Source organism: Acomys russatus, chromosome 9 (genome assembly GCF_903995435.1).
Source record: "Acomys russatus chromosome 9, mAcoRus1.1, whole genome shotgun sequence".
NCBI lineage: Eukaryota > Metazoa > Chordata > Mammalia > Rodentia > Muridae > Acomys > Acomys russatus.
In genome coordinates this window covers 39,019,401-39,163,579 of record NC_067145.1, presented here as the reverse complement: position 1 = coordinate 39,163,579, position 144,179 = coordinate 39,019,401, and the positions used below count along the sequence as shown (strand labels likewise).

The 144,179-nt window shown below is 46.8% G+C and overlaps 1 protein-coding gene across 1 annotated transcript; it reads right to left on the bottom strand.

Annotated features, from left to right (window-relative positions):
• Nucleotides 1-24,019: 24,019 nt before the first annotated feature.
• Nucleotides 24,020-94,035, bottom strand: Jcad (junctional cadherin 5 associated). The gene is made up of 4 exons (XM_051151170.1): nucleotides 93,844-94,035; nucleotides 45,399-45,735; nucleotides 27,907-31,556; nucleotides 24,020-24,077 (listed from the first exon to the last, which is right to left on the bottom strand). The coding sequence occupies exons 2-4, from the start codon at nucleotides 45,677-45,679 to the stop codon at nucleotides 24,043-24,045; spliced, it is 3,966 nt and encodes a 1,321-aa protein (XP_051007127.1). The 5' UTR covers nucleotides 45,680-45,735; nucleotides 93,844-94,035; the 3' UTR covers nucleotides 24,020-24,042.
• Between the last annotated feature and the right edge of the window lie 50,144 nt (nucleotides 94,036-144,179).

Genomic DNA, 144,179 nt, shown 5'->3' with positions numbered 1-144,179 from the left:
CTCATGTGCACCCAAAGATGATCCTGGATTCTTGATCTCTCCAGATGCTTTATAGCTGCGCGCGCGCGCGCGTGTGTGTGTGTGTGTGTGTGTGTGTGTGTGTGTGTGTGTGTGTGTGTAGTGGTGGGTGTCGGGGTATATCCGCCCAGACTTGGTGGTTTTTCAGATCCTATCAGCTGCAAATAATCAATATGCAAAACTGACATCTTACAGGATGCTACATTCTGGTACCATTCAGAACATACAAACAAAGCACCAACCATACCAACAGATGTTAGGAAGAAAGAAAAAAAGAAAGAGAGGGAGGAAGGGGGACTAACCCACACCTGGCCACACCCCAGTGCTGGGGATCTGACCTCAGAACCTAATGCTTGCTCAGCAAATCTTCTGATCTGTCACAGCTTCTCTCCAGCTCAGGGTGCTGCAGTCTTCAAGGGTGGGTTTCATGTTAGGTCAGTGTGACATTACATTTCACACTGTCACGATCCTGTTATGTTGATTCTATGGGAAAGCATCTTGCTTCTTCTTGATCAAACTGCACCCCTAGAAATGGCCTTTTATGGTATGGCAAAATGTTGGCAGATCCTGGATGGACCTAGTAGCATTCAGTACTGTTCTGTCAATTAAGATGGGCATTTTCCAAAATGAAAAGTCGGGAGCTAAGATGTACACTCTTTTCCTTTCTTCTTTCTTCAAGACAGAGGCTTATTGTTCATTCAGACTGGCTTTGAACTTGAGAACCTCCTGCTTCTGCCTCCCAGTTGCTGGTGTTACAGGCATTCATGTCCGTGCTTTTCTGTTTCTGAGGTTGGCACTAGGGCCAAAGCAGGCCCAGGGGGGCACTGTTCTCATAAAAAGGCAGCCAAGAGAGAGGAGGGCGCTGACTACCTGGTTCTGCAACAATGGAAATGGATAGACAACATGAGCATCCGCTACCCATCCATTCACAGATGCTGCCAGTGACTCCTATGACAGGAAAAATTCCTACTGCCCCAGACACCTCCAAGTCACACTTACTGCCCACAGCTGACTCAGCATAGGACAAGAGAGTAGTAATACTGGTCATTTAGTGTGAGTGAGGCGCCCTTCCTTCTCTCTCAGAAATCAAGGCCTCTCCTGATTCAGGTGTATTCAAGTACCTCATGTGAACTTGATCATGACTGTCTCTGGCAGTTTCCTGGCTTCGTTCTCCAGAGTGAAGACAGCATCAAGGCATCAGGCTTTTGTTCAGCAGTGACTCATGCCTGTTCTAAAACTGAACAGAAATAACTTTAATAAGCAGTTGTGTTGGTTGCTTTTCTTGTTACACTGACAAAGTTAAGGAAGGAAGGGCTTATTTTGGCTCCCAGTTCGAGGGTACCATTTATCACTGTGGGAAAGGCTTGGGGACTGGAGTGGATTTATCCCTGGCAGCAGGAGCCTGAGGCAGCTGGGCAGATGGTGCCTTTCCTGGGGAAGCACAGGGCAATGAAAGAAGCTGCTAGGCTTCTTGTCTCCTTATTCAGTCCACAGGAAGGATGCCAGCTGTTCCTTCCCTGTCCACAACAGACACACTGAGAATTGTATTTCCATGGTGTCTTAGTTGGGATTCTATTGCTGTGAAGAGACACCATGACCACGGCCACTCTTATGAAGGAATGCGTTTCACTGGGGCTGGCTCACAGCTTCAGAGATTTAGTCCATTATCATCATGGCAGGAAACATGGCAGCATTGCTGGCAGACATGGTGCTGGAAGCAATTGAGAGTTCTACATCTGAGGAGCTGCAGGCAGCAGGAAGAGCAGAGACTGTGGGCCCTGGAATGTGCTTTTTGAAACTTCAAAGCTTATCCCCAATGACAGATTTCTTCCAACAAGGACAACCTTCTAATCCTTTTAAATAGTGCCACTTTCTAATGACCAAATATTCAAATCTATGAGCCTATGGGGACCATTCTTATTCGAACCATGACAAGTGGTGATTCTAAGTCCATCCAAATTGATCATAAAGATCACCAATGATGTTGCCTCTTCCCTTAACCCCAGGGAGCAAGACTTGGAAGAGATTCTTTAGAAGGTCCCTAGTAGGAGGGTACTCAACACCTGGCTTGCTTTGAGGCGTATGCAACTCCTACCCCTCATGACAGCAGACATCCTATGCTCTGTGTTTTGTGTAAGCTAAGCACGTAGACAAGAGTCTTTCTCACTTCTCCCCTGGAGAGGTCACTTACTCGTCAGAATGTGTCTCTGTTCCCAGAACCACCAAAAAGCAAGTTTGTGGTGTGTGTGTGTAGGTTTAAAAGTTATATTAACTAGAGTGTCTTAAAAGGACAGAACTGATAGAATGCATATGTATAATTTATTAGGCTGCTTTATAGGATGTGGTCCAGCTAATCCAGCAATGGCTATTCATACTGGAGAGAGTGCCTGGGGCGGGATGTCTCAGCAGTCCTGACTGATGCTGAAGGCCTGGAGGATTCCCAGAGAACTGCTGGTCTTATGCCTCTGTTGAAATCTTGAAGAAGCAGGTTCTAATGTTGGTGATGAAATCCCACAGCAAAAGAAAAGATGAACTTGCTAATAGAATGAGAGCGATCAGGCAAGATTTCTTCCTTCCATGCCCTTTTATTGGCTCCACCATCAGAAGTTGTGGCCCAGAGTTAGGACTGGTCTTCCTGCTGCAAATAACCTGATTAAGAAAAGCCTTTGAAGATGCACCCAGTGGCTTGGCTTTTTAGCTGATTCCAGATAAAAACAAGATTATCTTTGATTTTTGGAGAGGGGCTGGAGAGATGGTTCAGCAGTGAGAAGCATCGGCTGCTCTTCCTGGGATCCTGAGTTGAATTACCAACAACCACATGGCAGCACAAAACCCCTAATAACTGCAGTCTCATGGAATCTGATGTTCTTTTCTGGTGTGCAGATGTACACAGAGACAAAATAACCATATACATAAAATAGATAAACAAATAAATATTTTTAAAAAATTATCAGGCAGGAGAGATGGCTTAGAGGTTAAGAGCACTGGTAGCTCTTATAAAGGTCCTGAGTTCAATTCCCAGCAACCGCATGGTGGCTCACAACCATATAGAATGAGATCTGGTACACTATATACATAATAAATAAATAAATTTTAAAAATTATCGTAGTCAGGTGCGATGGCAGAGGCAGGCGAATCTCTGTGAGTTCAAGGCCAGCCTGGTCTACAAAGTGAGTCCAAGACAGCCAGGGCTACACAAAGAAACCCTATCTGGAAAACAACAACAACAACAACAACAACAACAACAACAACAACAACAACAAAAGATTATCACAGCAGGACAACTTATTAAGCTATTAAGTGCCTTATAGCCACTGAGCACTTGCTGGATACATGTGTTAGCCTGGTTGGCTGTCACCGGGGACAGAGCAGAGGCTTGCACAACACGTGCTCAAACAGAAGAACGGACACTGGCTGCCTGTGCCAGACAATCCGGAAGTTCATCTTCACAGGAACTGAGTGGCCAATGCTCCGACTATCTCCAGCTCTGTTTACATGATTCCAACAACAATGGGCATTTGCCTCAACTGTTACATTCTTGAAACACATCTTTGTGCTTTCAGAGCTAAGACCAAGGAGCAAGGAAAGTGGACCAAGCTGGCCAAGAGCGAAATGTCTGGAAAGGGCGGGCTTCTCTCAAGTATCCTGAGGTTCGGGTGAGTGGGCATCAGCTGCAGATGGAACATGCTTCCTATATATACACCAGAGAAGTCCTCCCTTAGCTTGCTGGCCACATAGGGACAGTATAAGGCAGCAAGATGATGGTGTCCTCCTCAGGCTCAACATCTGCTCCTTGTGAAAATCTGGTGAAAGGGCCATGCTGTGGAGAAGGAAAGTGACATTGGTCCAGCCTGGCCACTGTACCCAATGGTACTTTCTCCTCCCCTTCCCACTTCCCCTCCCATGATTTAATCAATACTAAGTTTCACATGCTTTGGCCAAGGGCGTCCCTTGCCTTTCACAGCCTTCCACTACCCTGCCTCACTTGTTCCTTGATGGGCAATGGTCCTTTGATTTGTTTAGTATGTACCTTTCCCTGTCACGCCATCAGTTGACAAGGAGAGAGCAGACTAAAGGCAAACAGTCATGAGTCATCTTCTACAAGCCCTTGAGATGGTTTGTTTGTTGCTACTGATGTTGGTGGTGGGTTTTTTTTTTTAATGTTTGTTTAATGTTTTGGTTTTGTTTGTGTCTTGGTTAGGTTTTGTTGTCTAAGTTGCCAAGGCTGGATTGGAATATGTGAATCTCCTTCCTCTGCCACTTAAGGGCAGGGGCATCCCAAGGGCTTAGGTTCTTTTTGTTGGTCTTACTGTCCTCTTGAGGAAACTGAAAATGATTGGCAGCTGGCTCCTTCTTCCATCTTTCTGCCATCAGCACAAGCCTTACATGGAAATTGGGCCCACACTGAGAGACTTGCTTCAGCAAATGTTGATTGGCTTACAGGCTGAAGATAGCTTGATAACTATTCAGAAAGCTTGATAAGCCCCTTTGCTCAGGTGTCCAAGCCCCCTGTGTGGACAGTTCCTTCCAGATAAGTTGCACCCTACAGTCAGAGTTCTGGCTTCAGGCTGAAAAAGTCCTCCCCGAAGAAAGGTAAGAAACTGGGAAACTGGGTACAAAGGTGAGAGTCTGTTGTAAGATGCCTTTTCCTCACAACTGTCTGACCTCTTTCCTTTCCTCCAATGTGTGCATATTGATGGCATTCCACACCAGGCAACAGGCCATTGTTCTTGACCTTGAAAACCCTAAGGTTATTGGAAGGACAAATGTTCCTGAAACAGGTCTTTTGCACAGAAAAATTGTTCCTGAATCTGATACTTGTTTTACTCAATATGTCGGCCAGGTGATCATTTTCCACAATGCAGGGAGAGCACTCTGTGGAAAATAATTGCCTCCAGTTAAGTTACAGAGTCTGCATCCCCACAGTGGGCTAAAACACTTTCCCTCTCAGATCAATGGTGTGATGCGGGATGCTCCTTCTCCTACATTTGATACCAAAGAACCAACAGCCTGCTCGAGCTACTACGATCTGCCAACTCGGTAGTTATTCTTTATCTCTTATCTTATTCCCCAAGTCAATAAACACACAGGGACAGACAGAGATCAATATACCCATTGTAACACTTACAAAACTGGTGGCTGCCTATGAACTGGCCTGTGCTACTGAGAGAGGCATCACGTTCCAGCCACTCTAGACAGTAAGATGAAGAATTCGCTCCTTACCACACTGCCTCCTGGGTCTCCCCACCACAGCTGATTGCATTCAGGGGATGCAGCTGGTACCTGGAAATTTGCATTTCCCATAAGCATTCAGGGGCTATTGCTGCTGGTGGTCCACAAACCACTGAGCAAGGCTAGAAGAGGAGGGACAGATAAAGGGACAGAAAAAAGGGAAGAGGAGACAGATGAAAGGAGGGAAGCCAAGGAAGAGAAGGAGGAAGGAAAGAAAGGAAAAGGGGACGAGAGAGAGAGAGAGAGAGAGAGAGAGAGAGAGAGAGAGAGAAGAAGAAGAAGAAGAAGAAGAAGGAGAAGAAGAAGAAGAAGAAGAAGAAGAAGAAGAAGAAGAAGAAGAAGAAGAAGACGAAGAAGAAAGGGAAAGGAGTGGAGAAAGGGAGGGAAGAAGATAAGGAACAAGGACCAGAGAGGTGGGGGAGGGAACAGGGGGAAGGAAAAAAGGACATAGAGCAGGACAACAGAGAGAAAACCAGATTGACAAGTGTGGAGGGGTGAATAATGGGTCCTATATTTGAATGTTTAGTGACCAGGGAGTGGAACTCTTTGAAAGGATTAGAAGGATTAGGAGGTGTGGCCTTGTTGGAGGAAGTGTATCAGTGGGGTGAGGTTTCAATAGCCTATGCTAGGCCCATCTCTCTCTCTCTCTCTCTCTCTCTCTCTCTCTCTCTCTCTCTCTCTCTCTCTCTCTCTCTCTCCCCTTCCTTCCTCCCTCTCTCTCTCTCTCTCTCTCTCTCTCTCTCTCTCTCTCTCTCCCCTTCCTTTCTCTCTCTCTCTCTCCCTCTCTCTCTCTTTTTCTCTGCCTACAGAACAGGATGTATTTCTCAACTACTTTTCAAGCACCGTGCCTGCCATGCTTCCTACCATGATCATAATGAAGTAAGCCTCAGAAACTGTAAGCCAGCCCCCAATTAAACTCTTACAAGAGTTGCCAGGGCCCTGGTGTCTCTTCATTACAATAATAGATCAGTGACTAAACCAACAGCTCTGCCCAAGGCTGTGCCTGAGTTTGTCCACTATTAAGAGCATCCCCAAGCCAGCTGTGGTGGCACACACCTACAATGAGAAGTGGAGGTAGGCGCTCAGGAGTTATCCTTGGCTAGTATTCAAGTTTAAGGCCAGCTTGGTCTACCTAAGACCCCTCCCCATCTCCGAATAAAAATGCAAAAGTACATCCCTAAAATAGTGTAGGTGGATGCTGGTTAAGCCTTTCAGACACAAAGCTTTCTGAGGTCCCACTCTTGTCTCGAGCATCCCTTGTTCCACACGTCTCCCAAGAAAGGATGGAAATCTTCCACAGGTCATACCTGATGCCATTCATTTGTGTCCAAAACAATGCAAGACCACTGGAAGGAGTTCGCAGAAGATCAGTAGCCCTGAGTGCTGTCCATGATGGTGGCTGACTTACAGGGCTGAGGGAAGAGCTGGGAGAGCCGCAGATGTCACCAGAGAGGGCAGCCTGCAGAGTGGAGAGTGGATGGTGAGAAGTGATTGTTCTAGGAAGATTCTGGGGAGGGACAGTTTGAGGCCAGCAACTGAGTGTCACTGACAAGGAAGGCAGCATGTCAACAGGGCATTTTATCCACAGCGAAGGAAAACACATGCCACACGGACATGATGAACAGCTCATACAACCTGATCTTCAGGCAATGTCTTGCAGCAGCCTGCAGTGAGCCCAAACAAGACAGCTTCAGCCTTCAGGGACTGGTACACCAAGGAGTTGCTCAACACCCTCAATCAATCTCACTTTTTTTTTTCTTTTTCTAGCCCCCACCCCTTTGTTACAGCCTTATGTAGCCCAGGCTGGCTTTGAACTCTCTAGATAGCTGAGATTGTCCTTGATTGTGATCGTCCTGCCTCCAACTCCTGTCCCCTAGGGATTAAGGTACATATTACCCTGCCTTGCTCAGGCCACAAGATCTTTGCATCTTTAGCCTGTCTGATTCAATACAGCCTCCCCTGTTGATAGAGTACCCTACTGGCATGCTGCCTTCCTTGTCAGTGACACTTGCCTCAGTGACAATAGCAGCATATTTAACCTGCTCACATTTAAGGAGGCTATAAAGGGACTTCTGGGGATTCTGAATCTTCCATTTTGTTGCTCTTAAGAAACTAGTGCCCCAAAAGTAGGTGTGGTAAAAGCAACAGCCTACAGACTGGGAAGAGATCTTCACCAACCCTACATCTGACAAAGGGCTAATATCCAAAATATATAAAGAACTCAAGAAATTAAACACCACCAAAACAAATAACCCAATTGAGAAATGGCGCTTAGAACTAAACAGAATTCTCAACAGAGGAATATCGAATGGCTGAGAAACACTTAAAGAAATGCGCAACGTCTTTAGTCATCAGAGAAATGCAAATAAAAATGACTCTGAGAGTCCATCTTACATCCATTAGAATGGCTAAGATGAAAAACTCAAGTGATACCACATGCTGGTGAGGATGTGGAGAAAGAGGAACACTCCCTCATTGCTGGTGGGAATGCAAACTTGTACAACCACTTTGGAAATCAATCTGGCACTTTCTCCGAAAACTGGGAATAGGGCTTCCTCAAGACCCAGCTATTCCACTCCTTGGAATATACCCAGAAAATGCTCCACCACACAACAGAGACATATGCCCAAACATGTTCATAGCAGTCTTATTCATAATAGCCAGAACCTGGTAACAGCCCAAATGTCCCTTAGTTAAAGAATGGATAAAGAAACTGTGGTACATTTACACTATGGAATACTACTCAGCTATTAAAAACAAGGAAATCCCGAAATTTGTGGACAAATGGATGGGACTAGAAATGATCATATTGAGTGAGTTTTAACCCAGAAGCAGAAAGACTCACATGGTATATACTCACTTATAATTGGGCACTAGCCCAAAAGACATGTCCCATGAAAGTCTTTACTTACCAGGAGATTGGGATAGATGTGAGGACATCCTACTGGGACTCTAGGTGAGAGAAATATAGGAGATGGGGAAATAGAAGGATCCAGAGGGTTCTAGAAACCTACAAGAAGAGCATCGTGATGGGTGGATCAGGGCCTGGGGGGGGGGGTGTCTGCTCAAACTATTACACTAACCAAGGATAATACAAATAGTAAACATTGAACCCCTACTCTGATCTAGCCAATAGACAGGACATTCTCCATAGTTACATGGAGAGTGGGGACTGACTCTGACATGAACCCTGGGTGGCCCATGTATGACCACTTCCCCTTGGTGGGGAAGCCTGGTGGCACTCAAAGACAGAATAAGCAGGCTACCAAGATGACACTTGATAGCCTATGACCATATAGTGGGGGAGGAGGTCCCCCTAGGTCATAGACCTAGGGGAGGGAAATAGGGTGAAAGTGGGAAGGAGGGAGGAACAGGGGGATACAAGTGATGGGATAACAATTTAATTGTAATCTGAATAAATAATTAAATTAAAAAATCTGAAAAAAAAATAGGTGTGGTAGTACACAGCTGTAACCCAGCATTTGGGAGGTAGGGGCAGGAGGATCATGGGAACCAGTGCCCCAAAGTGATATGAGCATGGGAATCAGCTCCCTGCCATGGGCCATCTCGGAGCCTGAGGCCTTTCACATGATAGGAGCATTGTCTGCTGTGGATAGAAAACCAGCCTCTGTTAGGCTAACTGATGACACTCTTATCATCGTGCTTTCTGAGGATCATTCTGGCTCTGTGTCATTTTCATCTGAGGCTTTAAGTTTGGAGAGTAACCCTCCAGTGAAGATTCTTTGGGCTTAACCCTCTTTGTGAAGACTCTGCTGCTCCTGGGATTTCAAGAGACGTGTTGTGAACACACAGGCTGCAGGCAGGTGGAATAGCATGATGTAAAGAGCACATGCATCGGACTCCCATAGCCAGTGAGCATGTAAAGGTGAAGGCTGCGCTGCTGTGACAAAGAGGCCAAGAAGATGGAGCCTTCAGGAAGATGAGCATCTATTTCCAGCTTGTGTAACATCCCCAATGTCCTGCGACTGGCTCTGCCCTGCTGATAAGAGCTCTGAGAATTACTGCATGGTCCTGTGTGTCTACCAGGTGACTCCATCATCTCCCAGAATGCTATGGGCTGAAGACAGGTCATGAAATATCACCAAAGGCCAGAAGAGAGAGAAAGACAGACAGAGAAGGAAGCAATTTTCTCTCCTGCTCACAATCTCTGGGTGACACCTATGTACCAAGCCACACTTGGCCATGAGAAAGGCAGGCATTGTAGATTTTAACTGTGCAGTTGTACACCCAGGAAAGCGAGAAGGGGGGGGGGCCCACAGAAGGAATCTCGCCCTAGTAATGGGGAGTTCAAGTTCAAATTCCAAAGTATCAATCACCCCTCAGAAAATGGCTGATACATTTAAAAAAACAATCTCTCTAAGGTGTGCACATTTTTTTTCAAGCCTTCCATCCAGTCCTAGACTTTGGATGACATTGTTCAGATTCCTTAGGTAGGAGTCTGGAAGCTTCCTGAGGTAAGACACTGTAGGTGAGGCCCTTTGAAAGCATGGTATTTCTCTCCCAATGACGTCATAAGGGTTCCTTAGAAGTGCAGAGGTGTGGTTGAAAGTGGCACTTCCTACTTGGCATGCAGCACAGAGCCTAACAACACACTGACTGCTGTCTACCTCCTCAACTCTCCCTATAAGCTGGAGCTTACTATACCAAAAGCTCCTGAAAACAGGAAAATCCAGCCTTGAACCTTATAAACCTTATATGTGTTTATACCCACAAACAACTGCCACTGTCAGCCTTGGTCAGAAACCTTCATTTTCCAAAACACTAATGAATTGCAGAGACCCAAGGCTGCCCAAATTACTGAAAACGAGTGACAGCTGAGTGCTCAGCCATAAAGAAGACATTTCTAGCACCTCTCTGAGGCTCAGGGAACACTGGGGAAGAGGGAACAGGAAGAAGATAAGAGCTGGCTGTAAAATGCTATCTTCCCAGCAAAACACGGCCACTGCAGCTGAGGCTTTCTGCACTGGGTCTGCACAAGAATGGGGGCATCAACACCCAGACATGGGTACAGGGAAGGAGGGGTTCAGGCAGCTCCCACCACCATTGCAGAACTATTTGCTAGAGATAGAATCAGAGAAAGGGGGACTCACTGCTCCCAGTGGAGATCTCACTAGATTCCAGTGAATATTCTCAAGCCAGTGGTCACACAGACGGCCCCAGTTAAACCAAATGGGTCATACAACAAATCCAAAGGTCAGGAATCTGGAAAGGAGATTGTCAGAGAGATGTGTGTGTGTGTGTGTGTGTGTGTGTCTCTGTGTGTGTGTCTGTGTGTGTGTGTGTGTCTGCGTGTGTGTGTGTTATGAGTGTGAAAGGGAGAAATGAAGTGGGGGTAACCAGAATGCACTGTATACATGTATAAAATCGTCAAAAAGGGTAGAAACAAAACAAAACAAAAGAGCCCCTCTTTGCTCTGGGTTTTGGTTCAGGCTCCAAGGCAAGGTCCTGAGACCCAAGTCTGGGAAGGATAAGAGAAGGGGACAGACAGTGTTGAGGGTGCCTACCTCCAAGATAACCTTAGGAAGGAAGTTCCTTAATGAAAGGAATGGGGACAGGACAGATCAGAGGGGAGATGGGGTGGGAGTTGAAGTTTAACATCTGAGAGCTATAAACCTGTCTAGAGGCTCCTATTTCCCAGGGAAGTTGGTCTTCATCTAACGACAGCCAGGTCTCTAGTGCCTGCGTCCCTTAGCCTTCTAACTATCTTCACACAGCCGGTCAGTGCCCCATCTCTGCTTCTAAAAATGCCACAAGTAGTGGGAGGTGTGCTGGTCACATGACCCTTGTCCTATCCCTGGGTTTGGAAAAAAGAATAAATTAAAAGCAAGAAACCTGACCAGGTTGTAGCTGCACACACTTTAATCCTCTCACTAGGGAGGCAGAGGCAGGCAGATGGATCTCTGTGAGTTTGAGGCCAGCCTGGTCTACAGCCAGGGCTACACAGAGAAGAAACCTTGTCTCAAAAGACCAAAAATGCAAAGCAAAACAAAACAACAACAAAAAACTGACAATCAACCAAAACAAAACCAAGAAGCCTGGCACAGCCAGAGCACCCCAGACCCTCATCTGTAGGGTCTCTGGCTACCACATGAAAGTGATATGTAGAATTTCTCGAATGGTAGAGCTTGCCATGGCTCTAGAAAGTTCTCCAGGTTGGATCTTAGGTATTCCACAAAGGCTTGTCTTGAAGTCAAGCCTCTTGGAGGCTTGTGGGATCTATAGACGTGGAGCCTGAGAGAGTCTTAGGTCAAGGGCATGCCATTGGAGATTGGGGGAGACCAGCCCCTTCCTCTTTCTCTCTTTGGCTCCCTAGCCATGAGGTAAACTGTTTACCACAAGTCACTGTTTCTCTTTTGACGTTGATCATCATAGGTATCCATTATAGTACCAGAAAGCCGGCTGCCACTGAGGAGCACTTCCACACAGTGGCCTCTGTGGAGAACTGCCAGAGGGAGGTTTGTCCTTACTGGCCCAGGAACAGAAACTCTGAATTGTCATGGCCATGGATGCAGCCAATTGAACGCATACCAGGGGCTGAAGACCCTTGGCAACCAGGATGTTATGCTGCTCTCTTCCTCCTCTTCTTCCTCCTCCTCCTCCTCCCAGGTAGATAAGGAAAGTCTCAGGACAGAAGATGTGTGTGCAAGGCCTTTTGCAATCTGGCCACCTGTAGTTTGCAGGTATTGGCCACCTGTGAGCTTGGCAGTAGGCTCTCTATAGGTGATTTCTGGGCTGTCTGTGTACTTTCTAGGGAAATGGTACTGTATTTTTTTTTTTTTCTCTCGAGACAGATTTTCTCTCTGCTATCTTGGCTGTCCTGGACTCACTTTGTAGACCAGGCTAGCCTCAAACTCACAGAGATCCACCTGCCTCTGCCTCCTGCATGCTAGGATTAAAGGTGTGCACCACCACGCCCAGCTGAGAAATGCTACTCTTATGAAAGTGAAGAGGGAGATGCTGCATGTCTGATCCCACCTGTGTGCACCCACTTCTAGTCCAGTCTGAAGGCCCATTCAGCCAGCAGCACACACATTGCTGATGGGAGAACACCTGTACTGTACCTGGGACCCTGTGGGCAGTGCGGTCATTACTCATTCATGTTCTATCTTCTTCTGGGCAGCACAGGACAAGGGCCACCTTCGCCTTGGAGGATCCAGTCCTCTCAGCCAGAGGCTACCACTCACTCACCACATCCTTCCTCAGCCTGGAAAGAAGCTGTCCATCATGAGCACAGGACACAGGAACAGACTAGAGGCAGCTTTCCCACTCCAGGCTCCTCGAGGCTCACACAGATGTGTACAGTCACTGGAAGCTTTCTATTGAGGAAAGTAGACTCACTCTACAAGGACCTCCTGAGGCTTGAGAACCCTGATTTGTGATCTTTAGGCTTCGTCCCATACTGCCTGTAGATGTAGAGGCTGGACCTTACTGGTTAGAGTGGTTGAGAAGGGCTAGGAAGGCAACCTCTGGGACTAACAGCTAACACACACACACACACACACACACACACACACACACACACACACCCCTTGGCATAAACATTCAGTATACACAGGCAAGATGTGCTACACATACAGCACCAGGATGCTCAGTGTAACCCCTGTTACACACAATCTTGGGTACAAAACACAGTTACACATGCATGCGAAGCCTTTACACGCTAAACCCATATCCCCCGAGCTTCTGAGGGGCCTCACGCAGCATTTCAAGAAACAGCCAGTAGGGGGCAGCATTGTAAATGCTTTAAAGACCATCTTAACACCCGCAGGTAAAAGGCTGGAAGGTTTTGCTACATGCATGATGCTATCCAGGGCCTACTGAGTGCTAGGCACTGGGTCTGTTGGCTTCTAGCAATGAAGAAAGAAGAAATAGTTTTGTTGTTTTCCAGAATTACATTTCTGTCTGAGTAGGAGCTACAGGCCTGCAATGCCAGCACTCTGGGAAGCTGAGGCAGGACAGTCGAAAATTCTAAGCCAACCTGGGCTTAGATAGATCCTGTCTTAGAATGACAACACTAAATAAATAAATTAAAAAAAAAAAAAAAGAATGCCAACACTAGGGCTAGAAAGATGGCTGCAAAGGAAAGAAAGCCACATGTGCAACTAAACCCTCTGGTAATGCCGGTCCACGGGGTAAAAGAAAGTGAAACTGATTTAACAACAGGCTTTAGCCCAATGCATGGAAGATAGTATTTCCAGGTGCAATGTGAATGTGGGAGCCAGTCTACAACCCTTCATCATATGGTGTGGGCCTTGGCATTTCCAGCTGGGCTGGCCACATTACTAGTCTCAGAGTCACAGAGGACAGCCATCACCAGCTTGGATGTCACAAATCCAGAGTTCCAAACATAGGACGTCACAGTCTGTTATCGTCATCTGGAGGAACTGTTTAAAAAGTAGTGGAAGTAGAGACTGAAGAGACAGCTGAGCTGGTGACGTGCTTGCTGCTGCCCTTGCTGTGCAAGTATGAGGGCTTGAGTTCAAATCCCTGGCACCCACTGAGAAGCCAGGCACAGTAAGTGTGCATTTGTAATCCTAGTACTCTTGGGGTGAGACGGGAGACCGAGACAGGAGGGTTCCTGGAAGCCTGATGTGTACACAGCAGCAAATGAGACCCTGTCTCAAAAAAGGTGGCAGGTGAGGACCGACCTGACATCTATACATGCACTGAGGCAGATGCACACACAAACACGCAGATTCAAATAGTTACTTACTTTTGGAAGTAAAAACAAATCAAGAGTTCACAAAATTAATCCCATTCTGATAGTTTAATGTTATCATCCAAACATTGAATCCAGTCAGGCCCCTGTTTTTTCCCCTTTCAAATGTATAACCACATTCTACACACACACACACACACACACACACACACACACACACACACACACACACACAGGGGTGGGGTTAGAATCTTTACTGGGTCTCTTTTAGTGCTAAACACTGAGAACAGTGACATGGGGCAACCATGACAGGCTGACTCCGGTCCACCTGTGCCTTTCTTGTCCTCTGTGCCCATGACGCCCCTTAGGATATTATCATCATTTTGTTCTCTAGCCTCTAGGAAGGACCTGTTCTTATTGCTGTCCCTCCAGGGCTGTACTTTGTCAGTGTGGACACTGGGAGATGAGCCTGTGTTGGCCACTGTTCCTACACTCATAAGACAGAAGCCTGGGATAAGGCTGGGGACACCAGTGGCTTAGATGGTGAGAGAGCACCGTGGCATGAAGTAAACTGCAGTGCCCTAAAGGGCTAGCTCCCTGTCACCTCACTGCCAGCCCCCTGAAGCTCACCTATTAAGAGTCTACAGCACCTCCCAATAGCACCAGCTCGGGACCAGGCTTTTACCACATGCATCTTTTGGGGGGCATTCACACAAACTACAGCAAGTCTTTGTTCTGTTGGGCAGGATAGCTACTGACTAGCGTTTTGCAAGGACATGTCCTTTCTACAGTATCTCCCTGTGTCACATAGGAAGTGGCCAACGTCCCATCTGCTGCAAACTCTATTTGGATGTAAGGCACAGATATCCTTACAACAGGGAGCACAGTTCATAAAGACAGCAGGAGTCCAAAAGCAGGCCCCTAAAAACCTTTTGTCCGTGCTAGACTGTTGTGGCCAAGAACCTCACCAGGGCGGGCTCTTTAGGCAGGCCTGCAAGCTTTCAAGACCAGTGCCTCTGCCCCAGATCCTCCTGGCATGAGCACACACTGCCCTCTAGTGTTTAGACTTGGCGGGCCACCTCCTCTCTGCTCAGTGCTCAAGGTGGTAACCCTCTCCTCCTCAAGGGCATTATCCAACTCTGAAGAACTCTCCATTTCCCAGCAGCCTCACCTCCGTGAAATAACCCGGCTTCCCTGTGTTGCACAAGGCAGCCATTCATCTTCAGCAACCCTGATCTACAGACCAGCTGTCCCTCTGGAGGTGGTTTTGTGCACCTGTCTCTCCGCACCTGTCATCTCTGAAGCTAGGTGTCTTGTTTACTTATTGTCACCTTGTCACAAGCTCGAGTCATGAGAGAAAAGAGAACGTCAGTTGAGGAAACGTCTTCACCAGATTGCCCTGTGGACAAACCTGTGGGACATTTTCTTGATTAATGACTGGTGTGGGAGGGTCTAGCTCACTGTGGGCGGTGCCACGCCCTGGGCAGGTGGTCCTGTGGTGTACAGGAAAGCAGGGTGAGCAGGCCAGGAGGAGTACGCAGTAAGCAGCATCCCCCATGGCTTCTGCCTCAGTTCCTGCCTCCAGGTTCCTGTCTGAGTTCCTGCCCTGACTTCTCTCGATGGACTATGAGCCAAACTATGTGAACCAAATAAAACCTTTCCTCCCCAAGTTGCTTTTTGGTCATGGGGTTTTATTACAACAATAGAAACCTAAACCAAAGACTCCAGGTATACCAGTGGCTTTCTCAGTAACCCAGAGGGATTAGAGTCTGTCACCATGCCTGTAGGGACACGGGGCAGCAGACAGCAGGTATGGCTGTAAACACAACTCAAGTGACGGCCAATCAGATCAATAAGCAAAGAACAAATTCCTCAACACTCCACCGCCCCCCCCCCACCCCACCCCGTCCGGTCCCCATAACAAACCTCCTCCAGCAAGGCCACGGCTCCTAAGCATCCCCAAACAGGGCCACCGAGCAAGGAGCAAGCACTCGCATGCCAGGGTCTGCAGAGGTGCTTATCATTCAAACCACACCCTAGCTCTACTTCTTGACATGTGGCTGCATTTTCAACTTGGATTCCACAAACTCGAGTGCCTGTCCTGGTGTTCATCTTGTTAGAAACTGAATATTTTTTAATGCTAGGCATAGAGCACTCATGTTATTGTGGCACTGGAGGCTGAGGCAACACCTCCTTGAGTTTGAGGCCAGCCTCAGCTATATAATAATACTCTATATAACACATGCATGTGTGTGTGTGTATGTGTGTTTCTGCATGCATGGCTGCTCTGTGTGTCCCTGTGAACATGTATGTGTATGTGCATGTTTGTCTGTGTGTCTGTGGGTGCATGAATGTGTGTGTTTATGTGCATGCATATGTGTGCATGTGTGCATGTGTCTGTGTTGCATGTGTGTGCATGTCTGTCTGGATGCCTATTTGTGCCTGAGTGCATGAGTGCCTGTGTGTGTCTGTGTGTGTGTGTGTGTGTGTGTGTGTGTGTGTGTGTGTACACTTGTGCTTCAGAAGCAACCCATCAGATATCAGTCCTCTCTCTTAAGTCAGTGGCAACAGGAGAAACTCAAACCAGTGCAAAGTGGTCAAGTTGTGCTGATGCCCCCCCTTGGCCATACATATTTTATTTCTTCAGCTGACATTCCTTCAGTGTGCAATATAGGTAGGGCCCTTGCAACAAGCAATGGCTCTGTCATGTGAATGTTTATTAAGAAGTAAATGAAGCCACTGAGTTATCCATTGGAAGCATGCAAACTCAATCATGGTGGCCACTCTAAAGGAAATAAAACATTTTTTTGTGGTATGTCCTAGCATGAATGGGATGGAGCTGAGCCAAGTATGATAGCGGTGCAATTATGGCTGTCAAGAAATTCTCATGGAAAGATCTTTGCAGAAAAGTCACTTTGTGGAGCCAGGCATGGTGGCACATGCCTTTAATCCCAGCACTTGGCAGGCAGAGGCATGTGGATCTCTTTGAGTTCAAAACCAGCCTAGTCCATAAAGTGAGTCCAGGACAGCTAGGGATACACAGAGAAGCCCTGTATCGTGGGGAGAAAGTTTGTGTTCATCTATCTAAGCTCATACATAAAGGGTGCCTCTCTCAAAGACAGAGGTCTAAGACAGAGGTCATAGTCACCAGCTTCTTGATGTTCTTCCCTAGTTTAAGACAGAAAGAGTGGACACCTGGGCATAAAGATTCAGGCATCAACATGCATGTTCATCAGGGCAGCGTAGGGAGGAGCCTTGGTGGTAGAGCACTTTCTTAACAGAGGGCTTAAATCCCAGGGAAAGAGGCAGGAAGTAAAGGGGACAAGGAAGGGGGCATGCTATGAGCAGGGACAAGTTTTCCTTCTCTCTCTCTCTCTCTCTCTCTCTCTCTCTCTCTCTCTCTCTCTCTCTCTCTCTCTCTCTCTCACTCACACACACACACACACACACACACACTTTCTTAGGGTCAGGTCAAACATCATAAATGCAGCTTCTACCCCACACAGCAGTTTAAAAGACAGCGAATTCCCCTGGCCTCAGCTGCCATCGTGTAGACTGTTCGTCATTTAAATGCACCATCAGCACGGAATACCCATGATGCTTCTGGGGGCCTGGTGCATGGAAGTCTGAATGATGCTGGATCTGAAGGTCTGTCCAGGGCTGAGGACACACTGTAAGCTGGGCTGCCCACAGGACTGCTTGGGAGTTTTTGTGACACAGCAGCTGGTTTCTCTCGGCTTTATATTTTGAAGTATGCAAGATGGAATATGGCACTTTTTTTTTTTTGGTCACAATCTGCCTTTAGAATTCTTGCACCATCATTTTGTGTCTTGTCATTTTGCAAAGTCTGGCCTTGTTCGCTATTCACAATAATCAAGTCATGGAGCCAGCTAGGTGTCCATTAGTGGGTGCATGGATTAAATGAGATGTTTATACACAGTGGCGTATTATTCAGCCATAAAGAAGATGCCCTGTTGTTTAAAGCAAGGTGTATGAAATTTCATCATAAGTAAAATAAGCCAGACCCCAAAAGATGAATAAGTATCATAACCTTTCTTTTATACATATAAATAAAAAAAAGACAGGAGGCCAGGTGTGGCAGTCATGCCTTTAATCCCAACACTCTGGAGGGCAGAGGTGGGCAGAGCTCTGTGAGTGTGGGGCTAACCTGGTCTAACTAGTAAGCCCATGACAATCAAGGCTACACAGTGAGACCATGCCTCCAAAAACAAAACAAGCAAAAAGACTCAAGGCAGGAGAGAGGTGGTTAGAGAAGTGGAGAGAAAAAACAAGAAAGGGAAGGAAAGATAAGTGAATAACAGGGGCTGGGCTTGGTGGTGCACAGCTGCAATCTCAGCTTAGGAGGCAGAGGCAGGAAGATCACAAGCTCGGCCAGCATGGGCTAAATAGTGAGGTTTCTGTTTTGTTTTGTTTTTGTCTTGACCCTCTCACCTTCTAAAAACCCTGACAGCAAAGACTTACATAGACTTCAGTGGTTTCAGCAAAATCATGTAAACTAACTGTTTCGCCTCTAACTGGATTAAGTGGCATCACTCCATACTGAAAAAGTCACAAGCCACTGTTAGAGGGGCAAGGCCTCCTGCAGCCTCCTGCTGATGCAGAGCAGTGGGGGTATTCGAGGGGCAGGAGGTCTGGGGATTTTAGGGAGTGGGTCAGTTAAGGGGCTATGTGAGCTCTGCTGGTTTTCTGCTGGTCAGTCCACCCAATCCATGTGTCCAGTGGCCTGTATTTGTGTCCCACAGTCCCTGTCACCTGTGGTGGCAGGTGCACAGGGCTGGCCCTTTCACTCGTGATTGTTCTTGGCTCCAGTGAAGCAGCACTGAAAATGTCTCCGAGCATGCTTGGATTTTGATGAAATGGCTCTTCAGTGTGCCTGGGTGGGAGGGGAGAGAGGGGAGGGAGGGCCCTAATCACCAATTTTCCCCAGAACCTGAACACATGCTCCTCTGCCCTACTGGCTGATCGGTGTCTATCTGCCCCCAGGAAAAGTATGACAAACCTGTTGGGTGCCAGGCAATACCTATGGCCACTGTCTTCATTAGTAACGGAACACCAATTGTCCACAGTGGTGCCCAGCTAAGCAGACTATAGTCTGTACTTCCTTGAGGCTAATTTGACCATGTAACTTCTTAGAAATGAAATACGGTTTAGAAGTGCGGTACTTCCTGGAAAACTATTTAAAAACAAATTCATCCATTTGGGAAGAGAATTCTTCTCAACAGCTATCTAGGAAGGACTGGTGATAGCTGACACATTAACAGCCTTCCTGGCCCATGAGGTTCCTTTGGGATGGAAGCTACTGTGTGAGAATTCTGAAATAGAACCACCATTATTAACCCAACATGTCAGGCCCAGACTGCCTAATTCTAGGTTTCTTCAGACGGTGAGAAAATGAAGCTCCCATCATGTATAAGCCACTGTGGAGTGCAGTCGTGGCATGGGTGGCTGTACCCAATCCTCATAAACATGCAGTATTGTAGGGACTATGCCTTAGTACTTGCTTCTTAGGGTACAGGATGCTAAGATGACCAGCAAGGACTTGGTTATAGAAACAGGCTTGGAGCCTTGACTTGCTGCCAGCAGTGTGTCACGAGCCCTTTCCCTCTTTGGATCCACTTGGTGTCCCATTGGACTAGTCAACATGTATGCTATGCATGGCACACAATGAGGAATCCACAGTGTGTGCTCCCTTTTCTTCATGTTGGGTGTTTAAGTACCCCAAAAAGTGCTAGGCATGGGGGTCTCTGCAGAAACTGAACCTGCTAGCTTAAGCTCAAATATTCCAGGAGGGTTGAATAGTCCTACAGTGGCCAAGGCTGTAGGAAGCACAGGACAGAGAGAGGATGAAGAAACAGCAAATGGAGTGAGTGCCTGGGCTCTCCCGCTGAAACCAAACTCAGGTCCACTGGACCCACGGACCGACAGTGTTCCTCATGGAATGCCATCCCTGGGGCTCTGTCGACGGTCTTTACAGCCTCTGGGACTACCGGCTGAACACCCAGAAAAGAGGCCACACATGAGGTCGAAGGAAGCCTGACTTCGCAGGTCAGATGGGAGCACCTCTGCACCTAAGTGTGAAGACCTCACACTCCGCAAGCAAGCGCAAGCGCTCCACTCCGGAAGAGACTGCTGACTGCTGTGCTGTGGGAGGCAGCCAGGCTTGTAAACAGCCCATGCCCTGCCCTAGCTGAAGAGAAACACGTGAGCAGGATCGGTATCACCGGCCCAAGGAGTGGGTGCAGTTACAGAGAGGGAAGAAGTGGGAAAAAAGACCACCCTGGTTGAGGGAACAACAGCAGAAATCCAGTTCCCAGGAGGCCCTTGGTCAGACTCGCAGAGCCACAACTTGCGTCTTATTCTCAGCCCTCTGGCAGGCCAAAGATCACTATGATGTCCAGGGTTGCCAAAAACTAGTCAGCGTCTCAGAGCTGGAGAGAACCAGAAAACGTTCACTCCTCCCTCTCCCCTTCCAGGGCGGCTGGCCAAGTTCAAGGCCTGCAAATCGTCCTCTGACTCCCACAGAGCCAGGCCTGAGTCTCGAGTGCCTCGGTCTCCCTCTTGTTCATGTGTCACACGTGCGGGCTCTGATGTGAGGTGTGGGTGCAGGAAGGTAAGCATGGGAGCGGAAGCAGCGGTGGGAGAGCTCCCAAGGCTCACAGACAACTCTGTAGACTGGGCTGTCTGCCGCCACACGAACCCCTCCCTGGCCTCTGTTACATTAATAATCCCAGTTGAGACAGAGGCTCTCAGAGTCAAGTCCACCAGCAGGCAGGCGGCTAGGCTGCCTCCCACAGTGCTGCTGGAGCCCCCGTCAGACTGCGGGGCCCTTTTCAAGGGGCTGTGGTCTGGATTTATGGTCTTAAGCCTACCATTATTCTCTTTAACAAAACATACAGCCCGGGGACCACCTTTTCTATGGTGGTATTTGTTCTTTTCTCTCTTCTTCCAACTGAGGGTCACAGAGTGGACTACCCCACGTTCTGGGACAAGGGCCTCCCACCATTGAGGCTCTTCAAAGACCGTTTAAAATGTGTCTCTTCGATCCTGTCCTGAGACGCAGCTCTCCTCCCACACACAGGTGTACAGAACACGCAGTCCAAGGCAAAGCAGAAAGAGACGGATGGCCGGCTGTAACGGCTTCAAGCCTGCTCCCACCCTCACTCTGACTTGAGGTGCTCCAGCAGAGAGGATCCCACAGCCGGTGTGCTCCCCAACACTAACAACTGTTCCTAAGACTTCTGCTGCCCTTGTCACTTTGAAGGAGCCATGAGGCTGGCAATGGTGTATTATCTAATCAGTTTAAATGAGCAATAAATTCAGAGGGCAGCCCCACTAGGGTGACACGTGCCTTTGTGGCTATCAATCTTTCTACGGGTTTCAGGTCAGTGAGGAGCCAAATCCACTGTTCCAGTAAGGGAGCCACACTCCAACCAGGGATGTGCATTTATGTCTTTATTAATAAAGGAAATAACGTTTATAGTTATGGAAATAATTCCAGGGCTGGTTGCATCTTTAGAGGTTCCTGGGGCTTACAGAAACACAGATGAATCTGGTAGCAGACACCTCATCTTCAGTCCTTCAAGCAAGTCTCCAGAAGCCAAACATCTCCCCCTCACTTCTGCAAATTCCAGAAACAACACAACACAATTCCTCCTATAATTTTTAGTTCAAGTGGTCAAAATTAGAACTTTTAATTGTATGAGCTCCAAATGATTGAATACCAACATGTGTAATGAGAAAAACAATTACAAACACAGACTACAGAAAGCTTTTTCCACCAACAGCCATGGGCCCAGAGGAAATTTACCTACAGAATGATGGTGAGTTCTGACCTCAAGACCTCAGCAAAGTGATTTTTGGTCAGATATCCATTACCTAGGAATATGAAAAGCTAAAGGTCACAATTTCAAGTTGCTAGGTTTAATGTTACCACTTCCTTCCAAAAGATTTGCTTATGGGCTTGATTCCAGAAAAAAATTAAAAAGTATAAATTGTCACCATTTTGAGTGACTGCCTGCAGCAAAGTGCGATGCAATTTCTAACAAGACAAAATGGAAGTTCATCCCATTTCAGACTGAGTTACATAAGGCACAACAGCTTTCTTTCAGGATCCTTCTCTTCCTCTGAAAAAGTCTTTAGATGGTATCAGGTTATTTGACAGGAAGTCAGTATGGCGCCAGTGTGCACATGGGTACACCGGCATGCGCTGGGGTCTTCATGTGTATACACATGCACACGGCCTCTTTCACCTTTTTTTAAAGGAGGGAAGTACAGTCCCTCAGAGACAGTAGGTAGTTCAGCCTTCATTTGGCCCTAGCATATGATTCAACCATTGCAGACCACCAACCTGCTTGTCCACTGCCCCAGGGAGACAGACCTACAGCCCATAACCCTTTCCATGAGAGTCAAGCTCTGGATGGGGATGACCATGAGGAGCAAGTGCAAACCAGGACTGCAGATGTGTGCACCTGGGAAGGCGCGTCTGGACTACTTGGACTCTGTTTTGTGTGGTCCAGTCAGCGCGTGTGAGGTTCTCAGGAAGGCAAGAGTCAGTTTGTGACAGAGGGCCAGAGGGCGAACCAGCCAGGGGTTCACACTGGAGAGATTTAGCATGTCTAGAAATAGATTAACTAAATGTCTCAAAAATTAATAGTCAAAGAGAGGGGTGACAAAGAAAGAAGGAAAGGAAAGGGGGGGAGGGAAGAGGGGAAGGAAGGGGCGAACCCTTTGGAAAATGTTAGCTAACAAAGATACCTTCCTCAGGCAGAAGGGTGAAATGCCACGAGATGCGTGGACTATGCAGGTGAATGCGCCAGTGGAACCACAGGCCTCTCTATACTTCCGTCATGGCCAGTGCACACACAGAATGCCACCTAGGCACCGTTTCAGCACTTCTTAGCATATACAAGATTAATCCATCAGAATCATTCTAGACAAAATATATATCTTTCTTTAAAAGAGCAAGGTGGTAGGTGGGAGAAAAGTTTCTTCTTAGAGTAGATCCCCTACAGAAATACAAAGACCAAACTGGGTTTTTGGCAATTCTAGTTGACATAGCTGCAAGGTGACCATGATGTTGTCGGCCGACTTTGAGGGGGTGTCTTCAAACATGACCTCACAGCTGCCATCTGTGGAAACCTGTCTATGAGAGCTAAGGGACGGGTGGTCGGCCTTCACTGACGCTGTAGGGCAGAGTAGAAAGGAGCGTAGTTGAAGCCAGAGCGGGGACGAAGGCTTTAAAGCCGAGGTGGGCCCTCTTGGGTCCCTCACACGCCCAGGGATAGACTCTTAAATAAAATAGCACTTCCTTAAAAATCTGCCACCTAAGAACCATTTATACATCATAGAAAAATAGTGATTTTATAAAAAGAAATATAGTTACTTTGTTAACATGGTCTATTTTAAACCAGCAATTATTTTTCATATAAAGAATATCTAAACATTCACACAGAAAGTAGAACCAGGGAAGACAGTGCAAAGCAGAGTGCAGTGTGTGTGCTTCAATGCCAAGTGAGCCACCTCTTGGGTACGTTACAGCGAGTGTGACTCCTCAGGAACAAGAGGAAGCTGTTGTGAGTCTAACAGCAGGTACTCACAAGTCACCCCGAGCTGCCAAAGACGGCGTAACAAAAATGGGTCATGCCTACTCACTCATAGTCCCTCAAACTCTGAGTGTCTGCACACCTAGGCCACACTCCTAAACTTGAGCATGGGCTGGGGAGATGTGGCAAGGAACAGATGACATCACTGTGCAATCAAAATTACCCATTGCTCCTTCCATATTTGATTTTTCACATGAAGCCAGATTAACATCAAGCTATTTATCATCTTGGTCTAATCCACCAGGAAGGGGAATTGATGGGAAAACTCTTTTCTAAACATGGGATTACATAGCCAGGCTGTAAAGACAGGTGGTGTCTGCAAACCACTGCCCTAACTCTGTAACAGTCCTGTAGGGAGGACAGAAAAGGAGGAATCAGGACACTGAAAACCCAGCAGGTCCCAGCTTCAGCCTGGCCAGGACGGGTTGGTCAGGCCAAGAGCACTCCTTTAGCCGAGGCGGTGGCGGGGGGGGGGCTCAGCAGCGTCCATCACACCCTCTCCACTCGGCTGGGGTCATATGAATCTGCAAATGAGAATGGAAGAAGATCAAGCAGACGGTCATCCACCATGTTTTATGTTTATTCCTCAGGGTGTAAATAAATTAGAGAACAAAGCTCACATGGATAGAAAATTGATTTCAGACACTTCAGCAAACGGATTTCACCAGAGAGTAAGACACTATGGCTGAAAGATTGTTTTCAGGAAATATACACGGTCACTACCAAATATAGACAGGCAGCAATGGCCTTCCTGGTGTTCATAGTATGATATGGATAATTCTAGACTCACTGACCCTTAGCCAGCAGCAATGCCCGGGCCTACTGCTGAGTTTCACACACACATATACACATACACACATTCTCTCTCTCTCTCTCTCTCTCTCTTTCTCTCTCTCAATCTGTCTCTTTTTCCTTTTGTTCTTAATTATTTCCCCCTGTGTGACCACCTCATCTTCTGAGGTACGGTCTCTAAACATGAAGCTTATTGACTTGTCTGATCTGGCTGGCCAATTATTTCCAGAAATCCACAGTCTTGGCTGCCTTAGCACTGAGATTATAGGCACGCTGATACAACTTGCTTTGGGAGTGTAGAGATTTGAACTCAGTACTTTGCATTCCTACCCCTCTCCTCAATCTATTGAAAGCATCTCTATGAACAAATTGCTGCCTTCAAGGCTTGGGGAACCTACAATGTCAAATGCATGGCCAGTAAGTAGAGGTTTCCGGCCTCTAGCTGCTACCAGCTAACAGGAAGGACCAGGACTAGTTGCTCGAACTGAACTCAGATGACCTGAATGTCCCAAATGGAACACCATACAAGGGACCATGATCCCAGGCTGCCACGGGTGTGGGAAATAGGTGCTGCTGAGCCAGAGAGTCTGACCCTGGAGCTCTGGAAGCTGAGGCTCCCTGTACCCCCTGACATCAGAGCACCCCTAAGTCTTTAAGAGAAAACACTTGACATATCTGTAAGAGTATAAGATAGCCACTCAAATGTAGACACCCTTCAAAAACATAAACACAAATCGGACTATTCTCAAACCCAGGAAGCTCACCCCGGGGAGGGGAATCAGGGTGCCTGCATGCCTGTGATCACGGGGCTGTCTATCCAGTGCTGTTTATGGCAAGAGGTGGAACAACCCACGTGTCTGCCAACAGACAAACGAGAAAAGAAAAGGTCACATGCCGTGGACTGTTGTTCAGCTTCAAAAAGGAGGCAATCCTGCCGCTTACAATGACACAGATGATGAACCTTGCGACGCTGTGCTGAGCTAAGAGGCACAACACCGTATGACATCACTTAGATAGGAGTGCTTTTGTGAAGTTATACCTGCAGTATCAGAGCAGGATGGTGGTTCTGGGGGCTGGGGACTCGGGAAGAGAGGAGATACTGGAAGTGTATAAAGGCGCCACTGTAAGATGAACATGTCTTTTGAGGCTAGCACATCTGGGTGGATGTAGGTCACAATGCGCTTGTACACTTGAATTCTGCCTAGAGACTAGTAGCTGATAGATATGTTACTTAGCTTGATTATAATACTCAGCACACAATATGTGGCCACTCAATCATCTGACCCACTTATTGTCAATACTTCAGTGAGGACAGAAAACAAGTAACAGCAAGGCTAGAGATGCTTTTTAAAAATCAGGATGGTATAATTTTTTTTTTTCAGGATGGTATAATTTTATAGGAAAACAATGCTCTGAATGCACGTGGACAACGATGCCCTATGAAGCCTTCATCGCATCCCCCGCAGCCTAAGATTTCACTACAAACTTTCCTCCTGACTGGTGCACACTTGGACGCTAGGCATTGTGATGGTCAAAACTAAGAGCACGCTGAGCCACTGTGCTGGGGCAACACACTAGTGGGACACCACTGACACTTAGGGGAGCTGCCTGAGCCTGTGCACATGGCAGACTGCCCCAGGGCCACCTGGCTAAAGGAAGTGGCGTTCCTATGGCTTAACACCTCTTGAGACTGCCCTTAGCAATACCCACGTGATCACACAGGAAGACAGGCGCACCTCAGTGCCACATCTGGGGCTCAGGGATGCTGGTCCTCATGTGCTGAGGACACAGCAGAGGCTGCTGAGGAGAATGTCAAGCGCCTCACTCCAAATGAGTGCGAGAACAGGGAGAAGCTGGGCCACAGACCACACGGGCACTGGGGGCTGAAGTGCTCCCCTCAGTCCGTGGGGTGCTGGAGACCACACCACACCACGTCCCTGCATCCCAAGACCCAAAGGTGAATGGAGCTAAGGACCCAATACATGAAGCCATGCATAGAATGCTCTAGAACAGCGATTCTCAACCCGTGGGTCGTGACCCCACAGGGATTGCATATCAGATATCCTGTATATCAGACATTTACATTGTGATTCATACCATCAACAAAATTGTAGTTATGAAGTAGCAATGAAATGACTTTATGGTTGGGGGTCACCACAGCATGAGGGACTGTATTCAAGGGTCTCAGCAGTAGCAGGGTTGAGAACCACTGCTCTAGAACAGTAAGTGCTTTAGCTACTGACAGTCTAGGTCCAACAAAAATAGTGTGAGCCATGTAATGTTACTTTGGACTTTCTGGAAACTACATTAAAGTGAATTAATAAGAAACAAGTGAAATTATCTTTAATAATATACTTTATCTTTATTTTGCCAAATATGTCCAAGCTATATTCTACTAAACATGTCCAGAATATTAGCACTTCAATTTGTAACGTTTAAATGTAAAATTAGTAAGATATTCTAGATTTTTCTGTATTCAGACTTCAAAGCCTGGGTTTGTGCATTATATCAATACAACTCTCTGCCACTTTAGTTTCAGGGGCTCTGATGACCTCTTCTGGCCTCTGTAGGTACAGCACACATGTAGGACACAAAACATACATGCTGAGGAAAAAACACCCACACTCATAAATCTATTTTCAAAAAAAAATTCTTAAAAGAAAAGAAGCCTGGGTGTGTGTGGTGGCACAGGCCATTAATCGCAGTACTCAGAGGCAGAGAAAGGTGGATCTCCAGGAGTGTGAGCCCAGCCTGGACCACATAGAGAGAACGTGTCTTAAAAAAAAAAAAAAAAGTTATCAAAGAGCAATCTAGGGGTTATTTGGATGAATGTCCACAATTTTGGGAGAGAACAAGAGTAGAAATGTTCTGACTCCAGTATGAGCCACTGAGCTGGCCCACTGCCCCACTGCCCCGGTTGCCACTGAGCTACCCCTCTACCCTGGCTGCCCTGGCTGCCACTGAGCTGCCCCACTGCCCTGGCTGCCACTGAGCTGCCCCGCTGCCACAGCTGCCACTGAGCTGCCACAGTGAGGCTGCAGAGCTCTGTTGCAACATCCCACCTCTGTGGCACGTTCAGGCCTGAGTTGTTTGTAAGGATATAGCCGTTTTCTTAGCCAACACCAACAATGATACAATCATTCAAAATGCACAAGACCTTGATTCTTAATTGAGAAGGCTTCTGGGTAACCTTTTGAAAATGAGTTTTTATTTTTTTAATGTATCCATTAATCTTGTGTGCAGGTGTGAAGGCCTACAACTCTGTAGACTGGGTTCTCTCCTGTGACCTTTAGCTGGGTCTCAGAGATGGGGCTCAGTCACCAAGCTTGCGCAGCAAGTGTCCTGACCTGCTAGCCACCTTTTTTTTTTTTTAAAGTATGATGTCTTGCTATGTAGCCCTGACTGGCCTTCAAGTTCTTTCTGCATCAGCATCCTAAGTGCTAGGACTGCAAGTGTGTGCCCCCATGTCTGCACCAAGGCTGGTTTTATGAAAATGATGCCAGTGCTGAGCTGCAGATGACCACATGACTCCAAACACCCGGCCCCCAACCCGCTCCTCACCTGCACAGCACAAGTCCTGCTCTGCCATCTTCTCCCTTGACACTTCAGGGTGCCCATTTTCTTCTTGAGAGATGGAGGACAGATGCCCTGCTTGCCAGGCCTGGTCCTCACCACTCAGGGACATAAGGTCTCCTGACAGCCAGGCCCGACTCATGGTGGCCTTTAGTTGGTCGGGCTCGTCCACAGAGTCTGCGCTCTTGGAGCTAAGAGTCCTCATCCGAGACAAGGAGTTTACCTCCCTCATTCTTATCAAGCGAACCGAGTCTGCCTTCTTTGGGGGTGATGCCAGTTTTTCCTGTAAGCTCTCAATCACTTTGGAAGGGCCTCTGAGCCTCTTTTCAGAGCCCAGCACACTTGTGGTCTTCTCCATGAGATGGAACAGAGTGGACTTGAAGGGTGGTTTTGACTCCTCGTCCTTCTGCTCAGACTCGGCACTGGTGGTCTGGCTTGCAGAGAATCTATCCACAGCTGAGCATGTAGAAGCCTGGGGGGCCCTTTCTCCTACAAAGAGGGGACTCTCAGTCCAGCCGCACTTTCTCCTGCCATAAAAGGCATCAGTGGTCACTGCGGGGACCCCTGATGGTGCTGAGCTGGGTAACGCATCCTCCCTGGGTGAGTCTGGGCTGCAGGCACTTGTATCAGGCTCAGGGAGTGGGCTCTGCCCTCCTCTCCTGGCACCTGGCAGAAGGGACTCCACGGCCACCTCAATGCCCAGGATCCTCTCTGCCCTTGCCTGGAGAGTCTCACATGGAAGTGGCACTTCCATGGCACTTTCTAAACCCAGGGGCTCTGATTTATAGGCACTCTGCTCTTGTCCCCGTGTGAGGCCCAAAGACCGCAAGTCTGGGGTTGAGAGGCCTCGATATTTGTCAGCAAGGGGCAATAGGACCTCACCACTATCCACCTTTGGAGGGGTCTCTCTGCCCAGCTGCACGGACTCTAATGCATCACTGACACTGGTGAGTTCTTGACTTCCTCTTGGTTCTGCCAGATAGAACAAAGTGGCTGCTTTCCTGTCACTGGGAGTCCTGCTCAGAGGACTTATGCTAATATCTAGCTCACACATCCCATTCAGAACCTCCTGGCTTTGCTGCTCTGCACTCAGACGTCCACCTGCCCACTGGAAGGGAACACCTCTGCTGTCTTCCTCCCGCGACTGGCGCAGGGACTGAGGATGGGCACATGGGTGACCAGGTTCTGCTTCCTCACTCCAGTCCTCCGACTCACTGGGTCTTCCATCCTGGGACCCTGTCTCCTCTAGCACCAGCGCTGCAGGCCGCTGCTCTGCCTCCTGCCTGGCTTCCTGGAGCCTCCAGGTCTTGGCTCTGGAGTCAGCACAGTCCTGTGGCTCTTCTGCCTCGCTCTCTGCATTACTATCCCTACTGCTATCACCATGGCTTTCTTCCTCCTCCTGAAGCTCCTTGTTAAAGCTTTCTAATTGACTTATCAGATCCCAGGGCCGCCGGCTAACTGGTTTCAAGAGAAACTGACCGAAGAGTTGTGTGCTGTTGCACTGGCCTGCTGTGGGCTCCCCTTTCACCACCTCTGGCTTGGGTACAGGGCTAGCACTAGGGGGATGGCCAGAGGCCCCTTTGGGCATAGCTGCCTGGTTTGTGGCCGAGGAAGTCCTTGAGAAAGCACTGTTTTGAGATGGGCTGAGGGACATTTGCCCTCGCAGGTGTGGCACACCGGCCTTCTGGTTTGGGTCACTGGGTGCTAAGGCAGTATGTAGGTGTCCTTCAGAGGCAGTGGGTTCTGGGCATGTTGGGGTCAGTGCTGCATTGCTGGGCTCTCCTGGCTTTGTGGCTGGGAGGAGCTGGGAGCTTGTGGAGTCTTCAGGGAAACTGGTTTGGGTCTGCTGATCTCTGTACTGGTGGCCTGGCCATGAGCCAGATGCTTGGAGCTCCCTGTGTTTGGTGAGGTGGAGAATTCTGAGGTCATCAGTTTGGTCATCTTCTAGCTCCCCCAGACCTTGCCTTGGGGACGTTCTTCTCCAAGCCATGCTTCCCATGAGGGCTTGCAGCTCTAGGTCGGTGGAAGACATACTCAGCAGGCTTTGCTCCTCCAGGGCTGGGCCCCGACACAGCCCGCCCGCCTTATCAGCCCCCAGCTTCAAGTCATTGTTGTTCCTGTCTGTATCTGGCAGAAGCGACTCAGATTTAACTGGGACAGAAACCAAACAAAATATGGTTGCATTGTTCCTCTTCTTTGACCTGTTCTTGCTCTGAGTCCCTGTTTCAAACTGTCTGAGCTTAGTGTAGGTTTTGCAGGCACCCTCACCCTGCAGCTCTGGGGAAGGGGTGTGGCTCTCTGCCTTGCCCTCTCTCACATCAGTTGCTAATCCTCTCATGACATGAGGCTCTGTGTAGCCAGGGAAGGCTCCGTGTTCAGTGTCTTTGGGGAGCTGGCCCCGCAGCCACCGGGGACTGGAAAGGACAAAGGCTGAACCCCGCTCGTTGACTGGCGTTGGGGGTGCAGAAAGGCCATCAGTGTACTGCCTTTTCCCAAGAGCTGTTTCCTGGGCAGCGACGAGACCGGGGTTACAGGTTCTGTCATCAAGCTTTGCCTCTTCATAGAACTCTGGGGGCTGAGCTAGTTTGATATGCCGGATCCGAGGATCATCAAACGGAATGTACTGAATGGAACCTCCATGGGCAGGCACAGGATACGGGTGTGGTGGAGGACCTGGAGGGGGAGAGCCAGGCATTGCGTCATAGGGATTCCTAGCTGCAAGGGAGCCAGGAGGAAGCAGACAGCTAGCCTCAGCTTTCTCAGGCAGCTGCTGATGTTGACTCTGGCTGCTGCTCACATGCCTGGGCATGGGATCTTCAAGGTAGGGGTTTGGAATTTGCTGGGGGGGTGACCTGTATGAAGGAGGAGGCACATACACTGGGGGCTCCAAGCCAGTATCCAGTGTACCCAGCTCATGTCTGGGATCCTTACTTCTTGTTGGGTGGGAGCCACGTGGGTCCCTGTGCTGGTGGCCCGGAAAGCCGTCTTCTCCCCTAGGCTGTGGGTGAGAGCTGTAACATGCAGTCTTAAGGGGTTTCCCAAACTTTGGCCGGGGAAAAGGGCCTGAGGAACTAGCCTTCTCAAGGTTCCTTGTGGGTTCCAAAGTCGGTGGGCAGCTGGGAGGGTACGGTGGCACTTTTGGGACACCTGTTAAGTGCCCATCATGTATCGGAACAGGAATTTCTGTGAAACTCAGGCTTTCAGGAGAGAGGACGCGAGGCAGTGACTGGGATTTCTTTTTGTTCTGAGATGTCAGCACGTGCTCCCCATCAACAAACTGGTACAGAGCCTGGAACCTTTTCTCTCCACCACCATCAGACACCTGTCTCCCTAACTTCCTCGGCTGCTTCCAGCTTTCCATGCTCACGTTCTGCCACTTAACCGGAGCTGCCATCCGCAGGCCTTCTTCCCAAAAAGCCTTCTTTATCACATGCTCTGTCCTTCCTGCAACTTCCCAGGGGCTCTCTCTCACACGGATGGGTACACTGTGTGCCTGAGCCATTCCTCTGACCTTCAGGTCTTCCCGGTCCCTGGGACCCAGCAAGCCACTGCCCTCCTGCCTTCCTCTGCTCCAGTAGGCGTGTTCGCTACCGGTCTGGGCCTGAGAGGACCATGCTGAGGAGGGTTGATTTAAAAACCTGCAAAAGAGAGAGGCAGATGTTATATTAAGCGAGCACACCCTTGTCTGCTTCAATGATCAGTGCTCAAGGTCAAACCTGGGTTACCACATTTGAAAACTAAAAAGGTCCCTGTGGTGTTTTGAGTAGGAATAGCCCCACGGGCTCATATGATTGAATGCTGAGTCACCAAGGAGTGGCATGATTTGAAAGGATTAAAAGGATTAGGAGGTGTGGCCTTGTTGGAGGAAGAACCAGTATGGGCTTTGAGGTTTCAAAAGCTCATGACTAGCCCAGAGTCTCTCTCTCTGCCTGTGGACCAGGCCAGGATGTAGTGCTCAGCTGCTGCTGCAGTGCCAGCCTGTCAGCATGCTCCCTGCCATAATGATAATGGACTAAACCTCTGAAAGTGTAAGCAGACCCCAACTAAGTGCTTTCCTCCATAAGAGTCATGGTGTTTCTTCACAGCAATAGAACAGTGACTAAGACAGTCCCCGATTGCAGGACTTTGGCAACTATAAGGAAAACAATTCCCACCAGTCATGGTTGGAAGACGGTCTGTGGACTGCCACCAAGGGTCAAGTGGCAGCAAGCAGGAACACCAGGGATGCTGCTGTACCAGAGAGGATACAAACATCACAGCTTCAAAACACCTGGATTAAGGGAGCACTCTGAAGGAGTGTTGTTCTCCCTGAGCCAGTGGTCCTAGATCACCTTGCAGCACAGGCCGGGCATGGCCCAAACCAACTGAGCAACCGGCACACTGTAGCACAACTTGTGTGTTTGTGGTGATGTTGATATCAGTGTGCTTACTGCCTGGGTCACATAAAGCACAGCAGGGACCATTATACAGACATGATATGTGATAATGAACGAATGTTGCTTTTTATTATTTTATTATTAAAGTGTAGTCCTGGTTGACTGTAGTATGTTGGGGGCAGCCTCATATTTTGTATCAGCTGACTTCATGGTGTCATCAAGAGGCAATGTCCTCTACTAGCTAACGGATTTGCACAAAGCCAAAATCAAATGATATGTCTCTAAATATGATGGTCCACCTTTAAATGGCTCAAGCCTGTACGCACACTACCAAGGCTCCTCTTGGGAGAGTTCAGACTCAGTGGATCTGGCTCTATATGTTCAACTAACACATCAGGGGATTTTGTCCTTTTCTTCAGTGTGTGTGTGTGTGTGTGTGTGTGTGTGTGTGTGTGTGTGCGTGTGTGTGAATTTGTGGAGGTACATGTGTATGTGCATGCATGTGGGGGACCAAATATGATGTTGGGAATCAGTGCCCCATTGCTTTCCCCTTATTCACTGAGGCAGGGTCTCCCAAGCAAACCAGGGCTTGCAGACAAGGCTGGTCTTGTTAGCAAGCTAGCTCCAGGTATCACCGGTCTCAGCTGTGACATTTACTTGAGTGCTAGGGATCTGAATTCTATTTCTTGAGCTTGCACGGCACATGCTTAACTGTTGAGCCATGAGCCAGCTCCTCACCCTCCCCAGGAGATTCTTATTTTCGGATAATTCGGAAAATACTTCTAGGTGGGGGAGTGAGACATTTTCACTGCATGTGAGTTTCCTTGGAAGCCTTTAAAAAAAAAAACCCTACCAATAGGGGCTGAAGAGATGTCTCAGTGGTCAAGGAAACTTGTTGCTCTTGTAGAGGACCCAGCTTTAGTTTCCAGCATCTATGCGATGGCTCACAGCTGCCTGTAACTCCAGGTCTAGAGGATTTGATGCCCTTTCCTGGCCTTTGTAGGCAACTGTACATGGTGCCCATAATTCACTCAGGCCCTCATACATACACATAAAATAATAAAATTAAATTTAAAAAACACCCCCAAATCCAAAATTGCCAGTGTCCAGGGTTCACCTCCAGATGTGTGGATTTGATTGGTCTATGGAGGACTCCAACATCATTACATTTCAAATCTTTCTAAGCAGCTCCAGCCTGCACCCAGTAGGTTAGACCAGAGCTCTAATGCAACTGGAGAAAGCACTGAGCAGCAGTGCTGTGCTGAGCACAGGGGTTCAGGTGCTCCCCACAAATGGTCAGAGCTGGGCACAGCCCAGAAAATGGCTCCCTGCAAGATGCTCAGGGAATTCGGCTGCACTGATTAGCCAATCAGAACAATGTTTCCACTCTAAAGTCATTATTTTTAAGACATAATTTAGCAAAATAAAATGTATTCCTTGCTGAAGTGAGTGTTGGGAGAACTCGCACAAGGACCACAGGCAGACAGCACTAGCCACCGTCCCAGAGGCCATGTGAGGACCTGGGCTTTCAAGCAGCCTTTGCTGCACAGGCATCTCCCCTGTGCACCTTCCCTAAGGCATGGGGGTCAAGCAGCAGGTGGCTGCCTGCCAGCTTCACCAAGTGCTCCCACACAGCCACCTAAGTTTCAGGGGATCATCATTGCTATTTTACAAAGGAGGAAACTGAGGCACAGAAGTAACTTAACATTAAGATTTATCAGGCAGTGGTGCTGTGCAATGTGCAGTGCTAAATGCATCAAATAAGTTACCTCATCTAAACTTTAATGCCACTACTATTTCTCTCTTTGGCAGGCAAGGAAGCCAGGGTACAGGAAAGTTAATTAACTTAACTTTCCTGAATTAGAACATTAGTAAGAATCTGGGAAAGAATTTTAACCAGAGAAATGAAAGCAGAAAGCCAATCAATTAGGCACTGCAGTCTCTTTTTACTCATTATTAGAGGTTTTGTTGATGCAAGGTCCCAGGTAGTATAGGCTGGCCCTGAATTCCTGATTGTAGGTCTCTTCCTCCCAAGTGCTGGGATTGCAGGGACACACCACCACGCCCATAGCCACAGCATTTTAATCCTTCCATTGTGAGATAAACTCCCCCAGCATTCAATTGTGATGGTACACAGTATTCCATCACATGTACGTGATCGGACCTTGGTGACCATTCACATGGATTCTGTCCTAACGCTCTGAGGATCACTTTGTGCACTAGCACTTGATGGAAGTCTCTACTCTTTGAGGATAGTCTTATAAAAGGAATGAGCAGATCATGGGACATGCTGTCAAATCCACCCTAAATACTAAGCCAGTCCAGCTTACAGTCCACCGGGCGTGCGGGAGACAGATGGGTTTGCACAACAGTTTTGGCTCTACTTATAAATTATTTTTTCCTCATGAGATAAGTGAAATTAACTTCTTGTTATTTCATTTGCATTGTTTTCATTGCTGGTAATGCCCCATCCCTGCTGCCACCATATATTCTGCCACCATTTGTCTGGAGGGACAGGCATGTGGGGCTGGGAGGGACTCAAAGTCACCAGTCCTGTGTGACTACGGCACACCATCACATAAAAGGTGGGAGTGATCTGGCAGCGCATAGGTGAGGCCCAGAGCCCTTGGTACAGTTCTATGTTACTATTTTCCTTGGGAGTTACCTATCTGCCTCAAAGGATAGGGTCAGTGCCCAATAACCATCAATGCAGCTGCTGTCTGCACGGCTTGACCTTTTGAGGCCCAGGGTATGGCTCACTGAGAGGCCTACACACCTCTGCGTTCACTGCTGAGAGCGGATGTCAGTCTTTCAGCTGCTTCTGGAATCTTCATCGTCACTAGTTCAGTAGAGTCCTGCTAGACTTGGGCTAGCCTTGCAGTTCTAGAAGCTGCAGCCCTACCCTAAGGAACCTATAGGAGACATGCACATAGGTGTCACTGGTCCTGTCTGGAGGGCGACAGACTATAGAACACAGGAGGCAGTGCAGTAAGACACCCGAAGCAACAGTCACAGACTGAACTGGGATTGAGCAGCACAAACCAGAGTGTGTTGTGTGTGACTGGTACCTTCTTCCCGCCTCAGTTACTGATGGCGAGTGGGCTTTATCTCCTCCCTTCTCACATGCCAGTGGTCTGACCATGTTCTGCAGTAGCTGACCTGATGGGGGAAGCCACAGTGTGGCTCTGGTTTTGTGGTGAGCATGGCTTATGCTTAAAGTGGGGGCTGGAATCTCAAGGTGCTGTTTGTGCACACACATGCCATGATCATGACTTCAAAAACAGATAAAAATGACATAAATGGGACATGAATATAAACAGCCTGTGACTTCCTACTGATGTGATGTGGTCAGTTTTCTGCTCTGTGTAAACTTGTTATCATCTTCACTTTGTCAAAACTAATCAAAATCACTAAGCATTCTGGGTTAAATTTATTTGCACAATACATCCAAATCCTAAATTAAAGGAATTCCAGGTCCATCTGGGAGATTTTAAACAATCTAGTTTCTTTTTTATTTTTATAATTGTATTTATCCATGTGTTTATTTGTATGCGTGTATGCCACATGGGGTATAGGTGTCCAAGGGACAGAAGAGGGTGCTGGATGCCCTGGAGCTAGGCCACTGTGAGAAGCTTAATATGGCTGCTGGGAACAGACCCAGGTCACAGTTGTTCTAACTGGGGCCATCCCTCAGCCCTATAGATAATCTATTTTAAATATCAGTCCACATGACACAGACAACTGTGAAGCATTGCTAGACATAGTGGTGCGTACCTAGAACCCCAAGACTTGAAGGCTGAGGCTGAGTTGAGAGTTCTAGGTAAGACATGACTAAACAGTAAGACCCTGCCTCACAATAGCAAACCAAGGGGCAGCACACGACGCAGTAAATAGAGGTGCCCGCTGGCAGGCCTGGTGACCTAAGTTTTGTCCCTAGAACCCACAGGGTGGAGGTAGAGATCCAACTCCTGAAAGTTGTCCCGTGTGTGTGTGTGTGTGTGTGTGTGTGTGTGTGTGTGTGTGTGCGCGCGCGCGCGCACACACATGCACACATGCTCGCACATGCTTGTACATACATACACACATGCATACACACACACACACACACACACAAACAGATACACTCTCACACCAAATCTATAAAGTAATTATTTATCAACTGTCTTCTTCTTTGAACCTAGGCTGAGCCCAGCCACGGCAGGCATCCGTAGAAGCCACCCAGGGAACATCCTGTAAGGTCTTCATCAGACAAACCGACAGATATAGATTCTCTAAGACACAGATCAAGTTCGACCTCAAACCACATGAGAGGTACAAGGATGGTCACTGATGCTTTAAAAAACCAAGTAACTAACGATTTAGCATAGGCAATGCTCACAATGGGCTCTGTACATAAACCTGCTGGCACACTGATACGGGGTGGGAGAGAGATAAGGTGACACAGCAAGTGTGAGTCCAGCCAGCACCTCCGACTCACACACACTGAAAGGCTCCCAGGGGACGGGATGGGGAGGAGGCAAAGCAAGCATCTCAGACAGCTCCACATTGCCATGGGCCAGAGTGGTGAAGCCAACAGAGCACCTAATAGACTGCCTGGAAAATATCTGAAATACAAACATTTGAAAAATAACACGTGTAAAGGAACGTGGCAGATCTACTCCCTGCCTCTGCAGGGAATTAAGAGAAAAGTTAGGAGTGGCCTGTGTTCCTTCACATGACTCGTTTCCAACCAGAAGAGACAACTCTTTTATTTTCACTTCACTGTTTTCTGGGGTATCTAGGACCAGGCCTGCAGTTTCACACATGCAGGCTACCAATGAGCCTAGCCCAGCCCTGTCCTTTAAAATGTTTTCCTTTATTCTGTGTAACTGTGCATGAATGTAAGCGTGCACATGTCACAGGGCATGGGTGGAGATCAAAGGACAGCCTGCGGGGTCACTATTCTCCCTCTACTGTGTATGTTCCCTGGATTAAATGCGGATCATGACGCTTGGTGGCAGATGCCTTCACCCTTTACCCTGTCTTCTCTTCAAAAGTAACCCTAAGGCTAGGAGAGAGGTTCTGCATGTAGGTAAAGCACTTGCTGAGTAAGCAGGAAGACCAGAGTTACATACATAAATGCATGTGGCAGCCTGCCTGTAGTCCCACAGGGAGGGGGGCAGAGACGGGATCCACAGGGCAGGCTGGATGCGTAGACTAGAGAGTCACTGAGCTTTGGGCTAATGTAGGGGACGTGGCTTGGTGTACAAGGTGGACCGCAAACAATAATGGCGCTTCTACACACAGGTACACGTGTCCCCCAATACATACACACATGCACACACACACCACATGTACGAGCTAGAAACAAAAAGGTGCATGTACTACTTAGGAGGAAAGTGCTGATTTTAACATCGGTCACAAGCTCTGATAGGATTACCGTCCCAGTGCACTCCCCAGTGGGCATGACTGACTTGTGACCCTCTGGGCAAAGGATGTAGGTGTGGTCTAGTAAAGAACCAAACAGAGGAATTGCTGCCTTGCACACCGACCCGGGTTGCTCTGTGAAAAGGGAGACACAGGCACTTCAGTCACCTCTCCCTGCTCCATGAACACCATTCTGAACCTGGACTTTCCATGGGGTCACCCCAGGTCCAGTCAGTTGTCCCTCCATGCGGAGGTCGGGGTGGGGACGGGAGGCTCCAAAGCCATACCTCCATCTGCTGGCCCAGTGGCTTCTTCTTGATTCTCAAGTGTACAGCTTGGGAGACATTGCACCCTACGGCTGTAGGTCACCTGCATGCTCTGGACCGGCATGGATATGGCCACACCCTATTCCTTCAAAAGTCTCTCTCTTTCTTCCTGAGGGACCAGTGGTCTATACTAGTGGGTAAGGCAGGCATCAAAGAGCGCATTCTCCTTCCTCCTCCCCGGGCTGCATCTTTCTCTAATCTCGTGTGGCTGAGGCCATGGCACACTGCGTCACAGTTTGCCCACATTTACCAGCTGCAGTTGAACATTAGGTGCTTAACAAGCTTTTGTGATGGGGTCTACCATCTTCCCCTGTAGAATTCGCTGCAGGCCTGGAAGCCCATCATTCCATTTTTCAGCATGTTGTGGATGGTCATTCAGTATACCACACAGCAAGCGGGGCTCCAACACACGAGAGCAAATGGAAAGAGGAAACAGGACGCAGGGAGAAGACGAAGACTGAAGGCAGTGTAGAGGCTAGCGTAATCAGTCGGGGGCCAGGCAGTGGTGGCCGACGCCTCTGATCCCAGTACTCAGGAGGCAGAGGCAAGTGGATCTCTGAGTTCGAGGCCAGCCTGGTCTACAGAGTGAGTTCCAGGACAGTCAAGACTACACAGAGAAACCTTGCACAAACTCACACAGTGGCACACTATGGAGTCAGTGCACCTGGAAGGCTGCATGGGCAGTGTGTAATGAGAAACGCTGCCCATGGGTCCATCCTGTCAGGTCTGCTTTTCACAGAGTCAGCAATGACTGCTATCACAGAGTGCCACCTAATGGCATTTTCAACATTTTTTTTTTTAAGTTACTACATACTCCACAAGAGAAGCCTGGAAGAGAAGTACAGGCAGCCATCCCTGCCACAGTGCTACAGGGCCACAGTGTCACCTCGCTGCCTGCTAGAGCAGGACCAAGTTGAGAACAATCTTGGGCCGGTGAGCTGGCTGACTGGGTAAGGACACTTGCAGCTGAGCCTGGTCACTGGAGCTCTCGGTTCCTGGACCCACGCAGTGGAGGAACAGAACTGACAAACTGTTCTCTGACTTCCACTCATGCAGTGTGACATGTATGCCCCAGCACCACCAAATAAATAAGTGTTTTTTTTTTTTAATGTAAAAAGATAGAGAAGCAGCAGGAAGGCAGAAATACAGGCACAAAAAGGACCTAAGACCTGAGTGGCAATAAAAGAAGACAATTTGAGGGAGCAATATTCTTGGAGGACAGGTAACATCCACACTCTGTCTTCCCATCCAAGGGCAAAGAGGCACAAGCAAGCACAGAGGCAAGCGGGGCAACAGAATGCTTGCCATGGTGCAGTGGCTATTTTAGTACAGTTTCTTTTTGCTATATTGTAATCCATAGGCCTTGACAACAGCAGGAACCGATGCTCCAGCTGAGTGTCATACAAGATGCTGCCCCTCCCAGCACAGCTGGCCGCTAAGGAAGGCACTACACCAGCTTCCACAGGACAATGTGGAGCGAACCAGTGTTTAGTTTATTGAAACAAAACAGGAAGGGCAAGCGTCCACCCATCTGCTCCCATGTAAATCCAACAGGTAAGGCGGACTATTCCAGGCTACCCCCTACTTCCTCTAATAGGAATTAATGTATTTTTACCAAGTCAAACTTTCCTGACCTGGACAGGCCACTCAGTGCCACTGACATAAAAGAACAGTCTGGCTTCTTACCTCCCACTCCCATTCCACCCATGAATTCACTCACTCAGCTGGCATGTGGGTGCTCTCTGCTTCTGAGCCCTGTTCTTTAGCAGCTGAGCTCATAGCAGGCAGAGTAAAGAAGAAACTCAGAAGATGATCACACAGCAACCAACCGACGGCTGTGAAGACCCTAGGACACCCCAGAGCTACTGATGGCCACTACTGAGCTGCACGCCTCCTGGGTTGATTGTTTGTTTGTTTATTTCTCCTGGAGTGTTTAGTACCATCCTCCTGAGGGCAAAGCAATGATGTGGACAGCTGCCCAGCACTTGTGTAGTGCCATGTTTCCTGCCCAGACTGTCCAGTGGCATTTACTGCCTCTCACACTCAGCCAGGTATCTAACTAAAGACAAGCCTCTGGGTGGTGCCATGGCTGCCAAGACATTGGGAGGAAGTCCTTCCTCACCACTATGCTTCTGCAAGACACTGGTCCCAGGATCTAGCCTGCATCCTGTTGAGCATACTCCACACTGAAGGCACTGTGGCAGCATGGGCAGGAGACACTGGAGATGCAGGTGCTGCCCCAAAACAAGAGCAAGCGCCTTGGAAGAGAGGGGAGGAGAGGCCTGGGGCTTGGCTAGCACAGGGATCTGTGCTGTCCCCTGTGAGGAGGCTGAGATACACACCCTGTGCTGAGGAAATGAAGTAAGCCCCAAAGATAAATAAAGTGTGTGGGCTTAGAATTTTGGAAAAGCAAAGAGACACAGAATCTGATGTTAAATTTAAACATTTATGCACTCCTATTTTAGAAAACCATTATAAGTAGGGTATGCTTTGAGAAACGTTGGGAGGAAAAAAAAAAAAAAAACAACCGAAATGAACTGTTTACCATACCCAGTAGCACAGTGAGAATGGGTGTTTATCCACCTGCTGTAAACCCCCCAGGATGGGAGCCTGCAGCCACCACATCAGAGGCTCCCTCGGCTGCTCAGTCTCTAATTAGTCATGATGCTGCTGATGATGGATAATTACAAGTTAGCCTTGCAGTTAACTGACAAAACGTAAAAAGGAAAAAAAGAAAAAGAAAAGAAAAAAGAAACAACAGAATTCCCTGGGTGAAGCAGAGCAGAGCCTATTATGGTGTGACGCTCAGATTCAAACCTCTGCGCCATTAAGCTATTTTACAGCTTCCTCTGATTACACTATTCCACAGGAAACACATTAAGGAAACCCGTGAAGACTGATAACAGTCTTCACATATTTTAATGGGAGCTAAGGATCGACCTCACTGGAAGCATGCCACTTCCTCCACAGTGCCCCACCCACTCTCCCTGTGTGTTGTATGTGTGTGCATGCATGCATGTGTGCGCTCACATCTGTATGTGCTGATGTGTGTGGGCTATGCATGTGCGTTTGTGCGTGCTCCTGTGTTCTCATGCTCATGTGCTCGTACATGTGCATGCATATGTGCACTATGTCTGTGCTCACATATATATGACCCTGCCTCTTAAAAGGCCCATAACCTCCCACATCTAGAGAGCAAGTGCTCAAACACAGGAGCTCGCTGAAAGACATTCCATATTCAAAGAGCAGCCGGGCCATATGCTCAGGGTCTTGTGGTCTGGATGCTGTCCTCACGCACAGCCCACTATGGGCAGCTACAAGCTCCATGGTTCGTGGGCTGCTGCAGGGGTCATTCCCTGAAGCACTAGCTGCTGTCCAACACTGTCTATTGTGGGTAACCTAGCAGTGGGCTTTGGCTGCCTACCTTGGGAGAGGGCACCTCAACTGAGGGGTGCCAACATCAGACTGTCCTGTGTGCACATTTATGTGGCTTTTTTTTCTTTGATTGTTGATTGATATAAGAAGGCCTGGGCCAGTGTGGGCTGTGCTGCCCTTGGGCAGGTGGCCTGGGCTGTATATAAAGATAGCTGAGTGTGGGCCTGGGAGCAAGGCAGTAGGCAGTGCTCCGCTGTGGCCTCTGCTTCCGTTCCTAACTCCAGGTTCTTTTGGGAGTCTCTGACTTGCTTTGATGATGTAAGATGCAATAAACCCTTTTTCCCCGGAGTTGGCTGTATCACAGTAACAGAGAGCAAACCAGGAAATCCGTCATGTAGTAAAACAGTGCAATCGCCTTGAGCCTGTTTCTGGGGCATAGTCACTGTCCACACAAGGAAGGGGCTGCCCAGCAAAGGGGATTACACAAACACAAGCTCACCCTCAAGGACAGACAGGATGGACAATTCCTCCACGAAGGTTATAAAACCTTATAAGGTACAGGCTAGCTAGCAGACCAGGACACTTACTTCAGACTCCAGCCCACCATGCTCTATCCAGGACATGAACAATCTGTGCCAAGTGCTCCCACTGCCACGAACCAGCCTCTCAGCTCCATGCCTTCCCCGCCGCGATGGACACTGTGCTCTCAGGAACTATATACGAAGTAGGTTGTCCTTAAGTTGCCCTGTCACAGGGGTGGGGAGGTGGCCAATTCAGCTGCCCAGTTGGAGGCCAACACTCCTCTTTCTTACCATGGACCCTTCCTCAGCCAGCCTCAATGTGGGCAAGCCCTCGCCTGTCCCAGATGAGCCCGACATGACACACTTAGTACTTCCACAAATGCCGGGACATGGGGGTGCCAGACTGGCATGGTGAATTTGTTAAAGAATGAATGTTTACCAAGTGAAAGTGCGGGCAACTGGAATTAGCTGGGCTGCTGATATATCAGATAAGGTTCAGCCTTCAGGACATGGCAGCCCCAGAGGCTGGGAGGACATGCTAGGGAACTCAGGGACAGAGGCATGCCCATGGGCTGGGCCTGAAGAAGGGGTGTGGACAAGGCAGGGTTTCCAACTGGACAACAGGAGAGCCTGGAGAGTGAGTGGGGGATGGCTGTGATCTAAGGAGGCCAGGACACTGGCAGCAGGAAAGGCATGCTGGCCAGGCACAGCACATGCCTGCAGGTCCGGGCTCAGAGCCTATCTTCTGTGCTGTCCCGCCATAGAAGAATAGTCCCAGACATACATTTCAGAAAGCAAGTTCTCGCTAGTTGTTAATTTGGATAAACTGTGTACATGTGAGAATTGACTTTTGGTCCTATCTCTGCCACTTGAGCATAAAAGCTTTTTAGCGAGTTCACACATCCCTTCATCTCTGTTTCTGTCTTGGCTGCTCAGCATCACTTGATCTCATAATGGTGAGAGCTCTGGGCAACATCTTCAAGGTTAGGAAACAAGGGCCTTGCGTGTTTGCTAATCACAGCAAAAGAAGCGCTTGGCTGATATTGCAGTTGAGTGCCAGGCTGTGGGCAACTCTTCCCTGCATGGATATGTAGCTGAGCAATGTCCACAGAAGGGCAGGCTGCATACGACATCTGATGGAGATATGGCTGCATGCATCTCTTCAATGTCTAGTGACAGGAAGGGACACAGCCATGCCTGCCAGAAGAGAGTGGAGGGCACAAGGTGAAGACAGTCCAGCCTTCGGCAGCTGGAGGGAGAGCTCACAGGCTAAGGTCTCTCACACTGGAAGTGTGGCCAGGGCCTTCACCAGCGCAGGGTGGCAGCCACAGATGCCTAGCATCTAGGTTCCCTCCACGGCCACCCAGTGTAGCCACTGACAAGCCCCCATCACTCTCTGGGCCTCCTGCTCTTCCTCTAAGAAACAATACTTCCACCCTGCCTGTGTCTCTATAGCCAGAATAAGACCAGTGGGCCTCCGCACTCCGCACTCACTCTGGGGGCTTCCAATTGCACTGGCCTCCATCTTTCTCAGAATGGTAGCCAGGTACTGAGGCCCTAGCTCAACATGTGCGGACAACTATAGGTCAGACCATAGCCAGAAGGAGAGTCATCAGAGGAGCCCCATGATTTGTCCAGTCTTCACATAGCTTGGAGATGGACATCCTGACCTCCATGTGCCTGGCAGACCTGGAGCCCAGGCCAGGAGTGGCCACTGTTGGGACAGGACCTGCTACAAGTCCACGGCTGCACTTGTCAAGGGACCAAAGGCTGGGAGCTGGAGGAGCAGCATTTATTCATTCAGATGCAGGATGTGCATGCGCTGTGGTGTGCTTGATTTCATCTTTAGATTCAACTGTTTGAGCTGTTCACTATTGGCATTGATCTATTTCCTCCCAAAGATACACCTTCCTGATGGGGAAACGGTTCCCCTCCATGCTCACTTCCTATAGACTTCTAATTACAAGTGTCATTTGGCTGTCAAAGGAAGAGTATGACATCCCAGGTCATCCAGGGAATGCCTGCACTGGCATGGAGTCTCTCAACCTTATAAGGTTTCCTTTTGATCTAGAAGCTGCTATCTACTTTCTAAGGTACTCGGTAAATCTCAGAAACACCCAGAAGAGGCATCGTTGTCCTCCATATGAAAACATGCCAGTGTGACACACAGCCACTCATCAGAGCGTCTCACTCAGGATGCCCAGAGAGGCTGCTTGGACAAGGCTGCCTGCTCGCATACAGGCTGGGAAGGGGCATCTGACCGGCCTCAGGAGCCTGGTCCTACACAAGCGGAGGGAAGTCCTGGAGTCCTACACATCAAACATACCCTGTGTGGCAGTTCAAGCTCTGTAGCAAAAACTGAAGAGGAGTCAGGGCCACCTTTGTGCCACGTGATGCAGCACAGAACTAGGGAGAACAGGGGCCATGAGGAAAGCATGCGCAAGTACACCTGGCAGGAAAGTTCTCTAATCCTCAACCAACTTGTCTGTAACGACTTCCCTCCAGAAACCCATAGCAAGACGGTTTCTGGAGAAACATGGCTGACAAGCCCACAAAGTACCCGACAAAGGTGTGAAATTTGAAGAGCAAGGTTAAAAAGTCCCTCCCTAACTTCCAGCCTGGAGTCCCTCCTGAGCCGGCTCCAGCGGATAATGTGAGGCAAGCCTGCCTTTACTACACAAGGCAGGAAGAACCTGCCACATGTTCTGGTGCTGCCCAACATTCAAGTACGAATGTTCTTCCATTACTGTCCGAAAGCTGGGGAGCAACCAAGAAGAGGCTTTCTCTGGAAGGCTGGCTCTCATCCATCCTCTTTACTCTGTACCATGCTTACTTCTTTGAGCTTTAGCCTCTCCTGTCACATTGTCCCCTCCGGCTGGTCCCGTCCAGCTCCACGGTCACTCCTTTCTTTACAGTCTCCCCGTCCTGAGATAAGTACAGTTTGATGAAAGGATGGCACTGGTTTGCCTGAACTGAAATTGCTCGGAAAGGCTTGGGGCCCCTCCTCATGTCGGCAGAAATTCCTGTTCCTACCACCATCCCCCCAGCCAAGCCACCCCCCACTTCTTTCATGAGGAAGCCCCCATACAGGCATAGCTGTGTTCAGGTGGGACAACCACACAAGGGCAGCATGGATGCGAAGGCAAGATGGGTCAAAAGCCACATTGTGAATATGCAAGTAGAGGGAGCACATGTGCCTTTCCAACTTCCTGAACTCCACAAACTACTGCACCACATCACTGAGGAAGCTGAGTATTTTAGAGTGACGAGGTAGGCATGCGTGAGCTCTACAGTGTGCCAGGACGTTTCCTATGTGGCTGAGTACTTTATAAGAGAAGGAAATCAGAGCCAGGAGATGCGCTGTTTGCCTTGGTGGAGTCTGTTTACTCACCACAGGGAATGAAGCTCTGCTGCCCAGCCCTGTGCTAACTCAGATCCCAAAGCAACCCAAAATGCTGGGCTAATGCAAAGCTTACCCTGCCTCAGGAATTCTAGAAGCAGAAGTGCTTTGGCGCTCCCCGTGGCCTCTTGGCTTGCTGCTGCGGCTCTCAGAGTTGCTCGTGTGTCCTGTCCTCAGGGGCTTCCTACTGTGGGCATGAGCTGTAGGACCATCCTCGTACCCATTCGATAGACCTTGGCCAGCTCGGGTTCTTGTCCTGGTTGACCGGCACCCCTCTGATCTGTCTTCATGTGGTGCTGGGACATCTCGGGCTGGTTTGTACCCATGAGAAATCAGGAGATCTTCCACACTGTACATGGTGCAGTGTCATCCAAGCTAATGGGCTTGAACCATCATTGTGGCAGGACCCATCACTGAAAGAATAACAAAGAACTACATTTATGAACAGTCCCCCTACCTGCAGCAAAGCAGACATCCACCCTCCCCAGTATCAACATGGAAAAGTGTGCAGCCAATACCAGCATCCAGTTCTTCCAGGAGAGGCCTGCAGGGAGTGCTGCTGCATCTGCAGGGCCTCTGTGCTCTGCAGGCAGAGTCAGGAGGTGCTCTTGCCAGGGGTACATACCTAGACCTTGTCTGGAAAAGATGGGATCTCACTCTGTAGCGTAAGCTGACCTTGAGAACTTACAATCCTCCTGTTTCAGGTTTCCAAGTGCTGGAATCACAGGCATGCTGCCAGACCAGCCAGGGTCCACATGAAACTTTTGTGAATCAAACTATCTTCCCAATGATTCTGTACAAAGTTTCTCATCTTTCAGCCAAAGGTGGCCACAGGCCAATCTGTCCTGGAGACCAGCATACTTAGCTTACCTATGTTAATGACCAGACCAGCGGTTGTCCACCTTCCTATTGTGGTGACCTGACCCTTTAATATGGTTCCTCAGATTATGGTGACCCCAACCATAAGTGTATTTTTGCTGCTACTCCATAACTGTAATTTTGCTACTGTTAAAAACCTGTAATATCTGTTTTCTGATGGTCTCAGGCACTCTCCATAAAAAGGTCATTTGACCCCCACAGGGGTCACGACCCACCAGTTGAGAACCACTGGACTAGAGGCCAGAAGAACAAAGAAAGGAAGTGAAGACATGTAGTAAGGCCAAAGCAGGTGGGGCTGCCAGCTCACAGGGACTGGGTCGGGCCCTGGCCTGGGCACCATGGGTCATAGAGTTCCATTTCCAGCCACTTCCCTGGTGGAGGGAAAGACAGTCACTGTGGCCATAGGAACCACGGTCAGTGTGCAGGTGTGAGGAAGGTATTTGCTGTCCTTGCCTGGGTCACTGCACTGTTCCATTGACCACTGGGAACACAGCGCCCATTAGAACACATGAGCAGAGACATCTCTACGGTCAGCTTGGGGATGACTGCACTTTATAGGTCTGCAGCTGTCCATGATGTCCCTCTAGTGTGTGGCAAGTTGAAAAGCTTTGTTAGTTGACCTCCTCGCAGAAAAGTCTCTGCCACCACTCCTGACACTACCTTGTGGTTTGGGCGGAGTCACAAATGGGTCGTTTGCTTTTGTAGCAAAGAAGGAACATAAGAATAAACGTGTGCAAGTCAGTGCAGCACGGACCTTGGCTAAGGAAAAAGAGACCGCGAGACAGCGAGACAACCCGGGGCTCTGTGAACACACGAGAAGGACAGTTTAGCTGTTTTTGCTGGCTACGTCCCCAGCGCCCAGCACGTAATATGCTTCCCGGAAATTCCTGTTGAGTGGACACGCGGGTGAGAGAAGGCGAACTGGGGCAATAGTTCTCTGGAGAACAGTTAGGAGCTGGATAGATACTGCATATGTCAGTATAGGAGTGGGGTACTTGGCACCTCAGTAGACTCTGGGTGTAAGGGCCTTGGAAGTGAAACCACAGTGAAGGCCCATTCCCAGGAATCTTCACCTTCATACAGATGGCTGTACTGCAGCCCCTCCTCACAGAACTTCCATGTAAGTCACTGTCCCGCTGGAGTTTGGTAAATCAGCCCAGCCCCGCTATGCACCTAGTTACATTCAGAAAAACAAATGGGCCAACAACTCACACTGAAGCATGTATGTCCTTCAGAAGAGATCCAGCTTTGTCAAAGCCAGAATGACCTTAGAAGGCTGAGGTCAAGGGAGCTCCGATGTCAAGTCTTATCTGTCTTCCTCTCTGGGGCCTGCAGCTCATAGAGAGTTGGGGTACAGTGCAGGCCTCAGTGCTCAGGGCTGAGCCAAGGGCTGGCCCACAGGCTTTACCCATGACGTCAAAGGCACCACCGCCATGCAAGTTCATGGAAGAAGTCTGTCCCTTCACTGTCGCCCAGCTCAGCTTGGCCTCTGCCTCGTTTCCACATCTATGTGAAGGGCTGACTCCTCTCCTCATGGGTTCCTGCGTGCTATTATTCTAAAACCTGCTGTGCTTGACTTGCTTCTTTGATGTCATGTTCTTTAAAAGGGGGTGGGCTGTATTAAGAGGTAGCAATTCAAAAAAATAAAAAAATAAAATAAAATAAAAAATAAAAAATAAAAGAGGCAGCAATTCTCCACTATAGACACAATTGCAGTGGCCTCCAAGACAGACCAAAGAGGTGCCAAAGAGGGGACTCAGGCACCCAGGGAGCTTTGCTTCCTTCTAATTCTAAGATGGCACCATTGTAGGTCAATGGCATTTAATTCTGTCATTTATGTGCCACCTCGGAGGTGGCTATGAAGACCAACACATGACAAAAGCTGAGCCACACTGAGGTTGTCACCATCATAAAAGTTGTTTTGTAACCTGGATGGTAAGAATACAGCTAAAATAAGACAGGATTAGATGTTATCTGGGACCTGCTAAGCTCCCCCTTTTTGGGTGTAATCCCTGAAGTGGGCAAGTAACCACCCCAAGCTTTCCTACATGCAAAATGGCAACAAGCCATCTTCCCAGCCTACTGCATTGTTCTGAGAGCCAATCAGAGCATGTGCACATCACCATGCAAACACCACACGCCAGACACTGGGCTGCACTGTCAATTTTCACCATGTGCCGTTGCCAATTTTTGCCTCCTTAGGTATCTTCATTTCTAACCTCATACTCACTTGGTCTCACCGCATCCTGGATGCTCTCCAAGTAAGAAAGTATGGACCACTGCTTTGCAAGACCAAAACATTACGACACATTTCCTAGGAGCACAGAATGTGCCAAGCTCGAACCAATACCGAAGAGCACACATTCTCTGTTCGTAAGGGTCCTGCTGTCTGCCTGAACAGACAGTAGGAAAACAGGTGATTAAAACCAGGCATATGCGTGTTAGAGACATGACTGGGGTCTCCCATGGGGTCATGGTGCCATGACAAGGATGAAGACAGGATGACTGGAAAGAGAGCCGAGTCAGTCTCATGGGACTGAGAAGGCCTCGGAAAGACTCCATTTCAGCCAAACCCAATCTCTGCCCAGGTTGCACTCTGTATTATTTTGCAGCCAGTGCGTTAAATAAGTTTCTTCCTGGTCAGGCAGGGTAAGCCCATTCCTCAGCACCCAGGAAACTGAGACAGCAGACCATTCTAAGTTTGAAGCCAGCCTAGACTATCTAGTAAATTCTAGCCTGGGATACAATGTTGAGTCCTGTCTTCAACAACAACAACAACAAGAAGAGACCTTTTTTTTTTTTTTGGCTCATGTTAGGGTTTGAGTGTAAGATATCACTCAGTCACTCATGGGCTCTTGTGTTTCGGACACTTTTCTCCTGTTGTTGGTGCTATTTTGAGAGACTTGAGGCCTATAAAGAGTAAGGAATAATTTAGGGCTGAGCCCAGTGATTTATAGCCCTGCCTCATTTCTGGCCTGAGTTCTCTTCCCTAGCCCACAAGCAGCCTGTGCACCGTGGCTGCATGGCCCTGCTGCCAGGATGGAAGGTGCGCTCTCAGGCAGGAGTTGAAATAAGAGTCATTCTCCTATCATTTGTCACGGTAATGGGACACGCATACATTTTGCTATATTTATTTTCTTGCATTAAGTGCTCATATGTAAATACCTAAGAAAGTGACCAAGGCAGCTTCTAGCTTACTTTTTAAGAATACATGCTAAATAACTTGACAAACCACTAGTTTGAAGTCCACCAATGTGGACGCCATCCCTCTGATAGTCAGGATGGGAGGCAAGAAAACCTGTGAGGTACGCTCAAGTACAATAACGCTATTACTCCTTAAGAAATTCCTTGGTCTATCAAGTCCCTTGCTCTCCTCACAACAGCAAACAAAGCTGTTCCACCTACCCAAATTGGCTTTCCAAGGGAGGCACAGTGGCGCTGCTTCCGGGCACCACTGGAAGAACAATTCTCCCTAGTAACAGTACCCCACTGCCTTCTTCCCTCACTCTCTGGGAACCCATTGCAGCTTGAGCCTGAGGCTGCCTGATCACCACTGACTGGCATGGCCAGCATGCAGAAGAACCCATTTTCACTCTGGGTGTCTTGCTTGAGAGGGCCACAAAGAAGCATTGTGTGTTTGACATTCCTCAAGGGACTCCACCACAGTAGGGACTGACCATCTATCTAGTGAAGGGACTTGTGTCCTAGGGGACTCTGTCATCTGGGAACAGGGGTCCCACTGTTTCTCATCTCAGAGAGAAGCTTTTGCACCTATTCTGCTTCAGCAGCCGGGATGGTGGGCAGATATGAAGTCTTGTTGTGACCTCAGAAAGACCCAGGTTTTCATGTGTTAGGGGCCTTCATAGCCAAGCCTCATTTACTCATATGGAAATGGACCTGCCCTGTAGCCCAAAACTGGAGTCAGACTTACTCAGTGCTGCTAGACTCTGTGGCACCCCTGTGTAGATGAGAGGAATCAGGGGTGATCCAGCAAGCTCTGCGGCCTTCAACCACACGCCCCCTCCCTAGTTTGGTCCTGTACCACTTGGACTAAGCCAAACAAGCCTTTTCACTAAAACCAACTCTGTAAGAAAGCATACACAGAGAAGGAAGGCTGAATCTATGAAAATTCTCTTTTCTTATATAAAAGGCTTTATGCTGGGCATGTAATTAACATCCTAAGAATAGTTAAGATAATGCAAACAAACTTTGGGAATTTCATTCCTGTCTTCTATACATTTAACACTTAAAATTTAAAGGCAGCGGTAGTGACCTGGGAAGACGGCTCATTGGTTAAGATCACTGACTGCTCCTCTGGTGGACCTGGCATGCTCATGGTGGTGACATACATGTGGGCACACACTTATGCACATAGAATACAAATAAATAAATCTTTTTAAAAATTAAAAAAAAAAATAAAGGTAGGTGAGGCACTTAAAAAACAGAAGCAAGAAAATCTGTGAGTGTTCAAGGCCAACTAGAGCTACATAGGGAGACCTTATGTCAAAAGAAGGAAGGAAGGAAATGAAAAGAATGAACAAGCAAAATCAAACAAACAAACAAACAAACACAGAGAAAACCTGATTTCCTGTGGAAAACAAACACAGAACACAGAGTGGGAAGGAAGGCCAGGGTTAGCCCCTAAACACCCTTTGTTTATCTCTACTGGACTTACTTAAATTATGCTTTCATGAGATGGGACCAAAAAAAGAAATGCTAATTAACGTGCAGGCTCTCATTTAGGTGGAGAAGGCGGGTGACCTAGAGAAGCGAGAGGGCTGAGGAGCTGGGTTCTTTCTGGCCCCTGTGTCTCACTTGTGAGATCTAGTGTATATCTTACTGCCCCACTGTTCTCCCTTGAGAACGTTTGTGACCAGCTCTGAACTACTCAAAACACCCTCCAGTAGGTCCACAACACATTTCTATTTGTAATTTACTCTTTACTCTCCCTTGCCCCATAAACCCAATAAACTCTCTCTATAAATCTCAGGAAAACCCTGCTGGAGAAATGGCTCTGTAGTAACTGCACCACTGGTCTTTCAGAAGACCCAAGTTTGCTTCCTGGGACTCACTTCAGGAGGCTGCCAGGAACTCCCTGCCAGCTTGAGGGAGTCTGTCACTCTCTTCCAGACATGGGGGGGGGGGGTACACATGCACATGCATGTACACACACATTAAAAAATAGTAACTCACTAATTAGGAGCATTTACTGACTTTCCAGAGGACATGAGTTCAGCTCCCAGTACCCATGGGGGATAGCTCACAACTGTCTGTAATTCCAACTCCAGAGGATTTAACACCTCTGGCTTCTAAGGGCACCTGCACTCACATGCATGTACCCATACATGCACACACATGTTAAACACATGTATACACATAGTTAAAATAAAAATACTTTAAAAATAGTAACAAATCTGAGAGAGGGAGGGAGCATGTCTCGCATTGGACATGTGCAATACATCTCAAGATGCCTGAGAGACAGAGTGGACAAGTTGTGAGTGCCTGCCAGGTGACAGAGGCTGCACTAGCTACCTGGATACTGATTTCCCAGGAAGCACCTGATGTAGACATGGCTATTTCTCCTTCACAGATCAGAGGACTTGGGTTGCATATCCAAGATTGCACAGATTCTAAGTGGCAGCTGCTGGGTTTACTCAGGTATGTCTAGGATGGAAGTCCAGGCTACTGTTTATATATATATATATATATATATATATATGTACATATATATATATATATATATATACACATACATACATATCTCACATATCTCACACACACACACACACACACACACACACACACACACACTGGTTTTACTGTTTACTGTTTGGGATGAAGGTGGCTCTTGTTACTCTTGACACACCTGTCATTTCTCACTTGGCTGTCTCCATGGCACTACTAGTGTTAATTTTTAGATACACAACAGAGTTACTCAGAAATATACTGTTCAACTGCATGGCACCTAAATCACCATGGGTTTCAGGTCCTTCCTAAGTAAGCCCATTATGTAAAACTGGGAAAAGGAGACAAAGCAGGACATCCACACCAGATGAGAGAGGGACAACACCCACTGCCCTGCTGCGTCTGCCTGGAGACAGCCACTACTACCTGCCACACTGACAATCTGGACTTTGCATAGCTACGGGGAAGCACAAGTGGACTTCACATATATAAGACTGTGGGAAAGAGAAGGACCAATGTGGTGAGAAAGAACAGACCAAGAGTTAGACACCGCTTCCACTGTAACGTGCAGAGGGGTGCTGGCAGCGAAGAAGGATGGGAAAGAGGGAAGGGGAGGAGGCTTGTGGGAAAACAGTGCCATAGATTTTGGACTTGGTGTGACTAAGATAACAGCCAACCCATTTGTAGGGAGTATTATTGTTTCAGAAGACAACAAACAACTTGGTTTTGATGCAACCAACCAGTACTGACCAGTTTTATGTCAACTTGACATAAGCCAGAGTCATCAGAGAGGAGGGAGCCTCTGTGGAGAAAAAAAAATCTTCCATAAGATCAGGCTGTAGGCAGACGTATGGGACATTCTCTTAATTAGCGGTTGATGGGGGGGTGGGGGGACCCAGGCCGTTGTGGGTGAACACAGCCCTGGGCTGGTGGTCCTGGGTGCTATAAGAAAGCAGCCTTAGCAAGCCATGGGAAGCAAGTGAGTAAGCAGCACCCCTCCATGGTCTCTGTGTCAGATCCAGCCTCCAGCTCCCTACCCTGCTTGAGTTCCAGCCCTCACTGCTTTCGGTGATTAGCTGTTTGTGAAAGAAACCCTTTCCTCCCCAAGTTACTTCTGGTCATGGCGTTTCATCACAGCAACAGCCACCGTAACTAAGACACCACCATTCCCCAAAATTTCCTTTTCCTCCCAATCTCCATGAATAATTTTTTAAAAATCAAAGATCAGTTTTTGTCCCTCCCAAAGAACCTGAGTGAGACCACTTAGACCAGTGGGTGGCAACCCCTTTGACAAACCTCTATCTCCAAGAATATTTACATTACAACTCATAACAGTAGCACAATTACAGTTGTGAAGTAGCAGCAAGATTAATTTTATGAGGAACTGTGTTAAAGGGTCAAAGCATTGGGAAGGTTGAGAGCCACTGACTCAGACTAACTTACTGCGACAGATTTCTAAATCCTATATCATCTGTGTCCTTCATATTCAAATGACTGAATTATAAAGTAGGAAGCAGCAGCTAACCATGTCCTCACTTTAGGGTGGAGCTATACTTACCATGCCCACTGTCAGTGCAAGTGTAGAGGGGTGTGGGTGAGAGTGTGTATCTACGTGTGAGTGTGAGAGTTACGTGTGTGTGAAAAGGGTTATATGTGAGAGTGTATGTTGTGCATGTGAGAAGGGAGTGTGTGTCTTCAGGTTAGTGTGTGAGTTGTATGTGTCAGAGCATATGCGTGTGAGAGAAAATCTGCAGGAGAGTGTGTGTTTGGGTTTGTATGTTTTGTTTGATTTGTGTGTATGTGTACATGCTGTGTGTGTGAGTTGTGTGTTTTATGTGTGATGTGTGTGTGTGTCCAGATGGAGCCTGGGCAATTGCAGTAAGGAAACAGAGCTTTGTATCCCTGAAAGAACATACTGGACAACTTAGGCTCTGCATGGCTTGGGAAATCTGAACCTCCCTCCAACTTGCCCTCATGTGATGAACAGCACATATTTCCCAGTCAGCTGGCCACAGAAAAGAAAAAAAAAAAAAAGAGTACAGCTTGTGGCCATGACACGGAACAAAGCTAAGTAGGTCACATGCAGATAAAACCTCTGACCTTGGCCTCATTAGCACTCATGCAGAGGCCACCCCGGAGAGCAAAGACAAATGGCCACACACGGCACAGAAGCAACTAGCAATTCTCCATCCCAAACAGTACACTTGTTCCAGCCTCAATTCAACAGGGTACCTGGTTAGCACTGGGCATGATGGGCACTGGGGAATGTAAAGACCTATGCAGTCGCCCACACCCTTCATGGCGATGGTGCTACAATTTTGGTGGTATTATTTCAACTATGCAAAGTCCCATCACTTGGAGTACAGAGCAGTAAACGGACACCAATTAATAGTAACCAATTTCTTCTCATTTGTAAAAATAACATTTTATTTTCATATTTATAAAATAAATAAGTCTTCCCAAGACAGTGAAGGGAACAAAATATCAATAAATTCATTATCAAAACCAGAATGTTTCTTTTAAAAATTTTCTTAGAATATGACCTGAACATTAAAAGACAAATAGTCAAGTGCAAATCTGAAAGAAATTCACTCCTCTAAAATCAAAAAAGTAAAAATTAAAATCGTTGAAGACATACAAATTAAACCAAATTGTGAGCATTCACACCTCAGATTATCAAAGTCTAAAAAATAATTTTCATGTATGTGTATGTGTGCACGTGTACATACATGCCTTTAGAGTGCCAAAAGAGGCTGTCAAGGAGTTGCAAACCACGTGTTATGCGTGCTGGAAACTTTGGGTCTTCTGCAAGCGCAGGGCACTCTCTGAACTGCTGAGCTACCTTCCCAGCCCCAAACATTTGCAAAAGCATGTTTGTTCCTGATGAGGGCACAGAAATCTGGGTGACTTGAGTATGTGTGGAGGGGCTGTATGCAAATGGATTTGTCCTTATCCGACAATGATGAGGAGCCCCAACTGATGCTACCTGCCTTTAATCACAGCCAATGGGAGGCTGAGACAAGAGGTCTGACAGGTCAGCCCGAACAACACAGCTAGAGTCTATCTCAGCAAAACCAGACAAGCAAATGGCTGGGTGAGAGGCAGTAGGAGTCCTGAGGCCACCTGGACTGATGGCTTCATCTCAGGGGAGCCTCCTAATAGCATAAGCAAAGGTGCATACATATAATGCAATGCTACTTTTTCATTTTATTCATAACATATTGAATTAAATGTCTGTTTAATAGGACATTAAGTACATGGGGATGTTGAAGTTTGCACACACACACACACACACACACACACACACACACACACACACAAACCATGTATACAAATGCATTTTCAGGCATTTGATGCCCAGTAGTGTCACACCTGACATGGGTGTGGAGAACTGAACTTGGATCCTCTGCAAGAGCAGTAAGTGTTCTTGACCTCTGAGCCATCTCTCCAGTCCCAATATACTATTTTATCATAATTTGCACTCACTCACAGGTAGTTGTCACACTCATAACTTAGTAGCACATTAAATTGTAACAAATGATATCAATGTAAATTAGTAGTTTAATATAATTACATTGTCAACAAGTAATAACGCAGCTTCTGACTTAGCTAACCACCGATTATATTGACTTTTCAAAGCTTTAATAATCTGATAAATGAACAGTTGTTTGTCTCTTTCTCATTCTAGTAATTTTCAGTTTGAGTTTTAGTTACCAAAAAAAAAAAAAAAAAACCCTTTTAAAAACAAAAGATTACTTAGGTACAATTAACTGTAGGTATCTTTGAAAGTATATTTCATACCAGGAAGAATCAATGGCCGTAAAAGAAATGTTGAAGGAAAGAATAAAGGACTAGGAAATGATACGAGGTTCTGGTAAAAGGCACACACACGTCCCATCTGTGAAAAGCACCTTCACCTGCTCCTGAAACCTCAGGTCCTCCTGTGCTCTCATGAGGAAACCCAACACAAGGCCACAACGTGCATTCTGACAGTCCCTCAGACAACGTCCCTCTAAAAAATACCCCAAACTCCTCATCTGTGTCCACTGACATTCCACACTGAAGACGTAATTGGTCCCTTACACTGTTGGCAATGCAGTGTAAACATTTCCTCAACTGACAACATTTAGGTCTAATGTTATGATTAATATACAACATAGTGCTTTCTTTAAACAAGGGGTAAACAGCCGAGGCAGAAAACAAGCCAAATGGGACACGTTGCTACTGACATGCGCATTTGTAAAGCTTTCTGCAGCTTCCTCCTCCAGTGTAGAACTGTGTTTTATCGTGAACAATGAGGCTGTCGTTTTTCCTCTCTGATCTTAATTATTCAATAACTGCCCGCACACTTCCACTGTAAGTCCTGAGACAAGAAGCTCTCACGAATTTGTTTCCATCCCTCACAGTGTGATGACCTGCCATGGCAGGGAGCTCAAGCTGTTCAACTTACAGAAGCCATGAAGAGCATGTGAGCCTATGAACTAAGCGCTTTGGTTTTGGTAAGACAAGCATCACTGAACTGACTTTTCTTAACGTGACAAGAAAAACAAACAAACAAAAAACCCCAAAACCAAAAACAAACAAAACAGACGGAAAACTGGTTTAAAATAAAAAAGAAAGGTCTTTGAGCACTGTTAATGATGGAAGGTGGGACTGGTGCTAAGAGAGTGGTTTTTAAAAGAAAGAAAGGGGGAACATAGTGTCAAATCTCATGTGCTTTATTTTTTAAATAACCATCGCCTCTTTTACCTCCCCATTTCCTCTTTCTCCACTAGGGTCAGGGACCCCCCCCACACACACACAAATGCACACAAACACATGCACAAACACACATGTATGTATACACACACAGGTACCTTTACTCTCACCTCTAAGTTGTGTCACACCATTAATAGTTTGTTTTCATCACTCCATTTTTATAAGACCCTAAGCACCTCATTAACATTTCTGAAAGGTTACTATTCATTAAGAAAAGACAAAACTGAGGAAAAAATTTTTTCAATACTCTAGAACTTGGGGCTGTTTGGGGGAGAAATGTAAAGTTTGAAATAGTTTGAAATTTTCTCATTTTATCCCATTATGATAAGGCAACTGTCCCAGGGCAAGCTTCTATTACACTTTTAGTGTGTTAGTTCTGGGTTTTTGGTTTTTTTTAACTTTTTAGAATTAAAAGGCAACATTTTATAAAAAATGTGAAGGTTCAAAATATTTCATGTAATTTTTACTAATTATAAAAGTTGTCAAGTTATTTCAAAAGTAAACATTACAAAATTCAAAGAAAAAAAAAAAAGTTCCAGGTGACCCCGCTGTGACAACAGGGTCAGCTGTGGATTCCCTGCCTCTCCAGCACAGGCTTGCTTCCGTTCTTTTTTCTTGACGTCCGTGACATGTACCTTAATGCCTGCTCATAACAGTATGGCCGCTCAGAAGAGCCAGGCTTCATCCGTTACACTATAAAGTCCCATAAGAAAGTAGTTTGACAATATATTTTCGTGTAGCTAAATCACATCATCCATAGACAGCCGTGAGGAAATGTATTTATGGAAAGTAAAACTAGTAAATACAGTTTAAACAAGATTCTCCAAATAAAAATGAATACAAACAGGGTTTGGGGGCTATATTCTGTGATTAAAGGATGTACCTAAGAGCCAGAAGGTGGGTTTCTGGCTTTAGCAAGCATTCATCAAGTCAGCGAGGCTCCAGGAGCAGGCTCAGCTAGGGAGATAATCCTCCCACCCAAGAGGTGTAAACTAACAGCTGCTACAACCAAAAGAAACTGCAGTGAGGCTTTAGCCACAGCCCAGGGAGGGGTGAGAGATAAAAGTCTTGGCTTATCAAGGAAAACCCACAACAGAACAATCATTTCAGCCCAACACTGTGTTCTGGACTCTCCAGATTAATTACCTTCTAGTCTCGGCCAAACTCATTAGCACTGAGACTGGCCTCCCTGTTAGCTGTTCTTCCAAAGGAGATGCCTCTCCCAGCAAGGACAGAGGGGACCTGCAGGAGCCGCTACCTCCCTGAACTCAGCACTGACAGTAAAGACAGGATTTGTCTTTAAATTTCATCCTATGAAGCAGACTTCTAATACCTTCTCAGCTGTGCCCCGCCTCTACCCCTCTTTCTTTTCAAGCTGAAAAACTGACTCTATGTTCCCTGTGCATCTCCAAAGGCCAGTTAACATTTTATAGTGAGGGAACAATGCCCAGCCGGGGCCCCTCTTGGATGAGTTATCAGATAACTCTGCTGAGCCTGTCAAGCCCTCTAGAGCATGTGGCAGTTCAGGCATGGCCTATGTTCCAAGTGGCTGGGAAAACAAACTTTTCCCTCCCCTACAACAGACTTCTTCCACTACCCTATCTCCCTAAGTCCCTTGGGCCCCTGGGCCCTTACCTCCAAATCTCAGCTGCAGAGAGTGTGCAGGAGGAAGGCCACACAGATTAAGGGCCTCTGTTCAACAAATATTTGCTTGCTTACTGCAGCGGGAATGCAAGTTTGCCCGTTGTGTTCTGCCCAGAGTAACAGCGAGAGACCTTCAGGAAACTTGTTCAAGGGGTGATAAAGAATTAGGTAAATCCAAAGACACAGACCACTGTGGAAAACCAAATAAACTCCCCAAACTCCTAACTTCACAGGGAAAGTCCAACATAACTCCTATGAAACAGAACCTCCCCAAGACCCCCAAAGTCCTTTCTGTGGGTGCTTCTGTTGTTAGTTTCTGTCCAATCACCTCAAATTCTAAAACCACCTGACAAAAGACTGGTTCCTGGAGTTTTACCGACTTGGCTGTGATTACACCACTGAATCTAGTCTACTTTTTATTTCCTATCTCCCAATGCAGAGCATTTCTGGATGCCAGAATCCCACCTCTCACCTCCCTCTCGGAGCTCCTCCCATCTTCTAACGCTCACTCCCAACCTCTAGATATCTTTTCTTTGCAAGTCTGAAAAGGGCAAAAATCCAAAGAAAGAGCACACAAATCTGTGGGAGAAACAGATTAAACTGTCCCAGACAGGAAAAGCCTAGGAGTTGTGTGGTCCAGCCTGAGCCAGCCACACAGACTTGGGCTGGAAGACCACAGGGGATCGTGGATGAGACCCGGCTGGGGCATGGCCAGGCTGCGCTGGCTGAAGTTCCCCCCGCTAGATATTTTCCTCCCTAAGGGGAGCCAGAGGCGCTCAGCCTCCTCCTCCAGAGACAAGAGGGTGCGGGGTCCCGAGTCACCGGGTCTGGGGGCGGCGCGAGGAGGCTGGGGCTGGTCTGGGCGTGGGGGCGCGGGAGGCTCCGTCCCGTTGAGCCGCTTAGCGGACTGCCAGCCACTCCCCGGCGGGCGGGTGGCGGGGTCGGGCGGGGACCCGAGCGGGCGCGGCCACTCCCGACGTCCCACCGCCGGTCCCCTGGGCCAGGGCGTCGTGGGAACCCGGGCTGTCAGTCCTGGAACGGAGGGTCCGCCAGGTCGCGGTACGGGACGAGGTGGGGAGGCCCACGCGAAACCCGCGCCCACGGGAACCAACATCAACCGGGCCTCCTCCCTGCGCCGGGTACCTGAACGGGGGCCCGCAGCCGTCGGGACGTGGGGCCGGGTTGCCTCCCGCGGCGCGGGCGACCCCCTTACGCCGAGACAGGGACCTGACCATATCCGGGCTAGAGAAGTTGGGGGCGCGCGCGGGAGGCTGAGGCGGGGCCCGTGGGACGCCATGGGAGCCAGCCAAACGGACGGCTGCCAGGACTTACCAAGCGGCTCCCGCATACTGTCCCGCGCCGCAGCCGCCGCCGCTCCGGCCGGCCGGGGACAAGCACGAGCCGCCCCGCCTGCTACTATCCGCCCGAGCATGCTCGGAGAACAGCCACACGCCCCGCCCGCCGCCCCGTACGCCCCGCCTACCGCCCCGCAGCGCTCCGCCCACCGTTTCCCTCCTTTAGGCTTCTGGAGGGAGAAGGCTGCACCTGGCCCCAGGCTGATGAGTGTGCTTCAGGGACGGAAGCAGAATAGCTTAGCAGGCACAGGTCTGTCCATCCTTTCCCCTCTTTTCCTGTCACTTGGGTTTGGACTGTGTCAACCCTGGACAAATGTCCACATATACACCGATACACAAGAACACAGATGCACTTAAATTCTGTCACTTACGATGCATACACATTCATTTACGGTCACATAGAGATACACATAAACACACAAACAGAACACAGACACGAGTGTCATCTACACACACAATGACACGAAAGACAGCAGTGATGCAACAGCAGCCTAGTCTTTTAGGGAATAGGAGCCCTTGAGGTTCACTGTCTCAGCCTCCCATGGAAGAAGTGAGCAAGATAGTTGGAGAGAGTGCAGCAACATTGGCTAACCCAGATCCACCAAGGCAAAGGACCGGTTGTGTTGCCACTTGTTATAAAGCCACCCCGCAGGGGTGATGCTGGACTGTAAACGTGTTGCAGGACTCTGTATTAGTCAGAGGGTCTCTAAAAAGCAACCTAATACATCTCTAAAAGAATCTACAAAGCCTCACAAATACACTTGGTTGCCTTCATGCTGTGGTCTGCATAATCCAACAATGGTTGTATCCTGACAGAGGGGCCAAGGGTCTGGTAGTTGCTCAGCCCACAAGACTGGATGTCTCCATGGCCTGCCTCAGTGTGATGCTGGCTTCCCAGGGAGGTTTGAGGGTGCTTCACATTGGAGTCCTGAAGAAATAGGTTCTCAAGCCAGCGAAGAAATGGATCGAAAGAGCAGGACAGATGAACTGTCTAGTGAGCAGGCAAAGAGCCAAAGCTTCCTTCCACATCCTTTTATGTGGCCTGCCATCAGAAGGTGTGTCCAGACTTAGCGTGGGTCTCCTGACCGCAAGTGATCCAACCAAGAGAAACCCCTCACAGGTGTGCCTAGCTGCTTGGGTTTCAGTTAATTAATTCCACATGTGGTCAAGTTGACAACCAAGAACAGCCACTGAACACACCCACGAGTGCCTCTTTTCTAAACACCCAACCACAAACGTGTGTATGTCCTCAGACTCCGTGTACCTACGTCCTTGTTGTATTTCTGTGACTCTGTCTTACTCATAGGCAGCCAAACCTACATATGAGCTACTGAACTGAGATTACCAGGTGGCTTCCCAGAGAACAGCATCATTATGAAACCAGTTTCATAATGGAGCTAAGATGTCATAGAGCCGCAGTAGAAAGAAATATTGATAAGGTACTAAAATGCTGGACCAGAACAAGAAGAAATAATGTTTTAGTAGAGAGACTGGCAGGACAGATTTCATTAGGAAAAGAAGTGAGACTGAATTTTTTCCATTCAAAAGAAGGCAACTTCACACGATTCAAGGATTTTTGTGTTTCCTAGGCCATCCTGGACCTTTCTCCAAGTCTCTGGCTTCTGTGTTGGTCAGGGCTGGTGTAGCTCCTGCCCCACTCCAGTGCGTTCTAGCAATATCTTCGTGCAATATACAGAAAGCAAACTGTTAGGACAGGAGACAGTAGTAGCAAGGGTGTGGTGGAGTTGGGGAAGAGGGCTGAGGAAGAACAGAGGTGGAGAAATTTTGAAGATCTGAGAATAGAAAGGTAAGGTTGAAAAAAAAAAACAGATGAGTGTGAAAACAGCAGATGTAAGAAGACAGGTGACCCTAACACTTGGGAGGCAGAGGCAGGTGAATTTCTGTGAGGTCCAGACCCTGTTTCAACACACACACACACACACACACACACACACACACACACACACACACACAAAAGGCTGGCATGGTTTTGCACATCTTTAATCCCAGCACTCAGGAGGCAGAGGCAGGCAGATCTCTGTGAGTTCGAGGCCAGCCTGGTCTGCAAAGTGAGTCCAGGACAGCCAAGGCTACACAGAGAAACCCTGTCTCAAAAAAAGGGGGGGGGGGAGAAAAGAAGAAGGAGGAGGAGGAGGAGAAGGGGGAGGAGGAGGAAGAGGAGGAGGAGAAGAAGAAGACAGGTGAGGGTGAAGAAAGGTATGGAGAAAGTGTATTTAGCCAATTTTCCCACTGGTCACAGGTGTGCAGACATGCCTTGAAAACAGACATATTTCAATAAATATCTAGAGCCTGTGCCCCAGCACTCAGGAGGCTGAGGCAGGACGATAACAGTTCAAGTCGGCCTGACTACAGAACAAGACCCTTCACAAAGATGAACATATAAACTTAGATAAATAAAGTGCAAACAGCCTGAGAAAAAAATATTTATAAAAGTAAGTATATACATACATGCATGCATTCTATTTTGCATGCACATTTATATGCACACACATGTTTGTAGTTATGGCTTTATAGTAGAAAACATTTCTTCATAAGGCAGGTTTTGGCAAGTCAGAAAACACCTATATATATATATTTTTTATTTCGACCATAAGAGGAATAGCTTGCCTTCTAAACTCCCAGGCTCCCAGCCACCACTTTCCAGAATCTTTAGCTCCTTGTCTCTCATTTACTTGATGTTGGGGGGTTAAAATGTGGGAGGAAATACCCACTGGTTATACATTGTAAAATACAGAAACAACTTCCATCCCAATGTGCTATAAACATAGGCTGGAGAGCACCCGCTGGGACCCAGCCCGGATGCTGGGTGTCCCCACCTTCCTCTGAAGCCTAGACAAGAGGTTTCACAGACTCAGGAAGGAACTTAGATTATTGAGTCATGGGGCAGATGTACAATGACCAGAGAAAGAATACTTACGAGTCTGCTGAAGGAAAAAAAAAAAAAAAAAAAAAAGCAAACCCTTGTTTCTTTAACTCAATGCCTTTGCAAGGACCCAGAGCAACCCTCCTGTGTCCTTCCTTCAGGGCTCTGCTCTGATGACCAGAAAGTGTCCTTCAGTTAATTTAGATATTTTTAGTCTGTGAGACACTACTAATTGTTGTATTTATTTAAAAAGGTTGATGTTCCTGCTTGTTGACCTCTGGAAAGGCAAACAATGGTGATTATGTACAGAGAAGAAAGGATGGTGTCTCAGCAGGGCCATAAAGCTCCATTAGATATTAACATGTTATAGTGAGTCCTCTGTACTATCTCACTGCTTTTTACTATGAACTAGACGTCAGTTTTCCTGATGCGTCTGTAATCCAGGATCCATTGTAACGGTTTGATTAATACATTCCCGGAATTTACTGACGAGTTCTCACTGTACGTATGTGTGAGTTTCTGGTCTGTGTATTTTGGATGTTCAGATCATTCTCAAACATGGTAGAGTTTGAGAGGCGAGGACCTAGCCAAAATCTGGAAACACCCACAGTGTTTGAGGCCCCTAGGTTCAATCCTCAGACCCAGAAAAAAGAACCTGGCAGAAATAACCGGTGTTGGGAATATAAAGAAGATCGCCGTTTAGTGTACCCTGGGAATGCGGCAGCAATGGGCATCACCGTGTGAGCGTGCAGAGACCCTCCGCACTGTCTTCCACGTTGGCTTAGACTTAACACTGAAATGTAATTCACCAACTTGGGGACTAAAGAAAAGTAAACACTTTTTAATTATACTTAAAGAAATTAAATCCACATGGTTACTGCAGAAGGTGAAAAAAGCCATGTTTAAGTATGGGCTATCTGGATGTCAGATTTTGTTCCCTTATAGGGCTACACATTAAAAATGGAAAGCAGCTTTCCCGTGCCTCCCGGAGTCTGTCAACACTCACCATGGCAGAGCTGCTGTTCATGAGTGGTGTGTGGGATACCCAAAGCACCCCTGACCTGCACTCTGTCAGTCCTTGCCAGATTCTTAAGGAAAACTCTTGAGGGCTGGTCTCTCCTGGGAATGGTTAGTATCTGGCTGGTATCTCGCTGGGGCAGAGGGATGCCTGGCTCAGCTTTTAGCAAACAGAGGTATGGCCAGTGCTAGAGGGGCACCTCAGGCTCCTCTTTCCCTTCTAAAACCAGCCAATCACTCAATCAAAATTAGTTCAGTACTTTTTAACCCCACGTGGCTTTATTTTTAAAATAAGAAATATGGGGGAGTCAGGCAAGATGACTCAGTAGGTGAGAGCGCTTGCTGTCAATCCTGACAACCTGGGTTTGATCCCAGGACTCACATGATGGAAGGAGTGATCTGGCCCCAGTGTTGTCCTCTGACCTCAATCTGTACACTGTGACATACATGCATGCGTGCACACGCGCACGCACACACACACACACACACACACGTAAATAAAATTAAAACAGAAATTATGTGACTGACTAAAGGGGGCTGGCAGTGCACTAGTGAAATGCCTGACTAGTATACTTGTGGCCCTGGCTTTCGTCCCACGCACTGCAAACAAACAAAAACTTTGAATAATCTGGGACCAAGTTGTTTACCAAATATTAATCACAAAAAGAATGCTTCTGGGCTGGAGACGTCCACAGAGTGCTTGCTCTGGATTCAGTCTCCAGCCCTGCATAAAACTTAATGTGAGGAAGCTTGCTTATAATTCCAGGAAGTGGAGACTGGAAGACCAGAAACTCAAGGCTATTCTGGGGCTAGCTTTAACTACATAGTAAATTTGAGGCCATCCCAGCTTACATGAGGCCCCAATGTTGAATGAATGAATGAATGAATGAATGAATGAATGAACGAATGAATGAAACGTCTATTAAGAAAAAATATGTGGGCTGGAGAGATGGCTCAGCAGTTAAAGGCTAGGCTCGCAGCTAAAAATAAAAAAAAAATAAAATAAAAATTAAAGGAATATGTGACAGGTTTTGTTAAATTTTGTAACATAAAGCAAGACAAAAATGATATCAAGATAGAAGAAGCTGTAGAAACTACTTTTCCTTTAGTCTTTCTTATTGGCCAGTCCTTCCATATTCATGAGAGTAGAATGCTTATGGGATTGTTTGATTTTGAAGTAATTGTTTTATTTAAGCCTTGGAAAAGAGAGTATCTTTTAGAAGAAACTTCCATCTCATTACTTGCCTTTCTCTCAGAAGTTTCTATGGCATGTTATGGAGGCTGTATGTGAGTCAGCTTTCCATCACTGTGACAAAACTGCCCAAGACAATCAACAGGAAAGGGTTACTTTGCCTCCTGGTTTTAGCTCATCATCGACTGGCTCTGTTGCTTTTTAACCCTTACTAAGGCAGAATATCATGAAGGGCAGTGCATTGTGAAGCAAACGTACCCACCTCATAGCTACTAAAGGCCAAAAGAGAGAGGAGGGGCCAGCCTAGATATACCCCATAAAAGCCTGCCTTCATGGCCCACCCTCTTGCTCCTAGGCTTTACCTACCAAAAGTCTCCCCATGCCCCTGTAGCACCAATGGCTGGTAACCACTTCTTCAGCACATGAGCCTTTGCTGATATTTAAGGTCCAACCAGAATGAGCCACTAGCATTTTAGCATAACTACCCTTGGATTTTTCTTTCTTATTTCTGTGCCATTTTTATGTGTGTGAATGTCTATACGCAAGTGTGTGGGAACGTGAGTGTGTGTAGGTGCATGTGCATATGTGTGCATGCTTGCACATGGAGACCTGAGTGGGTTGATTTTTGTCAACTTGACACATACCTGGAAAGAGGGACTTCACCTGAGAAAAATATCTCCTTCAGATTTTCTAGAGAGATGTTTGCAGAGCATCTTCTTAATTAATGGTTGATGGGGAGGGCTCAGCCCACTGCAGGTGGTGCCATGCTGGGCAGGTGGGCCTTCCTAGTTTAAGATAGCAGGTTGAGCAAGCCAGCAAGCAGCTTTCCTCCAGGGTCTCTGCTTAGTTCCTGGTCAAATTCTTGCTCTAGCTTCTCCCAGTGATGGGCTATCTATAACGCATAAGCCAAACTTAACACCTTCTCTCCAAGCTGCTTTTGGTTATGGTGTTTATTACAGCTACAGAAAGCAAACTAGAACACCAGGGTTGACCTTGGAAGTCATTCTTGATGAGCCTTCCATGCTACCTGTGGAGGCAGGGGTCTTGCAATCAAACCCTGAGCTTAGCACATAGCTGGTTTTACTGGCCAGCTTGCCCTGAGGAGTTCTTGTCTGTGCCATTGGGGTCAGAATTGCGGGTGAGCTGTTATGTTCCCTGGGCACTTATGTGGGTTTCTGAGAGGCCAAACTCCAGGCCTAAGACTTTCCTGGCAAGCATTTTATCCTAGCTCTGGATTGTCTTAATTGTCATAAATACTTGAGTCAGCTGTAAGAGTCTGGGTTCCTTGCAGAAAGAAATGCCCTTTAAATCCTCAGAGCTTGTTTTCAGGTTGTATCTATTAGGCATCCATTAGTCACAGACCAAACCAAAAGCCAAAGTGGCTTACACCTCTCTGCAACCAATCCGAACCCAAACTCCAAGCCATGTCTTATTCTGACCTACACCCCTTGTCTGACCAAGGCTTTCCCTGCACTAAATCAAGCTAGGCCAGGTGCCAGACAGCTAAAGCCCAAATCTCTCTGAAATGATGCTAACTACCTAACTAGCAGAGAGCCATCCCCTCCCTGGCCAGGCCTTTTAGAAGGAAGCCTGACAAAGGCGGATGAATAGACTGTCCCCTAGGACTGTCTACCTTCTGAGTGACCCAGAGTTTTCCTGTGGCTCCACACAAGTATCACCTGAGCCCTTTCTGTCTGTTGGTATCAGCATCAGTCACCTTCATCAAATAAGACCCAGGACCGGAAGATTAAGAATATATGCCTGCTTGCTGTGTGAGGCCCTGGGTTCAATCTCCAGAACAAAATAATAAAAATAAATAGGTAAAGAAAGAAAGAAAAGCCAATTTTAAAAAGTTCTTAAGTTACTACCAGGCACCAATCAAGTTACCCAGCAAAAGTCCAATGGCCAGTACTTTCAGAAAACATTGAGATTTTCCTTGTCAACTCACTTTAACACTTTGTGGGGGGCGGGGGGCTGGAGAGGTGGTTCAGTGGTTAAGAACACATCCTGCTCTTTCAGAAGATACAAGTGTCCCAACACCCACATCAAATGGCTCATAACCACCTGTAACTCCGAGAGCACCTCCGCTCCTGGGCTCTGCAGGCACCTGCACTCATGTTTGTGCTGAGACCCACACACAGATACACAGAATTTAAAAGAAAATATGAACTTAAAGATAAATTTTCAAAATGTGGGGCTGTGTTCTGCTTTGAGCCAGCTAATTGTCCTCGCCTCAGCTTCCTGAGAACCTGGACGCTGTGTGTACCAAGCAGACCATGTGCTAGCTGTTTAATGTAACAATGACAAATTACATTTCTAAAAGAAAAATACTGCATGGATAAGAGATGATTAATATTTTGTAGAAAGGCAGCTGATACAAATTGAATATGACTGGTCAAGGGTGATAAATCAAAAGAAAAAGGGCGTTTGCCATTAAGAGTTAAAAGTAACAGTAAATCTATGCCCAGGGCCTTTTGATTGATTGGTTGGTTGGTTTGTTTTTTTTTGTTTTTTGTTTGTTTGTTTGTTTGTTTTCAAGACAGGGCTTCTCTGTGTAGCCCTGGCTGTCCTGGAACTCACAGAGATCCAGCCTCTGCCTCCTGAGTGCTGGGTTTAAAGGCTTGCACCACCATGCCCGGTGCCTGGGGGGTCTTATCTAGCTGAGACAGTGTCTCCGAGCTCCAGCTAGCGGTGTTTCCTTTGCCATGTTTCCCTTCTGTCTCCTGATCACTGGCTACTGCATTCTTCCCAATCAGCAACTGATAATCTCCAGCTGGATGCCTCCTTTCTGCACCCAGCCCCCATCTGTGCGTGGATACCTGCGGCAACTTCCTGAAGGGCTGCCTTGAAAGCGATTTCCAGGTCAGCAAGAGCTGTTGGCACTTGTTGGTATCCCTAGTTAATGTGTGAATTCATTCTGGGGTCTGTGTAGTGTTAGAGTCTCTCCTGTAGTTTCTGATGTCTGGAATGTGAATTAGAACTTCGCTGGAATCACCAGATACCTAGAGGTTACCTACCGTAACTAACAAGCCACAGATGTAGTGTTGACTCCACCGCCACCTTGTTCTCCCTCACATGCACCAGACTGAGGAGCTGCGCAACACAGCCAAATATACAGCTTTTCTGGGCACAGCCCTGCTTTACTCACAGTCAGTCTGTATTTGAGGGTATCGGGAGGTTTATATTTTAAAGATTTACTTATGTTTAAAATTATGTGTATGTGTGTTGGACATGCACGTGGCCTTGGGCTAGGGGACGGTGTCAGAAGCCCTGGAGCTGGAGTTCCATGCCGTGGTGAGCCTGATGTGGATGCTGGGAACCCAATTAGGTCCTGTGCAAAAGCAGCATGGGCTCTAATGGCCGAGCTATGCCCTGCCCCTGGGTTTTATATTTTAGAGGCTTACTTAAAGTGCAGAGAACATCCTAACTACTAACTCTTACCAGGCAATGGTGGTACACGTCTTTAGTCCCAGGACTTGGGAGGCAACAAAAATAATAGTAACAGAAAAAAAAAAAAGAATAAAAGAATAAAAAGGCATTTATTTTACTTTCCTACACTTAAAATTGCACTTATTTATTTTAGTTTTTGTGTGGTATTGATTTACGTACCATGGCACATATAGTAGGGTAGAGGACAACCTATAGGAGTCAGTTCTTTCCTTCCACCCCACGGCTCCCCAAGGACCAAGCTCAAGTTTTCAGCTGGGCAACAAGCATCTTTACCTGCTAAGCCATTTTGTTGGCCCAAGACATTTCTTACATGTAATTTTAGGCACTAATATGAGCACAATAAAAGAAATCCCGCAGGTACTGACATCAATGCTATGTGAAAACAAAATACCTGCTGATGGTATTAAAAGAGCTTACCCATAGCCGGGTAGTGGTGGTACATGTCTTTAATCCCAGCACTTGGGAGACAGTGGCAGGCGAATCTCTGAGTTCGAGGCCAGCCTGGTCTACAGAGGCAGTTCTAGGACATCCAGGGCTACACAGAGAAGCCATGTCTTGAAAAACAAAACAAAGCAAAAGGGCACTTACCCAGCATTTAAAATAAAGACCATGAAGGACCTTTAACTCTGCAGTTAATGACCACTGCTACGCAGTAATGCCTATGATTTTAACACTCCCCTCCATCCTTCCCTCTGGCCCTCCCTCCCTCCCTGCCTCCCACCACCTGTGTTTTGAGACAGGATCTCACATCTGTCCCGGACTAGACTTAAATTGTCAATACTCAGCCTCTGCCTCCTTCATGCTAAGATTCAAGCTAGATGTTTCCCTTTCTTTTCTGATAGAATACAGTGTGTACATTTTCAGGGCAAAACAAGGCATTATGACTCTTTTACGCCCCCACCACCACCAAAAGAGTATAGATGGTTGTGCCCACATCCTGCAAAATACAATATTCAGAGCTGCCTTCAGTCTACCACCCAGCCCAGATAGCACAGTTCCCAAAATAACAGTTTAATAAAAGGCCCACCATTTAATGTGAGATGTGTCTTAGGCCTTGATCTTCAGCATAGGCCTGTGTGTGTGTGTGTGTGCGTGTGTGTGTGTGTGTGTGTGTGTGTGTGTGTGTGTGTGTGTTCGCGCATGCCCACATACACACATGTACACACTACACGTGTCACAGTGTGTGAACAGGGCAGTAGAACTAGCTTGCAAAATTTAGATAAGAAGATGAGTAAATGTGTTGGAAGCATTGGAGAACGCCATGATCATAGCTAGGGGTGAAGCTCAGTGACAAAATACTTACCTGGCAGGCTCTAGGGCATGGCTTTAATTTATGGCTCAGAGGAAGGTGCGCACCATGGGTAAAGCATGCTCTTGGAGGCATGCAACACTGTTATAAATGTTTTTTCTCTTGAATATTGCACACAGTACACTGGTGATGAGAATAGCGCTTCACCGCTTTTCACCCTTCCTGGGTCAATGGGAGAGTTTCAAGCAGGTGTTGCTGAAAGTAAAGTAACCAGGTTCTAAATGCGCCGGAAGTTCCCCCAGTTCAAATATTCACCACATACCTTGAACCAAATTCTCTGGCCTGAATAGAAGAGCCAGCCTGGCTATCTGTGCCTGGCTCCCATCGACTCTGGGGCCACCATGGGAACCTACATTCATTCTGGACAAAAACCACCACATGACATAAAGTGGCACCTCATGGGAAACATCAAATACTAGTGGGTGCTCTCCTGTGAGGACCATGCTGTCAGATTAGAAAGCCCTGAGAAGGACCTGGCACGGAAGAGGCAAACACCCTGGAAATGGGAGAGAGAGAGAGAGAGAGAGAGAGAGAGAGAGAGAGAGAGAGAGAGAGAGAGAGAGAGAGAGAGAGAGAGAATAGTCTTGTTTGGTGAGGGTCTGTGAGTGAGAAAGAAGTCCCTCAGAAGAAACAAACAGGGTGCCAATGTGCTGTCACACTGTGCCTGCCTTGTTCACAGCTGCAGTGGCAGCATTCTCAATATAACACTCACCCCCCCCCCCCCAATGCTGTCACTTGGTTTTAATCTTCTAGAGTAGGATGACAAACGGAGTTAGCCTGATGCTTCCTGGGGCATGCATGTTTTCACTTATAATTTACAAATATGGTTCAGCGGGGACGTTTTAAGCATTTGGTATATGCTAGACTTTGGATTTCAAAGGCCAGACCCATGCATTGAAGCGTAGGGAGGTGGACACTTGAGGAGGTCAGGCTTGGTGGGAAGTCCTTAGAGAGTTTGGAGCCTCTCTGAAGATTATGATGGTATGTGGTTGGGGGCACAGGGGGAGTCTGTCCTGCCTCTATCCCCCTTTTTTAGGCCTGGATTACTCGAGTGTTCTGATTTGCCACCATTTCCCACAATGGTCTCACATTAGAGCCAAAGTAGCAGGGGAAAAAAATGTTGGGTAAGAGTCTATCAAAGCAAGAGCCTGGCCCTATGTGATGGTACACTCACTCCTTTAATCCCAGCAGTCCAAAACCAGCCTGGTCTACAGAGTGGGTTCCAGAACAACCAGAGCTACATAGTGAAACCCTGTGCAAGAAAGCAAACAAAACTATATAAAACCATGAACCCAAACGAACCTTTTTACCAGTGACAGCTGACTAGCACAGAACTCACACTGAACTTAGTCGTTGCCTACGAGAGTGAGAACAGCAGCATTTTACTCTCCCCGTCTGTTTATGGCATCCAGGCAAAGTGTGGTTACAGAACTGCCAAGGCTGTGGGTCACACCCTGCCACGTACACCCTGCCATGTACAGGAAGGGTCTCCCTTTTCCACGTGGAATGCACACCTGTCCGGGGTGTTGGGTTATCCCTATCCCATTTTTATCATGACATTGTGAAGGGCTAGCTATGTGCAGCTAGGATAGGGGCCTGCGTGTAGCACGCCATTGCTAATCACTAAAGTCTAATGAAACCGGTGAGGTGGGATTGATTGACGGCCTGTTATCTCCAACTTCATAGAAATCAGAGCTGGCTTGTGAGCAAAGCCATCATGCCTGTCAAGGGCAGAAGACAACAAAGGGCTGCAGAGGCGGAGGGGAGCCAGTGGGAGGGCTGACTGCTCAGCCCACGCTTTATTCATTTTAAAAGGTTTCTCCCAACACAACTTACCTGCCCGGGACAGGCAGAAAAAGGGCTCAAGCCGCAGTGAATCTGTAGCCTAGGAAGGCATTTGGCCAGCAGGATTCATTAACAGTGCTTCAGTGACACCCCCGTTCCAGAAGCAAACGGCTACTCTTCCGTTGTAAGTATACATTCGTAGACTCCCTGGTCAGGTGAGACAGGTTCACAGACCCTTCCCTGGGCAGAAGATTCTAGATGGTGCTGAGACACCTCAATCCCTGGCAAGGACGTGAGCAAATGAAATTTAGCTTTCTATCTTTTTAGTGTTTCTTACTTTAAGCATTTTAAGGGTATTACCTCACCAGTACATAGTTCACACACAATGCTGTACTCGGTGCATCTCTGGCAGCATATAGCCCTCACCTCTGTCCATTTCCAGAAAATTCTCATCATCTCAAATAGGAACTCTCTGTTCATTAACCAATAGCCTCATGGTCTTACCATCCATTCAGATGCTGATAAACTCTAAGGTTTCCTGTCTATAAAATTATTTATCCTATATCCCTCATACACATGGAATCATGTACCTGCCATTTGATATCTTATTAGGCATACTGTCTTCAAGGTTCATCTATGTCGCAGCTTGTGTCTCTAATTCATTCCTTTATAGGGCTAAATAATATAGCACATTATTCATCCACCTATCTGTTGGTAGATGCAAGTCTCTCTTACCATTTAGGTGGGTATTGTGACTGACGCTACCATTGTATTTATGTGTGTTATGTAAGGGCTGTGTCTGTTGTGAGCAAGTATCTGTTTAGAGGCGCCACCTGCAATTCCTTTGGGTATATACCGGCAGCAGAATTGCTAGATCATATGGAAATTCTATGTTTAACTCTGAGAAGCTGCCAAGCTCTTTTCTGAAGCAGCTGCACCCCTTTACAGTCCCACCAGCCCTGGAGGGTTCCAATCGCCCCACATTCCTGCCAGCACTGGTTGTGTTGTATTTTTGTCCTTTAAGCAGCCATCGGAATGGATGTGAAGAAGAACTAAGTAGGGTTTAATTTTCATTCCATTACATTTTCTAATTGAGATATTAAGAATAAGGTTGCCTTTTCCTCTAACTCCTGGTAGCTCTTCTGGCACAAGGTGTGTGGTGAAGCCATTTTTCTGACAAGCCTCAGGGCTGCACTGCAGGGATGTCAGCCTGTCACTGTCAAATTCAATGCCACGCAAAGATGGATTGGGATTGTAGCAAGGCAAGCACCTAATTGAGAGGGCGCCTTGCACCCTTTGCAGGACAGGATGAAGGGATGCTTTCTTTTTTAAATATAGCAGCATCAGAAAGCTGTCTTAGTGCCAACAGGCAACTCTTCCATCAAACCTGTGAAGATAGTGGAGGCAGACAGTCTCACGGCTGTCTGAACGGAGGGACAAAAGCTCCCACCCAAGCCATGAGCCTTTTGAGGAAGAAGCTGATTGCTCCGAGCTGACAACAAGATTGGTAAATTGCACCGAGGGTGACTGAAAAGACATGGATTTGGGGGCGTCAATCACCTGAGCCCTTCCTCTAATGATTGGCCCATGGCAACAGACCTCCTTTATGCCTTGACATAAAAAGGCCACAGACCAGACAGCATTTCTCTGTAGAACAAGCTATTATAGAGCTGCTGCTGGCATCTCTCCTTGATGATGTTCTGGAAGGAGCAAGCCTCTGATTCTGGGACTGATACTGGCAGCTTTCAGGAAGGAAGGGTCATGGCCCGAGTCCTTTGGTATATCAGTGAAGGATGGTCAGACAGCAATATCTGTGTACGAGTGCCCCTGAAGCTGGGAGCTTATGTGATGCCATGGAGCTAGAGGGAAGAGGAGTGATAGAGGCAAAGGTTCCAGAAAGCTGGTTTGAGGCAGTGAAAGTGCCCACTGTCTGCCATGCTGCCCCAAGTTTCAAGCCCACCTTAGCCGTGGATCAGGAAGAGCAACCCTTACAAAGACAACAGAGGTAGAATCTGACTTTGAGTTAAAAGGGGGGGGGGGGTGTCACCTTCAAAATCCCAACAGTAGGACTAGGTGTGGTGGTGTATACTTTTAATTCTAGCCATTTGGAGGCAGAGCCAGGCAGGTCTTTGTGAGTTTAATGCCAGCCTGGTCTACAAAGGAGGAGTTCCAGACCAGCCAGGATTACACGAGTCCCCGTCTCAAAATAAATAATACAATTAAAAAGCCAAAAGTGTGTCACTAGTGGTCCTCTTCCACCAGCCAGGTCCAACCTCCTAAATGTGCCTGAGCCTTCAAAACAGCACCTCAAGGTAAAGAGCAACCGTGGAAATATTAGCCCAAGAAGAGACAGTTCACAACCAAACCATCATGGTTGCTAAGGAATACCATCTCCAAGAGATAAATTATGAAGGGTCTAATGATTCTCACCATCTCACAGAGCTTCTTCTGGGTTACTGCTCACCAGCACAAACAGTGCTTCAGGGTCTGGTGGACAGCTTCAAGGATGGGAATTCTGAAGGTATAAGAATTTCTTTTCCTCCCACTCAGTAACCATTAGACCAAGCCACTGGGCCAGGCCACATTCAGTCTTGCCTTGATCTAGGGATAGGCTGCTCGGTTCAAGGAAGTCCTCAAGCCTTCTGTCAAGAGTTTCATGGGGGTGTGCTTTCTCATTCTTGCTCTCTCTTTAGGGTTATTTGAAATGCTAAATAACCAATGAATGGTGCTATTGATGTCAGAGCTGACCTCACTTATTTTTATTACCTATTCTCAGAAGCCATGGAAATTTTTTAAATTTTAGGGAAAGGGAGCAGACACGAAATCCAGTGGTCTGGCTGTCATAAGTCCATAGAAATATAAATGTATTAGAGCCATCAACCAGACATGATACCTAGTCTCATCTCTAAAAAAAAAAAAAATACTTCTGCCCAGCTGCCCTCTCTTCTTTCGTGTTATATGTCATGTGACCTACCTCTTCTGAGGCTTCCAGATTTGAGTCAAACTCAGCCTCCATCCTCCTGCTGTCTCCTCCCCTCAAAGCTGCAAAGGCTGGATCCGGTGCCTGTATCCTTCCAGCCCACCCTTCCTACACATCCCTGCAGTTTTGGCAATCCTTTCCCATCTGGAGGCCCCTCTTCACTCTTCCGGACTTGATCATCTACTTCTTGCAGAGCCGATCCTGTCTGAGGGAAATCTTATTCTGAGCATCCTACTGCTCTGCAAATTAACAGAAGGCCTTTGCCCATGCAGGCTCCCAGACCCCAAGTGTCCTAGAGTCCCTAACCCAAGGTCCCACAGCCCCTTCCTTCTTGGAGGACATCCCCACTTGTCATCACTCTGCAGTTATCCCCCAACTGGCTTGTCTTCAGGCGATCAGGCCCCACTGACAGCTGCTCTCTGCTACCCTCCTGGGCTCCCTCCAAGTGCCCAGCATGAGGTCCCAGCATGCTCTCCTCCAGCTGCCCAGCCATGGCAGCAGCAGCGTCTTTTGCCCTTGGTGCCTACTGCTTTGCTGGCTCCTCAGTGCTCCTTGTTTATGGTACCAGGAGTTTTCCAAGACTTGCCTGCAGTTTGGGAGAGGAGAATAATCTATTCTAGACCTATTCTAGATTTGCACCAACCAAATCCCCTGGAGAATGATGAGCCACTGCTTGCCAGAGGTTCCTCATGACTGCCCACCCTGGTTTCCCCAGGGGAAGGCAGATGTGACCCGAGGTTGTGCTTAATTAAAGGGCATCTATGTCACTGGGGAGTGATAAAGCATATTGGCCCCTCACAGGCTCGTACCATCACTAGAGGACATAAAGAACAAAGAACAGCAACACAGCAAAGGCAACTCTATTTTAGTATTTTCTGTCAGTAAGCAGGTAGCCATGGGGTGGGGTGGGATGTCTCCAGATGACAAACTGGTCTGAGCTACTTCAGTTGGTGTCATAGGGAAGATTTGATTGGATCATGGAACTGAAGAAGGAGCAGGGCGTGGTGGCGCTTGCCTTTAATCCCAGCACTTGGGAAGCAGAGGCAGGCAGATCACTGAGTTTGGCTAGGCTGGTCTACAAAGTGAGTCCAGGACAGCCAAGGCTACACAGAAAGACCCTGTCTTGAAAAAAAAACCGAGAGGGGGGCAGTGGACAGAACTGGAGGAGTTGAAGAGACAAGCCAAATAAACTAAGGCACAGAGCTGGGTTGGAGCCCATGGTTCAAACACCCCAAGACCTTCCCCAGAAGACTGCGTATCTGGAGCAAAGTGGCACCTGCAATGAGTGGGCATACATTTAGAAGCTATGGTCATCAATCAACCCAGAGTTGCCTACAACTCCGCTGCAGAGAGGCATTTCTTTGTTTATAGAGGCAGTAAATGTGTGTCTAGGAGGGTCAATGGGTATAGGAATTTCTTCAGTTGATGGAATTTAAACTTAGCTACAGTGTTTAAATATTATCCCGTTGTGTTTAACTGTAATTGTGCTTTTACCTCTTTTTTTCTTGGAAATAAGTAATTATGAATAGATATTTATGTATCTCACACATAATAGAAATGATGGAAACCTTAGAAAGTACCATGGGAACGGATGGGGCTTTAGAACAAAACAGATTCATTAGCTGTCAAACCCAGTGCTACGTAAGATAAAATTAGAGTGGGTTCACAGGCGCTGCCAAGAAAAGCTCTCACTTATTCTAGTACCTTAGGATATAGATTTTTTTGCTTTAAAAAAAATGGCATGGAGGCCTACGGTGACTCACAATTAATAAATGTCACAAATGGCAAAAGAATAAAATAAAATGTTTATCTGATCAAATGATGTAAAACTTAATTCCAACAACGTATTGAGAGTGGTATACTTGACTTGGGACCAAATGGTACAAGTTTCCAGATAAGTACAGCTTTCCTGTCTCCAGCCACAAAAGGGAGAAACTGTCTCTCATCTTATTTGAGTGTTTTTGTGACTAGAGATCATCTGTACAGATAAAAGAAATGGTTTTTCAAGTGAGAGCAGGAACTGAGAGTCAAGTTCCTGATCCGGTTTCTTTCTTCCACCTCCACCAACGCTGAGCAGCCGTTTCCCAACAGGATGCATCCTGGACACTCCTGCCAGAGTGGCTGTACACATGCGTTCAAGCAGCTCTGCTTCGTATTTTAGTTAGCATGTGTGCACATGTGTGTTTGCAAGGTAGAGCAATGTAACATGTACCCTTCATTTAGTCTCTGATATTGACCTCTGGCTTCCATTTGTGCAGTAATAGGCCCATGCACACACCTACAGTGTGTATATGCACATACACACTCTAGAGGAAAAAGGAAACACAAACACAGAACACTGATGGGTCATGTTAGGAGAAACAGCCTGGACCAGACCTGCTTCCCACCAGCCTCTGTCTCTGACTTGAACCTTTCCTCTCTCAAGGTTGGTGGGGTAGGTGTGAGTTACACAGAGGGAGCACTGCTCAGAGCAGGAAGCCATCTACTCCTGAGCTTGAGATGAATTGCAGGGGACAACCCGACGGACAGCATGGATCTATTTGTTTGTGGCTGTGTCCAGGATGCTCGCAGGCCCAGGATAAAGCTGTCTGTTTGGAATGCGCCTAATCCTTGAATTCCCAGTGGTGAATTTTGCATGTAAGACCTATGTCCCTGGCCTTTGAGATGGCTCAGCCTATGTGAGGATCCAATTCCCTTGTTGAGGACAGTGCCCTGTTGCTTGTTCCTACTGATCAATTCTGTGACCTGTAGACTTTCTGTAACTCATACTCTGTGTGAAACAATGGTGGGGTCTTGAGAATGCTTGTATGACCCTGGTAGACAAACTGGTCCAGCCTGACATCACTTTTCTGAGTGGCTGTAGATTTTCATCTCTCTATTTTCAACTCACACGGCAGATTTCTTAGTTTTTTCAGCTCCCACTTGCCTGCCACCCAACTAAGGTTAGTGAGGCTGCGGCAACCATGTTTTGGATAGAATTTGATTGTGCCCCACCCCCACCCCAAGGCTTCATGTGTTAACATTCAATCCTCTCTATGAGGCTTTAAGAGTGTGAAAGCATCACCTGGCTGTGGTGTTCAGATATGGGAACCTATGGAAATTGATTGGGATTAGATAAGGTTATTAGAATAGAGCTTTCAGGATTGAGTCCTGCTGGCTTCATAAAAAAGACATACATACATACACAGGAAAGCATCCCCTCTCTCTCACAAAATGCTTGGGACTCTGCCAGCAAGGATACTAGCACCAGATGTGATCATTTGAAGCTCTGGAATGGTGAGCTATGCGAACCTGTTCTCTCTATAAAGTTAGCACGTCTCAGGTATTTTATTACAGCAATAACAGCTGACTAACAGGAGACTTGGGTAGGATCTTCCTATTAAGAGTAATGAAGCAGAGCAGAGTCAGATTCCAGACTCTTCCCCACTCCTTGTATGTTTTGCAAGGGGACAAGTGACACCTAACTGACAAGTCTGAAACAGAAGAGCTGAACACCCTCAGCCGGCATGGCATGTTCCTCTCTTTGAATCAACACGTTCTTGGTGAGTTCTTGAGAGTTATGTAGCATTGCTGTTGTTGTTGGTTAGGAAAGCCTCTCCAGTTGGGAAGTAGTGTGGTTAGTATTAATTGCCAAATGCACAGGCTCTAGACTCGACCAGGAGAAGGGTCTCTAGGCTTACCTGAGAGGGATGTTCTAGATTACTCTACCCGCTGAGAATGTCTGTGAAGAGCTGCCTTCCTTATGTTCTCTGACTAGGAAGCATACCTCAGTTGGAGGTTGGGCAATTCCCGGATTATGTAAGCTACGGAAAGTGAGCCATGCACCCACAGGCATCCACTGTTCCTGCTTCTTGACACTGCATGCCATGTGACCAGCTCTCATTAGCTCACGCTCCTGTGACTGCCCTGTCGAAGTAGACTGGAATTTGGAACCATAAGCAGAATAAACCTTTCTCCCTGTTATCAGAACACTTAACCCAGAAACAGGAAGAGACCCTAAGACAAGAAAGAAGCCCACTGATTTGTCCGTTTTTGTTTTTCTGAGACAGGGTCTCACTATGTAACTCTGGCTGACCTGAGACTCACTATATAGACCAGGCTGGCCTTGAACTCAGAGATCTACCAGCCTCTGCCACCAGAGTGCTGAGCTTTAGGTATGTGCCACCATGCCTGGCCCAGAGCCCAGTGCTTTTTTGTTTTTGTTTTTGTTTTGTTTTTAAAGCAGACTTAAGTGGGATTCTCCATTTGATTCTGCTGATGGCTGGCAAAGTATTTCTGATTTAGGCACAGTGTCAGAAAGCCTACCTGGCAGCTTGACGTCCTTCTCCAGCGTCATTCTGTCAGATGCAACTTCCCTACTCCACTAATTCTGAACGCGGGAGAAGGAAATGGGGGTGGTGGTGGGGGGTTAGGGGGGGTAGCGAGGGCAGAGGGGTTATTCATCCCTCCCCATTGGGAACAGACCCATTTAATGTCTGGAACTTCTTCTAGGTGTTAGTAAATTCTTACTTAAAGTTAGTGAAGGTACAGATTGATTCTAATGAAAATATTCAAAATTGTAAATAGAAAGGCTCTGTTAGAGTCAGTCTCACTTCAAACTTGCAAAGAGATCGCTAGTATTCGAACAGAAAACTTCTGTTCAGGGAGCAGCAAGTTTTGGAAGTCCCAGAACACACTGGTGCTCTCGGTCTGCAGGCTTCCGACTCGCTCCTTCACCAGAGCAAGCTCAACAGTCAGCCAGCCTAGCATCGGGTTCTAAAAGCTAGTTCAGGGAGATGGCAAGATAAAGGCCCTGAGTCAATCCCAGCCTCCTTCTCTTTTAAGCATAATAAAGTTCAGAAGTACAGTGACCCAAAGGCAGGACCTGGATGGAGTCCATTTGGTTTTCAGACATGGCACGGGAAGAAAGAAGATAAGCATGGAAAATGAACTTCTATCCCAAGGAAGAATGTACAAAAAACATGGCTGTCAGCCCTAGGGGCTCTGAATGTCCAATCTGCCTGGGAAATCTGTCAAGCCTTGGTTGACAGAGGGCTGACAGCTCCTTGATGCTTGCGGGGCGGTGTCTATGATGGATACAGTGAATTGGGGTATGTGAGGTGTTGAACACTGTACTGAGGTGAGGCTGGGATTCCAGGCCAGCTTCCATGTCCTTGATAAAGCTATCTGTCTGTACGTGAGGGAGACAAAGGGCCTGGGCAGCCTTCCTCCATCCATGCTGGGTGTGGTCTCCATGGACCTGAGCTATGGTATGGTATGGGAGACTCCTGCTAGGAAGCAGAGCTCATGGGGAGCCTAGTCCTCCAGCATCCTTAAGAGTACCTCTTTCCTCTTCACCTGCTTGGGTTGTCCCATTTGGCAGCCACTTTCAGAATGGCTGCTGTGCATCCATCTGCCGAATCCCAGCAGAACATCAGGGGTGAGAGATGTGCCATGTGGATGCTTCTGCCATTTCCTGGCCCCCCTTTTTCTTTTTATTAATGACTGCCCATGGACAGACATCCTGGAAGACCTTTTAGGAAACCTCTTCTGAAACACATGAAAGCATCTAGAGTTTTCTGGGTAGTTGCTGCATAGAACAGCCAAGAGCCATTGTTATTCTCGTAGCCAATGTTGTCTGATTTATTCAAAGTGGGGAGAACTCACTGCAGATGAGTTAACCACTTGGAATAGAATAACAGATGCCAGACGTCTAGTGAACAGTGAGGCTCTTCTGTATTTTGAGGTTTTTAAAGGGCACAGATGTACACACACACACACACACACACACACACATTCAAAAATACATACACACACTCACACTCATACCCATATAGAACTTTGAAGTATATAGGTTATCTATAGCACATAAAGACAAATTATTCTAAAACATTAAAATGGTCACTTTCTTTTATTTTCACTTCTATTATGAAAACAGTAAAAAAAGACCATATATATATATATATGAACTTTCACCTAAAATGAGAGAATATGTTGCCATTTCTTTCTTAGTTTAACTGAGAGTTATTTAGCTATGTGTTCCCATCTTTAGTTTAGGAATAAATTTTTTTTTCAAGCTGAGGAGCACAGCAGAGTGATAAATGGTATAGTATTCTGTATAATCTTTTGTGTCAAAAGTTAACAATACCCCCAGTACCCTGGAATCTCTAAAGGTCTCAAATGCATTTCTCCTGACTGCAGAGTGCTTGGGGACCTCTTAGAACAGAGTAATTTGAGAATTGGCCGACAGCTGCCTGGGCATGAGTGGGCTGGAGAAGCAATCAGGAGAAGAGATGCGTGAACCTCCTGCATTTTCTTCTCATCTCCCCCAAGTGAGTTCCCACATCCAGCAAAGGTCTGAACTCATGCTGGAAAGTGAGCACTATCAGAGAGGGCAATGCACATCTATAGTTCCCATTCTTGGGGTACCTGCAGCAGCGGGAGTAAGAGTTCGAGGCCAGCCTGGCCTACATAATAAGTGTGTCCCCCCAAACAAACAAACAAACAAAGTATTGAAATTCAATGTGGTAAATCTAAACCTTTGTTACTGGGGAGATGGATGCATGAGAACAGCAAGAGGACCTGGGTTCAAGTTCTCAGCACCCATGTAAAAGGTGGGCATGACCATGTATGCCTAAAATACCAACACTGGGAGGCTGAAGAAACCCCTGGATCCTGGTGGGTTGCTGGGCAGCCGGCACAGCCAAAGCAGAAAGCCTCAGCCTCCGTGAGAGACCCTCCCTCAAACATTAAGGGGGAGAATACTAGGGAAAGACATCTAACATACTTCCCTGCCCCCCAACATATATTCAAAAGAACTGCAGCAGCCCTCCCCCCACGAGGGTCAGCGAGATAAATGCGAGCCTTTGTGACAATAGCTGTCCCTACAAGGTGGGAGGGTGGACTATTACCAGCTCAAGGCTGGCTTCTGCTTTAATGAACATGCTATTGATAAAACTGGTGAAGGGCAAAGGAGGAAACTGAAGCCAGACCCCACGCCAAGATTAGAAATGCCAGCCTGGTGCAAGTGCCACCTTGGAAGACACAGAGCACGGGGCCTGGATGCATGGAGTCTGGCCCAGCCAAACTCATCAATCTTTTTTTTTTTTTTTAGGTCCATTGACTTGTTCAGACCGCGCCTGTGCAGGCTTGTCCTTACCCTCCATTGAAACTCTAGAGGAGTAACAATGCAATGAGTTAAAGGCGGTGGCGGGGATGTTGGTGAGGAGCTCGGCAGTATGATTTCCGACAGTTGTCTGGCATAATTAAAAAATTGTTAAACAGAGCTAAGAGGGGGGGAAAAAACTTCAAAAATAGATGTGCTTCCGAATGACACTCTAGTAGCATACTGGAGTTTCTGCTTTCATTTCTCTTCAAAGGAAGCTACTGTCAAAAGCTGGGCAGAGACTCAGTTAAAGATAGGTGGCAGGGACACATTGGTGCTGACGTCAGAGTTGCTCTGAGGGGCTGGAGGAGGCAAGAGGGCGGCAAGACATGAGGACATGATCACCTGCTTGAATTACCTCATGATAGCTATGATGATATTTTTAACTCTATTCAAGTCGTTAAAAGTCGATGTACTTTGGAGCTGAAATCAAAGCAAGCATGCTCTGCCACTCACAGGAATCCCCAGAAGGCAAAAGAAGAGTAGAGGGAGAAAGAATAGGCTGGATAGGGGAGTCAGCCGTTCTTCAGCACAAGGAGCAGTATTGAGGTGAGTGGGTGTGCGTGCCAAGGCAGGCAGTCACATGCTTCTGTGCACCCAGAGCCTGTGGCGAAGCTCACAACTCTAAGAGTCAAATCCTCTCACCCAGCAGCCCCTAATCCATGCTGAGAGGAGCTGGCAGGCCACTGTTGTACATGTAAGGTAAGGGAACAGTGGCCAGAGCCTCACCTTCAATGGAAGGCCTGGAGTTCTGTGTCAGGCAGGGCACACGAGTGGCTTAGAATCTTCCAGAACAAGTATTCATCTGCCTGTGGGCGGCACTCATAGCCACACTGGAGCCAGCCCAGTGGGTCTTGGCATCTAAAGATTTACCAATCCAGGCTTTGACTGTCTCTGAACAATCCCTTATGTCTATGACACGCCATCGCTGAGACCTAACACAGAGCTGTGAGAAAGCAAAGCTTGAGGGTTTTTAGTTAGTAATTAAGCCTGGCTCTATGTCACCACTTTCCTGCTCAATAGTTCTTATGAGATGGGAAATGGGATGGCCCGTGGTGGGTAACATGTCCTCGCCTCCATTTGTCCATCAGAGATGCCTGTGTTGGAGCCTTGGTGGCCACTGTGGTAGTTTGAAAAGTCGGGGGATTTTTAGTGGATGAAGCCTATCAGGAGGTGCGTGGGTCATGGCCACATTTGCATTGGGAGAGCGCTTGTCTCAGAACAAGTAAGGACCAATGGAGATGGGTTGGAGTCTACCAGTCGGTTATGATGGAGCAGTGTGACCTTCTTCCTTGCTTCTTGCCTGCCTGGTGCTATCTCCCACTAAGATGCTATCTACCCCTTTATCATGTAGCTGGAGGTCCTCATCAAAAGCCTGAGTGGATCACCCAACCTTGGACCTTTAGCCTTCTAAACCATGAACTAAATAAACCTCTTTTCTGGTAAAAATACTCAGAATTCTGCTACAGCAATACAAAATGGGTTGAGTCCCAAAAGAAAACTTATGCTAATTTTGCAAGTGAAAAGAATGCAAAATGTTCTCAGCCAGGGGTTTTGCCAGAAAATAGATATTTTATGTAATTTTAAAAATAATGTACTAAGTATAACTTGTTTATTATCATTATGGAGAGGTGCATGTGCCACGGTGCACATGTGTAAATCCAAGGACAACCTTGCCAAGTTAGATCTCTCTTTCCACCTCTATGTGGGTTTCTGGGATTAAACTCAGGTTCTTGGGATCACATAGGAAGTGCCCTTTCCTGAGGAACCATTTCTCTGGCCCCTTAACTAACACTTGTGGAGTCTGAGAGGAGTTGGGGGAGGAGCAAACAAGCCAGCAAACAAACAAAGCCTTGGAGAGACTAGTGTGCAGGATGCTACAGTAGAAGTTGCAAAGGGACGGTGTGGACTGCTTTTGGATTTTGAATCCATGGACCTGTTCACTTAGAGGCCTGACACCTATGCTCAGTGTAGATACTGAGATCACACAACAAAAAGAATCTACCTTTGGTTTTGTGTGTCGGAGGTGGGGGTTTTGTGTACATGGCAAGACAGAAACCCACTATTCTGCTCATCTCACTTGCAAGTTTATGTCCCCAACATACCTGGAGTGACTCTAACCTTGCGCTGAAAGTACACATTTTATCTTCTACGTTCTTGTACCTCGTGTGTCCCGGGATCTAAAATTTTTCCTTGATGCGTTTTCTGTTCTTGTGTGATGATATCTGTGATGGCTGGCTTTAATTGTCAGCTTGCCACAGCCTAGAACTATCTGGGAAGAGAGTCTAAATAAAGGATTGCTAACACTGTGTAAGCAATGGCCATGCCTGTGGTGGATTGTCTAAATTAACTTAATAGACATGGAAAGACTCCACCCACTGTGGAGAGCACCACTCCCTAGGCAAAGGGTCCTGAAATCTATAATAACAAAGAACTCACACTGAACACAAATGAGCAAGAAAGTGTGTATGTGTTTGTTTCTCTCTGCTGTTGACTGTGGAGCTGATGTGACTAGCTGCTTGAAGTTCTGACTTTGGTTCCCCCCCTCCCCATCAATGAACTGTGACCTGAGCTTGTAAGATGAAATAACTTTCTTTCTCCCCAAGTGTTTTTTTGTTTTGTTTTGTTTTGTTTTTGGTCAGTGCATTTTTATCACAATAACAGAAATGAGAGACTAGGATAGCATCCCAGGCTGGACTAGCTTCTCCCAGCCACAGCCTGAGTCTTGATCATCTCTGGTTCATGAAGGCCTGGGCCATGAACGGTGCTCAGAACATCCTTAGAAGCACCCAAGTGAGCAGTTAAGCTCTGCAGGGAGTGACCTTGCAGCACCCCGGAACCCCAGCCTTGGCCTGGATGAGAGTGTGATCTTGAAGCAGGATAGTAAAAAACAACCAAGTTAGAAAGACATTGTTATAGTCATAGGGGAGGGGAGTAGGGGGAAAGCGAGAGGCGGAGAGGAATGGGAGGAGACAAGAGATGGGATAACAAATGTGATGTAATATGAATAAATTAATAATATAAAGAAAGACATTGTTGGCCCAGTTCACCCTACAGCCCCTTTTGTACAGCCTTTGCCTATCTCGTTCTATTTGCTTTATTTTTCCAGATTAATAATTATTTTTCTACTTTATCTGGAAGAAGAAAGCACACATCTCTTAAATTTATGATACATTTTATATTAAGTGACCACAGTTCAGAAAAACCAGACAAGACAAACCCATGATTCACCTTTTCTCTCCCCATCAGTCAAAGGCACGTTTCAGTACTCCACAGGTGCCAGGGGAGCCGCTGTGGGGGTGCCGCTGTGGGGGTGCCCTGTTAGATCTGCTGGGATCTGGACCCCTGGTGTACCACCGGCCCTGACTCTGGACCTCAGTTTCCTTATCTGCCAGGTGTAAAAGGCTTCCACTCACAGAGTTAGGACAGGGCTGGGTGCTGATGATTAACTCCATTGTTAGGGTGCCGATGGGAGTCTAGGCATGGCTCTTATTCTCAAGCTGGTATTAACAACAGTCAAGGACACACTAATGTCTTATTCATGGCACCTCGGCACGACTTTCAAATGACATTCAGCTGGGAAAATGTCACTCTATCTATTCTCATTTGCTATTCTGAGCTCAGAACGGAGGACGAATTTTCTTTAGAAAAATGAAAAAAAAAAAAAATCTCTTACACTCCCTCCATAGACCTGACCTGCTGAGACTGAGGGCTAAGTGGACGAACGTTTGGGTGGGTCATGGAATTTCTCAGGCCATTAAGGCTGCTGGCATGTGTGTGACTTGCAGCTATTTGGAGATACCGTGGGAAGGTGAGTCAGGCAAGCGCTCTGATTTTTCAGTGAGCAACTGTAGAATTTTAATTAGCTTTGAGTCCATTCTCTGCTGGAAATAGCAGAACTCTGAGCATTTCTTCAATAGCAGTACAGTAATTATAACAGTTCTGCAAGGAATAATTTACAGGATGTATTTTTGTAAGCTTAGCGGAACAAGAAAGGCCACATCCAGTTCTGTACTTGGTTCATGCCTAGACTTGCTGTCAAATGGATGCCTAACAGGATTGGTGCCAGTAGCAAGGGTCACTTGGCTCATGCACTCTGCAATATGCTAAAACAGGACTGTCCGACCAGACTTTCCACAAACATTAAAATGTGCAGCTTATGCAGCCTAACAGTGGCTACTAGCCACATGTGGCCAACCAGAACTTGAAATGGGCCTAATTGCAACCAGTGCCTGAATCCTTAACTGCCTTCAGGTTTAATGAACTGAGATTTACAGAGCCACATGTGCCTAGGATACACATCGCTGAGATGCCAAGTTGGACCCTACTCCAGCCACCTTACAGTCTGGAGAACCAACCAGAACTGGAAGGAACCCACATGTTTGCCCTGCTGAAGAAGCTCCCCAAACCCTTGGGTCCTGATGTCACAGAAGCCAACTAGTTAGTCTCCTTCATTTTTTTTTTTTTTTTTTTAATCTGACAGCAGATTGGAAACTTCCATTTAGAAACATTTGAAAACAGATCAGTACTCGAAAGTGGGGGAGTGGCGGGAAGAGGCTAGAATTTCTGGACATAAGAACAGGGCCCTCATATTTCAAAAAGTTTGGTGTTGCGGGCCACCAACAGAATGTGGATTTTAGGAGTGGGTGTTTCATAGAGGATGTGGAGACAATGGCTGAGCCTAATTCAGACCCATCCAAGCAGCAAACACATGAGTCGGGGGTTTGAGTCACCTGGGAGCACATAGCTACTGGTCCCATCTTCACAAGAGGAAACTGCATGACGTCCCATTGCTCTTGAGGATGGAACCTCACATACCTATCATTGTCTTTGGCCCTGCCTGCGGTAGCTTGATCTACTATCCATGCCTCGGTTTACCTGACTGTTCTCCAGCTCTGCTGCTTATCCTGCTGTTTCCTGGAGTTCTCACCATCCATCTCCCATGCAATTTCTGTCCTACATGACTTTTCCATCTACCACCTACTGCCTACCCTAGCCCTCTTCTCTGGCTGGCTCCCAGACACCCTCAGATCCCAGGTACTTGGGGAGCCTCTGGCACCCACATGTTAAGACCTCATCCTGCCGTTAGTCCTGCTCCCATCTGAATTACAGATCCTCCAGCCTCTGCTTAATGTATATCTTCATTGTGAGTTTTTCTCATCTGTAAAGTCCCAAGCAAGCGGGGTTGAGTCTGACCTGATTCATTCATCTTTCTATCCCCTGTGCCAGAGTAGTGCCCAATAAAGCTAGGTGAAAGAGTGAATGAATTCTATTTCCTAACACTTCCACATCTTTTCAAAACCTCTTCTTTCTCTGAGATGACTCATATTCTCTTAAAGCATCCTTCCAAAGCTCTTGCTGTCCAATAGAGGACTGTCACCAAAGCCTCAGCTTGAAATTCCACCCACACCTCCCTTCTCCATTTACCACTCAGCCTCAGAATCATGCCATTTCCCTTAGCGTTAAACCCGGGGAGCTCATGTTGGCAGGCTGCTGTGCGTCTGTGGTCCTGTCCTTGGCAGTGTTTCTGTCTTCCTGTTTTCGCTGCCTCCCGTAGTCCTGTCCTTGGCAATGTTGCCACCTTCGTGTTTTCGTGCCTCCTTCACTTGAACTTCCTGGGAACCCTTGGCCTCCTCATGTTCTTTATCTTTGGCCCACCCATAGACTTCTTCTGAGCTCTTTTTTTTTTTTTTTTTTAAGTATTCTTTGTTAAAGAAAGCTTTTGAAAATGGGAGTGTAATCTAAGCTCTTCCCCAGCTCTCCCCAGCCCCCATCCATCTGAAACACAAACCACTATCACAAAGGAAGATCACAGCTGAACACCACCAAATCCACACTCCTTCCTTCATCCCAGTTCTCCCCCAAAGAAATCGTGATGAACACTCTCATTGATCTTATTTTCCTTCTCCCATTCCAACCAACTGGCAATGCTATCAACTTTTTTACCTCAGTATGTGTTTCTTCACCAATTCTATGGTTTTCTCTTTTGAATAGACCTTGGTCCTTACCTAATTCTTAATATAAACCACTATTCTCCCACTTATTTTCTGTTTCTGCGTTTTGAGGTAGGCTACTACTCTGTAGCCTAGGCTAGATTCTACTCATAGTGATCCTTCTGCCTCAACTTCCCAAGTCCTGGGATTATAGGCCTGAGCCACCAAACTCAGTTTCACAGTTTTCTTTAGTGTCTCTTAATCACTTACTATGTGCTGGGCATTGTTCTGGAGAAATGGCTCAAGAAAGAAAGGGAAAGTCTCATCCCAGCAGAGGCTACTGTGTGTGTGTGTGTGTGTGTGTGTGTGTGTGTGTGTGTGTGTGTGTGTGTGTGTGTCTGTGTGCGCCAGTATGTATATACCATACTTATTTATTTATGTATTATATACATGCACATATATAGTAGGTATATGTATATAGAAAGACTTTAATATACATTATAATAAGTTGTTTAAATGTTATACAGAGTTTTTAAAAACTGACTTTATCCTAGCATAATATTCATGATGGAAAATGTTAACTTTGTTAAGTGCAGAGTCCTGTCATGCCACATTAAAAATTCGGATTTTTTACTTTATTTTTTAAAGGCACAATTACATACTCATTTACTACAGAGACAGCTATGAGGTGTCTACTGAGGACAAGATGCTGGTATGCATATGAGGTTTCAGGGGAGGGAGGGAACCCTTCCCTGATCCTGTTTTATATGTCTGTCTCTGTCTCTCTCTCATACACACCCTTTTTCTGTTGTTACCGTAATAACCCGCTGACAGTGAGTATTTAGAGAATCAACTCAGCAACTCAGTTCAACAAGCCTTCTCTGCTACTTGGCTACATACAGAACAGCTGGCAAACCAGGATATGCAGCAGCATCTGGGACCTGCCTCCAATTCCAAGGACCTTGCTGTACAACAAAGGAGTCACACCACTCTGAGTGAGGCTAGCCTGTGGCAACACTAAAGTATCTAGGAACTAGGAACATGAAGGAAGACAGCAGCTCCAGTCCTGACTGGATCTCTCACAAGGGGAGACATGAGGAGTGAGGGATCCCCAGGAAGGGGAGAAGACCCCCAGGGTTCAGGGTGCAGAGCTCCTGGGACTGAGAAGGCTGTTGACAGGAAGGCGCACAACCTCAGAGCCTCTCTGTCGCACTGTGGATGCTGGCTCAGTCAGCCACAGGCTTTTGGACAGAACAACGGCTTAATTAGAAGCAAGCTCCATGTCTACACTTGGGAGAGAGAAAAGCGGGCTGACAACTGCTGGAGAACGGCAGTTGGGTTCTGTTTTGGGAGGCTCGCCTGGGATAATGACAGCTCACCTGGGTTGGATGTGCTGAGAGCTTCGCGTGCTCATGAGGTTGTCGCAGAGCTCCTGTTGTGGGGAGCTTTGAGTCTCTTTATTTAACAGATCTTGCGGGGGGGGGGGATTGAAGCTTAGAGAGGTGAAATTACATGCTAAGGAGCATGAGGGAGGGCTGCCTAGGTTCATGTCTTCCTATGCTCATGTCTTCTATGGCACCTTGTATCGGTGAACCCCACTGCAGTAACTTTTTAGGAGGAAACACACCCACAGAGGTGGCTTTGATATCCCCATTAAGGCTGGTATAGAAAATGGTAAAGAAAATACAAAGATAGAATCTCCTAGGGTCACTGTCCCTGCCACTGTGACTTTAACCCGCCCCAAGACCTGTCTCTGCCATTCATGATCCAAAGTCTCATCTTTGGTTGATACATGTTGAAACAGTATAATTTAATATTAATTTAAAACTATAAGAAATTAGTAATGTGAGGCTATTATTATACATAGTGCATTGAGGCCTTACAGCAGTGCAGTATTTGATCTCTGCCTGTCATCTGCAGGAGGAAGGTTAGCAATGACAGTAACAGGTATGTGTAAACATCAAAGGCGATTTTACTGTGTCTGTGTCAAGTGCCTAGTGCCTGACATAAGTGGAACTGGCTCTAATCCAGCCTTAACCTCATGCTGCTGCCTCTTTTAAGTGTTTGTTTCCAGGAGGCAGCATCTAGAAAGAATAACCACTCCCTCAGGACAAGGTGGCCTCTGCTGCTGAGCCCCCAAGCCATGTCCCTGTCCCACCATAGCGCCATAAGCTACAGAAGGTCTCACTTTAAAGAGACACAGGTGACAGGGAGAGACACGCGCTCAATCTGGAATGTTGACACCATCAAGCCCACATAGTGAGAGGGCAACTTGGAGGAACAGCAACTGTTTGCCTACTGGATTTCCCCATTATTGTCCCCCTAGTTGGGCATGCTTAGAAGGGGCCCAGCTCACATGCAGCAAGAGCACAGCTGCACACACAGCGCTGATGCCCTCCTGGCCAAGCACCTGCCTCTCTGTGCTTCCCTTCTGTGACTACTGACTGTCGCTGTGGCAAGTCCTGACATTGTCAAGACTCAAGGATACGGTCAGGGTCCTGTGTGTCCTTCCTGGTAGTACTGTCCATGGCTTCTATGAATGTCTATTATGCAAGTGGACATATTAATTAGCAACCAAATGAAACCAGAAAACACATCAGCTTGTTCTGTGAATAAATACAATTTTATGTTTTATATTTCAGATAAATTAGGTTTAATTTAAATTTTAAACACAATGAAAAGAGAATGATGTTTATTATACCTATTCAATGAACTGGTCTCACTAGATTGCACCCTTTCTTAAGCATTTTGGGACTTTTCAGCCTTTTAAGCTTAACTGTCATACTTTACACGCTGTGTATGCTATATGTTTTGATGTATTTTTCAAAAGTTCTTAATCTTCCTAGATATAAAATGGCTATATCTCAGCAAGAAGAAAGTTAAGCTGGAGAAAGTAAGGGAGAAAGAAAGGGTGGGAGAGGAAGGGAGGCCTGGGTGGAGGGGAAGCCTCATTACCTCAGAGTGAACAAAACCTTCATATTTATTTTTGAATTGTTTGGTGTTCAACTCCCGGAAAGTTATTTAGCAATCCATTTAATGAGCATGCATCCTTATCCTTTATTACCACTCTTCTGTCTGGGACAACTTAGTCAGTAGGCTGTTCCCAAAATATGCCAAGAGCTCTGTCCTAAGAGTGTCAGGGTACCAGGGGTAGCCATATCCTGGCTGTCAGAAGCTGTTTCTTTATTCTGGTTCACAGTGGAAAGGTGTAGGCATCCTATGTCCTCTGACTGGTATACCTTTGCTAGAGGAGCACAAACACTGTGTTAGAGGGAGGCCTCGGCAGAGAGCAGTGTGACAGTTGCCAAATAGAAGCTTCTGAGGGGAAGATGGCCTACAACCGCAGCTCCTCACATGAGGTTACTTTCAATGTCCATTATCAGACAAAAATGGCTACCAGCCTCCCTCCGTCCCTGCCCTAGTCTTGTCTCTTCACATCCCATGCTCTCTGTAATTTACAGAGTTGCACCTGTGCTGAACATTGAGGTCTCTTGCCTTCTCAAACACACCCCAGCCTTCCCTTTCCCCTGCTCCTAGCTCCCCTTTCACTAAATAGGACCATTGCACCACCACCCCCGCCCCCGTCCAGCTCTCCAGGGCAGAAAGCTGGAGTCACCTTTGATAGACACTCCCACAAGAGACTCCTTAACTTGGAATTTTCCTTCACTGTCTCCCTCTTCTCTTTGTCCTCCCACTTTGCTTTGCTGCTGCCTGAGGCCTGCCTGGCTCTCCTTACCTCCAGTCATCTCTCTGTCACAGGCCTGTGCCCTTGTACCAGAGTAGTGGGTGGAGGGGTGGCCGTGGGAGGACCCGTCATCCAGGGAGGGCAGATGGGGGCTGTGGGGTGGACCAGCTGAAGCTCTCCCTCCAGCAGCTGCTCACACTGTGGGTCTGCTTTCAGCTTGGGTGGTCCCTGGTCCAGGACTTGGCAATAACCATCCTATTCCTCTCAATTACTCTGTGCATATGTACCAAGTGCTGGAGTGAGGACGGAGTTACAATGACAGCCACAAGAACGTCCTTGTCTGTATAAAGCTTATGCCATCCCAGGAATAGACAGATTACATTTCTTTTATTTGAACAAAGATGTTCAAGAAAAAAAAAATGAAGTCAAAGAAAGGAAATAAAGACCAGTGGGACAAAAGGCCAAGGCACAGGCCAAGATGTTCGCTGTCACTAGGAAAAAGCAATTCAAAGCCACAGTAAGATGCCACTCCACCCCCACCAGGGAGGCAGGATTAGAAAAAAAAGAAACAGAAAGTGTTTACAACAGGGATGTGGAGGAATAGAGTCCTCCCACGGCAGTGGCAGGGGTGTGAAGACAGCTTGGCCAGTCCTCAAAAAGATAAACATAGAACTACCATATGATCCTGCATTCCCACCCCTACATGTGTGTCCAAAAGAACTGAAATCACGTGCTTGTGTGAAATCTCGCACACCAGTGTTTACCAGGGAAGGGCAGAGACATCCAAGATGACAACAAACTGGTGAATGGTTAAACAAAGTGTACCTGTACCATGAACTACCGGCCAGCCACATAGCACAGCAGAACTTAGCACATGCTGCATTGTGAATGAAGGTTAAAAATACACCAAGCTGGCTGGGGTGTCACTCAGCGGTAGGCTGCTTGCCTGGTGTGTGTGAGGCCCCTGATTCTGTCCCAGGACTACAGAAATAAAAAACAAAAGGAAACCAGTCAGGACACAAAGGCTGTATAGTGAAGGATCTCACACCACCAAAGAAGGCTCAAGGAAATAGACATCTTAGTGGCTTCTAGCATTGGAGATGAGACAGCGACTGGCCAGTGGGCATGAAGTTTCCTTAGGAGGTGATGGGCCGCCAGATAGCTGCAATCATGAAGGGACTAAACACCACTAAATTGCCCTCTTGGCAAAAATGACACTTTATAAGCATTTTGCCCACAATGTTTAAGGAAGCTAACGAGAGAGGTCACAGGGTGTTCTTGGTAGAGGACTGTCAAGGATGCTTTAATGGATGAGGCTTGGATAGAGCCCTGAAGCATGAGGGTATGGTGCTAGCAGTAAGCTAAGAGCGGCTTCAGAGAGGAAGCAGGCCCCCAGCACACAGACAGCTTTCTGTTTCCTCACAGTGTTGTCCACTGTGCCCAGCACCTCTTCTTTTTAGCCCACTCACAAGAGGGCATCAGCGGCTGCACTGTCCCCCAACATCCCAGGTGCATTAGCTGGTCCTTATCAACAGAAGGAGCTCTGCTTACCCTTAGGGTGACCCCTGACCCTCTAGTCTCAGTCCCGGGACTACTTCGTCTTGGGCAACTTATGATGGGCAAACTGAGTGCCGGGTTCAGGCTGAGGCTCAGAGGCCTGGGTCTTCTGTTCACCCTCATCTGCACAGGGCCTGGGAAGTGCCTGTAAAATGAACAATACTGAGGCCAGCATTGATGATTACAGGGTACTTAGCTTCTACCTGAGGCATGGTGAGTCCTCAGTGATGCTGCCAACATGGTCACTTGAACCTCACCGTGGCTCAAAGCTTAGCGGATCATTTTTGCACTCCCTGGCATTGGCTGGCAGTTGCTTAATAGCTATAGGTGGAAGTTGAGTGTATGACAAGCACCAAGGGTGCTTCTGATTTTCTCAGAAACTGCCTTCCCTACCTGTGATGACATTCCAGCAAGGAGCACAGAATGTGCTTATTTGACTGACAGCCGATTGATGGCTTGAACTGAGTCTAGCAGCTAATAGGAATGAAATTTTCTTTGAGTGAGAGGCAGGGGGAGGTGAGAGAAAAAGATGGAGAGAGAGAGAGAGAGAGAGAGAGAGAGAGAATGAGCCAATGAATGCCTTATTCGGTCAATGAGATATGGTGACAGATTTCATAGGCAGAGAGGTTTGCAGAAGAAGGGAGAGGGTGGTGGTGAGTTTCAGAAGAAAGGGTCCATCTGGCCGATGAATCATCCTTTTCTCTCAGAAGAGCGTAGTTGTTGGCATAATGGTAACACAAGTTACAATAGACTTCAGACAGATCTTTCATCTATCACTGGAGAGGGGTGTAAGTTCAGAAATTACACAAGTAGAACACACAAGAACAGATCTCACGTTTTAAAATGGAGTAAGATAGATACAGCAGTGCCCAATTGCTTGAAGAAAACAGCGAGGGAAAGAGCACTGGTGTCACCATATTCAGTAACTGTCTAAGAGCCACATCAAAGGGCTGGTCATGTGGCCAGTCCCAGGGCAGAGAATTAGCCGGACTCCACGGAAGCTGCACCCTGCCTGTGTGGGACCTAGACACCCAGTCCTGTCTCCACAGAGAACACCCTGCACTTTTCTCCCCACAAGATTCCTGTCTTTATTCCTTGATCAGAGAAATAGAAACAAGCCCTTCCATCAGGAGAACGCTAGAGAGCTGGGGCTTGTTCCAAACTGCTTCCTTAACCAGCTTCTCAACAAAACAAGAAAAGAAATTGGGGGTGGGGGGGGGTAAAGGGGGGGTCGTGCAGGGGGAACTGGAAGGAGGACGCTTACCTGAGCTCTCCGATCCTCTGTGAGTCTGTAGGTTCCTCTGAAGCCACAGGAAGCCTCTGCTGAGAGTTTTCTAAATCCCAAATCTGTCTCTGATAGAAGGAAGCTCTATGTGCGAGCTCAGAATAGAGGCTGTTATTTTACCCACGAGGCCTCTAGTCAGCGGGAGGAGGGCTGGGGATGAGGCTCCTTGGCACACAGGTACCATCCACCTCCAGAGAACAGAGCTCTCCTATCAGGTGTGAGGCTAGGCGGGGGATCCGAAGAACCCTCGAGGGAGCCAACTTTTCCTAAATGAGGGGTTCAAATAGCCTTAAAAATTAAAAATTAAAAAAAAAAAAAAAAAAGGAGGTAGCACATTGAATGGTTTGCCTTGCCAAATAGTCTAAGAAGAATTCCAGGGCTGAACTGGGCTGCCTGGCTGTGCAGTCCTGAACTCAGAGCTGGGAAAGTCAAATCTGTTGACAGCCTTTCTGCTCAGATAAGGGAGCTTTAGAAATAGATAGGAAAGGAGCAGGGCCAAGCCACACATTTGCTGTCCAAACAGAGGCTGTGACCTGGGGATCCACAGGAAGGCAAAGGGCGCTGAAATAGCTACTGTGGGCTATTTTACTAGAAAAGGTTGACCCTGCAGATGTGCATGAGTAGCTGAGGAGTGTGTGTGTGTGTGTGTGTGTGTGTGTGTGTGTGTGTGTCTGTGTCTGTGTGTGTGTGTGTGTTCTCACCTTCTGAACAACTCATGGAGCAGAGACAGCTTCATCTTGGGTCAGTCAGAGCCCCTCTGCCTTGGGGTTTTGGCAAATGCAAACACTGCCTTTGAACTTGGAGGAGGAGAATTTACTGCACACAGAATCAACAGCAAGAACTGAGCCTACTGAAGTGACCAAGGCGCCTCTCCAGGCAGCCCATCCCAGATGCCGAAAGGGTTTAATTCCACTTTTGGAGAAACCTAGTGGTGCTCCCATTAGGCAGGGCCATAACTCAGTTTTATAGAGTCTTTCATTTCAAAGGAGTTGGAGATGCTTTTGTACCAAAATGTAAATTATCACGGGCACGGTTACCACAGGGATGAACGCTGTCTCCTGTTTAAGAGCAGCTGCCTGGGTCCTAGCCAGTCAGTCCAGAGCAGGGGTGAGACAGCAGGATGGGCAGCCAGGTGGCACCCTGTAAGGCGCCTGTACTTCGAAGCATGTTACTCCCCTCCACAGAGTTGAAAAGGACTTCTCCAGACTGTCACTCACCTTCTTCCTCAGTCACTCTCTGACATCACCTGGCAGCCCCTTTCCTGACCTGCCCTGAGGTACAAACTCAGATTGTGCCCTTAGAAAGGAGCTGGCAACCTAAAAGATAAATGGAGAGTCTCAGATTTGGTCCATCGGAGCAAGGCTTCGTTGGTGTTTGCTTGGACCAAATGACACCCAGAGCCTGATTTTGCCTGTGAAATTTTGTTGGTCAGCAGCCACACCTTTCCTTAAGAAGATAGCCAGAGCCTGTCCAAACCCACAGAGGCCCAAATCTCTGATGCAGAACTTGGTTAGCCTTAGAACAGAACCTGTGCGCAGCCTCCCACATCCTGTCAGCCATGTCCGCATGGCTTGCAGGACCTCACACAAGGCATATGCAGTGTGCTGAGTGCTCATACTTGCTGCTTATGGAACAATGGCAGGGGAAAAAAAAGTCTGGATATGGTCAGTAGAGGTGAGAATTTAAAAAAATCTTATTACATTTGTTCATTTGTATGTGTGTTGTTTTTTATTGTTTTTTGTTTGTTTTGTTTTGTTTTGAGAGGGTCTCTCTCTCTCTCTCTCTCTCTCTCTCTCTCTCTCTCTCTCTCTCTCTCTCTCTCTTCTCTCTCTCTCTCTCTCTCTCACCCTGGTTGTCTTGGAAATAGACCTCTACAGAGATCTGCCTGCATCTGCCTACTGAGTGCAGAAACTAAAGGTGTGCAGCACCACTCCTGGCCTGCGTGCATTGTTGTTTTTTAGTGCACTGCTTTTGTTTCTTAAAGAGTAGGAAAGGACACAATAAATTTTCTTTCATAATCCCCAAAGATGGCACTGTGGAAGAAACACCTGCTGCCAACAGCAACATTACGGTAGGGCCCTGCGCCTCCAGCTTCCCTATGTGTTCCTTCGCCTAAAAGCATCCTTTACAGCAATACCTGTCTAGCCACAGACACACCCTACCTGGCTTCATGCCCGAGAAGGTGCCGTGGAAGCCCTACAGCCCTCCCAGGGCCAGGCGGGACTCTTGCCTTTGAAGTCATCTCTGGCCCATCCCAGATCCTTCTTCGGTTGGCCACCTTACATGTTCTTGTTTCTCTTGTGGTTCTTAGCTGCACACCACTGTCTATTTACCCATTGGCTTTTCTAATTGGGCCATCAGTTTACTGTGAGCAGAAACTACGGCCTTTGGGAGCGTGATGTGTTGCAGGCGTGCCTGGGCCTTCTGGTCAGTCTAAGGCCGGCCAGAGCTATGCAGGAGACTATGCCTTTATAGGAAGAAGAAGGAGGAGGGAGGGGGAGGAGAAAAGAAAATGTTTATCTTTTTAGCCCAGCCCTCCCCCAACACCCAGTAGAGTAAAAAAAACAAAAAACAAAAACAAAACAAAACAAAAAAAAAACAAGGAAGGAGCACTGGGCCGATCATGATTGCAGAAACAACCCAGGCAGGCTTCTTCTACAACAGCCTCAGAGGGAATGAGCTAGAAGGTTTTTCTCATCTTCTCAGAATAGTTTCATAAAATGGGCCTCCCCATGGGTGAGTGGGAATTTCTCTTTGTAACCCATGTCCCAAGTTGGGAAGGGCTTTTTTTTTTTTTTTTTTTTTTTTTTTTGGGACGGGCTTTTATACATATCTTGTGCTAGTTGGTCAACTGAATTTGGAGAAACCAAGAGAATCTAATACTCATTCATATGTGCAGGGCCTTTGATGGGTGTGGTGTCAGGTACAAAGGAGACAACATGGCCACCGACCTCCCTTATGACTACAAAGTGTGGGAATGCCCCAGGTTCGCAGCCACCACTAAAAGATCAGGCTGCTCAAGACGGCAGATTTGCCCTGTCAATGGAGGACATGAAAGGCTATCTCCATCACAGTCGGTGTCATCTGCACCTTTGGCGGTTTGAATAGGAATGGCCCCAATAGACTCATATGTGTGAATGCTAGGCACAGAGACAGGCACTACTAGTAGGTGTGGCCTTGTTGGAGGAAGTGTGTCACCGTAGGGGTGGGCTTGGAGATCTCAGAAGCTCAAGTCAGTTCTCATATTGCTGCCTGAGGATCAAGATGTAGGACTTTCAGCTCCTTCTCCAGCCATGTATCTGCCTGTGTGCTGCCATGCTTCCCGCCGTGATGATAATAGACTAAACCTCTAAACTGTAAGCCAGCACCAAATAAACATTTTCCTTTACAAGAGTTGCTGAGATCATGGTTATAGCAATAAAACCCTAAGATAGTACCAGATCAGCTTGTGGGTGGTGCTGTCAGTCCCCTTGAGTACCACATTAGCTTGTGGGTGGTACCGTCAGTCCCCTTGCTGTTATTCAGAGCCCCGAGTGCAGCAATACCTGGAAATGCTGGGCAGGGGGCAAAGGTTGGACATTTATCACATGCAGGGCCACCTGGGATCTGGTGAGCAAATAGCCTTCCATTGGTATACTTGTATTTCTCCACGCTAAGTCTCCTCCTGTGGTGGGAAGTTTTGGTGTCATTAAAAACTCAGTTATGTTATGTAAACATGCTTATGTTCTAATCCCAGGTGTGGGACATGGGGCTGACTCATTGTCCACAGCACCAAACCATTTGCCTCATGCAGGCTCTGAAAGGGGCTGTTTGCTGCTGCAGATAATTTAATTCTGAGAGCTCTGGAGAGGGAATAAATGCCAGAGCCCAGAGAAGGTGGTGGCGGGGGGGGGGGGGTGAGAGGTGGGGGGGGGGGCTCTGAGGAAGAAGAAGGCAGCCGCTCCTGGTGCTGTTGATACAGTGAAGAAGTCGGAGACATCCTGAATTGAAGATTGGACTTGCCCCCAAGGAACTCAACTAAGTAGCTAAAAGCAGGAAGTAGCTAAAAGACCTAAGCCCCATCTCCCCACTAACCTTCTTTCTCTCTTACCTGGCCTTGGGGTGATGAAAGGGAGAAAGAGACATGAGAGAACCTCAATAAAATAGTTTTTAAAAGTGGGCCTACAGCCTCCTCAAAGCAGCCGGCTCGACTCTGTCTTCCACAGTCAAGGGCTGGACAGTGACACAGAAAACACAACTCAGGGAAGGTTAGGAGGGGCTAGAAATGGATCAAACATACTCTTGGATAGATTAGGAACACAGGAGAGAAGGCATTAGCCCTCTGCGACAGCCTCAGGAAGATTAGCCTGGTGTGCCATCCAGTGTCTTCCAGGGAAATCTAGGGGCTTGGCCCTGCTCCTGCAATGACAGCCCAACCTGTGTCTACTGGGTATTTTGGTAACAGGTGATCTCTAAGACATACTGATAATCTTCAACACACCGTATCTCAAGGTTCAACTAGCCAAGGGGACAATCAACAACTAAGAAACAAATGAACATGGCTGAGGGACAGACCTAAGTTTTCCATCTTGGTGCTGAAGTTCCAATCCAAGATTTCATATTCAGGAAGCATTCTACCACTGCTCCACACACACAGCCTCAGTATGGTGTGTGTGTGTGTGTGCGCGCGCGCGTGTGCATGTGCGTGTGTGTGTGTGTTTGTGTGTGCACACGCGTGCATGCACATATGTGGAGAGAAAAAGAAAATCCTGGGTGTCTTCTATTACTCTGCCTTTGACATTTTGGTGGGGACAGCGAGTGAGCTGTCCAGATTTTCCTAGCTCTGCCCTGCTGTGCTGGAGTAATAAACATACACGGCCATTTCTGGTTGTTTACTCCAGCTCTGGGGATTTGAACTCAGACATCTGTGCTTGTAGAACAGGTGTGCTTACCTACTGAGTCATTTCCCAAGCTGCGCAGTATCATTTCTTAAGCAAAATGGTTTTGTCCATGGAAAAGTTTTTCCTCGTCATTTTGTATGACTCCTGCCTGCCTTCACTCTCCCCTACTTTATCTTGTGTATGTGGGGGTGGGGTGGGGGTGAGGTAGGGTAATTGTGTCACAGCCTCTCTGCCAGTGGTTTCCAATCCTGTTCCCTCTCAATGGGCTCTGATGGAAAATGACAGACGGTCATGAGGAAGAAGTCAGGGTACCCTCTCACCTTCTCTTGCTGAGTGTCCCCAGTAGGGCTGCAATTTCTCATCTCTAACCTTAGCTCTTCTGGGAAAGACTACTGGGTACACTCTCTGCAAGATGGCTCTGGGTCTGCCCCTTTGTTGTCATGGAAACTGGTGACTTCCCATTGCTCATCCTTAATGACTTCACTGCCCTGTTTAGCTTCTGGTCTTTTCCATTGTCTGTGTTACCCACTGCTGCATCGACTGTCCTCTATCTGCAGAAGGTTCCCTGTTTGCCTCTGGTGGGCAGTGCTTTCTGCCATTTCTGCTGCAGAATGAAGGAGCCTTGCATGCCTAGTGGCTAACACAGGCCTGTTCGTTCTGAGTCTGCCCTGTGCGACGGAATTGTCCTTGAACAAGATCCAGTCTGCAGAGTTGTCCACAATGAGGCAAGTGTACGCATGGCAGCTACATAACTTCTCTGGCCTTTGCTGAGAACAAGGAACTGTTCAAAGAGATTTGTAGATTGAAAAAACTCATTAGGAAAAGCAGCTAAGTCCTGGATTCCATGACCAAAAAATCATATAAGAATCAAGCAAGATTTAAAAAAAAAAAAAAAAAAAAAAAAAAAAAAGATGGGTCAGCTTGTAAGAAACATGGAAAACATTGCCAGTTTTTAGAGAAAGAAAAGAAAACAAAACCAAAAAATCCCAGGAATACTTCTCCCTCTGACTCATAAGAGGAGAGCAAGGTATTTTTTTGTTATCTTAAAAGGTGGAAACCCACGAATCAGACGGTGATGTCTCCCCTCATGGCCCACTTTACCCCCATGGGACAGCTTATGAGCAGCAGGGACAACTGTGAAGAAACATAGCAACCTTGGGAACTGTTTATAGCAGCGTTGAATAAACACAGGCAACAGAAGCCCCTCCCACCCCATCACAGGCATTTGTGCTGGATGGGCCCTAGAGGAGTGGAGGGTTGAGAAGGTGAGGTGCTATGAAGCTGGGCAGCTCTCTTTATGAAGTCACCTTTGTTCCTGTAGCAATGTCTGTGATCAATGCTCTTTCCACCCCTCCTCACTCCTCTCCCTCTTTCCCTCCTCCCCCACCCATCCAGAACTAAGTACATAGTGAAAAGGGACAGACAGGCATCCATGGCAGAAAACCATCATGGTTTGGGATGCATAGAAAGGACAATAAAGGTAGAATATAATTTTAAGAAGAAAATATAGTTCTCCAGCTACATAATACAGAACTTTAGCAATTCTTATAGTCTATGTAGAGACAGGAATGCAGGGGTTTAGTTTTATCTTCGACTATATTTTTATTAAGCCTCTGAGAATTTCATACACATACACAATGTTTTTTGATCGTATATAGCCCCTGTTTCCCCTCCAACTCCCCATAGAACTTTCCGTAATGTCCCTGTTCCAACTTCAGGTGCTTTTTAAAAAACTCACTGGGTCCAACTGTGGCTGCTTGTATGTGTGTGGTTGGCATATGGGCAACTTCCAGAAGCCACATCCCTGGAGAAGGGACGATTCTGTTTCCTGCAGCCATCAACTGCCAATATCACCTGAGCTGGGGAGTGGGTGCTCTTCCCCATCCTGGCATGGCATGTTGACTGGCTTGATCTTGTGTGGGTCATGTGCAGACACAGGTGCTGTGAGTTCCACAAGTATGTTGGGATTTTATTTTGTTATTGATTGGTTGGTTGATTGATTGATTGATTGATTTTATATGGTTTGATTTTCTCTTCATTTCCTTTCCCCCGACCCCAGCACTAGGTTTTGGCATATATTAGCCAAGCGCTCTAGCATGGAGTGATATCCTCAGCCAAAGATTCATTAATTTAGGTGTTTTGAGAGGGGATTTCCCCCCTTGGAGACCATGCTAGTCTGGAACATGCACTGGCCCTCCTGCCTCTGCCTCCCTGCAATTATAGGCATGGACGACCACCCTGGACTTCAAGGCAAAGGATTTGAAGTTGCAGCTTGCATTTTCAACACTTTGCAGACACTATCTGGAGTTAGTGGGGTTTCTTTCTTTCCATAGTCATCAGATGAAGATGCTGATGCCAGGGGATGCCAATGGTCTGCTTGATCTTTCAAGCCTACGAGGGCAGAGTTGGGCTGGAAGCATCTGAAACCTCAAGTCCAGCACCCTGGTCTCCACTCTAGGGTAGCTTCTAAGTGAATAAGATGGTGTCTTATCAGCTACTTGGGAGGAAGGAGATTAATGGAAGTGTGTGAGAACAGACAGAAAAATGGGGGATGAACATGATCAAAATACATTACGTACATGTATGAAAATGTCACAATAAAACCTATTATTATGCATGATTAATATACACTAATAGAAAACACTAAGAAAAATGTGGCAGTTTATGAAAGCCAGTGTCCCAACACATAATCTTGCCTACCTGCTTCTTCCACTGGTGAGGGGTGTCTCTTACTTGCCACTAATGAGGTTTCCTGCCCAAAGGTCTGACTACGCTCTGCTTTGATTCCCAGGCTGACAGAGACCAGCCACTGGAATATCCTGTTGCCCCGGAAGCACAGCAAACAGAACCAGCTGTCTGCAAGTGCTGCAGTGAGAGGACCTACTCAGAGAGCAGGTGTTGGAGTCATACAGTGGTGGGTGAAGGGTTTCTCCGCAGTGTCTACCACAGTTTAAAAAAACTACCTAGTAAGCATTATATCAGAGGGACACAGACAGGAGGATCTCAAGCTCAAGGCTAGCCTATGCTACAGAGTGTATTTGAAGCTGTTCTGAATTACACAGTGAGACTCTATCACAAAAGGAAAGACACAAAACAGAAGAGGAAGAAGAAGAAGAAGAGGAAGAGAAGGAGGAGGAGGAAGAAGAAGAAGAAGAAGAAGAAGAAGAAAGAAGAAGAAGAAGAAGAAGAAGAAGAAGAAGAAGAAGAAGAAGAAGAAGAAGAAGAAGAAGAAGATCATCACTGGCTGGGTTAGAAATAGCCCCATAATAAACTCTCCTTTGGAACTCAGAAATGAGAAAATGAGCTTATCTTTCTCCTCTTCCTCTTCCAAATTTACTTATTTCCTAGATCTAAGTAACCTCTGTGATTAAAAAAAAAAATATACTGCAAAAAGACTCAATTAGTGCATCTTCTTTGAGGGTTACATTTTTTCCAATTCAATAAGTTTCTGGAGGGGGCTTGTACAGGGACAGCTGATCCCTGCTCAGGTGACCAGTATGGTGCAGTCCAGCAGCTGGACCGTGCAGATGCCTGGATACCCACTGAAATGTGTATTTCCAGACACAGTCTATACTACCACCTCTAGCCATTTGTTTATTCATTTGGTATCTTCTATATACCAATCTTGGGGTCACAGAACCTCATGAAATTTTAAATTCTTTATGATCAAAGCTTTCTCCAAAGTGCAGAGAGGATCTTAGCTAGTTATTCATTTAGTACCTAGTACTTCTGTCTAGCCCCATGAATTGCTTTTTATGAATGGTTTTATGGCTCTTCTATCAGAGTATGGTCCTCTATAGGATGAGCATTTTATTTAATTAATTTTTGAATCTTTAGCATATACTCAATACATTGCTCTAAGTCTATCAGCTTTTCAACAAATGGGTTTACTGATTTTAGTATCATGTCATTCTAGTAATTCAAAACAAGGAGCTATGACTCCAGAAGTGAAATTTGGTGCCTTTGGATTGAGACAAATTTGTAATGTTTGGATATGTTAAAGCATATCCAAGACAGGACATAAGTGACAGATTAGTGAGGGTTCAGGTAGGTATCTGAGGAAATCTGGCTGTGTGCTTGTTCAGCCTAGGGTATGCTCCATAAGGGAATGAACACTCAGGCAGTCACTAGAGTAAAATACATGCTACTTAGCGAGGCATGATGGGTATGGTAATGGCAGTAATTAGATGTTGTTCTTTCTGAGGATATACAAGAATAATACAAGCACAACTGTTGCTAAGCACTGACCTGAGTAGAGTTTGGCCTGTGTGTTGATCAAGGAAAAGGACTATCTTTCAAAGAAGGGGGACGAAAATAAAAGCAGCCAAGTATGACAATTTTTAACTGTCAATTTGGCATGACCTAGAAGCATCTGGGAGTAGTCATCACTGACGAATTGCCTAGATCAGGGTGTCTGTGGGGGTAATTGTCTTGGCTAATTGATGTGTTAAGCCACAGCCCACTATGAGCAGTACCATTCCCTAGGCAGAGAGAGGCTCCTGCATTGTATCAGAGAGGAGTAAGTAAGCAAGCAGGCCTGTATGTGTTCTTTGATTGTATATGTAACAAGACTAGATATTGAGCTCCTGCCACTGTAACTTTTCTATTATGATGGCTTGTAACATGGAATTATAAGATGAATAATTCTAGAGAGGATCTTTTCACTCCTAAGTTGCTATTTTGTCAGGCTGTTTTATCACAGCATGAAATGAAATGAGAATATGGTGCTGGTTAGTTATTGTCATCTTGATCTAAAGTTAAACATACTTAGGAAGATTTCTTTCTTTCTTTTCTTTTTTCTTCTTTCTTTCTTTTTCTTCTTCTTGTTCTTGTTCTTCTTGTTCCTCCTCCTCCTCTTCTTCTTCTTCTTCTCCTTTTTTTTTTTTTTTTTTTTTTTTTTTTTTTTTTTTTTTTTTGCTTTGTTTTGCTTTTTTGAGACAGGGTTTCTTTGTGTAGCCTCGGCTATCCTGGACTTGCTTTGTAGACCAGGCTGCCCTTGAACTCACAGAGATCCATCTGCCTTTGCCTCCCTGAAGGAATAGATACAGGGCCATTATGAATTTGAGGCCAGCTTGGGGAACAAAGTGAGACTCTGTCTCAAAACCATCCAAACAACAAAGTAGATTAACCAATAAGTTTTCATTTAGAGGTAAATGTGATGTTATATATAAGAGCAAAGAGATGGTATCTTGATGCCCAGGGCACTGTAGCAGCCACATGTTCTTCCCGACTCTGGCGGTATGCACTTAGGGTTTCCTTAGGGAGAAAGCCTTTTGTTCTGTGGAGCTAAGCCTGACAGTAGGTGCCTGTGCTGTCAGAGTGCTGAGAATTTGGCTGATACAACTCTTTGCAGATCATTCCAGTTGTTCATCAATGTGACCTCTGATCTCACTTCCTTCCCATAACTGTCTTGTTCGATGCATCCTTGGGATTTTCCTATAGACTTTTCCCTGGTGGGAGCTGTTGGGGCTTGGCAGCCATTGGCTTTAAGAGTTTTCCTAAGACACTGTACCCGAGTCTGGGGAGAAGGGGGCAGCCCTTGGTTCCTCCTCAGGGATTTGTAGTTGAGTCAACAAAACTTGGACATACAGCAAGGGAAAAGTGATAATGAGAGCCCTGGTGGGTTTAGAGACTGTTTAGGATACCCCTAGACACAGGAGGGATAGAAAGGAAAGATGGGGTCAGAAACAACCCAGAAATTAGACTAGAGGGGTGGAGAGGGGAGCACATGACTGAGATGAAAGGCCACATATGGAAGCTACTGGAAATAAGTCTGAGTTACAGATATGCAACAAGAGACTATAATCCCCTTTTAAGGACACTATTCACAGCTGGGTTTGGCAGCTCACACCTGTAGTAATCTCGACACTCTGGGAAGCAGAGGCAGGTGGATTGCTGTGAGTTTGAGGCCAGCCTGCTCTACAAGTAAGTCACAGCCAAGGAGGCTACACAGAGAAAGCCTGTCTTGAAAAGAAAAACAAAACTTACTACACATAAACCGTGGCCTGTTGTCATATAGGACCTGAATCAACAATTCCCAACCAAGTTGGAATTCGAAGACACTGTAATTCTGGCTTGATTTCATGACGTCCCACTTTTCCTGCTCTATATCTCCAAAGAGTTCATCAGAATGGCGTCTGGGCCTGAGACACACCCAGTTTCCCTTCTTGTGGCTCTGAACATTTCTAGAGTTGCCAGCTCCAAGATCATGTACTTGAGGTTAAAGGTTCCATGAACACACTTGCGTGTTATACTCAGGATGCATAGATGCTGAATGGCCGTGTCCACCTGGAGATTTGGCAGAAAGGAAGCGTACCCAAAGATGTCACCACAGCCTACCCTGTGCTCACCATCTCTCTTGTAGCACGGTATGGGCACATCAAGGAAATGTGTGATGCATATTAGATCCAACACTCTCCCTCAAGAAGATCCATTTGAGCTGGACGTGGTGGTGCATACCTCTAATCCCAGCACTCAGGAGGCAGAGGCAGGCAGATCATTGTGAGTTCGAGGCCAGCCTGGTCTATAAAGTGAGTCCAGGACAGCCAAGGCTACACAGGGAAACCCTGTCTTCACAGTGAGTCAGATTTAGCTGTGTGAATCTAGCACAGTGGACAGGTTCAAAAGGATCTTAACATCAGCTCATGGTAAGACGTGGAAGAAAATGGCCAAGTAGCACCCTCAGCTAAGTTGTGGAGTTATCGACTAGTGGTTTTCACCATAGCTGTGGAGATGATGCCAAAATTGACATCGACCCACACCCACAGAATCAGCCAAGATGGTCCACTTGTTTTGATTTTAAGAATGGCATACAGAAACAGAACAATGCAATTAGAAAATAAAATGAGCTGCAGAAAGCTGGGTCTGGTGGTACCCACCTGTAATTCCAGCACTTGAAGTGGAGGCAGGGGGATTAGGAGTTTGAGGCGAGCCTGGGGAATATAACCAGACCTTATCCTACAAAACAAACAGAGGTGGAGGAGGAGGGAAAGAGAGTAAAGAGACCAAAGTAGCAGCAGAAAAGGTAGTAAATTGGTAAATGCTGGCCATGAAGGCATGAGGACCTTCCTGAGTTCTGGCTCTGCTCCAGTGCCCCGTTAAAGAGAAAAAAAGCAGTGGAGGGGAGGGTGGGGGAGGGGGGAAGGAGGGGGAGAGCAGAGAGTGGGAGGAGGAGGAGGAAAGAGAAACAGCTCAAAAACAGTAAGGTGGAGAGCCATGGAGGAAGACAAACTATGGTGATCTCTGGTCTCCTCATGCAAACATGCACAGATAATGTTGGGGAGGGGAGAGACGGGGGTGAGTGGGGGGTGGGGTACAGCAGAATCAGTAGCAGAAGAGGAGAAGGTGAGGGGAGAAGAAGAGCCCCAGAAAAAACGAACCAATTTCAGTTCTTCGGGGGAAAATAACGGGCAGAAGTCTGATTTGATGGAGTGTCTTAAGGGTACGAGAGCCCTTCTAAGTGGAGAAGGGCTTCTCAGTCCTGGCTGGGCTTCAACAAGAAGCAGCTTTCATTTCCAGGGGCAGGTGTATGTACTTTCTGTTTCCCAGTGCCGGAGATCAAGTGCAGGACCTTGGCTATCCCAGGCAAAGTCTCCACCACTCACCGGCCCCAGTCCAACCCCTGTCCATTCCACTCTAAGGAGCACTGACGGTCTCTGTTCTACCGAGGTTGAGGTTCTTTCTGAGGGAACGGATACGTTCTCTTCTTTTTGAAACATTCAAGCTGCGGACAAGCACATTATGGGAGGGAAAGGAAAGAGGTGGTGTGGAGCACGACACCTGAAGATCTGGCAGGTCAAGGCTCTGTTGCTCCATTAGAACCAAAAGGGGGTTTTGCCTTAGTGTCTACAGAAGCCAGTCTTCGCCCCACCTACGCGCATGCGCTGAGCCCATGTGGACTACAGCCGCCTGTCTATGTCCTCCTTTGGTTGTCACAACAGCCCCATGAGGAGCCAGAGTGCCACCTGATGTTCGGGGTTACTCAGTGTCTCAGGTTCATCCACCGCGGGGAGGGATGGAAGTGGCTTAGAGCACTGGAGTCAGTTTCTGGGTGCCCTGGGCTAACCCCGCAGGAGAGCCTGTACCTCCACTGCAGTCGGCCGCTGTTTGAAGTGCTGGGAATGGACGGCAGGGCCTGGTGTGTGCTAGACAGGCTCTCTCGCAGAGAGCCACGTCCCCAGCCTTTCCACACCAGCTATCACCTCCTTGTCATCTCTGGCTCACTGTGCTTTAGGGAGGCAGGAAGGAGGTGCTGTAGGCCTTTACTTGATATGTTTCTCTGTGTATTTTTTAAGCCTCATTAAAGTTTAATTGCTAACTATAAATATATTTATAGTCCACAACGAGATGTTTTGATCTATGTGCACACTGAAATGATTAATCAAGCTAATTAGTTTGTCCACTGACTCAGACGCTTGCTTCATTATTGTGGTGAGAACATTTGGGCCCTACTCAGAATCATTTTAAACAACGTGGCATGCTATTATTGCCAGTAGTTGCCAATACAATCAGCCTCTGGAACTTAGTCCTCCTAAGAGCCTTTTTGTCCTTGACCAATGTCTTTCCGGTCCTCACTGGCTTGATGTCCCAGTGGCCATCTGTTTCTGGGAGGCCCACTCCTTAAAATGCCACTTATAAGATAGCGTATGTGAGAGCTGGAGTAGATGCTTTGGCGATGAAGAGCTTAAGATCACTTCCTGCTGTTGCAGAAGGCCCAGGTTCAGCTCTCAGCACCCACATGGCGTAGCTTGCACCTACTTTAACTCCATTTCCCAAGAATCTGATATCTTCTTCTGGACCCTGTGGGCACCAGCATGCATGTGGTGCACATAAATTCAAGCTGGCATCCAAATAAACATATATATATTTTTTTAATCTTTTAAAAGACAGAAAGAGCACATGGTTTGGGGGAGGAGTGATAAAATGGCTCAGTGGGTAAAAGTTCTTCACCACGAGGTCTGACAACCTGAGTTTACAAGTTGTTTCTGACCTCCACACACACGCGCACACACACACACACACACACACACACACACACACACACAAAGCAAATAAATAAATAAATAAATAAATAAATAAATAAATAAATAAATGCAACAAAATACCACTCAGAAGCCTGAAGTGATGGCTCAAATTTGTAATACCAGAACTCAGGGACTGAGGCAGGAGGATTGCCTCAAGGTTAGAACATCCTGGCTATACAGCAAGACCTTATCTCAAAGTAAAAAAAGAACAAATATGTAGAAAGGAAGAGAGGAAGGAAAGAAGGAAGGAAGGAAGGAGGGAAGGAGGGAAGGAGGGAAGGAAAGGGATGTGGTATTTGTTTTTCTGTATCTGGCTTACACCATGTAGTGTCCTCCAGGCTTATCCATGTTGTCTCAGTGATCACATTCTCTCTATCCTTTATATATCTTAAAGCTTATGGCAGAGCTGGGCTCTGTAGTATCTGCTTGTAAGCCAGGGTTCCACTGGTTCAACCTGGGCTAAGCAATGAGAGGAGAGCCTGTTTTGAAGAAGGAGGAGGAGGAGGAAGAGGAGGAGGAGGAAGAAGAAGAAGAAGAAGAAGAAGAAGAAGAAGAAGAAGAAGAAGAAGAAGAAGAAGAAGAAGAAGAAGAAGAAGAAGAAGGGAAAAAGGAAGAAGAGGAAAGTAAATGTTTTTAGGGAAGAACGTTTCCTAGGCTACAATGATGAGTGCTCAAGGCCATGGCTTGGAGCAGTAGGCCACGGTGCTGGGCTCCCAGGATTCAGCTTGGAGCATTAGGGTCTTGGAAGGTAAAAGGTCTTGGGCCACCTCCTGGCTCTATCTTAGGATCTATTTTGTACTGTGAGCTAGAAATTAATATTAATTTGTTTACCGCTGCTGTGCTCCAGCAAAAACTCAAGGCAGAAATCAATTCTTAGTTTCAAGCAAGCCAGTGTCCCTCCCCTCCAGACACACATGCATGTGTGTCTATAGTCACTAACAGGCTGCTGCAGCTAACTTAGTCCTCATCCAATTTTAGAAATAATCAGGCAAGTTGAGTGTAAAAGTGACACACTCACATTCTTATTCTGGTAGTCACTGGGAGGCATGACATTAGTTACTTTTGTCATCCATTTGACCAAGTGTCTAAGAAGAAACAACTTGGGGAGGGTTTACTCTGGCGTGGGGTCAGATGATGAAGTCCACCATGGTATGGAAGGCATTGGGAATTTCAGTCTTCTGGACCCCAGCCCATGGCAAAGTATGGGCCATGTTCACCAGGTTTTGTTTGTTTGTTTGTTTTTGTTTTTGTTTTTTTCACCATGGATTTTATTGTTAACCCCCTCTGGAAACACTACACAGTCATAACCAGAGCTGTGTCCCATTAGTGCACTTGGTCTATCTCTGTCTTTCCTTTCTTTCTTTTTTGTTTTTGTTTTGTTTGTTTGTTTGTTTGTTTGTTTTTGTTTTTTTTTGTTTTTGTTTTTTTGTGACAGAGTTTCTCTGGGTAGCCTTGGCTGTCCTGGACTCATTTTGTAGACCAGGCTGGCCTCGAATTCATGGAGGTCCACCTGCCTCTGCCTCCCTGAGTGCTGAGATTGCAAATGTATGCCACCGTGCCTGGCCACTTAGAGTTTCTTAATTGAATCCAGATGACTCCTGACATTCACCATCACAGGTGTCCTTATTCTTCCAAAGGAGGGAAGTTCCCAGATGGGGGTCAGTATGAGGAAGAAGACATGGCATTAACAGAGCAACATCATGCCTGCTCGGACAGTCTCCCTCAGCCAGAGACAAATGGTATACTAAGCAGTAGTGTATTGGCTTCCTGGAAGGTTCCAGAAAACAAATCTCATTGTGCGGGCTTTTTGTTAAGGCATCTCTGAGCAAGGACCACAGCACTTTGTTTCTAACTTCCTGATGTGAGCTCTCATTCAGGAGAAAATCTCTTGAAACATGAGAGCATCGATCCTGGGGCCATTCACCTCAGCGCCTCTTGTTCTGGCTGAAGAATCTGCACGTGGAGCCACTAAAAGCTACCAGATCAGGATTAGAGTCTTCACAGCTTAACAAAGTGACAGATGGAGAAAAAAAAACAAAACAAAACAGAAATTGATGGGTAGGGAGAAAGGATAGAAAGGCCTGGAAAAGAGGCATAGTACTCAATTGACATCACAGAACAGCAGTGTGCATGCACACACCACTTTGTGAGGTTCAGGTAATTTTCACAGACACCTGGAAGCCCAGCTGTGGATATAGGAAGAAGAGCAGAGAATCCCTACCCATAACAGGCATGCTGTCTTAGGGAAGGCAAAGGGCTGTGCTGGGGCCCCTGGGAGCTTTCCATCTTCACAGACGCTTAGTTCTTGCAATCAGACAGGGAAAGCCTAGGTCGAGTTCCAGTTTACAGCTGACTATTTGCCCAAAACTAGTATGAAGACCAGTGTTTGTATTGTAGGATTTCTTCTAGTAAAAAAAAATCTATAACCCCCCCTCTCTGCTTAGCACGATGCCAGTGTATGCATATCTGCTCAGGACATATTAGATAAGGGCAGATCCAGCTATAAATGCTACCCACACAGTGATACCAGATGAGATTAAGGGACCTCATTGGTAGAGCCCAGAGGCAACAGGAGCCATGGTACTCACCCTCAGGTGAGGTCTCTCCATCTGTCTCAGCCCCTGCACATTGTTTCCAGAGTGATGAGCATGCCGCTTGTGCTCACCTTGATGACAGGGATGTGTGGGAGGAAACCTCCAATCCAGGGGCAATTTCACCTGATTAGAAAATGTAAGCAACAGAAAAGCCTGTCTTATAACAAGGCACATGTTCAGACGTAGTAGCCACCCCGAGACCCACACTGTAGCCCCACCTGTCAATTAGCTACAAAAGTAAATTAAAATGGAGAAATGGGTCCCAATGAGTCTCTTTCAGCCAGCTGGAAACCGTCTCTCCCAGGGTACTGTGGCTCGATCCCTCATGGCCACATCCCCATCTCCACAAAGATATTCACCACGTCGCGGGAGCCAGAGCAATTCTCTGCAAGCTTCTAAGTCTTTCTCAGGCATAGTCCATTTCAGAATAGTGACTTGATAGTTTCTATTAAAATGGCTATGTCCCTCCTGTTCTCTCTTTGTGTCTAAGACAATCATAGGTTAGGGTGTTGGGAGAGAGCATCAAAGCAGAGGGAAGTGGAGAGCAGAGATGGAGGGAATTCCAAATGCCTTGCAGTGGCTGGCATGCAGTCCAGTTGGCAGGGTGCATACTCAGTCCTCACAAGGCTGGGGCCCCATCCCAGCACCAGACAAACCAACAAGTGACTTGTAGAGGCAAAGAGGGGAAATGTTCCCTTCCATACACTGACCGTGTGGAATGCTTATTTTCTGGTTCCACCAATTAGGCTTTCTATACCTGTGATTTTCTAACTCCAACACGGACTATAGGCAACTATAAAAAAATGTGAGCCTCGAGCCAAATTAGTAATCTGTCCTACAATAAGGCAAGCCATGCTGCCTGCTGATAGCAGGCTAGGGAAGAGGCCAAGCCTAGTTTGATGCTAGACTTTGGCCTTCAGAAGGTGTCTGCCAGCTGGCCATATGTGCACACAGGTCACTCATATGTAGAGCATAAAGCATGCAGCTGGGAGCCATGGAGGAGCAGGGCCATCATTCATGTGAAATATGATTTAGTTCCGAGTCGTCACCTTCAGCCATTTTTATGTGATCTGATTTCCTGCGCTGAAAATAGCTGTGGATTAAAAATCAAGGGAGGGCAAGAGACAAGAATGGCTTTGTGCTGACTCTGTCAAGTTACACGCCTCTGTCAGGGTATCAGCTGGCCAACATGTCCTTGTGATGCTGGGCTACCTAGATTTAATATCCTAGCTGGAGGTTTGTGAGGCCCTCTGCGTTGCAGATCACAGTCTGCAGATCAGTTGTTCAGGAATGGCTCAGCTGAGGGACCCACGTGAGGCAAGAACAGGCCAAGTTCATCTGCAGACACTGCACATACATGTAAGGCTGCAGGGTTCCAGGAGCACTGACAGCAGGAAGATCCGTCATAAGGATATTGTGTGGACCTGTAGCCGCTAAAGACACTCACACAGAGAGGGCAGCGCTATGATCCCTGGATGCACCTACCTACCTGATGGTTGTAGTGACAATTTTGGAATTTTTGCCTTCTTTGAAAAATGAACAAATCTTATAAGAAAGTACTTCTGTTTTAATGTCAGATGTAGGGAATATAGGGCTGCTTTGCAGCAACTGGCTATGATTTGCCTCATGCTATAGCAGAGGTGTGGTTTTGCCAGCTGCAGCTAGTTTCTGTGATTGTGTGAGGTTTGGATTCTAGAACTTTTCAGGGAATATATAAATGCTCGGGACGCAATAGGCAGGGTTGGTGGTTGTTTAGGGGGCTCGGTTGTGGTTTCTTAGTAGTTGTGCTCAAAGAGGAAACAAACAGAAAGAAATTAGATTCAGGGATCTCTTTCTCCCCCCTCTCTCTCCTTCTTTCTTTCTGATCTAGTGATAAGGGGTGAAACTGGGGAGATAAAGGGTGGGAAAAAGAAGAACTCACAAAGTAGCAAAGGGCGCCTACAGTGGTCCTCGGTATATCCGTTACTTTCCTGTGGCTGTAATAAAATGCCAGGAGCAGAGAAACTTAGAGGACAAAAGAGTCTGTCTACTTTGGCTTACAGTTCCAGAGGGATAGAGTCCATTGGGGTGGGAAGGCGTGCCAGCAGAAATGGGAAGCTAGCTGATCACATTTCATCCACACTGGAAGCAAAGGCAGAGAACAGGCAGTGGATCAAAGGTCAAAGCCTCAGAACACACTCCTGGTCTCCTACTTCCTTCATCAAGACTCCACCTTCCCAAAGAGCGCCACTAACTAGGGACCACGTGTTGAGACATATGCTTCTAAGGGAGACACCTCTCATGCAACCCATCACAATGGGCAAAGCGAATCAATACTCTGGCCAGGGAAAGAGGCATGGCACAGGTGCTCAGGGAGTCTTGTTGCCTCCTCAAAGTCCAGCCTGCTCCCAGAAGCTGGCCTAAGCTCAAAAGGCACATACACTCTTAAGTAAGGTGGCTTATGATTTGTAAGGTAAGATGCTGTATACAGACATATGCCTGGAAATAAGGAACAACACCAAAATACTTTACACATGTATGTACATAATGTACACATGTGTATCCACTGAGGTCTACATACACATATCATATACCATACCATCTACACTACACACACATGAAAACCCACATGTGGCTATAGCACTTAAAACACATGCATAGACCTGCACATACAAGTGCATATACACAGATCATACATGAAGACACATTTTGTACATATGATATGCACACCCATCACAATTCATATACACCATATCACACACATACATATATACACATACCCACTACACACATATCGCATACCTCATACACATGCCATGTACAGCAACATATGCGTGCCACTCACATATTGTATGCACACCACAGAAAATGTTCTACATATGCAAATGCCACACATTCTACACATGCACACACACACATCATCCATACCCCAGAAGTTACAGTTCTAATTGAGCTGGGAAGATTGAACTGAGATGGAGGTGACACCATCCCTTGCTTTGGGGGTCCAGACAGAATGAAAAGGAGAAAGCAAGCAGGGAAGAATCTGTAGCTCCCTGCTCCCTGGCTGTGAGCATACTGTGTCCTTCTGCTCCTGCCCACAGGGGACTGTGTCCCCTGAAACTGTGAACCAAATGAAATACTTTTTCTTAAAGACACTTCTGTTGAGTATTTGATTGCAGCAAGGAGATGTGTAACAAGCACTTGTGGCATAGCACGCCTTGCCAGCGCACACCACATGTGTACCTTACCTCACTACCTGCACTACATACACCCTGAGACATGGCCCCCCACACCTCCATCCTAAAGCTGACTTTGGGGGCACTCAGGTACTGCACACATTTGATCCATTTCCTACATGGCCCCAGTCAGTGAGCAGCAATATGGATGCCTCAGCAAGGATGTGTTTTCCCAGGAACTCCAGCATGAACTGCCCGTTCGCTACAGAAACTGTGACAAGCCACTTCTGCCACCCTGGAGTGAGGGAGCAGGAATAAGCAGAGGTCTGTCTCCTCAAGTCCCAGTCAGGTGACAGCAACTGTCTTACAGGGGAACAGAATGTCTGAGGTGACTCAAGAAGATTGGAAAGGCACCGTGATGACACCAATAATTAACAATCACCTTCTAGGAGGGCAAGCTTTTGTTGTTTAAGATTTATTTTTAACCATGTGCATGTATAGGTTGTGTGTGTGAATGTATGTATGAGTGTGTGTGTGTGTGTGTGTGTGTGTGTGTGTGTGTGTGTGTGTGGCGGAGTGGGGGCGTTGTTCAAGTAAGATTCCCTGCAGCTGGGTTTAGTGGTGGCTGTGAGCTGCCTGGTGTGGGTGCCAGAAGCCGTGTGAGTCCTTTGGAAGAGTAATATGCACGCTTCCACTCTTAGCTATCTCTCCAGAACTCAGTGGGTGGCTAGCTTCAGTGCTCAACATGCATAACCCGAAACTACCAGGGCAGAGAATCTCAGTAAACGGTTGTCTATCTTGGGGTCCCTGGGCATGTCTGAGAGAGATTGTTTTGAGTTAATTCATACTGGAAGGTCCAACCCACTGTGGATGGTGTGATTTTATAAGGGTGGAAAGGTAGAGCTAAAGAGCAAACAAGCAAGCAGCGTGCCTGCATTCACTTCTCTCCTGTGTGGAGTGTGGGTGTCATGTGACCAGCCGCTTCGAGCTCCTAAGACTGTGGCTTCCTCACAGGGACAGTCTATAACCTGGAAGAGTGAACTACCATAAAATCTTTTCTCCACAAGTGACCTTTTACCAGGATATTTTATCAAAACAACTGAAATGAGACAAAGAGGCCTTCCTTTGTTGTTTGGTTATTGGCTAGGTCCTTCACAGGCCAGGCACTTTACTGGATGTGTGCTGTAGACCTGGCCACCAGCCCTGGCCGCTCACAGACAGGGAATTGGAGGCATGGTGTGCCCAGGCAGCCTGCCTATGGGGTGGCATGCACAGTGCAGTATGGCTGGCACAGCTGTGTCCAGGTCCAGCGGCCCCATGTTCTACCTCTGAGATGTCCTCCATTGCATGGAAAGGCTTCTGTTGCCCTTGAAGAAAAGATCTAGAGGAAAGTGTTCCAGTAAAAATCTAGGGGGCAAGACAACACAGATGAATGTGGAACAAAATTTGTTTCTAATTAAATCTGACACAAACACTTAAATTGTATTATTATCTGCCGAGTTGCAAAACAACAACAAAATACTTCAATATGTCAGCCACAACCACCAACCTCTCAGAGAATTCACAAAACGCAGACTCTGTCTATAGACACTGACGTGCATTCGCTTCGAGCTCTGGCTGGTCAGTCCCAGGGAGCCAGCACTCTCCCTGGAGGCGTGTTCTGATCCGAGAGATCTGTCTCCTGGAGACTCTCCTGCTTGGTTGAAGGAAACTACAGACGAATGGTTTACATGGAACCGCACCACTGTGGCGACAACCTGGCAACACGGGTCTCCACTGTAGCAGTCTCACTGCTGTTTCCTGCCCACAGGGAGGGCCCTGATGCTCTAGTGAGACAACGTGCTGATGTGCTGTTAGATATCAGTGGCCGAGTCTGGGGCTAAGGTTACACACAGGCTCAGTGGACACCACTTGTTTTCAGTTTGTGGCGAGTGGTAAGACGTTTCCTGGAGACGACTCTGCAAAGCCTAACTCTTTCCTTACGGACATTTAAATTAATGAGAATAAAAACAAAGTCACCGAGGTAAGGATATCTAAGAAGAGACAGCTGGACCAGCTCATTCCTGACAGGCGTGCATCCATATAACCTTCCTTGCAGGGCTACCTTAAGACAGTCTACAGGGACCTTGTTCCGGTGTAAATACTCCCACTAAAAGTCACATTGAAGTTGAGCAGCCATGGCGAGCTCTTAGGGAGTTGGTCTAGATGATTAGGAGGTCCTCGGGTCATGGGGAAAGAACCTTCAAAGTGAGTTGGTACACTCTGTGGAATTCCAAGGGAATGGCTTTGCTACCATAGCAAGTTCTCTCTGGGAAGACGACTCTGTTTCCCCAGGTGACATCCTCTGTTATGCGATGGAGCAAGAAGGCAGTCCAAGGGGTTGTGGAAATGGCTCAGTGAGAAGTGTTTGCTGTACAAGCACAAGGGCCTGAGCACAAATCCTCAGCACCCACATAAAAGCATTCACACATGCCGGACATAGTGGCATATGCCTGAAACCCAGCATCCTGGAACAGAGGCCAGCAGATCTCAGGGCCCCACTGGCCAGGCTATCTGGTTAAAATCGCAAACTCTGGATTCAGGGAGAGTCTGTCCCCAAAAACCATGGTGGAGAAGTGATTGAGGAGAAGATACTAATGACAATATTTGCCCCACTGTGTATGTGTGTGTGTGTGTGTGTGTGTGTGTGTGTGTGTGTGTGTGTGCCTGCACACATACACCACCACCCACACACACAGACCATTCTCAGATCATTCTCAGATGTCACCCTTTGATCTTGAACTTTCCAGCCTTTGGAGCAATGATCTTTGTAAACCTTTATTCATTATAAAATGCTTAGCACATGACATTCAGTTATAGCAACAGAAAGCAGACTAAGACAGATTATTTCCTTTTTAAAACTTGGGCTCAAGTGTGGAGACAAACTCCCTCCGTTTGTTCCCCACACTGTAGTCGTCACAGCACTGGGACACTTGACTAAAGGTCAATGGTCAACAAGAGAAAGGAAGAAAGTAACCACTGTGCAATTCAGATGGCCTCTGGCCATTGTCATTTCATTTCCTGGGACATCTGTCTATTTATCCTGCCTTCTGCCTGCCTCCAAGGGGCTCAGGTAATTTCAGCCCGGAACACTTTCAGTTAAAGCCCAAACTCATGGGACGGCAAAGAGGGGAGACATAGTTTCTTCCTCCAGTGTCCCGCCGCCATCAAGGGACCTCTGGGGCCATGCTTCTGCCCTGTCTATTTTCTCCTGGTGCTTCATGTCAACCCTGGGTTCCTACTCTTGCTGGGTGAGTGTTCTACCACTGAGCTGCTTTTGCCCTGCTGCTTTGCTACCTTCTGCAGTGTTCTCTCCACTCATGCACGCTGTTGCCCAAGGATGCGGAACAGCGAGATCAGCCTCGCCTTGAAATGGCAACCACACCTCTGTTCAGGTTGGGGTGGTTTTCATGGGCAACTTCCCCGATGGGTTGAGTTTCCTTACTACTGAGAATCCACAGCACAGAAGCAGTAATCGCACTGCCTGCAGAAGTTTTAACCTTGGTTTTATGGTCCTCACTGCAGAGCATGGTACCATGTTATCCTGTGTACGTGTGGAGGTGCCAAAGGGGCCCCTTGCACCTTGGGTGTTTGTTGGTGGCATATTATTCTCTGCTGGGATGTATTTTATCAACACTGCAGTATTGGGGCATCTCTACTCATCCATAAAGCCAGGAAGTCTAATCAAGGTCAAGACCCAGTAAGCCACAGGTCTACGTTCAAGCATGAGCTGTGTTTTAGGTCTCTCATGGGTCTGGAACAGCCAGACACAGCCTGGAAGGTACACTGTGTGGCTGGAGAGAATTCGTCTGACTCAGAGCGAGGCTAAGCCGGAGAGAGACCGGCCTGGCTTCTTCATTCGACTTGTTCTCTTACTCTCCCCTCCCTAACGCTCCTAAATTCCCAGCCCTGTTCTTGCCCCACCCATGACCTCAGCTCCCAGTCACAAGGGATTGTGTAAGTCTGAGATATGGTCACTAGGTTCACCAAACAGAAACAATGGAATGGCAGACAGTCTTTAACTTTTATTACATTTATTTATTTACTTATTGTCTGTGTGTGTTCATGTGTGCATGTGTGTGCTCATACATGTGTGTCCATGTGCCTGTGCCTCTGCCACAACATCTTTGGAGGTCAGAGGACAACTTGTGGGACAGTGTCTCTCCTTTCACCATGTGGGTCTTAGAGACCAAACTCAAGTTGTCAGATTTTGTGACAAGCGTCTTCACCTGCTGAGCCATCATGCTGGCCTCACATTCTATTTTTAAAGAAACATAATAGTGCCTATAAGTTTAAAGTGCATTCAAGCCTATATTTTTCTGTGTATTCTAGAGCGTACTGCATTTCATTAACTGGCTGCCAGGGGGGTGATCCCTACTGGGTTACTAATTACTATTTTTATTACATTTAAGAGACTTTGTAAAACATTTGTAGTGCTTTGTTTTCTTTGTAATTAGATGTTGTGAAGAAATTAGAAGATGTTTAATGTGATCTTGTGATTTTTATTTAAAAGTCACATTGAAAAATGAAAGGATCAAAAAGATAATGAAAAACTAGGACTGAGAAAGCTGAGGCAGAAACCACATAAGTCCTCATGTTCAAGACCAGCCTGGGCAGCAGAGCAAGGCTCCCATCTCAAAGCGGCAATGATGAGAACAATGGCATTAATAGCAGTACAATGGCAAGAAAGCAAACACAAATGCTCATAAAAGTATCTCAGTGGCAGGGCACTGACCCACTGTGCCTAGGCTCTGGATTCAATCCACAACATCACAGAAGAGCCACAGGGTAAAGATACAAGATGTGCCTTCTTGACATAGTGTTTTTCAAACTCTGGTCCAGGAATGAGACCTTGTCTGGGAGTCTATGGGACTTCCCTAATAACAGTAAGACATTATTTACTGTTTCCATTGTGTTTGCACATGCATGCATGCACACACGCATGCATGCACGCACATGCAATGGACAGTGTTGTGGTTCGCAGGTGAACTGGTCTCCAACTGGTGGAATTCTTTGGGGAGGTTGTGGAGCCTTTGAGACATGAGGACTAGCTAGCCAACATCAGCCTAGCTAGCCAACATCGGCCATTAGGACAGAGCTTGAAGGGAATACCTGCTTCTTGTTTCCAGCAAGAACTCTGTTTCCTGGCTGCCACCATGATGGGACTAACTCACAACCTTGCCATCCTTGACAAGAGCCAATCCCGCCACTGTGCCTTTCCTGACATAGTAGACTATGATCTAAGGGTGAGGAAACAAGTGCCTCTTCCTTTAGGTTGCTTCTCAGATATTTGCTCACAGGCAGCCAAGACAGCAGGTAGGACTGCAGATGTGTTAGAGCAAGCCCCCCAACAGTGGCACCAGACCTTGGCAGTAGTCATTACACTCCAGCGCTCCATCACTCAGGGAGACATATTCCTTCAAACGGCCTGGATAAGGCAATGGGCATTAAGCACCTTACTCCTCAGACACTGCATGTGAAGAGAGACACACCGGAAGTGCAAGAATGGCTAAGAGTGACCAGTGCACTGGTCTGGCCTTCAATACCACATTGCAACTAGTCTCGGGGAAACTGCTAGCAGCTGCCTTCTCTTATGTATCACAGTGACTGGAAATGCAGGCACATCTTAGCTCTTTTTGATGGTTGTGGACATCTTCCTGTTATTGCATTAACAATTAGGAGTTTCTTCGAGCGATCAAAGAGGCTTTCAAACATGTAAAACAAAGACTCTCTTCGAATTCTTAGAAAATGTTGCTTTTACACTTCAAAATGTTAAGAAGGTAGCATGTGTCACTGATATGGCTATTTTAAATAAATACATATTTTAATATCTAACATGTGAAACATCAGTAGATACAGCCTAAGTAGATGGGGGCTTTGGAAGTACTCAATGGTTTTGAATATTCTTAAAGGGCCATGAACTTACCAGGCACCAATGTCTCCTGAGACTCAGAGAAAAGCAGCAATACTAGCTGTCCAAGAGGCACCATCTCATCTACAAAGTCAGAACAACATCTTCATACCTCCTGGACGCCCCTGCAGGGCAGTACCTCAGAGTCTTAGAGCAGGACTCTGAGGTGCTGTGACCAGCCAGGAAACAAAGCCTGATGATATCAAGGTTGCCCTGAGTTACGGGACTGTTCTCCAATGTCCTTGCAGCTAAAGTATTTCAGTCAGCATCAGAAATCCTGGCCATGGCTTCCCATGGATGAAGACAGTGTCTGCACTTGGCGGGGGTGTGTTCTAGACAGTCTAAGAAGGTAGATTTTTTTTCTTCAGTCTAAACAATTACTGCCTAAGGCTTTAATCATGTCCATAAAGGCTGCCTCAAGAAACGGCTTACATAAGTTTCCAGTGAAAGCTAAGAAAGCCAGGTTAGCACACAGAAAATGTCACCATCCACTTTGTGTCAAACACTTTCTGTTACTGTGACAAATTCCTGAAGTGGTCAAATTATAACGTTGAAAGGTTCATTAGGAGCCGTGGTTCAGCTCATGGTTGGGAGACCGGCAACAGTACATCATGTCAGAACTCATAGTAGAAGAGCACCTCACCAAACGTCAGCTATGAAGACAAGGAGAGGATGGATGGTACCAGTGTTTCAACAATGGCCTTCAAGGCTATGCTCCCAACCATCATATCCCTCCAACTAGGCCCTGCTTCCTAAAGAGTCCACCATCTCCAAGTAGAGCTGTAGTCTGGGAATGGCCTCTCAGGGTTTGGTCCCTTTGGGGATGGCCCCTTGGAGGTACTGCAGAGTTACACTGTAGCAAGCCCATCAGAGTACTGAATCAGCAGTTTTCAAATCACGGTTCCTGGTCCAGAGCCTTGGTGAGACATCCTTTCTACGCTCCTGCCCCACCCATCCCTGCAGAGGGTCTGGAGGCACATAGAAGCCTGAGTCTTTTCAGCCTTCATAGGCAACTGACAAATGACGTGGCTCAGGTCTGAGCTCATACGTCAATCAAAGGTGAAGGAGGCGGTATGATCACACCTTCCTTTCACCAGGTCAGGACACTGTAGCCCTCCCTCATGGGCCTATGACCCTCAGGCCCTCATTTATTCACACTGAAACTGAGCCCCATTTTTCTCTTGGTGCCAAGGTTTCTTCCTAGAATGGAATCTGAGCAAATAAGGCGTGTGGGCACTGCTTAATTTCCAAAGAAATCCCTGGAATGGAAACCTAGAAGCTTCGCTGTAGCTGAGCATCCGGCCTGGCCTGTCACCCACGCTGCTGCTGCTCGCCTTCTAGCTCCACCCCTTTCCTGGTTCTCTCTTCCTGGAAATATTTACCTTTAATCTCATCTCCCTTCAGCTTCCCCCACAACGAATAGAGACATCTACAGCTGGCCAGGGGAAGCATTCCTCTCTGCCCTACTTTGTCTTGCCAACCTCGGAGCAAAGGCTTTAGAAGATCCTGTGGCAGTCTTTATAGATGACTGAGAAAGAGGAGAAAGATGGGACCCGTGGCTCAGATGGTCGAGGCATAAACACAGAGAGCTGAGTTTGGACTCCAGAACACATGAAAAAAAAATCTGGGTGTGGAAGTATGTGCCTATGACCCCAGTGCCGGGAGGGATATAGACAAAAGGCTCATTGGTGCTTGCTGGCTGCCAGCCTACTTCCAGGCTTGGAGAGAGACCCTGTGTCAAGGGAGTGACACAGACATTTATACAGCAGGCCACTGGCCTCTGTGTGAGTGCACAGGTATGCATACCCCACCACACACAGGCACATACACTACACACACACACACACACACACACACACACACACACACACACACACACACGGGAGCAGGGGAGGAGAGACGGGGAGGAGCTGTGGGAGACTCCATCCACTCAGGGGGACATAGACTGCCCTATGTGGCTGCGGTAATGTGCTCTGCAGGAGACATGCTGTGGTTGGAGTGGGAAACACATTTGGAGACTTCTACTTGACTCTAAGTAAATGCTGGCTTACCAAGGGAATTAGATCTCTCAGAGTCCTAAATATGAATTATTCTTACAGGAGAAGAAATAAAGCCATCTGTCTGGGCATATTTGTGTGTGTGTGTGTGTGTGTGTGTGTGTGTGTGCGCGCGCGCGCGCGCGCGCGCCTGGCTTAGCAGGTCCAATCAGATAAATTAGCCTTCGAAGCATTTGGAGAGTGTTGACAATGTTGTGTCTGCCACAAAAGTCCATGTGGCCACTGGATATAGAGGACAGAGCTCCTCTTCTTCCTCCTCCTCTTCCTCTGTGTGTGCATTCATGCATGCATGCACATGTGCATACACCCACATGCTGTGCCATACATGTGTTGATCCTCATCCTCCAACCTGCTTGAGGCAGGGTCTCTTATATGTGTCAAGTTAGCTAGTCCATAGGAGCTTCTGAGAATTCTCTGTCACTGTCTCATCTTCCCTTGGGAGCGCTGCCTTACAGATGTTCATGCTGCTGTGTTCAGCTTTCAAGTAGGCTCTAGGGATTTGAATCTAAGTCCACACACTGGAGAGCACGTGCTCTACCCACTAAGCCATCACACTAGCCACATGGATAGACTTTGTGGGCAGATATCATCAAGTGCACCAAATAAGAACCAACTTTGGAGATGGGCACATGCAAGTCTTCTAATGTGTGCCCAGGACTTCCCACTTTGTTGGGGTTTTTTTTTTGTTTGTTTTTTGGGTTTGGTTTTTTTTTTTTTTTTTTTTTTTTTTTTGCCATTTCCATTAAGCATGGAGTGAAGTGTCTTAGCCACCATGCTACTGCCATGACAAGGCACTGTGACCAAGACAACTTGTAAAAGAAGATGTTTAATTGGGGTCTTGCTTACACTTTCAGAGGGTAAGTCCTGGAGCACCATGGCAGGAGATGTGATGGCGGGCAGGCACGGCATTGGAGCAGTAGCTAACGGCTCATGTCTGATCCATAAGCAGCACTCAGAAAGAGAAGAGCATGTGACTGGGCCTGGCATGGGGTTCTGAAACCTCAAAGCCCTGCCCTCACTGACACACCTCCTCCACCAAGGCCACGCCTCTTAATCCCTCTCAAAGAGTCCACCAACTGAGCTCCAAATACTCCAATCTATGTGCCTGTTGGTGACATTTTCAAACTACCACGTGGAACACCCAGAATAATGTATTTATAATTTATAATAAATAATAACTCACCAAAATTGACTCTGATAAAAAATATTGATGTATATAACTTGCAGGGGGTCGTCTTGGTCTGACAAGGCTAAGATACATACAAAACTTTGATTTAATTTTAAAATACTAAAACATGGTCAGTGAAATGGCTCAGTGAGTTAAAGCTCTTGCTGCCAAGGCCGACCACCTAAGTTCCATATCTGGAATTCACATGGTACAAGAGAAAACTGACTTCCCCAAGTGGTTCTCTGGCTTTAGTACATGTATTGTGGGGTATGTGAACACCACACACACACACACACAAGCACGCATACATGCATGCACATACACATACATATGCACACATACACACAAACACAAGCATGCACACACACAAGTATGCACACACGCACTCACAAACAAATAAATAAATAGATAAATAAATAAATAAATGATAGTTGCAACATTATGGCAACTGGCTTTCTTCTGTTCGGCACTTCTAGGAGAAAGGCGACAGATGAAGGCATTTGGACATGGAGATGGCTATGTCTTTTAACATTGGTTTGTACTGATTTTGAACCTTTTAAAGGTTTATTTTATTTTTATTATATGTCTGTGTGAATGTATGCTGTGCAGGTGTAGGTGCCCATGGTGGTCAGAAAAGGGCTTCAGATCCCCTTGGTCCCTTGGGTAGTGGACTGTGAAGTCTGACTGTGGTCCCACCAAGTTTCATTTCCACACACTTCCATCACCTCTCCTTGCTCCTCACTTGTCCCACATTTCTCAAAGCAGCAAGCGTAATATTCTTCCTGTACATTATCCACACCATATAGTGAACACTGGCAGGCGTGTCCTTGGTGCAGCTTTCATCTACCTGGTACTTGAGCTTGGATATTTACATGGCACAAGTGACTTTACAGGCATTTGTCACCAAGACTTCAACCTCAGTGGTGACTAGGAATGCCCTGAGATGGAGAAGGAAAGAAAGGCTCTGTGGCTATAGTATGCATGGGACGCATCCACTGGAGCATAAAGGAATGGCTATGCCTCTGCCATTTTCCCCGGGCAGACCAGTGGGCCCCATGAGGCTAAACAGTACATGCGTCTCATGTACTGAGCCACTGGCTGCCAGATGTGCCCTTTCTAAAGAGTAGAATGTCACCTTGCCTTGGGGGAATTTCTGTCTTAAGTACGTTGAAGATGTGAGCTAGCCTGGGGTAGGGATGGTTTCTTACCACATCACTTCCACACAAATATAAAGAGATTGTGAGCTTTGCATGTATTGTCCTCACCACTGTTTCACTGGGTCGCTGGTAGAGGAGTTTTGCGACACACACTCCTGTCTCTCTATGCCACTGATCTTTGTTTCAAAGAACCCAATCAGAGAGCAGAAAGCTGTTAGCGCCAGGCCCCTAAGCTGGCTGTGTCAGCATTTAGACTTTTCTTGCTTCTAAATTTTACCTCCAGAATAGCTACCCCTATCTGGCTCACCACTTCTCTCTCTCCTCTTCTTCATGGTTGTTTATCTTCTGACAGCTCCCTGCGTGTCCCAGGACTTGCCCAGGCTGCTGCCAGCCATCCTGTGCTTTGGAGTGGTGTTTCTCTTCCGTCTCATGTGTTGTTTTTGTTGACTTTGTTTTCCAGGCAGAGCCTCACTATGTAGCCCAGGGTGACCTTGAGCCATTGGTCCTCCTGCTTCTGTGTCCTGAGTGCTAGAACTTTAAGCATGAAGCATCACCTGCAGTAGAATGCTGGCATTTTAAAAGCTTGCGCACTAGAAACTGGGCAGCCACTGATGCCTAGCTGGCCATAATTATAAAACACTGAATATAAGATATACATCAATTTAGGAAAAGGTAAAATGAAAATAGAAACTCAAAGTTGGTTAAATAGGAGATGTAAGGATATCTCTTGCTATTTTTAAGGTAAGAAGTAGTATGTAGAATAGACTGCCACACGAGTGTGGGTGTGTGTGCGCACACATGCCATGGCACATGTGCAGAAGTCAGAGGACAATTTGTAGAAGTCTGTTCTCTCCTTCCATCATGTGGGTTCCATGGATCAGACTCGGGTTGTCAAGCTTGGTGGCAAGCTCCTTTACCAGCTGAGCCCTCTCTCCAGCCTGGTTTGTTCTGGAGCCATATTTCTTCCATTATTCTAATGATGCCCCAAGCATGAGAGTGCTTGTTTGTTACCATGAGATGCAGACCCTCGATACTCCTGTCTCTACCTCATCCCATCCTCTTTCTCTTCTGGAGTCTAAGCTTATCCATAAACGCCTTTTACCTTGGGCAAAAGTGGAGTGAGCTGAGGGACCTCTGTCTGCTAGCTGATGCCAGTGGGCAGGTAAGCTTTGGGTACCAGATGGGACTGGGAGAAAACCAGAGTTGGTTACCTCGCTTCATCCATGCTTCCTGCTGGAGCACAGGTTGGGTGAAGGATGGACTTGGCTTGAACCTGCAGGAATGAGTGTGAACCGGGAGGAGGAGGACCTGGGTGGTGGAGGGGGACGTGCAGGGGCAAACACAGGAGCTGCTGTTTTTTGAGCATTTTGATATAATTTGGAGGGGACTTTTTTTTGTTTGTTTTTTTGTTTGGATTTCTTTCAAAAGGTCTTCCTGATCCTAGTGTACAGTTGCCCTGCAATTCCCCCTGACTGTTCCCAGGCAGGTGGCTTAATTCCACACGTAGAAACAATCACATGTATACTTTCTTCTAATAGTGTCAAACCCAATCAGTTATTAGGACAGCTTAAAACAAACATAAACTTTCTTTAAGGTGAGGCCACCCTGCCTCCACACAGAGCTGGAGTTTCCTGCTGACCGGCCCCCTCTCCCCATGTGTTTGGAGGTCATGGCCAACTAACAAAACACTTTGCTCGTGCTGGTGGGTTAATGACAAAGAGGAAATCTCTTATAGACTGCTGGGATGGCAAAACCGATCCAAAAACCACAGCTTTCTGTTACTGTAGCTGCAGGGAACTACTGGGGGAGGGAGTCTCATGTTTTCCATCCTGACTGCTCCAAAGTAGACTGACCAGCTAGGAGGACCACCTGGGTCCTGATACTGTATGCATCCTACTCCAGGACAGCCTGGGTCCTGATGCTGTATGTACCCTATTCCAGGACAGCCTGGGTCCTGATGCTGTATGTACCCTATTCCAGGACAGCCTGGGTCCTGATGCTATATGCATCCTATTCCAGGACAGCCTGGGTCCTGATGCTGTATGCATCCCACTCCAGGACGGCCTCAGTCCTGATGCTATATGCATCCCACTCCAGGACGGCCTCAGTCCTGATGCTATATGCATCCCACTCCAGGACGGCCTCGGTCCTGATGCTGTATGCATCCTACTCCAGGACGGCCTCGGTCCTGATGCTGTATGCATCCTACTCCAGGACGGCCTCGGTCCTGATGCTGTATGCATCCCACTCCAGGACGGCCTCGGTCCTGATGCTGTATGCATCCTACTCCAGGACGGCCTCGGTCCTGATGCTGTATGCATCCTACTCCAGGACGGCCTCGGTCCTGATGCTATATTATGTATTGCACTCTTGGCACCTCACTTTCACCTCACTAATCAAGGCCTCCATCACCAATGAGCTCATCCATAACAGGAATGAAGGGGGGAAAAAACCCAGTTTACAAATCCCTGCACACAACTTGCTTTTGACAGCACTTCCTGGCGTGCTTTGGAAATGTTGAGAACAGCAGGGTTTGCAGGAAACACTATTTAAAGGATTGATTTGTTTTCGTAGCTTGGTTCAGTTCATTTTATTTACCCTGTGATCAGACCAAAGGTGGACTTCGGCGGCTGGAGAGATGCTTGGTAGTTAAGATCACTGAGGAGGACCTAAGTTTGGTTTCCGGCACCATATTCAGAAGCTCATGGTGCTTGTACCTCGAACTCCAAGGGGTTCAGCAACTGTGGCCCCCACAGGCACCTGTACTTATGTGCACAACCTCCCACCCCTGACCCTTCCACATTATTTTTTTTTTTATTTAAGGTGTGAACTTTTAGGTTGCCGGGCACATCCACTTAAGAAGGTGAGAACAGAGGACCTAGTGTCCTAATTGACCCGAAACAACGTGAGGAAACTGTTTTGGACTGAAATCAGCAAAATGGTACTTATGCTAAATGCTGCATTAAATGTTACATTATCAAACTAAGACCTTAAGGCAGAAGATGGAACCAAAGCAGACTAGTTTCCCTAAAAACAAAATATAGTTCATCTCTGCCCGCTCTGCGTTAACCCTTACAACAATATAACCTGATGTTAACTGTGTCTGTCAGATTTCCATGACTGTGACAAAATACCAGAGTTCAAGTTGATAAGAGAAAAGGTTTTCTTTGGAAGTTTCAGTCCTGCTGCTGTGGGCCCGTGGGAGGCAGCACCTAATAGCAGGGACTGTGTGGGGCAGACTTCATGCCATGCAGTCAGAAAGCAAAGGATAAGAGAAGAGAACAGGGTGCCACAGCCCCTTCTGAGGGCACACCGTAACAGTCTGAAGACTTCCCACTAAACTTTGTCTTTTCAAGGCTCCACCTGTCCTGATAGAACCAAGGCCAAGGCCGGAACACAACATGTAGACTTTTGTGAGACACTTACTCGCATCACAGAATCTACCAATTGGATGCTTCTCCTATGATTCTGCTCTCTTGTTCCTGTCTCACAACTGCCCTCCCTCATTCTGTATCGCCAAGTGGAAACGCTCATTCTGTTTTGTACAACAGAATGTCTGGCAGAATAAATTCCAAAGAAAAACAGTTCCATCTTTAATTATGTCTGCTGGATTTTATTCTTTTATGTGCAACTAAGTAGTTCTTAACTTCCCGTGAAGCAGACTAAATCCACAAGCAGAACCATCCAACGTTTAACAACTGGAATGGCTGTTAAGTGTCCTTGCTATCATCCCCTTTCGAGCACAATCACTCTCTCGATATGTTGTATGACCTCAGCCAAACCTAAGTCATCTGAATGAGGGGTTCCTCTGATGACCTTGAAGAGGGAAGCTACCATATTGGGGGTGGAGGGTGCTCTGGGCAGCCCCCAAAACTCACAATGGATCTCAGCTGGTAGTTGCAGGAGGACCTCAGACCTATAGGCCTGTGTATATGTGATATGCACATGTGTAGATGTAAGCCACATATATGTATATGTGTGTGTGAAAGTGACTGTTGATATGAGGTTTCTTGTCAGTCACCCTCCATATTATTGTTTGAGGCAGGGTCTCTCACTGAATCTGGAGCTTTGCATTTTGGCTAAGTTGATTGGCCAGCAAACACCAACAGGTGTGCAGAAGTGGAGCACCACGCCAGGCTTCAATGTGGATGCTAGGAACCAAACCAAAGTGTTCATTCCGATTTGTTGAGCTCATTGACAGCTGAGTCATCTCCCCAGACCCAGTCAGTCCTATAGCCTTATAGAGCAGAATTCTGTGTGAGCTCAGAAGGAGACCCAGAGCCCCTGTATGATACCTCAATTCCATGCAGGACTTTCTGAGAGGCATTTTATACAAGCGGAGCCACTAACACTGTAAATACCAGTTAGCATCCTAGAGCACTGCCCTCATGGCTGTGTGTGCTCAACTCCTACCTTGCTGGACCACGTTGGATGATGCCCAGGCCCCATCTTTTCCCTTGAATATCTGTTCACTCAGGAAGCTGTGCATCAGTCCTTTGTTGTTGGATTATTTAAAAGATTTTGTTTTTAATTAATCTCTCTGTGTTTGTGTATTTGCATGTGTGTGTGTGTGTGTGTGTGTGTGTGTGTGTACATGAATACAGGTGCCTGTGGAGGTCAGAAGAGATCTTTGGAACTCCTGAAGCCAGAGTTACGAAGAGTCATGAGTCACCCAACATGTGTGTTGAGAACTGAACACACATGGGGCATTTTCAAGAACATCACTTGCTCGTGACCACTGAACTATCTGCCCAGTCCCAGCTCTTAAGTTAGAGCTCCCCTAGCTTTCCTCTTGTGTTAAATACCTTGCTGTGCCTTTTTTCCCATTATTCTATTAGGCTACTTATCAATTTTAAAGATTGACTCACATAAATTATTTTTAAAATGCCTTTTCTATTATATTGCTTGCAAATGTGTAACATTTGCATGTCAGTTTTATATTATTTTCTAAAGCCATCCTGCACTGAATCTACTGTTTTTTGTTTTTTGTTTTTTTATGGTTTTCTGCCTCAAGTTTGTAAGAAATACTCTGTTTTCTCACAATGTTTTGATAGTTTTGTTCCTAAATCTCTGTTTCAGTGCCATCTGGAGTTGATTTGGGCTCAGCTACTCCTCTACCCACCCTGGCCAGACCGATGCACACCTGATCCTGCCTTGAGCCAGGTCACCAGCAAGTTCAGTGTAGCTGAGTGAAAACAAGTTCCATGGCCTCACAGCATCTGACCTCTCTGCAGTGTTGAGGCCAGCTCCTTTTTTTTTTTTTTTTTTTTTTTTTTTTTTGTCAGACACCTCCTTTGCTGATCTAGTGAGACAGCACAGCTCCCTAACTCTTCCAACACCTCATTGGTTAGTTCTCTGTCCTCCCCAGCAGGCATCATCTTCTTCTTCACATCTAAGAATTTGCTTGAGAGACCCTGGCAGTTTAAGCAGAGGCTTACTTAGAAAGAAAAACAAATACTCCAAAGAGATGTGTGTGAGCTGTTCTCAAAGGCTGGGACAGGAGACGGCTAGTGGGGGCTACTGTTGCTGCTGGTGTAGCAATATAGTGATTTCTACACTGTTGAAGTTTATAATAATAAAAGGAGAGATTGAACATGGTCCTCACGATCATAAATTATGCAGCTGAGTATCTTGGTCAGTATTCCATTGCTATGAAGAGACACCAGAGCCCACAGTAATGCTCATAAAAGAAAGCACTTAATTTGGGCTTGCCTACAGGTTCAGAGGGTTAGTCTATCTTCCTCATGGCAGGGAGCATCTGGGCAAGCAGGTGGATGTGGTGCCAGAGAAGGACTGAGAGTTCTACGTCTGAATCTGCAGGCGGCAGGAAGAGAGAGACACTGGGACTGGCCTCAGGTAATACAAGGCCACTCCTAATCCTTTCAAATTTTACTGCTCACTAGTGACTCAAATTTATGAGCCTGTGGGGGCCATTCTCATTCAAACCACCAGAGTTGAGTTACCCATATTTGGGGGAAATCACAGGAGTCAGTACAACTAGAGGGTAGCAAATAAGCCTGCAGAAACCACTCTCTTGGTCATGGCATCTCTGCTGCTAGGTTAGGTAAACACTGTGGGGTTAATAAATATTTTATGAATATTGACAAAGAAGTTAGCATGATTCAAATGTTTCCCTTCCCAAGTTAGATGAACAAGATCTCACCTTTAAGATCTCTCACCGTGATCCTCTAGAAAAGCCCACAGATGGTGTGTATGTGTGTGTGTGTGTGTGTGTGTGTGTGTGTGTGTGTGTCTGTGTGTCTGTGTGTCTGTGTTGAAAAGGGGTGTTTAAGGGCAGTGGGTCAGAAGCACAGAGCCCATGTAGCTTAACAAAGCCCAGGTCTTTCGAGGCTCAAATCTTTTGTTAGCGTGCATGTGTGGGAAATGACCCAGCACGCTGCCATTTTTGTTTTTGACATAAGAGAAATATATTTGCAGCCTCAAGGGCCACCAGCCACATGGGCATTCTGTCAGGAGACAGCCTCTGGGTTGCAGTTGACTGACTTAGTTACCCTTATCTAAGCCCCTTTCAGTGTGCCCAATGGCTGATCTTGGAACCACTTTCCATCAAGGCATTCTGATATATATATATATATATATTTCATATATATACGATCTATACCTATATCTATCTATTTAAGTCAAGGCTTCATGGTGAAACCTGGGGCCAGGGTTTCACAGTAACTTGTCTGGCTGCTCAAATTGACACTGGGCTTGAACTGTCTGTTTTGAAGATCTGCAAGCCCTCACATCCACCTCTCACTTCTCTTTGGTTAGTCTACAGCCAGCCTCACAGTGAATGTACCCAATGCTGAAGACTTGCTTCTCATTCTCTGTGCTGAACCTGTTTCCTTTCTAAATCCACTCTCTTGGCTTCGTGGAGTTGCCTGTATCTTTCCCTTCCCCCATCCTATTGAGAACTGTCAGTGTCATCTACCAGTATACTGTGATTGGATCTGCCTTTGTCTCTGTGCCTACCACTGTCACTCAGAATCTCTCCCTCTGGTCCCTTGTCCCTTGCATCTATTCTCTCCTCCCAGCCTAACTTCACAAGATGATGGGTTTTTTTAAAGAAGTCTTGGGGACAGTGAGATGGCTCAGTGGGTAAAGGAGCCGACTACCAACCCTGATGAGCTCAGTTTGGCCCCTGGGACCCATATAATCAAAGGAGAGAACAGATTCCTGCAAATGTGTCATGATTCTTTGCACTGAACATGCACACATGTGTACGCATGTGAACACACGCACGTGTGCACGCACACACACAGAGAGACAGAGAGAGAGAGAGAGAGAGAGAGAGAGAGAGAGAGAGAGAGAGAGAGAGAGAGAGAGAGAATGGATAAATGTAAAACATTTATTTTTAAAGAAGTTAAGAAGTCATATTAGGTCCTGTTACCGTGGAGACTACCACAATGACCTACTGAATTTCTGTCCCATCCTAATCTTATCTTTGAGGACAGGTTGCCTGTCTGTTATAAATCACTTTTTAGGTGGGCTAGCCAAAACTGGTGGGTCCAAGATAGTTGTCAAAGCAAGCACCAGGCGATCTCTGACTTCATTATCACACCATGTGTATGCTAACCAACAGAGACCCAGAGTTGTGACAGACAATTGCCATGGCAACAACAGGAAAGAAACATTAAAATGGTGGACAGAGATTGAAGTCCCAGAAAAGCTTAGCCTCTTTTCTGAAAGGCATGCCTATCCCTCCATCCTCTCAGTATGACTCTCCTTTACTCTGCGTCTACAGCCTCCTGATGCCAAGTTTCGGAGTGGATTGGCAGCTTATTTGCCACTGCTCCTGTTCTTGGTCAAAGACAAAAGTTTCTTGCACTGCCTGGGTGATGCTGAGTCTTGGTACTGGTCCCACAATTCCAAGGGAGAATAGGGATCACTGAGAGTGTGAAACTTGGTAAGACCCGCTTTGAACATTTTAGGGAGTTCCCAAAGTACCTACCACAGTCCAGGCTTCTGTGCAGTGTCTCTAAGATCACATGTAGCCTGGACCTAACCCCCCCCCCCACGTCAGGTTGCTTTCCAGCTTGTTCCCAGGTCTTCCTTCAGATTTTTAAGCTACTCCAGATTTCCCAGGATCTTCCTCACTTTAGCTGCCCAGTGCTGAGAATACAAGATTGCTGCCATTAGCTCTTCCTGGGGATTTGAACTTGGGTCCTCATCTGTGCAATAAGCACTTTAGCAGTTGAGCCATCTCCACCGTCCTGATGTTTACATTTATACAAAATAGAGATTTGCAGCCTAAAAAAGGCTAGGGGATGCCTCAACAGGGAGAATTTTCTTGGAAGAGCTGGGACATCCTGTTCTGTGTTCCTGTTTTGTTATTTATGGGCTTGATGAGAACACAGACATGGGGGCACTCTGCAGGGTGGCCTGGTAGGGGCAGGGCCTGCCCCAGGCTCTCCCTCCCTGCCGCTTTGAAAGGGCCTGTTTTTCCTCAGGAAGGCTTTTGGGATATCTCCTCCTCTAAAACAGATAAGTTAAAGGTTCTCTTATCTCAGTAAACACACTGATCCTAGCAGGACATCCCATTAACCCCGGCCCCCCCACCCACCCACCCAAAGAATCTGGAAGTTTCCAGGACAAAAGATGCCACTCCAGGTATGAGTAAATTGCCCAGTCCTGGGCTCATCTGTTCACACCAGCCCATCATGCACATAGTGACATTAAACAGAGGTAGCTCTCCAAGTGGCTTCCAGTGTCTTTTACAACTGATGAGCTGGCTTGTGGTGGCTCCTTTGCCATGCCCACCAGGGAGACGAGGTTCTGAGGTTTGACTCTGTAGTCTCTGTAGTCTCTCTGCACCAGCCACCTACCTCCCCATTCATGCACCCACTGAAGATGTGCCTTAGTTTCCCATAGCAGGCAGCACTGAGCCACACAAAGGTCCCTGTCTCACCTTGTCTTTCAAATGGCAGCTCACACCTTCACCTGCTTTCTAGATGAGTCATCTTCAGACTTCACGTTTTCCTACCTTCTGACCGGCCTTGTGATCTAATGGCAAAATGGAGGGCCCCTCACTGGGTCAGTGACTGTGTGCTTCTCACAGAGTGAGTAAGCCTGCTAAGGAGGTGACAGTTTAGTTGAACAAAATTACACTTTGGTTTACAGCAGGGTTTATCTGGTCCTCTCACAGGATAACACACGTTTTTATCATTTTTGTTTATGTGTATATATCTGTGCATATGTATGCCACCGTGTCTGGGTGTCTATAGAGGACGGAAGATGGCACTGTCACTTACATCAACAACTGAGCAAGGATAGCAAGGACCTTAACCCTGAGACGCGGCCATAGTGCTCACCCAGTCCTAGACTCATCCAAACATCATGCTGCCCAGAAAGACATTTTTATAATTTGAAAAATCAGGTCATTGTACTAAAAGGGGCAAAGTGCCATGGAAGGCCATGTGTGGTGGTGTTGTGCCCTGCCTGCCTGGCTATGACGCCAGAGTGGCCTTGACTGTGAGATAAGGGTAGGATGGAAAGCACCCATGGGTGCACCACAAATGACTCAGTCAGAAGAAAGAGTGTGCTATGAACATCTCAGACAGCCATGGAACAAAGGTCATTCATAGTCAAACAAAGTCCAGGGTCATTCGCAGCCAAGGGAAGCCTGGGCAGCTCTGTGAGAGGGATGGCAAGAGCAGCCAGAGCTGGCATTGGGCAGGCACCTGTTCACAGCAGTAAGGAAAAGGCACATGCAGATGGATTTCTGGATTTGGAAAAGGAATTGACAAACTGTATTCTGCCTTTTTCCTTTTAAAAATAAGTGTGTTATTTTAGTAGCCTTCCTGAAAAACCAGTGCAAATATAGTGCAGAGTCCCATATGCCTGCACCCAGCAGATCCTGATGTGAACACTGGTCACATGTCACAAGACAATACTGACATGTCACCAGTTTTTACCTGATGTCCTTCTCTCCCAGGATCCCACCAGTGAGCCCTCTGTAGCATCCAGTCCTCAGGTCTCTCTGGGCTCCTGTTCACTGTGGCGGTGATTCTTCCAGCTTTGCATGCCTGTCCCCGACAGGATCTTGACAGAGCTGAGGTGCCTCCAGCAAGCGTTTCACAGCACAGCCTCCGCACTGATTCTGCCCAGTGGTAGGAGGTGGAGGCTGTCAGCTTGGGGAGGCTAACCACAGAGGTAAGTATCCTGCTCATGACATCTCCTCTTTTGAGAGAGGCTCTCAGGATGTGGGCCAGGCTTCATCCCCACAGCGCCCCTCTCCCTGCAGGGACTTTCTCTTGCCCCACTCTGTTTTCAATCTTTTAAAAAGACTAGATCATGTTATTTACAAAATCAGGGTTTGCAGCAGACGCAGTCTCAAGCCCGCTCTGTAGCCAAGGTTGGAGCAAAGTGTGCAGGATAATTTACTTAGCCCACCATGCAGTCAATTGCTATTTTTCATTGACTACAGCTTTATGGTCTCGAGAGCGAATCTCATGGTGGTAAAACTTTTATGACTTACATTAATTCAGTGTCCTCAGCTGCCACGTTTCTCAACTTGCTGTCAAGTCACAGAACTATATTTTTAGGATATTCCTAAGTGAAGCAGTGTGCAGACTCACTGGGAAAAATTTACAGCAAAACTTCCTGAGAAACTAAAGCAGGTACATTTACACACACACACACACACACACACACACACAGACAGACAGACACACACACCCCACAAGCACATACACACATGTATGCATACATACACACTAGTATGAACACTCATACACTTACATACTCACATACACACACATACATGTACATACAACCTTACATGTAAGAAACTGTGAGACAAACACTTTAAGAAAGTGGCCAAGAACAGTAAGTGTCCTGTCTGTGGCTCAGTGGCCATCACTCGGTGGCAGAGACAAGCATGACCAAGCAGCAGTGATGTAATGGGGTTGGATCTGAGTCTTAAGCACAGACGCCAGGGTCTCCAGGTTCTTGTGGGTCTTTAGAGTGAATTGTACAGGCGATGAGATTGTTCAAAGGGGAAGATACAGAGAAGTCTGGAGGTGTGTCATCTCTCGCCTGGCACACAGAGGGCAAACATGCTGAGGCAAAGTCCACAGTAACTTTTATGGGTCATTAGTGTAGTGACACCTCTCCCAGTTGTTTGCAGAACATGCTTTCCCCCAACGCATCATCAGCCCCTGGATTTTGCTCCTCCACCATTTTCTATTTTTCTGCTTCACTAAGGCAGGAAAGCAGGAGGCAGGAGGAGGTTGGGGAGGAAGAAAGGCAAAGGCAAAGATGGAAAGCAAGGTGAGCGAAGAGGGCTGAGGAGGACAGGAACAGGAAGCTTTGTCTTAAGTTGCCCAAGGTAGGTCCTAGGCCAGCTCCATCACTGCCATTTCCCCACCCATGGGTGTGTGACAAGCAGCCACACAATGGTAAGCCACAGGTGGCTGACCAGGGTGACTTACAGAAAGAGTAAGGAAGCCCAAAATATCCCCCCCAAAAGCAGATAGGCTCTGCTGGCACTAGATAAAAAGAGGCACAGAAGAAGGAAAGAAGTAGTCATGTCTTTCTGAGCCTAACTCAGAAAAGCAAACAAAGCCAGCAAAACCTTATTGTGGCTCCTAGGGACTGGGCAAGAGGGTGGGAATTCTGGAAAGGAAAAGTACATTATCTCATTAAAGGGACAACTATCCCACCCGCCTCTTTAGTATGAGCTAAGGAGGGACCACTCCTAGGGCCGTCATGACCAGGTGACTGCTCCATCTAATGAGTCAACTCACTCACACCTTCAGTAGCCTGGAATGTTGGTTCTCCACCCAGGCCAGAGGGGTCAACCTCTTGACCAGAAGAAATTAGTTTCCCCTTAATGAGCCTTTAGTCTTCCCGAGTCACTAGGAAATTTAAAGAAGCCAGAGCAAGACCTCCATTGCTGATGGCTTCTTTCAATGTGACTTATATTTGTTTTATTTATTTATTTTCTCATCCTGAATAACATTTTCTGCCTCTAACACACTGTCACCTGATCACTGAGAGGTGTCTAACTTTATTTCTGTGTTAGTCATTCAACTTCAACTTCTTAGGTGCTCTCTTCATGCAGAGATATTTGTATTTGCTGGTTATATTTGTATAAAGGTAAATATATTAATATTATATACTAAAACAATGTCTTTTTTGATTGTAAAAGCAATCAAGGCACTATGTATGAGCGTGTGTGTGTGTGTGTGTGTGTGTGTGTGTGTGTGCATGTGTCCTTTAAAATAACATGGCCTGTACACACGTCTAATGAGCCAATCCAGATGACTCAGAAGACTCCCTGTGTCCGTTGATAAGTGCAGCAAGCATGAGTCACTGTGTGATTGCTGAGCTCTGGCCGGATTACTGGAGCAGAGCCGGATGGAGGCTGTGGGTGACCCTGGGTCATCTTTGCAGAGTTAAGTGTCAATGCTGACTCCATTCCTTAAGGTCGCACCTCTCATATCAGTGGAAAGCTCTTCGTGCTATGTTGTGAAGTTAAAAGCAGTCCCCCATGTGACAGAAGCCGGGAATGTCCATGGTGAAGTTTATAGCATAGCTTTATCCTGTGCACCCAAATGCAGTGCTTGGGGGCAGAACAGAGTGACCCGGAATGAAAAGCAATCAGGAGGGAGAAGCCAATAGCGGGTCTGTGGGCATTGGGCATGCATGAAAAAAAAAGTAAGATAAGTGAAGCAGAAGCCAGTTCCCAACACTGGAGATTATCACACTGTCTTTCAAAAACTCTCAGCCTGTGCTACCAACACAGGCGTGTATTTTCCAAACTGATCTAGGATGAAACTAGGGTTTGTGTTTTTATAAACCACAGCTCTTTGGAGAAGCTCCCCAGGACAATTAAGATGACTCGCTCACCTTCTGACAAGCTACCCATCCGGCTCCACTCCAGAGCTGTGGGACAGGAGGGACTGTGTACTGTGTCCCCATTGAGAGACCATTTCCATGACTAATGTCAAAGACAGTGACATCCATTTAAGATCCCTGAGAACAGACAACAGACACGTTCTATTCGGTGCTGAATTTCCAGGGTCTGAAATAGCCTTGGCACGCGTGTGTCATTGGCTAGGCAGTGAACTCAAAGCCTCCCTCCAGAGATCACTAGTAACTAACAACTGGACATCCATGGAAGATAACAAGGATTAGTTACTGGGACACAGTGTGTTGGAGTGAAGACACTGCTGGGAGGACCGGAAGGCACAGATTTCTGATGGCAGAGTGAGATGGGGGGTGGGGGGGGCGGCGGCGGTTCCGGCTGATTCCGGTTCCTAAGGCCTCAGACCATCATTCTCATTGAAGGTATCTTGTGGCCAGATAGGATGCAGAATGTGGTGTGTGTTGCCTTACGTAAAGCCCACAGAACTGGCATGTGAGGAAATCTGTCTGCAAAGAGAAAGGCTGTGGCATCCCAGCGGCCATCACCCACCACACACACTTCAGACTGTCGGGTGCTGTTCTGTGACTCATTATCATACTGAAATGCCCGTGGTGGTGATTTAGTAGTGCCTGACACTGTAATAAGTAAGCAACAAGTACAATGACTACAGACAGTAACTTCAATATAGTGTTAAATTAGAATTATTTTGTAATTTAATCATATTAACAGTGATGGTCACAGACCTAATTTTGCAAAGCAGTGACATGTATGTTAACAGGAAAAATTAGAAAAAAAGTAGTTTAATGTTATATTTTTGAGATATTTGATGATACAGGTTAAATAAGGCCAAGCATTAAAACAAAGCAAAAACAAAACAAAATAAACCAAGCCAGGCTGAGAATGATGATGCCTTTAAAAGTTTAAAAAAAAAAAAAAAGATGCAAGGGACGTGTTCGATGCCTGAAGTTGCAAAAGACCCTAAAGCCCTAGCACTTTGATGTAAAAGCCAAGGACCTTTGTGCACTGGGCTGCTGACCTTCCAAACTTTCTCCGGGCTCTTCCTCTTCTTCCCTTGGAAGGCGCCTTCTGACACAGTCTCTCCTTCTACAATTAGCCACTTGGCCTCTGTCCATTTCCTTGTTCAGGGATCTGGGAGCCTGGAAATTGCAGCTCATACCCTCCAAGCCTAATATCCACAAATATCAATACGAAAATCAAACAGGGAAGCAAGCAGTCACCTTTCCTAAGATGAATCACAGTGCGCCTGTCTGCTCTTACTCAGCAGAGCCTTATCAAGATCACCTGACACTGAAGCTGATCCGCCTGCAGAGCCACAGGCTCCAGCTCTGCTTTCTGGCCTCCAGGCTGGCAAACACGCAGAGAGCTGCACGTACAGAAAGCTCACCTCTGCTCAGTGTCTCCCATCCTGCACTGCATTCCCCATTACGTAGAAGGAGCTTAGATGGTTTGCCTGGGGTCACACAGCTAATAAGAGCAAAGTACGGCTGTGATTTTAGGTCATCTGATGCCAAACTTTGAATTAAAGGACAAGTTTTACACTGGCCCTACTTAAGACCCATCCCATGGGAGAGAACCAATCCCTGACACTATTAGTGTTACTGTGCTATGCTTGTAGATAGGAGACTAGCACAACTCCTCCGAGAGGCTTCACCCAACAGCTGACAGAAAGGGTTGCAGGAACCCACAGCCAAACGTGAGACAGAGGTGTCACATAAAAGAGTTGGAGGAAGGATCAAGGGAACCAGATGGGTCAAGGACTCCACAAGAAGACCTATAGAATCAACTAACCCAGAGTCATGGGGGCTCACAGAGACTGAATCACCAACCAAAGAGCATCATGGACTGGTCCTAGGCACCCTGCACATATGTAGTAGAAATGAAGCTTGGTCTTGTTGAGGGTCTCCCAACAACTGGAGCAGGGGTCCTCTCTGACTCTGATGCCTCCCTTTGGATCCCATTTCCCTAACTAGGCTACCTTGTCTGGCCTTAGTGGGAGAGGATACGCCTATTTCTGTAGGGACTTAATGTGCAAAGGCGGTTTGGTTCCCATGGAAGACCTCCCCCTTCTCTGAGGAGGAGAGGGAAGAATGGGGGAGGGTTATGTGAGGAGGACACTGGTAGGAGAGGAGAGATGTAATCAGGATGTAAAGTGAATAAATTAATTAATTAAAACACAAAATTGTTAACTACCAGTGGTTAGTGCATGATGTTATAAAAATGTATCATAATTAATGACATAAATGATAGAGGATGTCAGGATAGATGCTTAATTGTGGATGTAAATAACAGATACATCTAAAGAAATACATATGGTTGTAGAATATATATGTTATATATACTTGTGGACAGATGCAGATTTTAACTGTCTAATGTAGAGTATTCCATATAGTATACTTTCACATATAGATATTAAAACATGTAACAAAAACTTTCTGGGGAATGACAAAAAAAGACAATCTTTGGAGGCTGGAGAGATGGCTCAGTGGCTGAAGGTTCCAGCCACACGGACCTGGGGACCTGAGTTTGATCCCCAGACTCACACAAAGATGGAAGGAGATAGCTGACTCCACAAAGTTGTCCTTTGATCTCCACACATGATCTCCATGGGACATACACCCACATTTACACACATAAAGGAGAAGAAAGGAAGGAGGGGGGAGGAGAAAATAATAATAATAATAATAATAATAATAATAAGAAGAAGAAGAAGAAGAAGAAGAAGAAGAAGAAGAAGAAGAAGAAGAAGGCAGCTTTGAATTCTTGAACTATGATGGACTCTTAATATTTTTTTATTTTGTTTTACTCTGTGTATGTGTGTGTGTGTCAAGTACTTTTATTCACTGAGACATCTTATTGGCCCTCAGTTATAAAATATTTTTAAGATTCATTTTATTTTAAATGTATGCTTGTTTTGTCAACATGTATACATGTACACCACATGTGTGCCTGATGCCCACAGAGGCCACCAGAGGAGGCCACCAGATCCCCTGGAACTGGAGCTACAGATGGTTGTGAGTCACCATGTAGTTGCTGGGACCTGAACCTGGATCCTCTGAAGAGCAACCAATATTCTTAATTGCTGAACCATCTCTTCAACATTAGAATTTAATTTAATTTTTTAATTTTTGTTGTTTGTTTTGTCTTGTCTTTCAAGACAGTGTTTCTGTATATAGTCCTAGCTGACCAGGAACTCACTCTATAGAGCTGAGCTTGTACTCAGAGATCTGCCTGCCCCTGCCTTTCAGTGCTGGGATTAAAGGCCTGTGCCACCAGTGCCCTGCTAGAATTTAATTTTAAAATAGAGAAGTTCAAAAATTATATTTGGGGGCCTAGAGAGATGGCTCAGCAGTCAGAAACACTGACTATTTTTCCAGAGGACCTGGGTTTGATTCCTAGCACCACGTGACAACCCACAACTATCTATAACTCTGGTTTCAGGGGCTCCTATTCCCTTTTCTGGCTTCCACCATCATCAAGCATTCACATGGTGCACACACATATATGCAGACAGAACAGCCATACACATAACATAAAAATAAAACAAATCTTTAAAAATTATATATAGGATGTATACGAATGATACAGTGAAATTAAAAAAAAATCAGCTCTTCCCTTTTCCTCCCCAGATTTAAATATTGTTTCTAACTGAGACTCTCAGCATGAGCTGGATTTTGAAAAAGTGTTAGTTGAGAACATCGTCCGGGCATGAGAGGTGCAGGAGAACTTGCCCAGCCCTCCCATCTTTCTTTGTTATGTTTTTCATCATCTGCCCCAGCCAGCCGCACTTCTAAGTTTACATTTTTATTAGGTCATTGTTGTTGTTGTTTGACTAGGTAATATTTACAGATGGTACAAAAGTCAGACAGTCAGGAAGGAGGTTGAGGTAAGATGCTCCCACAGCCCCATCCTAGCCATCCAGGCCTTCTCCCTAAGAAAGCACACTTTGATATCAAACTGTCCAATAAATAAAAAGAACTACATCACAAGGAAGGAAGGAAGGAAGGAAGGAAGGAAAAAAGGAAGGAAAAAGAGAAAAGGAAGGAGAGAGGGAGGGGGAGGGAGGGAGGGGCTGAATTCTAGACGTGGAACCTTATATCTCCATTGCCCATTCAAGCAGAATCAAGCCAAGAACAACCCTGGGATGGAGGGATGGTTCTGCAGGTAGAGATGTCTGCTGCTGGGGCTGAGGACCTGAGATCAATCTCGGGGATACACATGTTGAAAGGAGAGAACTGACTCCTGCAAATGGTTCCCCAAGTTGTTCTGTGACCTCCATATGGGCATCATGGCACACTCAACAGCCCTCCTATGTCCCCCGCCCCCCGCAATAAATAAATCATGTAACTTAAAAATTTATGGGACTGAAAAGATGGCTTGGCAGTTAAAAGCACATACTGCTCCTGCAAAGGACCCTAGCTTGTTTCTCAGCAACTGGGTCAGGAGCCACCCACATCTAGACATTAACAACTGTTTGTAACCACAGTGTTGGGGATCTGAGGCCTCTGCCTCTGAAGGCTCCTGCATTCAAATGCACATACCCCTACAAAGACCTGTATTCATATGTATAATTTTAAATAAAAATAGATCTTTAAAATTACACACACACACATTTAAAAGATGCCTATTGGTGCTAGGAGTTGAGCATAGAACCATACATGTCCTAGATAATACAGCCACTGAGGTGTGTTTCCAACCTCTCCACAAAATGTTTTTAAAAGAACAATCTCTTCTCAGTAAATGCCAGCGCCCCAGATGTTGCATCACTGCCCCTTGCAGATGTGTAACTCATTTATAAGGATTTCTGGATGGACTTAAAAAGATGAAGACTCATAAAACATTACTAAAATCAATAATATCTCAACCAATAGTCACTGTACAAGTTTCCAATCACTCCAGATATGTCTATCTTTGTTTGTTTGCTTGCTTACCTACTTCTATCCTTACTTATTTATTAAGGCGGTCTTATTATATAGCCCAAGCTAGTCACAGTCCCGGTACCTAGGCCTCCCTAGACCTAGGATTGAAAGTGGGAGCAGCTGTGCTGGGCCAATGTGTTTATCTGAGTCCTGATTTTAAGAAGGCTGTTAAATCTCTCTCTCTCTCTCTCTCTCTCTCTCTCTCTCTCTCTCTCTCTCTCCTCTCTCTCTCTCCTCTCTCCCTCTCTCTCTCTCTCGTCTCGCCTCCTCCTCTCTCTCCCTCTCCTTCTCTCTCTCTTCTCTCTCTCGCCTCTCCTCTCTCTCTCTCCTCTCTCTCTCTCCTCTCTCTCTCCTCGCTCGCCTCTCTCTCTCCCCCTCTCTCTCCTCTCACCTCCTCTCCTCCCTCCCCTCTCTCTCCCCGTCTCTCTCTCTCTCTCTCCTCTCTCTCCTCCTCTCGCTCCTCTCCTCTCTCTCTCTCCTCCTCTCTCTCTCTCTCTCTCTCTCTCTCTCTCTCTCTCTCTCTCTCACACACACACACACACACACGTATGTATACTGTGAAATCACTTGTTGAAGAAATCATCAGTCCTATGTCATTTCCAAGAGTCTGTATTCTGAAAAGCAAAGTCCCTTGTACCTTCTGTGGATACTCTATTCACAGATACTAACCGCAGGAAGCCACTGTTCTAAAGCCTGGGAGAAAGCCACAAGAACCACAGATAGAATCCCGTGCTATGCGGGCTGTGTTGGAGTGGGTGTCTCCATGCCTCGGCTTTATGGGAAAATGTAACATTCCCCTTGAAAGAGCAGATTCTGCACAGTAAAAAAATTTCCTGGTAGTTGGTTGCCAGGGTGGACGGTAACACTCACTTCATAGGTAGATACAATTCCAGTCCAAGTGAGTCACACCCACTTCCACTCCCAGCAGCCCCCTGGGGGAGGTCTGGCTCATCACTCTCTCACCAAGGGGGTCGGGGTGAGGCCTTCTGTCATTATTATTATTATTGTTATTATTATTATTATTATTATTATTATTATTATTATTATTATTATTATTATTATTATTATTAATGAAAAGGTAGATTAAACTCATAGAACTTTGGCCTCTAAGTGTTTTGTCACCAATTAGAAAAAGCTCATGTTGCTACTCATTGGTCAAAGCCACAGTTATTCTACAGCAGTAAATAACCCCAGAAATGCCTGTTTGTACACAAAGCCAGCTTCTTGTTTGCAGACTGTGTCTCATTCAGACCTGCAGAGCCTACTTTTACTGGGAGACCTCAGCTCCAGCACCCCCTTGACATAGAAAAGGGATCCTGGAAAATCTCACAGCCAGCCACACGGGTACTTCCACTCACGTTTCTTCAGGCTAAGCAAGTCTTGTAGCGTGTGTGGTGGGGGTTGAAGGGGGCTTACAGTCCTGGAGAAAGGGGGCAATGTGTGTGAGCCTCCTTCCCATGAGCCCTCCCTTATGGTCTTCCTACACTACAAGCCAAGTACTGGAATCCAGCTCAGGACCTCTCTCTGCATGGACTATGTACCTGACTTGAGAGCAATTGAGTGAGATGTTCAAAGAGACGCAGTGCTTCCTCAGACATAACCCTGTGGCTTTCCATGCCTCATCTTTCAGTGTAGGAATCTTCATTCTCCAGGGACTAGAATAGCCAAGAAGACATAGTCACCTAAGGAAAAGTTAGTTTAGCATTTGTGGGGCACAACATCTGGAAAGATGCATAACTTAATGTTGGTCTTTTGTATAGAAAAACAAATAGTCTATATCCTACAGATCAAATGAAAGGTGTGGATTGTTTACATAATGGGTCTTCTCGGGTTTTGCAGAGTCAATGGATCTTGGAACTTTCAACATAAACAATGAGAAAATTCAAACAAATCTTCATGGAGCGTAAGAGACAGGAACATTTTCTTTAGCATGAATCATGAGTTAATTATGGTTCCTACAAACACAAGCTGAATTCACTGTTGCCATGTCAGCAGAGAACACGAGGAAGCCAGCTCTAGATCTGCTCTCACGCACAGCATGGCGATAGGTTAGAGGTGGGTACATCTCTTCTGCCTCTGTCCAGAGGCTTCAGGTAACTGAGGGTCCCTCTCGAGGCAGAAGAGAAGTAGGGACCTGGAAGATACTTACACATGGAAGACATTAAACTCCCTGGCAGCAATGGAAAAAGAAAGTCCATGTAAGGAACCCCCAGTGGCTAGGGTAGAGGTTCTCTGCACAGAGCCCAGGGGAACAGGGGACTCAAGAAGCAGTGCTCATGTCTTGGTGGTGTGCTTACTAGCGAGGACTTCCTTTGTGTCCTGAGGTGGGATGCTCACAATTCATGATGGGAGATAGGGAGGGAGCTGATAAAATCTTGGTTGTCTTTTGGGTACCAAGTGATATACTCGCTGAAGAAGCCAGGACCATAAGGACAGATACTGGATAACAATCAACAGACTGAAGCATGAAAAAGACAAATTTCAGGCTTGGACTTTATTTATTAAAGATAGTGTGGT

What these genes read in the sequence shown, in the direction of transcription:
- Jcad (XM_051151170.1), bottom strand. Translation starts at nt 45,679, where the DNA reads ATGTACAGTGTGGAAGATCTCCTGATTTCTCATGGGTACAAACCAGCC. An exon ending in TCTAGAATTCCTGAGGCAGG is followed by an intron (nt 31,557 to 45,398) that starts GTAAGCTTTGCA and finishes TCTCTTTTGCAG; the next exon opens with GTTTTTAAATCAACCCTCCT. An exon ending in GCAGGACTTGTGCTGTGCAG is followed by an intron (nt 24,078 to 27,906) that starts GTGAGGAGCGGG and finishes TCTCATTTGCAG; the next exon opens with ATTCATATGACCCCAGCCGA.